Consider the following 132,652-nt stretch of genomic DNA (forward strand, 5'->3'; position numbering starts at 1 on the left):
TCTTTTCTATTTATTGTGAATTTCTTGTTATTTATAAGAGTACTTTTTTATATGGCTAGGGTTGTTGGAGGGGGACCAGCAAATCTTAAATTGCTAATGGCTTGTTGTTAATGCAACAATTTACTCTTTGTTTTTAAACTTTAGTCGGGTGCTCGTGGGTTTTCGGAGAATGGGACATCTTAAGAGCATGTTGGTCTTTTGAGATTTCGTTGGAAAGTGAAGAAAGAGCCCAGTACCATTATTTTAGGGCATTGATATGGGCACCTCATTGCTTTACACAGCACCCCCCACCACCATATTATAGGGTAGCCCTCCAACTAATATGGGTATGCCCCACTCTTCATTCCCAAGCATTTTTATGAAGAAATGATAGTTGCATTATTGAGCATGTAAGTGTTACGTAATTATTTTTAAAAAAATAAAAAATATAGAATTTATATAAAACGAAATTTAATTTTTTAATAATAAATTTAACTATTTTTCAAAAGGACTGTATAATACTTATACATTCTATAACTATATATATCATTACTCATTTTTATTTCTCATATCTTAATCTTTTTAGCAATTTGTGTAAGTTGCAACCCTTGTTCAATAATCTCTTTAGATCCTATTAAAATGATGATGTTCTGTTTAGATGGTTGAACTTGGAGAGATCTACATCATATAATTATTATATTAGAGTTGCTTCTAAACTCGATTTTCAAATTACATTAAAAGAAAGAAGTTTGAAATTCACATTGATTTTATTAAAAATCTTATGTGCAGTCACTTTTGTGTATTCTTTACATATTCTATTAATGTGATTGGTTGCATCACTTTTTTTAAATATAAAATAACTGATTTAACCAATTACATCAGTAGAGTACGTAATAAGTACGCAAAAGTAACTATAAAATTCTTTTTAGTTTATTCAATATTGGACCTATCATGAACGAGTTCGGATTGAAATAAAATTATCTCCCATTTTACTCGAAATAGATAGTATTTATTTAGCGTAAAACATTGCATATTTTAATCATTTCACTTATAAATAGATACAATCCATTTCAGCCGATTTCACTTGAAATGGATGGTATCCTTGTCGCATTGGATTATATATGGTTCAATTTAATTGGACATTGACTTAGATTTTGTACAAAGTCTCTATCTCAATCTTAATACCAAGTTAAAAAAAAAGGGAATCCTAGAACAGTTGAAAATTTATTTCATGTGATAGGTAGGGATCAATCTTTTATAAATATCCTAAGATGACTGGTTAAGATAATACATAACAATGACATGTCATTACCAAATAATTGATGCCAACTATTGTCAATATTAAGTTTTCAAGAATAAGTCTTTCCATCCCAATGTTTTCCAAATGGCACACAGTATATATATATATGGCAGTTGATTCTAAAGGAAGTTTTCTTTTCTCACTGTTTTCTTTTTTTTTTTTAAAGACTTTTTGTTTGTTTGTTTGTTTATTTTTCTTGGCTTGTTTGTTAGTTGCAATTGAATTATACACCCATCAAACACAACCATTGCAATTGAGTTGATTGGCAAAGGACAACAATACAACTCAGCACTTGAGCAGGATTTCTCTATTCTTGTTCTAAAAATATGAACTAGCTACTGATCATTCCTATCATGCAAGGTTTGGGACTGGAGGCCGACACTTATCTCATAACATCATATAAGAGACACGTATCCCACATCTAACAGGTCCAGTTTTAACAAAAATTAGACCCAAGCAAGATTCCTCCTAATTAACTTGCTAACAAATAGGGGAGTAATCAGTTCGGTTCGGTTCGGTTTTAGGTCATGGATTGAAAAATTCGGTTAGTACTTTTTCAGGTTGGACTAGACGGTCTGGTCAGCCCAATCGGTCTAATTTGATCCATATGATCTAAGAATATTTTTTTCCTCTTTCCATTTTTTGGTAGAGGAATTAATACAAAAAATTAATTAAATTAGTAAAATCAAAATTAATTGAGATCTTTAATGTGGATTATGTAACTAACTCATTGAAAAATAATTACTTAAAATTATATTTATGATGTTAATAGTTATTAAGTTAATACTTTAGTAGAGCATGTACTACATATGATAACATATATTATCATATGATATATTAGAGAAAATTATATAATTAACTTATACAACTACTATATAAAAAATATATTTATATATATAATATTAAAAAAATTTATATATAAATGATTCGGTTGGTTTCGGTCCAATTTGGTAAAAAAAAAAAAAAAAAACCATACATTGGGATCGGATCGAAAACCGAAATTTGGAGATATCATGCATTGAGACTGAGTAAGGGTGAATTTGGTTTGCTTTAGTTAGGACCAAAAAATTTTCACCCCTACTAACAAATAAATTAGAAAAATCATGTCCGGTGTGTGGTGTATGAATGATGAGTATAATTTTTTTCGTTTGGATTGAGAAACGACCACAATTCATTTTAACTCATCTCATATTATTTTATTTTATCATTACAACTTTTTTAAATTCTCATATAAAATATAATAAACAATTCAATTTTTTTAAATTTTAAAACAATAATAATATTATAAAATAATATTTTATTTAACTTTTAACTTTTATATCAATTTATCTTATCTCACCTCCTTATCGCGTTTGGCTAAATTTTCTGTTCTAAATTGGGATTACTATCTAGTACTCTAGGATCTGGTTTGTGGTAGGTCAGGTACTGAAGGTTATACATCACACAAAGAAACAAAGGGTTTTAGGCTTTTAGCTCAAAAGGGTTAAAGTGAAAAATGAAAAATCATGAGTGTACACAAAAAAAATGGCTTCCCTCATGTGGGTCCAATGGTGGTATGGGATTAAAAGAATTGGACGGCTAAGATTTGGCTGGCAACATCACTTTCATCCATCTATCCATAATGTTATTACCACCCTAGCTGTATATGAAGAAGTCTTTGCAGGAGAATGTTTCATTTTCTCCTTAAATACATTGGTACTCTTAGATGTATACAACTGGGTGGTCCTGACCCTCCAAACAATTGAAAATGATATAAAGGAATAATTGTTTACATTGAAATTCAAATGAGATTAATTAGAAGAATAGAAAGAAAAGAAAGAAAGGATAAGGAATCATTCGGAGAAAGAAAAAAGAAAAAAGAATGAATATATATATGATTATTTTATTATCAAGTTTGTGTATAGAGCATACTATTCACATAAGTTAAATAGTAAGATTTAATTTGTAAGATTTAAATTTTATAATCTATATTTCAAATAAAATTATATTCTATAAACAATATTTAATTATCAGATACGTTCTATACACTGATTTGAGAATAATATATATATATATATATGCAATGAGTTAGGATTGTGATCATATGATCATATGCCTAAACTTAGACAAGTTGCTTATGCTATTAATTCAGAAATAAATTTGGGGGGGGTGGTGTTGCAGGACCACTGACACTTCTTTTCATTCTTCGTGTTGATGTTTGATGATAAAGATAAAAAGGGATTCGGTCTTAATTCGAAAATGCACGATAAATGGGGGGCATTGCCCCATGCACTATCTCAACCCAATCTCATTCTTAGGTTCTAACTGATCATGGTGTGGGGATCATACAGAATTGGATCAGCACTCCACCTTAATTTGCATTAATTTTACGTACAAACTTCAAATGGCCAGTGAATTGGTTCAAATTGGAATCAAAACTCTTTTATTCAAACCATCAAACCTTAACCTGATATGACACTCTTCATCAATCGAATATATATAAAGAATGCGAAAAATTTGCATACCTTATAATATTGTATCTAGCTTTACTCATACATAAATCAATTAAATAACAGTGATCATCACGATCTTTTCCAAATAATTTAATCATGCCCCGCGCAATGCGTTGCTAACTGTCGAGTAATCTAGACTCAATCATTTTCAATCGCCAAGATAACTATAAATAATAATAAATAAGACATAGTTACATAATATTGTTTTTTGGATAATGATATTTGTAGTTGTGAAGTGTGCAAACGTTACACAGTCTCTTTGAAACAAGTGAGTAAATATAAGATTCATATGAATTTTTAATACTAGACTCTATTCTTTTTCAAGGTAATTGCATAACATTTGCGCACTCTATGACTTTACATAGCATTACACTTTTTTTTACCTTTAAAATTTTAAATTGTATAATAATTATTGAAGTAACCTTTCAAACTATTTTAAAACTTAAATTATCAAATGGAGCAAAGTTTCAGCTTCAAAAATTATTATGTATGTTATAGATTAGTTGGAATATTGGTCTTTATTGATTTTTTTCATGTTTATTATTTAAGAATGGAAATTAGAATCATGTCATAAGTACGTAGACTAGACCTAGAAGTTACAGGAATCATTCAAACTGGGAAAAATAAATAGTTGAACGCGGACATGATTCATGTCTTTATCAGAGGAATTAAGATGCTCCACTTCTCACAGACACGGGCAATTGTCAAATTCCTGTTTGGAGAAAAGGAAAAGGAGAGAAAAGAAGATTAAAGTTTGGTAAAAGTGTTAACGTAACTATGCATTCTAAGACAAGTGTCGAGCAATAAACTAAACAACTGTAGATAATCATAATCTAAAACTTCTAAAGCAGGTTTTATTTTTCTAATTCGTCTGGCCCACCTAATTAATAAGTCTTAGATTCTATACACATTTAATTAGAGCGGTGCCTAACACTACTTAATGTCACTGCCAGGTATTTTTAAGCTTTTTTTAAAATATATATTTAAATATTTTTAAAAAAAATAAAAAAATATATCAATATATTTAAAATTACTTATTTAATCATTAAGTAAAAAAATAAAATTTATCGAGCAGTCAACTAGAGCGGTAAGGTTTAGATGGCAAAGTAGCTTTTCTGTTTTAATTATCTATATTCTAAGTAAAAATAAAAAATAAAAATTGAGAATGGGTTAATTATATATAATTTGTAAAAATAAATTAATCACTTAAAAAAAAATCATCATCATTATATTCATTTAAATGATTTGCTCAGTTGGTATAAAGTTTGTGGAGGGTCATACTAATGCTTATTTTGCTTGATTACTATACACCAAAGTTTCTTGTAGATGGTTGAAGATCTTTCTTTATGATTAAAGGAATCCTTCTTTTTTTAAAGAAAAAAAAAGAAATTAAGTTTATTTTGGGGGAAGCCAATGGAATCCCTCATCATATATTATTGACCATATAGGCCGCTTTTTTATTAATTTAATGGATTATATAAGAGAAATGATATTTGCAGTCATGAATATATAAGTGCAGCGTAATCAATTTAAAAAAAAAAATACAAAATCTACATAAAAAAATTTTAATTTTTAATAATAAACTCAATTTTTTTTTCAAAATAACTATACAGCACTTTTGCATTCTACGACTTACTCTATATATAGTTACCTACATTAATATTCAATAGGCTGCAGAATTATTTGGCTACCATATTCGTTATAAATTACTAATATTCTCAAATCATTTGAACGATGAATGAGCTTGAAAACATTGTCAGAAGAATATCTTAAAATAAGCAATTATATATATATATATATATATAAATATATATATATATATATATATATATATGTCAAGTGCATCACAAACATCCATCAACATCTTTTCATTTCTTATTCACTCATGAATTTACAGAGCATAACTGTTTTTTATTTAATTAAATTTTAAGAGATGTGTTTAATTCCATTGGCTAAGTTACAACTCATGTGATCCATTAAATTATGAGGAAAAAATATTGTAATTTAAATATTACAAACAATAAATAAGAAAACCATGCAAAAATAAAAACATCTTGTTCTCTATTTAATTTAAGCGGTGGTAATTAAGCATAATCAACTCATCTGAAATGCATTATTTTTATTTTACCTTCTTATCAAAGAAAAATATTTGATATAGAATGATCAAATCTTACAAAGAGAAAATAAAAAATTAACATGACGTAATACAATACATTAGATTATAAAATTATTTTTATAATGAAATTAATTTAATATATATAATATTAAATCGCGTCAATTTATAAATAAAAAAATTTATAAATATATATAATTATCAGTCAGATGAAAGACACATTCATCATATTGCTCGTGATATTTTTTAAGTTGTAGAAATAATTTAAAAATTAAATTATCTTAAAAATTAAATCTTAATATCATAAAAAATTAAAAAAAAAATACATTTTTCACATCTTCTTACAAATATGCGGATGGTAAGTTTGAAAGTCAATCCATATGCAAATCACAAAGTACACAGAGAGTGAAGGGAGGGTCAACAAATGAGCCTATGTTTGTAAAGATTCCATAGGGTCTATGACCAATAATCCCCCCATTAACCTTTGTTTGACTAAAGAATTGATGGAGAAAGGCAAAGGAATTGGATTGATTGCTTTGGCTTTTAAGTTCAAGTAGGTAGGTAGCTAGCTAGGCAATACCCACTTCTGGATTCCTTTCTTCCTTCCTTCCCACTGTCCATAGATGTATATAAAAAAGAAAAAGAAGCCACCTTTTTTCTCATCCCCTAGCTAGAAAGAGTGGGGGCACCCGTCTTCCAATTCAACATAAAAGTTTTGCAAAACCATCTACTTAAACACTTATGGTAATGAAAGATGAGGGCTGGCTGGCTAGCTTGGCTACTCATCATCTTTGTAGCTTAGGCTTTTTGATGCTGAAATGATGGATGTCTAAAGGGAACCTTACAAATCCCTTTTTCATGATTATGATTTTGATCTTTATTTACTCTATCTTGTGTTCCACTGTCCACCTCCCATTTATACGCTTTTTAATTGCGTCCTGCCTTCCTTCCTTCCTTCTTTTTCAGCTTCCTTAATTTTCTACGCTCCTCTAATCCCATACATTCTTCATATTCTTTATCCTTCAATGTTTTCTATGATTAGAATAAGAGATAAATGAAATGCAAACTCTTAGGACGGGAATTGTTTGGATGGTGAGAGTCTCTGAACTAATCTTTCTTTTTTCCTTTTCCAGTTTACTTTTTTTTTTTCTTTTTTTATTAATAGCTTTGATCAACACATCTCAATTAAGCCACCACATGATGTCAGCACATGCTGTACATGATCTACGTACCACCAACTCATCACCCACCTAAATTAGTCACCCCTTTCCAATCATGTGAGTTACACAAAGTAGTCTACATTGGAATGTTGAAATCAGTAGTAAATAGTAATATTTTATTAAAATAAGTTTAACTTTTATAAGTTGAGATATGTTTAACTTTTTAGATTAAAATGTATGAAATAGATTGAGATGGATTTTAACTTTTTTATAAAAAATTAAAAAAATGATGAGTATTATCAATAATTAGTTTGAAATAAGTTGAGTATGGTTCAAGAACTAAATACAACTATAATCACAATCATGTGTACCTGGATGTCATGAGTCACAACATAATTTTATTCTAAAGTAATGCTATATATATTTTTAAAACGTTCAAATTTTGCATATTTTTTATATTATATTTTTAAAAAAGTAAAATTTATTATTAAAAAATTTAATTTTTTTATATAATCTCAAATTTATCAATTTTTCTTTTTTTAAAATAACCCACACAACCTACTAATATACAAATTAATGACTCCATTGGCTCCTTTCCTACTCTTACTTCTGGCCTCTCTGTTTTTACCAAATTCCAACCAACGTACCAACTCTGCTCTTTTTTCCTATTCCGTAAACATTTTTCAAGTTTTTTTTTTTATTTATGGAAATAAAAATTACTAAAATTGTATGTTTCAGTAGTAATTTTTTTTTTTAATTTTGTAATTGAGTATTTCCAGCGACTCAAAATCGCTGCAAACAAGTCAAAACTCGTCGCAATTAATTCGTTTCAATGATTTTAGTCATTGAAAAAAATGTTAAATGCAACAAAGGAAGCAAACGCTGCTTATGATCAAGGTTATTTGCAGTGTTTTTAGACTTTTTGCAACGATTTTAGTCCTTGGAATAAATGTTAAATGCAACAAAGGAAGCAAGCACTACTTCTGATATGAGATATTTGCAGTGCTTTTTGATTTTTTGCAGCAATTTTAGTCCTTAAAAAAATTTTAAATGCAACGAAGCAAGCAAGCACTGCTTCTGATATCGGGTATTTGCAACGCTTTTACTCCTTGAAAAAAACGTTAAATGCAACAAAGGAAGCAAGCGCTGCTTCTGATATGGGGTATTTGCAACGCTATTGAGGGCTTTTGCAAGGATTAAACTAGGTCGAATTGCTCAAAAGCAGCGATCCTAATGGGAATTTCATAACCCATTCCCAGCGTGCTATTTTATAATTTGCAACGAAAATATATCGCTGCAATTGACTCTATTTGCAACCTTTTTTTATATCGCTGCAATTGATAAAAAATGAAAGGATTATGATGTCGAACGTGTAAGGAACTAAAAAATGCTGAAATTGAGATATTACAGCGTTTTACACTAGTATTTGCAACGATTTTGAGCACTACAAAAGGCCAAATTCCTTGTAGTGGCAATTGAAAACTTAATAATTAAGGAATATACTCATGATGTCTATAAATTAATTGACCAGCCCATGCATTTGATTTCATATAAACATGACCTACCCAACTGGGAAAAAAAAAAAAAAAAAGGTAAAAAAAAGAAGGTATATGGTAAAAATGGTTTTGTTTTCCACCACAACCAGAATTGTATTCCATTATAGCTATAGCTATGTACACTGTTAAGGAAATATACATGAATTAAACGTAAGAATATGCAAAATATAAATTACAGATTTACTGCATATTTACACCATTATATCCGAAAGATCAATTGCAGACAACTATCCTTCTAGAGTCTTGATATATGCTACCATTCTTCTCTTCTTGGTCATGTTGAGATTGAGCTAACTTGCCATTTGTGATGCCCTGAGATTAGACAGAATCATATATGTTAACATTATCCTTAATTAATAATTGTTCAGAAACCATGATCATGTGACATACTAGTATAATGCTGTCATGTTTGTTATTGGTTATACAAGTGTCGCTCATTTCTTTTGATAAGAGTGGGGTCCACAGTTACAAATTATTATTATTTTTTATGTAAGTCTTATATTTATTCTTTTTTTTTCAAAAGTAATACAATTGCACTCTCTATAACAGTAAATGTTATTTATAGATTAAACGTTGGATCCCGTACCAAGTCAAAAGAATAAAATGATGAATAATTAAAATTATGATGCAGAAATAGATATATACGAAGATAAAAATAGTACTACAAATACTAAATAACTAAAAAAGAAGATTCTGCATCTTCAAGATTATATATATCTATATATAGGCAGGTTATTAGTGAAAGATTTAGAAATTAAAGCGGTAAGTTTGTTAATGGTTAATGAACAGGAAGAGAAAGCTTGGTCAACCTTCCAAATTTGCTCTCCCGCACCCTCCCTATTAATACCCTCCCCATCTTGCACTCCAAAACAGTCTTACCTACAGTTTTTCTAATTCTCAGAACATGGAGCAGTCTCAAGGATTCAGAGCATCCGATGTAACACGCTCCATCTCTTCTTCTTCCTCCTCCTTTTTTTTTTATTTTTTTTATTTTTTATTTTTTATTTTTTTTCATGAATAAATATTGTTGTATTTTCTATATTATGTGTATCTCTGTATGTATATCATGTATATGTTCTTCATCTATAGTATCAACTTTTTTTAGGGCTAGATTGATCCAATTTGGTTGAATCTCAATGGACATACAGACTATTTTTCCGCTTATGTGATATATATATATATATATATATATAAATGGTTCTCTTGGTTTTAATGCAATATTTTCTTCGTTTCGTTTATAAGCTTATTCTAATTTCCTTTTCCATTTGAGATGGAATATTATTGAAAAAAAAAAAAAAGGTAATGCTAAGAATTATGCCTATATTCCACCAGTGCGATCTCACTTTGTTGAGAGTAGTATTGAAAATTGGACATACAGGCTCAGGACACCAGCAAGTTATAATTTGTATAGAAGATAACTGTTTTTGTGTATAAATTATTAAACAACCATTGTCTCACCTACGTGACGGTTATTTTCATATAAAACAACCGTTTTTGGTTATTTTAATATAATATATATATGTTTTTAAAATCTCTTGCGTACATACTTCAATGATTGACTTATACAAAAGAATTTAAATAATTAGTCGACTGGAAAAGTGACTTTCTTCATTAATTTTTCCTCTGTTTACAGCTTATTCAGACAATCTTAGCTGTTCTTGTGCTAGGAACGGTAAGTTTAAGGGTCGTAGAGTGCAAAGTAAATTCTAGTGTTCCGGACGCCTTACACTACAGGGCGATAAATTGTCGAAAGCACAGTGCACTTTTGACGGATTTTGGAGCAGTTGGTGATGGAAAAACATTGAACACTAAGGCTTTTAAGGCTGCAATTGATAGCCTCAGCAAGTATGCATCACAAGGTGGGGCACAGCTTATTGTTCCTCCTGGAAAATGGTTAACTGGGAGCTTTAATCTCACCAGCAGCCATTTCACCCTATTTCTTCACAAGGATGCGGTTATTCTTGCATCTCAGGTATACTTTTAACACGCATCATGATGAACAAAACCATGAAATTAATTATAACTGTCTTGGCTAACACCTGAACCAATTTAAGCAATTAAATTTATTATAAATAAATAAATTTGATACCTTGGTATAGCTCCCTCTTTTTCTATTTAATTATACTCTTCCCACACTATCAGTACTACTTAATTGCCAAAACCTTGCATGTTATACATTGTAAAATGGACAGGATGAGGCAGAATGGCCACTTGTTCCCGCTTTGCCTTCTTATGGGAGAGGAAGGGATGGAAATGGAGATGGACGGTTCAGCAGCCTCATATTTGGTACAAACCTCACCGACATCATAATCACTGGTAATTATCGACTAATTACACCCCCCCAATTCCCAATTCCCCAATTAATTATGATTATTACAGGTCAAATTAGTATCGTTTTGGCCTGACCATGTCTGAGGGACTCATTCTTATTGTTATCAGGTAACAATGGCACGATTGATGGCCAGGGTCAATATTGGTGGGACAAGTTTCACCAGGGCCAATTCAATGTCACCCGACCATACATGATTGAAATTCAGTACTCTAACAAAATTCAGATATCTAATCTTACTCTAATCAACTCTCCCTCATGGTTTGTCCATCCGACTTATAGCAGGTTTGATCACGATCAGCATGCTCCTGATCCTCTACCTCCTTAACTTTATATGTGTATATATATATTTCTTAATGCACATGCATGATCTTTGCATTTCTTACTTGTCTTCATCTTTTGTTTCTGATTTGCAGCAATGTGCTAATCCATGGGCTGACAATCCTTGCCCCTATTGACTCTCCTAACACTGACGGGATAGACCCAGGTTTGTTTGCCACTTTCGAGTCACTTGCATTGCTTGCCATTCCTTTGCATGAGAGGTAATTATATTATAGGTACTTAATAATGATGACCATATAATCTGAGTCGATGTTGTTTCTTCCTTTCCAGATTCATGCACAAATACTCGTATTGAGGACTGCTTCGTAGTCTCAGGGGATGACTGCATTGCCGTAAAAAGTGGTTGGGATCAATATGGCATTAAATTTGGAATGCCCACAAAGCACCTAATTATCAGAAGGTTAACCTGCATATCCCCCGACAGTGCCACCATTGCTCTAGGCAGTGAAATGTCTGGTGGAATTCAAGATGTTAGGGCCGAAGACATTACAGCCATTAACACTCAATCGGGTATTAGAATTAAGACTGCTATCGGTAGAGGAGCTTACGTGAAGGATATCTATGTAAGAAGAATGACCCTCACAACTATGAAGTGGGTTTTTTGGATGTCAGGCTCTTATAATCAACACCCTGACACTAATTTTGACCCGAAAGCTTTTCCGGAGATTAAAGGAATCAATTACAGAGATATCGTGGCGACGAATGTTACTGGTGCAGCAAGACTTGAGGGGATTGCCCAAGATCATTTTACAGGAATATGCATTTCTAATGTGACTATCTCATTGAGTAAGACGCCAAAGGAATTGCAGTGGAATTGCACTAATATTGCTGGAGTGACAAGCAATGTGACTCCTGAACCCTGCCATTTGTTGCCCAAAAAGGAAAAAGTTGATTGTGCCTTTCCTGAGGATAGGCTGCCCATTGAGGATGTACACTTGAAGACTTGTTCTACTACGGAAACTGCCTAGGTGTGAGAGATCAGATTGTAATTTATAGAGAAATCAACATATCTCCAACATGTTGGTTCTCTAAAATAACTGAACCTAGCATGATGAAAATATTTTCAAGTTTTTTATTTTTCATTCAGCTAGGCTTCATCATCATTTTAATTTTTTGTCGTCATAATTATATTTTTTAAGCATGCAAGTGAAAAGGAAATGAAATAAAGTTGGAAATTAATGTTTTCATCATGCGCAAACAAGATGAAACAAGAATTCATGGCAATCTTTATTTACCTTGTACCTGTAATATCCATGCAATGGTGAGGCATCTAACTGGAGCTCTTGGCTTGAAAGGTGGTACATTTAATCCAAGATTACATCTTTTTATTATCTATTTTCAATTTCAAATTTACTAAAGACTTGCGTGTATAAATCTTGTTTTCTAAAAAGAAAAAGAAAAAACGCACTAGATCGATCCTCACATGAACCAAGAGTCATTTTACTTGCAAGTCCATGAGTGGACACTAATAACATGGCAAAAGTAAGTTTGTGAGAGGCGTTTAAAAATTGAAAGCTCAAAATTTTCAATCGGACAAGAAGTGGGTGTTTTCATAAAATAATGAACAAAAAAAAAAAAAAACATTCTTGACCACAAAAATGGTTCAAAAAATTTTGAACCGATTTGGTTTGGGAGTTTTTTGTTGTCAAAGATTTATCCCATGTAATAAAAAGTACATATTTTCTCTATACATAAGCACCCTACCCTCAGCCCCAACACACCATAAATGGCCTTGCGGCTCCAAAACTACCTTCATCCTGGCAGTTTCCACTACAAACTTGAAAAGTCGAAGAGCTCTGTCCAACTGCCTCACCCCATTCTGGACGATCTTTTCCTCTTCTATAGTCAAAATACTTCCCATGCACAAGCAAAACCTGTCCTCATCAATGCTATAAATTCCACCACATATATCCACCATAAATGGCCTTGTGGTTGTGGTGCTATAAGATGTGGGTATTAGATGTGATTAATTAAGAGTGATATTTTGTGGTTGTGGTGCTATAAAATATGGGTATTAGATTTGATAAATAATTCAGTGTTAAGTCACTTGCAGATTTTATCATATTTGCATTAGGGGCATCCTTAAGTTGAGTAGAATTTCATGTGCATTGGCAAATAGGGAACTATATAAGGGCCCGGGTAATACAATTGATCCATTAATCCACCAAATCCAAGTTTTAAGTCATCTCACATTTGCGGTCAATGAAAAACACAAGAAAGATGCTAACTATTACAAGAGTTAGCTAGATGGAATGAGGGGAGAAATGCAAGTACTTTTGGAGAGACAAAATGTAACCGACAAGATGTTGAGGAGTTTCTACGCCAATTTCCTGTCTCAAACAGAGACTTAGTTTGAGCTGCTTACCTTTAGAAATGCTGATAACAGCTCTTTTGGGGACTCTTTGGGTCATTTTTGGTAGTAGGAGATACTTAGAAAAAAAAAATGGTAGTAGGGGATGGTGGGTGGCCAATAAATATATATAAACATTTGCATATATATATATATATATATTCACTGGGAGGTTAAATAGTTATGTTTGGTGGGAGATTCTAGGCAGGTGTTTTGTTTTTGGGCTTTTAACATATCCTTATATAGGCATATGATATTTTAAGGTTCTTATTTTGGGTTATCAAGAAACATGTCTCTTTTACTACTAATGGGGGGCAAATATGGTTGTGACGGAATTAAGCAGTACTAGTAAAAAGGAAGCATGCAAGTGTTTCTCAGCCACCACTTTTCTTCTATGATTATAAGGTCTATTGGCATGTACCCTGACTTTACAACTTGTTATACAGGATCGGCAAATGGTATGTTTGTTCTTGGTTGCCGTACGACTTAGTTATAAAAATCTGGATTGCATGACAATTGCTAGGCAACAAGCCTAATCTTTTGCCAAGTTTGAGCAAAGCAACCTCGGGTCAAGGATTCACCGTGGGCTGGCTAAACAGGTACAACTTTGAGGAGATTGATGAAGCTGTGGTATTTTTAATTCCAAAATTTATTCACCTCTCCTCGTGGTTGCATGCCTAGCTTGGGTTGAATTTCTCATTGATCAATCTTTCCTTTTTAGGTTGGTTCTACTAAAATTGGATTTGTGTAGTTGATAAGCTAAAAATAAGTGAATAATTAAGAGATGGCATGTGAGATTTTAATCGAGTGAGGGTATGTTATTATTAGGATAGGGTCTACAAGAATGAATGAAAAAATATAGAAGAGTAAAATACTTCTTGGTGGCTACAGCAATCTCCTGGTTTTGACTAATAGTCTACACCTCGTGTTTGTTAGTACTAAGAAAGACTACTTAACAAAAATGCAAATAAAAAATAATTTGAAATTGATGAAGTCGTCCACGTAGATATTTACTTGGAACTTAGACTATCATGATGATAGCTATTATTGTTTGTAAACAATTTCTATCTATTAAATACCTACATAATCCATTCTAGTTGAGTTATTTTAGTTCTTACATTACATTATAACTTATGGATACAAATGGTGCCTGTTTTGAAATGATGTAGATAATACCCTTCCTAGGGAGGCTCTCCCTTCCCCCCTCCCCCACATAAAGTAAGGTAAACATGAGTAGCTTGTATATCTGAAAATATATATGGCTGCTTCTCTTTGAATCTCCAAGTGGGTTTTTTAAGCTTAATTCCAAATCATGTAAAAAAATTCAAGCATGCAGCTTTTATCTCATAAGAATCATGGAGTTGAATTGGGATTGGGTTTAAGGTATTAATAGTAGTTACCTTTGCTTTATGGTTTTTTTTTTTGCTTGCTTGTGCATGTAGAAATCTGTTCTCAAAGTGAACATCCATTGTGATGGATGTAAGCAGAAAGTGAAGAAAATCTCTATTTCAATTGATGGTACAAAATTCTGAATATACCAGTACCAAAATTGAAAAATACTATAGAACTTATTGCCTTTTTCTCATTTTTGGAAATTTATTAAATGGCCCCAAGATTAGTTGGTTCAAATCCACACACAATAAAGCCCATGAGTAACAAGATTTGCATGGCAAGATTTTCGTCTTTTTTAAGGCTAGCTCATGAGTAATTCCAAAGGTTGGCTCTTTATTAGCGCTTCTTAAGTGGTTTGGGATGACATCATCACTTTTTCTATGCAGCACACCTATAGAGAAGGTAGTTATTGTTGACCAGGAAGCAAAAATTGGAGCGCGTTAAAGGTTTGTCTAAAGCTATCTTTCAAGCTACCTCTCTTTTGCCTAGATTAATATGGACAAAATTCAAATTAGATCATTTAACATGGATTGCCAAAGTCTAGTCATACTTTGTAGTTTTTAATCATGTTTGACATTGTAAAGTTTTATTAATATAGTTTAGTTTTTGGTGTTGTATAGATGGTTAGCTGGTATAGTTTTTTTTTTTTTTTTCCCATTTGTTTTAGTACTTGGTTGTAACCCCAAGTTCTTATCTTTGTACATAGTACTCTCTCACCAAATGTGAGGACTATTAATAAATCTGGAGGTACCATCTATCTTCTTAAAAAAAATTAAAGAACATGGCTATCCATTTAGTATTAGAAATGTTTACAGCGAATGTAATGTGTTAGTTGATAGTCTAGCCAATTATGGTGCCATGGGACATAAGGCAAGATTTTTCGTCTCTTCTTCAATTCCCTAAGCATCATATGATTCATGCATGTTCTGTTCTCTTAGATCATACAAGTCTTTCTTCTATTCGATACTAACTCTTCTTTGTGTTTATTCCTTATGCTCATCGTAATGATTTGTTTCCATAAGATCGTTCATTTTTTAAGGAATTTTGGTTTGAGTAATTTTACAAATTTATCATTGTAATACCCAAATTTATCTCCTTATATAAGCCAGGACTCGAAGTTAATTAAGAAAGTTGGGGTACCGTCATTAACAAAGTTGGTAAGAGAAGAATGTAAGTATCTACATTTAATTTTTTTAAGGACGTATTACAAGTCCTATTGGCATGCACACTAACTTTACGAGTTGTTCAATAGGTAATGCAAATGGAGATGAAAGGAAGATCATGACGGCTTTCACTACAAGAAAAGCGGGCTTTTGTGACTAAAATTTAATGACCAAAATGATTATTTCCCTCGATTTTCGTAGGAAATAGTCCTTTTGATCACTAAAGTTTGGTCACAAAAGCACACTTCTCTTGTAGTGAATTTATAGAGATTTTTTATATTTGATTTGGCCTGCATACTTGTTGACGGGTAACCCTTATATAAATCTTGAGTCCAAGTTTCACTAAATTTGGAATAAAGAATTCCCAAAAGTTGCTTAATAAACCATATTAGCTTTGTTGTTATCGACAAATTACCCTTTGGAATTCATTCTAAAAAATCAAATTACTCATAATGTTTCTCTCTATTATATAATGGGACATATATATAAACTGTTGCACATTTGAAAGGTCCAGAAAGAATTCAAGTTGCTTGCACAAAAGCCACACTGATATTAGAAGATGATATTTCCTATTATTCTCATTTTCTCATACTGTGCTATTGCAATCTATTTTCATATTTATAGACATTTTTAATATGTAAATCAAATCTACTCTCTACTCATTACATGACATCTGTTTAATATTCTGTCATTCTCTCACAAGCCAATATTCTAGAATGTGACCAGCCTTATTGGTCTTGAAAATGCTCGACTGGAATGAATGTATTTTCTAACTTGTGTTGAGTCGTTGCAGCAAAATGTGTTGCCTAAATAGTTTGGGATTTATATTGTGAGGTTTTGTGCATTATGTTCTGTATTTCCTTAGATTTTTCTTTCATGCCAAGTTGATGATTGTGCCTTTATTGTTGGGTTAGTTTCACTTAATTTCTGCTTCTATCATTGATTTAGTTCCTGTGTTTTATTAATTTCTTTTATCTCCCATAGGATATAAATCTAAAACCATTTATGTAATTTATTGGCTTGGAAACTCAATCAATACTTCAATACAAAGCCTTTACAGTATACACTACTAATGCTTTTGCATGGGCTTGAATTTCTTGGAGATAATTGGTTATAAGGTCTAACTTGCGAGATTACAATGTAATTATTGTTTGCTAATTCACTGGAAGAGAAATGCACATATGTAGTGTTAAGTTCATGTGGAGCAACTTAATTGTTAAAAAAAAAAAAAAATTCTCTGCTTCTAATTAGTTGTGCTGATTATGAAGAAGGTTTGTATATGTAAAGTTTAATGATGAAGATCATCCAAGAATTATATCAACTGTGAGCATGCATGAATCCCCCCCTTTTTAATTCTTTTTTGGGTCAATCCATGTTAAAAAGAAGATAAGGTTGTCAAGGTGGGTTATAAAAAACAAAGATAAGGCTGTCTCTTTGCAATTTATTTAAATATCCTTTCATGTAACTCCAAGAAAAAGAACTTACAAATTGTATTTGTGCAGATCATATGCATCAACTGGTTGATGTTTTCTTCTTAATAATTGAAATGAAACATAGCTGAACAAAAACTGCAACAACATAAAGTTTGACTCTTACCTCTAACTGTTCATTGGCTTTTTCTCTTGCAACCACTCCTAACTTTAAGCCTTTCTCATCGTAGCCTCATCTAAACACCCTTGTTGAACCCTAATCGAAGTACCAATAGAAGGCACAAACCAGAAGCACAAGAGAAAGATCTACACAACTCAGTCAAATTCTTATTGTGAATTCTCTAACTGTTTTCTTAAGTTCTCTTAAGAATTTTTTCATTTCTTCTTACACAAGACTCCACCATTTAATCCCCTAATATGCTCATGATTAAACCTGTCAAGTAGCTAGCTAATTGATCCCAAATAGAAGCAAAGTAGAAAATAATTTCATTCTGCAGCAGTGGAAATAATTCAGCAATAAATCAATAGATTTAATACTCGGTTCTCTTAACATTTTAGCCTCTTGTTTTTCAGAGCCTAGACACTACAACTGTAGTAGCCAACCACTATGCTTTTCTGTCAACTGCACTTATAGAAATATCCCCTCTAAAATGCCAGCAATTGAGTTACAGCTCCATTATAAACTTTTAGGGGAGCTGTTTGATAACATGTGCCGTTCATCAGCCCAATTAAGCATTCCTCATAGGTCTCACCAATTTTCTAGGCAAACTTTTTTGTGTTTGTATGTCTATATAAACTCTAAATAGCCTTCAGTTTTTCAAGAATTTTTTTGCCTGGATTATACTAAAAATTGTTATATTATAGTGCTCTTGTATACACCATGTGTACTTGGTTATGCCTATTAATATAATGGTTATAGAGCAAAAATTTTAAGCAACTGTTGCTTCTTTTAATATCTTCTTATTAAGATGACTGTGTCATTATTATTTTGGCTACAAAAGTGAAAGATGGATGAAGAGCATGGTTATATTGTTGTGGCTTCTTTAAATAGGCAGAATAAAAAAGGTAGCTGTGGAAACAATAAATTTTTAATTACAACAATTTCAATGTTAAAAGTTAGATTGTTAGATTATAAGGACTACCCTATGCTGAGTAGGTGTGTTGTGGATTGATGCCATTTATAGTTTTTGTCCTTTATATGTTTGATCCTCTTATTTTGTTTTCAAAGTTATCTTAGGCTGCTTGTATATCTTGATTTTTCTTAGATTCTAGAAAATATTTCCTGCTTATTCTCCTTGATCTGGTATCAGAAAAAGGAGAAGAAAAATTACAAGAAAAGTGTTGCTACTGATAGGCAAAACACAATCAAGAATTTTATTATGCTGTAAATAAAACTGTTTTTTTAAGGGAAATCAAACATTATCCTAAAATCTTACTTTTTGTACATGGACTGAATGAGAATTAAGTTGCAACTATGCAATTTATCTTTCCCTCAAAGTTCCTCAGATCTGTTGGGATTGCAATTTGAGTGAAATTGTCTAAGTCCTAGTTCACTTATCTATATTAATTTAAGTTTACTATAAAAGGCCCATATGCGACTTTCTAATTTATAACTCCTCTTATCAAAATGGTGAATACGGTGGCTGATCTAGTACCAACATTTCCTCGCTTGTTTCCTTATTGAGAATGGAATTTTGGAAAGAAACCGTTTTCTACTTGTCTTTGATTGCTTCTGTTATGTCTATTCATTGCCTTATCTTGAGTAAATAATAATGTTTTGACTATATTTAACCCTTTATTTATATGTGTTAAACTAGTGGAGATGAGAATATATTTTTTTAACACTTTTCTTCAAGATTAATAGCCTAAGTAAGCAACCAAGGATTTTATTCAAACTAGTAGGTTCGATTAGAATTTTCTGGTTTGCTGAGAGCCACTCTTACTATTTATGCTATGCTTTCACAAAAAAAAAATGATATTTCTTCTCTAGTTTTCTTCAACTATAGTATGCTTGATTTATGTAGTTGAGATTCCAAGCAGTATCATCAGCTGCATATGTTGAGTTTGGGCACGTGCTTTTGGTTTGTATTTGATTTGGGTTAGGTACTTAAATCTATTACTCTATTTTGACAGTATCCATGTGCACCAGTACGCCCTCCATACCAATGAAGCTCAACATTTTTCGTGGTGGGTTACTCCAAATTTAATTACTTCATCTTCTTGTCTCTCTTTAATCTTTGGAGTCCTGTTGTTCACATTCAACTATTCATTCCTCTTTCCCTAGACTATTTATGTTTTTGTTATTTCTATCCCTAGGAATTGAATACAATTCTTAATTGAAATGAAAGAGAATAATAGTTCATGGAAGGTGGTTTTTCTTGTCAACATGCTTGATAATTTTTAATAAAATTGAAGAGGTAAGATTCCATTTTCTATATACGAGTGTCATTTTGTTTCTCTCTTTTTCATATAAAATGCAAGTATGAATTCGCTCCAGATTTCATGCATTGAGATTATGCATGACTGAATCTATATCTAACAATATATTATTAGCAAACACAAAGGATGTGACACACACAGGTCATATTTTCAGCTTTAGCTTTAAGGTATCATATGTCTAAGTATGGTTTACTTAGACACTATTACTATCTTGGCATGCATTAGCATCATGCACATACCATAGATATTAATCTATCAAATAATGGCTAACATCTATTGAAGATAGTCATGACTGGAAAAAGTTTTGTTAACTCAACGGTTTTGTTCTTTTGTATTTGTAAGCAAGAAATTATAGTAAGGGGTTTTTTTTGAATTTTTTTTGGTTGCATTTAAAGGATATGCTACAGTATTCAAATTTTCATGTAAAGAGCTCGCATTTGTTTGATGGGTAGCTCTTATATAACTTGAGTCCAAGTTTCACTAAATTTTGGGTAAAGAATTCCCAAAGGCTGCTTTATAGATTTATTAGCTTTGTTATTATTGACAAATTACCCTTTGAAATTCGTTCTAAAAAATCAAATCAAATTTACTTGTAATTTTTCTCTCTATTATATAATGAGACATATATAGAAACTGTTGCAGACTTGAAAGGTCCACAAAGGATGTTTCAATAACTTTCCTAAACTTATGATTTCATCCTTGAAAGTCTAATACTGCTGTTAATGTTTTTTTTATTAGAAACTCGTACCTAGGCAATTAGAAAGACAATGCTTCAAATAATGTCCTAAAAAGTTGGACTTGAGATATGATTCCATCAAGTTTGAAAGAAGTTTAAAGATACTGTACTTAAGTTGCTAGTGGTAACTTGGGTAAGATCAATTTGTGTTGAAGAGTGAAGAAAGATAGGGACTCAAGCTGTTTGTATAAAAGCCACACTAATATTAGAAGATGATATTTGCTATTATTCTCATTTTCTCATTCTGCGCTGTTACAATCTGTTCTCATATTTATAGACATCTTCTAATATCTGACTCAAATCTACTCGATCTCCACTGACTGCATGACATCTGTGTAAAATGTTTCAGTAAGTATCTCTGGATTTCATTTGTCTAGCTCTAAAGGTTGCTGTGCTGCAAAATTGATGTTGAAAATTGATGGTCATGCGGTCATTGATGAAGAACATATCTTACTTTCAAATGATCTTTGTCAAGTTGGAAAAATAAAACAAATGTTTAAATAAAGAACTCATCTTGCTTTTTTACCTTGCACATAGATCATCATGATCATCAAGATTAGACAAGAATATAACATCTAAAACTTTTTAGGCCAAGAACTTCTTGAGCATGCTTGCAAGTAATAAGAATCATGATCTTGTATTAACCCTAGTTGCTTGAGAATTAGGGCGAGTTATAAGGATTGTGCTAGCTAGGATCTTTTTATAATAATAGGGTAAGATCTTCAATAAATAGTAGACAAAAGAAAATAAAGGGGGGAGCAGGGACGAATGAGCCATTATAGTATCTTTTTAAAACATAATATTGATGCCTTGCAAGTTATATATATATATATATATATACACACAAAATACCTTTAATAACTTCAAGATCACCGGGAATTTGTTTATTCATGCCCATTGAAATGATTAACCAGATGATGCAAACATTTCTTTCAGGAGTGTAGTGTTGAAATCTCAGAAATATCTGTCATTAATCCAGGTTTTCCTATTTCCTCTTAATACATGCCACATTTTCGAAGATTAATGTAATTAATTACATCTATTTCAGTTGTTGTGTGTGTAAGTGATGGTGGGTGACTTTATGTTCTGACTTGAGGTAAAATGTGAATGAATTTCAAAAGTTTGAGAAGTCAGAAGTAAAATGTGAATGAATTTCAAAAGTTTGAGATGGAGAGCAATGTATTTTTGAGATGTTGTGTTGGGTTAGCATGTTTAGTTTAAGTGGGGTCATTGTGTTGGCAAGTGGACTATAAATAAGACTAAACCAACTTCTATAATATATTTGCTCAAATATGTTCATGCACTTATTTAGTTCCTAATGTGTGTTCTAGTTTTATTTTTTATTTTTTTGGGTGTACTTGTAATGCCCGACTAAAGAATATCTTACCTTTTTGTTTCATATGTAGTGGGTGGTAACGAACCTTAGACCAACAAACTCTCTTGGTCCATTATCATGAACTTTCTTGTGGGTGTTTGACCTCAAGGGAATAGTTGAATGTTTCAGTCCTATAAAGAAACAAATTTATGTTATCAATTCCTTGTTGTTATTTTCTATGTACCCTTTGTATTATTAAGTAAAGGGAATTAAATCCTAGCTGATCTACTAACTCTGCTTCTAATATATGCGAAATAAAATTACTGAAACTGTATGTTTCAGTAGTAATTTTTTTTTAAATTTTGTAATTGAGTATTTCCAGCGACTCAAAATCGCTGCTTCATTGCATTTATTCATAAACGAAGTTACAACTGTGACTTTTCAATACAGGAGAACCAGATATAAGTCAACTAACGCAACTGCTCAGGAGCTTCCCCGCACATAAAGTAATGGGACATTGTCTTAACTTTTAAAACTCTCAAAAGAGAGAGTAAACGCTTTGTATGACTAGAAACGGGATGGCCCCTCCAACCTTCAGGGAGGTGGAATACAGGAGATACTATGAACAAATAGTCCAATAACATATACCTACACTATGACTAAAAAAAAGACAAACCCACAACACATAAAACCAACAAAAACAACACATCCACGAGCACGGCATGAACTCTGACGGCACACCCTCCACAGGCAATCGGCATCACGAGCCCCAACAGCACGAGCACCCAGCTTGCGTACGGACCACAGCAACCTCCACAGCGGAGGCCAGCCGTACGACCATCGGCCATAACATTGCCTGCTTCTCTCAGCTCTTTACCTCAGATAGCAACCGCTCAACAGTTTAACACCTCACCATGGACTTCACATGAAAACAAAACAGAATAACAAAACAAAAAGAACCACAGAGGCAGAGGCCATGCAACACACAGGCATTTGTGACCAAAAAACCACCTACGGCTGCGTCACAGAACATAAAAATCCACCGTGCAAGACACAAAAACAACTCCAAAATTAGAGATACAGAACACACACTGGCGACACTAACCCATAACGACAGAAACCGTGCAAGAACAAAAACTCTGGGCTTCGAAAAAACTGAAAAAACTGAACACAAACAGCCGGCAATATGTATTTACTTCGGTTTTGAATCTTTTGATTATCCCAGTGGCCATATATGCTCCACCCGGCCCCTCCTAGATCTTCGTGGGACATGACATATATCCCTAGCTAGTATCGGAATCCCCCTCCTCTTCCCCCGTTTTCAAACCCACACATTGCTACTCCCATGGACCTTTGCAAGGTAGCTCCAATATTCCAAAGTACCCTTGCAGCACGAAACCCTAAATTTCCGTACTTTCGACAAAAATTTTATGATGACAAGTCTACAGCCTCCATGTGTACGTACATGATACGACCGCTCGACGATGGATAAGCCTAACTTCACACCACATGCTCCACCACGTACGTACGGATGGTTAATTGTGCCTAGTTGATCGATCATCCGCCCACGCGACAAACAATATTAGTCCAAAATATAAAAATATAGTTGCATTAAAAAATTAATAATAATAAATTCATAACTCAAGTAGAAAAAAAAATTAAATTTTTAATAATAAATGTTACTATTTTTTAACGATTGCATGATATTTACTTATTTTATGATTATATATAGTATTATTTTAACCAAAATCTTGTAAAACCGAGTTTCATAAGATTGCCTTCATGATCCCACTTTCTTTGCTTCCAACAATATTCTCAGAATTGAGGCCTTTTAGAGCATTGGCAATGGCCTAGCCATTGCCAAGTTCATAATTTAGCTAGAATGTCAAGTTTAAAGTCTAAAATAGATTTTTAGATATATTGTTCTACATTGAACTAGCTATTTTAAAGTTCAATTAATAATAAAATATTATATATTTTAATAATAATAATTTTTTTTTTTACAAATACACTTCATATATTAGTTAATAACTTTATTAACTAATATATGCACTTAACTATTTAACTTCAAATTATTATAAATATACTATTTTTATAATTTACTTAATTATAAAAATAATTATATTTTGCCAACCATTCACCCAACAATAACATATATAAACATACAAATATTTATTCTACCCAACTTTTATATTAGAAAATTGTAAAAACATAAAAAAGACATCTCAAAAATTACTAAAATAGTAATTAGAGCTACTAGGATTTACGAAATAATACTAACATCCATGATTGCAATTGCTACATATTTCCAATATAGTCAATAAATGTACAAACTAACAGTCCACAAAAATAATTACAACCAATCCCATAATTTATCTAAAACAGTCCATTAATTTAGTTGCTACCCAGCCACATGTTTATCCAGCCCACATGTGGCTGGGCAGCCACTAAATATTCAAAATTACATCATTACTACCAACATTAGAGTTAGAGAAGTTCATAAGGTGTCGAAGGAGATGTAGATGTCCCCCCGCTATCCTTCCTCCATTCCTCAAAAATTTTCCGTTGAATATAGCCAAAGTATTCTTGTTGCATGGCATTTAGGCCACTGAGATCTAGCAACATCATATTTGCCTCGAATTTCCTTTTTTTTAATTCAAATTTTGCTGATCTTTCTAAGGATGCCTTCAGGTTTGCAGATCTACGCTCTTCCATGGTCGTTGCTCGATCCTCGGTCATTTTAGCCAATGCGGTCTTGATCTCACCATCATTGCCTTCCATGGACTTCCGCTTCCTCTCCCTTTCTTTCTCAGTTTTTTTGCCTGGAGGTCTCTCAGCAAAAACCTCTATGTCCTCCTCAGCTTGGTCAATATCAATAACATTGGACACTTTTTCAGGTGATCTTCTCTTCTTACCAAGGGTGGAGATGTGTTGCTGCCATTTTGGTTGGTGTCTTAAAAGACACCAACAGTGCTCCATTGTGAAATTGGTCCCTACCAACTCTTTGTACAACACCTTCGCCTTCTCAATCTACCAAGGTGAAAGAAATATTACTTAGTTCATAAATAAGTTCATTACATATTAATAATTCAAAAAAGTTTTAGGGTACATACCTTGTCTTGCTCCGTTGCACCACTTGGGTGCAATGACTCTACCTGTGCTATATATGCACAAAATTTATTTGTCAATTTTTGAATCATGGACCACCGATTCATCAATGACCCTTCCGAACGATTGGCAATGTTCGGTTTTTTATATTCATGATAAAATGTGGTAATTCTTTCCCACATTTGCGTGGACTTTTGATCAGTACCCCTTATCGCATCGATGCTAATATTGAGCCAAGCTGAGACGAGGAGGTTATCCTCTTCAACAGTGAAGGATGCACCACGTTGAACTTTTTTTGATGTGTGCCTCTTTTCACTGTCATTTGGAGTTGCTTGGACTACAACATTATCATGTTGCGTTGGGGTGCTATTACAACCTCCTCCTCCACTTTGCAATAGAGTGGTGAAGAAGGGGTCATCATAAAAATGTTCCTCCATCCTTGAAAAATATTAATATTTCAAGGAGTCAGAGAAGTTGCCCAATACTCAAGTCTTATATTAAATCCTCAGCATCAAGATGCAGAGAATCATAAAACATCTCAACATCATAATGTCAATCTCAGTCCATATATCATTTTATGTCAATATCATTTTGCGTATGATCCAAAGGAGAACAACCCACATGGAGATCAAAGGAGAATTTCATAATTGATACAACCAAGACATTATCATGTTGGCCAGAAACAGAGAGTATTGAAGAACATATAGAAAAAATAATTTTTGAAATTTACTCAGCCCTTACACACACAACAGTGGTGAGGATCAATTGAATGAGTCAATTACAAACATGAATCAGGGACTCAGAAACATATAGAAAAAATGTGCAATCTGTTAAACAAATAAAGCATGTTAGCAAAGTAACAGATAAAGCATGGTATGAAACTGCTAATGATTGGGTAAACTGCACAAGTTTTGTTTGAATGGAATTGGTAGTCAGATTGTTTTGTTTTTTTTAGTGGATTTGGTTTCTTTTTGACAGCAATGATGTTCAAGTTTGGAATTTAGAATCGGTTGAACCACAAATTACACCACAAGTTCAAGCTAAAACAGAGATAAAAATGGCAGATTATTATATGTTTGTGGAGACCATACCATTACAGAGAAACTAATTGCTATTACCATCCAAACATGCATAAATTAAACAGCATGGTTCAGTCCATCAAGTGATTCATGTTGTAAGTAGGGTGGATGGTCGATTTCTTGGCATTCCTAGCTTCATACTCACTCCATATCCTCCCTCAAACCAATTCTCATCCAATGATGAATGAGAACTAATTCTTCCATTGGAGCCATATTTTGGAGTATTAATTAACATTGCTTGAAAGCAAAGTTACACACCAAAGAAAAAGTCCCTTCACTAATTAGAAATTTAAGATATTCTTTTTGTGGGAAATATAGTAATCAGAAGCCATGCATGCATCCATAAATGGCATGTTTCTATTAAAACCAGTAGACTGCTACATCAGCAATGATTATCAAAGGAGAAGTTCGATACACTCGTTCTTTATGTGGTGTTGTTGTGGTGATATAGGATTTCAATCACAGTTATAGCAATCCCCAACTACAGATGTGACATTGCTAAACACATTGAAGAAAAATTAAACAGACAAACAACACTCCAAACCCAACAATGTCAAGCAATAACCCCAAACAGGATGATCAAGCAACGTCAAACAAACCTTCACAAACCAAGCACTTCCAGATTTTAAAGGAGAACAAATTTCTCATCCAAATGCAGGAAAAATAAAAACAATAATGCCAACCAACCGTTTACCATTTCATCTACAAAAAAATGGTAAACGGTTTACAAGACAAACACAACCGTTTACAACAATATCTATATCTATATGTGTGTGTTTATGGGATAAATTGGATAAACAAGACAAACAACATTCCATTTACAACAATAATCCACAACCATTTACCATTTACAACAATAAACAAGACAAACAACACTCCAAGCACTTCCAGATTTTAGATATAACCAAATTTCTCGCCCAAATGCAGGAAAAAATAAAAACAATAACCACAACCATTTACCATTTCATCTACAAAAAAAAAAAAAAAAAAAAAAAAAAAAAAAAAAAAAAACCAAAAACATTTACCCAAACATATGGTACCTGTATTGGCAGATGAGTGGAGGAAAAACCTTCGGCGTGAATCGGGTATCTTCAAGCCGATGAGGCTGATTCGACCTGGCTGGGCAAAACAGGGCACGAAATAGATGAAAAACATGAACACTTCATTGGCAATCGGAGAAGAGGGAGAGAAGAGGGCTGAGTTTGGTTCGGAATACTTCAACAGAGAAGAGGGAGAGAAGAGCGAGGAAGAGAGAGGAAGAGAGACTTACTTTGGACCGCTCGGAGACGACGGCGTCTGCTGGAGGAGGCGACCGCTGGACTTGATTCAACGCGGCGGCTGAAGAAGAAGCGCGAATCCGAGCATTCGGGAGAAAGAAAGATGAGTGATTTTGTTGAGGGGAAACGAGAAACCGAGGGAAAGGGGAGAAAGCGGGTGAAAAAAAAATTATAAACTAATGCATGGACTGGGTACAGTAGCTCGCTAAGGTTGGAGAGCAGCTTACCCGTACTGTAACCTTCATGTCAAACTTTTAAAGTTTGACTAGGCCATTACAGATGAAAAATAGTTGAAATCCTGGCTATTTTAAACTTGGACAATGCTTTAGCTAGACTGATGCGGATGCTCTTAGGCTTGCATGTACAATCTCTGCAAATTAATTAATTCTTGGTCTCAGGTTGTGTACCCCAAGCTTTCTGTTCTTATTCACAATAACGCTTTTGACACGAGGCTATTGTCCCAATTTTTCAAAACCTTTAACTGGGAAATATTTGATTTTGGAGTAGTTTTCCTTTGAAAGCCTGCCTCTTTTTTCTTTTTTTTTTTTTTTAACTGCTTGCCAAGAGGAAAAGGCCAGTAAAGAAAAGAAGAGAAAAGTTGGGGCAGTATAACCTCAGCACCATATATATATATGCATGCATGTTGATGATGTTCGACGTTAGTGGCCCAGGAACATTGCATGTTACAAAAATAATATGGTTGGTGTCTGATCAAATGCAGGTGGAGAATCTGGAGATGATCGATCATGCATGCGTGCGTGCGTAGATTGGAAATATATGAATTTGACAAATGACACGTACGTTCTTTGATCCTGATTCCTGACCATATATGCATCAGCCTGCAGCCTTGCCCCAAGCAAGTCGATCCTGTACGTACTTGCTCTAATTACTGCGCCTAGATCCCCTCATTTTCCAACTCAAAACGTACCGATCCTCTACTCTCTCAATGTATATATCAACATACATGCATGCATCTGTTTTTACGAAATTATATACCATCTCAATCTTTTTTAAAAAGTAATGATTGCACAAAATTTTAAAAAAATAATAATATTTATTATAGAAAAATTAATTAATTTTTTCACGTAAGTTTTATATTTATTTATTTTTTAAAAAAAAATTTATGATACTTACACATTTTATGATTGTAAATATCATTTTTAAAAAAAAAAAAAAACTAGTTAAATGTCTAAGCTAATAGCCTATATTTATAATATATTATCATGTCACTACAACATATATAATTCTTTATATAATGTTTTAATTAATTGGATATTTTTTTGTAAAATAATAAAATTTAATATCATTCATTTAAAATATAATTATGTAAACAATCATAAAAATATTTGCGGGTTTATTTTTTTATGCACATAAAAAAAAAAGGAATATTAATAATATATAGTAACATTGAGAAGACAACAAATTAAGAGAGGGGTCAGGGATGCTTTAGTGTGGCAAAGCTGCTGCATATCTAATAATGCAGCGTTTAACAATGTGTTGGCTATTTATGTTTTCATGCAGTCGAAAGTACAATGGTCCATCAATTTCCTCTGGGTTTTTAGCTATAGATGCCATTTAAGACTTGCCGAAGTTTGTTCTGAAGTTGCAGCTTTGCCCAGAAAGTATGTGCAAAAGCAGCAGTCTTTCATGTTTCTACTTTCAAAAGCAGCTCAAAAATAAAAGAAAGGCGCAGTTTTCGTTCAGATCAGACACCTCCCGGCCTCTCCTTCTCCGTGCAGTTAATGTTGTTAGTTAGGCTTATAAGGCCAGGGATCGCTCTCTGAGAAAGAAAGAGAGAGAGAATTGATATTTATTAATTCTTGGTTTCCACGATTTAATTTATTTAAATAATTAATATAATTTTTTTTAAAAATACATTATAAATACTAATATAAATTTAAGATAAAAAAAAATAACATCATTCAAATAATAAAAAGGATCGTTAAGGCTGAGATTGAAGTACAAAGGTTTTGTGAGTAATAACTAATAAGTAAAAGTAATGATAGGCTTACGATTCCTTTTTACAACTTTTATACATTAAATTGAGGATATTTATATGAAATAATATTATTTTTATAAGTTGTTTTATAAAAATATTTTTCATTTAACACATAATTATATAAAAATTATAAAAAAGAGTTTGCAATTCTATCAATTCTCCATGAGTAAATAATTTTGGGAAGGACTGGAGAAAAGAGTTGGGACCACGTGAAAATGCTTTTGTTAGAACTTTTGAATACTTTGTACTTAAACGTGTACTCATTTAAACCAAGTGCGAGCTATGGTTGGCCCTGCGCTGTGAAGGGCGGCCACTGTACGTAGTGCTGTAGGCCAAGCTCTGCGGCAATCAATCGTGTCTGCGCGCAACTCTAACCCCAAAACCATAAAAAATAAATAAACAAACAAAAGAATCAAACGAAAAGAAAAAGAGAGAATGGTCCTCTGTTCTCTTCCAGTACGCTGTCAAGTTCTATACTCTTAATATCGTTGATGGATCGGAATTTATTACAAGAAAATTATTATGTTTAATTTTTAGACTAATGTAATATGATATAGTATATTAAATTATAAATTTAATTTTTTTTTTATAAAATATATCTTATATATCATATGAAGTCATAATAAATTATACATTTATTTTAATGAAATCTTTTTGTGACTATGACTCTACTCTTACGACAATATCAAAGTGAATGTAAACACAGTAGAATCAACATTAAATAAGTAAGATTTACATACCATGTGGATTTTTCCCTGAATTATAGAAATATTTGAGAAAAAAGATTGGAGAGTCTAGATAGCTCTGCAGTTGACTGATTGGAATTATAAGCTTTATGTTTAATTTTTAAAACAATAAAGAACAAAAAAAATATAAAAATAAAGTATGGCTAGATAATCAAAATAAGTTGAGGAATAATGAATGCTTTTAGCTCAATTGCTATCTATAAGTATCTTGGTCTTAAGGGCTAGTGCTTTGATTTGAATGATAGTCATTAACAAAAAAATAAAAAAGTTAATTTTCTAAAGTTCCGTGGACCCGACTTTTAAGAAATTTTAATATATTTTTTTCCTGTAAAAGTTCATGAATGTTTGTAAAATTATTAAATAAGCATTTTTTTTCAAACTTTTGGAAAGTACTTTTTTAAAAAAAAATTTTAAATAATCTAAAAAGAAAAAAAATATAAATTAAGACTAAAAACAGTATGAATCTTGATACTTTTTTCCAGTGTCTCTCCTGAAATGGGGGAAGAAAGCCAGAAAACATTAGGTTGACGTGGACCAGTAAGGCAGTATTACATGGGACTCGAGCCCAACTCAGATGCCTGTCCACTAGTACTGCAGGCTTATGGTCGGCCTGAGTTCTGAAAAAACACAAGAAAGTGGGCTTTTGTTTTTTAACAAACTAAATACAGGTACCTAAACTAAACTAAAAGTGACGAATTGCTAAGCAGCTGACCATATCATATTTTAAGAGTACCCTAGTGATCAATACAATAATGGTTTGGGGACACTTTTTCAAAATTTTAAGACATTTTGATAATCGTTTAGTGCGTATGGAACAAAAAGAATTACATATGTCCAATAATAGTTGCTTGAGTAGAGATTGAATGATGTAACTATCACTATTACTATTCTCATTTTTTCTTTTAACTTTGTATATAGTGAAAGTGGCATAACAAAGGACGCTCTTTTTTTTTTTGGCTGATCAGTTGAGATCATGGATACACAAGCATGCTCTCAAGTCTCACTTCTTTTTCATTGTATTAACCGTGTATAGGTCTGCCATATCCTAAAAATTGTGTCAAAACTCACAAGTTTTCATGCGTATAATGTCACAGATTGCACACAAATGTTGGTGAAAGGGAAAACCATGAAGTTGCCATTACTATGGATTGCTTAAGAGTCTGCATGTAACAAGTACCAGATATAGTAGGGTATGTACATAGAAGTTTGTTTAGTCCTACCAATTAACCAAAACAACAAGACAACAACAGCAACAACAAAGCTCATTAGTTTTTATGAGCATAGCAAACTGCACAAATCATTCAACCTTGATTGAGAAATGTTAGTGAAAGGGAAAACCCTGAAGTTTCCATTACTCATGCAGGTCAATGTCAACTGTGCATCGTTCACCATGGTCTGCATTTAACAATAACTAGTTTAGCATGGAGTGTCAAATTATGGTCTATAAATTATGATATAACATGCTGAGCATCAAACTGTAGTCTAAAAGCTATATCAAAACATACTATAGTCCATTTTTGGTGTATTTTGAAAGAAAAATATATTTCATACATAAGAAAAGCTTTCAAGTTAGATATTCTTAAATCTATATTTTATACAAAGATACAGATGAATATGATCTTAATTGCTGCAAGAAAGTGTCAAAAGAAACCTTCTATCTCAAAGGGAAAGAATTAGCAACCATGAAAAAAGAAATTGCAGTATATGGTAGAAATGTTATAAAAATAGAAAATGGTAGTAATACTCGTGGATATACATTCAGTATGAAGTATTGGTTTCACTCCTTTTGTTAAGACCAAAGAAAGGCATATACCACACTAATCACCACCACAAACCTCCCTTGGTGTTATTCTGTTCATTTCTTTCCTATCTTTTTCTTTCCTATTTGGAAGAGGTGGTCATTTCAACCGCAACAGAGGAAATGCTTTCAGGCTTCTCAAATCGTATTTTTTTATTTTCCTGACTCTTATTATTTTCATTTACATGGTTACTTTCAACATTACAATCAAACAAATTGCTAAAATCAGGGATGAGGAATGAAGTATCGGGTTCAATCTCAAGGTTTGTGGATTGTGGAGATATATAGAAGAAAAAACATGCTAAAAGGAAATATATACCTCACAATAAGTTCCCTTGTCTTTGCAGCTCCACCAATTGACAGGAACACAGTCAACATATTGACACCATCTGCAATACTGGTTCATGTTAACACCTCGAAGAACTGCTAGAAGACATCCAGCAAGTCTGCATTTGGAAGAAGATCCTCTTGTAAGATCTCGCATGAGATCCACAAATGAAAAACATGTAGCAATGGAAGACAGCCATACAAAGAAAAGAAGAAACTCACATAAGACCAAAAAGAAGAAGAGAAACGCTCCTCAGGATGGGGCTTTCTAGCTTCTGTTTCAACTTCAATTTGACGGAGCCTTTATCACCATATTCAAAGAGCCCTCCTTTATTTTGAGCCACTTTTGTAACCTGAGGGCTGAAAAAAAGCACAAATCCAAGAAGGAACCCCGATATAAAACCTCCAACATTTGAGAAATTGTCTACATAAGGTAGCAAACCAAGGATGAAATTTATCGTGGAAATAACAAAAAGGAATGCTAGAGCTGCAAACTGCAATCAGAGAAAAAAGCAATTATTAGACCACTTCATCAGACCAATTGTATAGAGTTAGTAACGAGGAATTGAGAAGAGAAGGTGAAGGACCTTATTGGTGTAAACTTTCCAATTCCGAATAAGCATAGAGAGCATAGCCCCGAGCAATCCACATAGAGCTCCAGATGAACTGACAGTTGGCCTGTTTTGGACAAAAACTGCAGCCACCAAGGTACCAACAAAAGCCGAGAGAATATATACCAGTCCAATCCTTACTGCCCAATATAATTGAAAAAAAATCAAGAAGGTAAAACATACTGTAAAAACTTCTCAAGATCTAGCTGTATTCTTATTTGATCATGCAAAATAAAAGCAAAATAGAAGAAAATAGGTACATGATCCAAACTCTTGTTCTAAGTGAACTCCTATGAAGATAACACAGGACAGGTTGATGACAAGGTGGATGGCTCCAGCATGCAAACATGGAGATGTGAAAAGACGCCAAGTTTGGTGATATTGTGTCAAAAGTTTCCGACGGAGAGCTCCCATTTCATCTAGCCTGTGACAGTGCATCCACTAATTTAGCATTCATGGAAAGCACCAAAGAGAGAAGAGCACCCAATTTATAGCATTGCAAGACTTCGGTTTAGTCTCTACAAGTAATAAGTATAGGGTATCAAATTGGCTAAAGAACTGAAACGCCATATACATGATACTTTTAAAAAATTAACCAATTCTCCACGTCTGAAATCAAAACCTCCATTCCCATGTCCTGATCAAATTATCAACACAATCGGATGGATCAGTCAACTGTGTACGTCTAAATGAATGAGGGGAAAATTGTTTGGTAGAGGTTCCATTTCTGAAACTCACTTGGCAACTAAATGGGAAAGACAGTTAAAAACACACCTTATAGAGCCATAGAATAGAGAGAAAGTGCAATCGTGAGTAGTATAAAGTATTCGGGAAACCTATTTCAAGAAAATTAGCGAAAAGAATTAACAGTTGCTGTTAAAAGCATTAGTAATCTTTCTTTCAATTATTCTTAGTCCCCCAAACAGAGAAATACTTAAAAAATTTTTGGAGAACCACGGAGGAATGAGTGATTACATTACCAACAAAAAGGTTCCAAAGACCCTAATCAACCTATAACTCAGCACTAAATTTCTTATTTCCCCAAGCGTTTTTAGCATCCAACAACAAAAGAAGAATTTTCAATACAATATTTTCAGGAATTGGCCAGAGCAATTGAATACTATGTCTTGCGCGTGTGTTTTCTCCCAATATTCTCAGCAATCAAACTACCAAACCAATTAGAGAAGCACACATCAAAGAGACTCAATGCAACCGAAGAGAAAAAAGAGAAGAAGCTGTATTTACGGACGTGGAAGCGGAAGGCCCAACCAGGGGATTCTCAGAGAGAGGCTGAAAGGACAACCTCCCGAACACCTTGAGGGCGCAGTCGTGGTGGGAGTTGGTCCAACAGTCGTTGAAGAACATGGTGGCGAAGAAGGCCACGATGTGGAGGATGACGAAGACGGAGATAACCCAGGTATCTTCTCCGATGCGGTGCCTAGAGCGGGACCTGAAGAAGGGGATCCTCTGATCTTGGAGAGTAGAAGTAGCAGGAGTTGTAGTCTCGACGAGCTCGGAGGAGAATGGCCATGCTGCAGGTGGAGCTAGGGTTGGTGGTGGTGGTGTAGTGTCCTTGATTTCGATGTGGGTGTGGAACTTGGAGGTGTCCGCCATATCTTCTGTTGCAAGAAGGTGTGGCTTGGTTTCTGGGAAGAGTTATCTTCCGTTTCCAGAAACGGTTGGGCTTGGCGGGAAGCTTCTTTTTGAACTGTTTGGCAATGGGACTTTGATGGGTGGGGATGCCCCCGAGAGAGAGTGAGATAAATTTCTCATTTGATTATACAAATAAGATAAGATGAGATGAGATATTTTATTAAAAATTAAATAAAGTATTATTATAATATAATTTTTTAATATTAATTTTATTTGAAGATTTGAAAAGATTAAATTATTTATTATATTTTATATAAAAATCTAATAAAATTATAATAATTAGATTTGATGAGACGAAACGAGATTAAATAATTTATTTTATGTAACTAATCCAGCAATTTCTTAATAAAAAGGAAATCTACTTGCAAGTTTATTTTCTTAACAAATCCAATCAATGATAGCATAAACACTTCTACTTCAAGTTGGCATGGATACTACACTTTCCATCCCACCCATGTGACAATATTTTACTTACATGATAGTTTATAAAAAGATAAATGATATTTGTAGTTTTAGGTTGTATAAGTCTCGCACATTTTTTTTTTTGAGTTTTGCTACATACAAGCACAGTCGCGCACTAATCTATGTACCAATACTGATTTATTCATACTTAAAATTTAAATTAATACTGTTTTCAATAAAATCTACTTTTTGATCAATTATATCACATTGCTGCACAGATTAATGCACAATTATACTTACAACTATATTTTTCTTTTTTTTAAAAAAAGTAGATAAATATCTACATAAAAAAATTATTTTTTAATAATGAATTTTACTTCTTTATAAAAAGAATACATGTAACTTGCACATCCTATAACTGTATCTTATAATACAGGATTCATATGAAAAAATTATTTTCTTAATAATAGACTCATTTTTTTTTTTCAAAAAGAGTAAGTAAAACTTGTACACATTAAAACTATATTTAAAATTACTCTATCCTATTAATCAAGACATATTGAAAAATTCCTATAAAGAAATAAAGAAGGGGGATAATTGAGAAAATAAGTCCAATTTATCATCATTACCATCCTCTCATTATCTCCATCAAATAATTGGGGGATAAGTAATCCATAATAAATAATTTTAATATAATATTAAAAATAACGAGAGAATAATTAAAAAAAAATTGATAATTTACACAATAGATAATATTAACTCACTTTGCATCATGGTCTTGAATTCTCTAGAATTTCTATCTGAATTCTAAAATCTAAAGTATAAGAGAAATATATACATAAGAGAGAGTGTCCCCAAATATATATAAAGGGGTCTTATCTTTATGGTTATTCGACTGATTCTCATTCTCCTCTTTCTTTATCTATCTATTTTGTTTATAAAGTTAGTTTCACTTTTTTTATTTCTGTCCTCGCATGAGAATCACATGTATTATTTTGAAAAAAATTGAAGTCTTAGGACGACGTATAATGCGATGGAGTTTAAATTTTTTTATCTAACTTTTCATTATAAGAATTGTTCTATTTGGTCACATGATCGCGAAGATAAGAGAACTTCCAGACAAAATACAATCACTATAATCACATTGACTTTTGGTAATGGAATTACAATCCTACTCTCTCGAGTTGTATAAAAACTGTCATTTTGCCACATTTCACCATTTGCAGGAAAGGATAGTTATCCAGTTTGGTTATACAGGTTAGATGAGATAAAATATTTTAAATAGTAATGAATAAAATATTATTATAATATAATTTTTTGATATTAATTTTGTATTGATATTTAAAAAAAATTATTTATTATATTTTGTATAGAAATTTAAAAATATTATAATAATAAGATGAGGTGAAATATTTTGAAGTTTGATAACCAATCGGATTTGTTTCCAATGGCTCCTCTTTTTAGAAAGAAAAAGATCCCTCTATTCCTTTCATTCTAACTCAATTTGAATAAAAATTTGAAATTTCAAAAGATCTAAATCAAGTTGGTTCTGCTCCCATTCTCACGCACAGGAGTTGTGAGGACAAGTAAATTCCCGCCGCCAAATGGAATTTCTACCGTTTTGTTGGGTGAGCTCCTCGCATTTATTCTCTGCTATCACTACCTTTCGTATAAGGGGTTTACTATCTATCACTACCGTTGGTATAAGCGGGAATAAACTGCTATTAACGTCTCACGCTTTACAATTACGCATTATCTAGTCCATGAAATTCACATAAAAAGTGCGGGAATAAACCGCTATTAACGTCTTACGCTTTACAATTACGCATTATCTAGTCCATGAAATTCACATAAAAAGTCATGGATTTTGTAAATATAAACATGTTCAAAACTTCGTATTCCGCACCACCAACTGAGGGCTGTGATCCCTCTCTGTGATTTGATTTGGCACATTATTTTGTTTGTTTGAAGGTAAGTGCCGTGAATTCCTCTGATCATATGGTGGTTTGGAAAGACTAGGGTTTTGTTTTTCTCCTTTCTGAAAGTTGACTCATGATATTTGCGGGGGTTAACGCTTGTTCGATATCTAGTGGGTCTTATTCAAAATTTTCGCTTTACTTTGGGTTGATAATTTTTGCGCCTAAGTGAAATTGATTTCCAGTTGCTTTCATTGTTTAGTGATGGTTAAGTGTCTTTGAGCTTTGAGTAGCTTTTCATGATGCTGGAAATTTCATATTCATGTACTTTGTTTATGATTCTATGATTTTGTGCATGTGAAAGTGAGGAGGTTCTATTTTCTTAGTTTTTTCTTTTTAACCTGAATGGCTGTAGGAATTTTGCAATGGATGCAACAAGTGGAATAGGAGTTCCACAAGAAACACTGGATGCAGAAATCAAGTCTTTCTTTGAATCCGCCCCTCCTCTTAAAAATGGAGACCACATTTGTGAAAAGTTGAAGGAATTTATCGACAGGAATTTATTACCATCAGGCAAACTCACTTTCTAGTTTATCACACATATGCCATTTTAATTTTTGATTAATTGGATCTGCATTGCTTTGAAACTTTAATTTCAGGGAATGGAAATGCTAGGAGGGTTGTGTGTGTGACATCAGGAGGTACCACAGTTCCTTTGGAGCGAAGGTGTGTTCGCCACATTGATAACTTCAGCTCAGGCCATAGAGGAGCTGCATCCACAGAGTATGTCACACTGCACCTTATCAAACAGGAAGACTTTCGTTTACAAACTTCTACGAAAGTTAATGCTGATGGGTTGATTATCTTGCAGGCATTTTATTAAGGCCGGATATGCAGTTATCTTTTTACATCGCAGGTGAATTCGTCTTATCAGGACATATGCTATCTTTTCACTGAAACATCTTTAAATTTGGTGAAAGAGAACAATTTTAAAAGTTCTTACTTTATGGTGGATACTGTACCCATTTTGTGCAGGAGAAGCTACCAGCCATTCTGTAGATCTCTTCCTGAGGATCCATTACTTGAATGTTTTGAGGTCATGGATGAGTCAAATATTCAAGGTTTGTAGTTTGTATTGGCCATGAAAGGAATTTATGTTTTTTGAAATCACTTGTCAACAGAAACAGAAAGCAGTTTTGAAAGAAGGCTTATCATACATGCCTATGTTATTTTGATTTGATTGGCACCCAGTGTCTGGGACAAAGTCCTGACAAATCTTGGGGGTGCACAGGCTTTTAGCAAGGAGTTTCCTGCAAATGCACCTTTGGTAATTCAAGAAGAAATTTCCATTAGTCTGATGGCCCCAAGAGTGACTGTAGAGTTTTAAACCCAGAACTTCCGGTTTATATGGCTCTCCCTAGGACCACTATTCCACCCCTTGGGTTCATGCCCATGTTATGGCTTGACTCACATACTTGAAATGCATGGCCCAAATGACAGACATTGAGAAATCAAGTTTTCTTCAGCCTCACCTAAGCCGCATTATTCTTACTGTTGTTATAACAGGGTTGACATGAGTGTTTTTTTTTTTTCATATTTATATAGACTAATTTGTAGGATTAGATTGACATGATTGGAGGGGGATTTTTAGGGTTGGGGGAGTCTTCTCATAACCGTCCCTGCAGTTCTTTAAGAAGTTTTACCTTTTAATATTTGCATTGTTAATATTTTATCAAGTACTGATGGTTCCTGCTAAGATGAGTGAATTCCATTTTATACTTCAGTGCGCCAGTCAGATTCTGAAGCTGTGACGAGGGCCATCACTGAGCATCATGCTGTATGGACTATTAATATATTGTGCATGTTTTTCCCCTCTTTACTCCTGTATTTTGATTTTGGCTCTCTTGGGTATAATGCAATGGCAGAAGATTAGCTCAAGACTGTGGGCAACTTTGTGGTTTTATTGTTGCAGGCAGTGGCAAAAAATCTCCTGTTAAAACTTCCCTTTAACACCATATTTGAGTATCTTCAGGTTAGCTTCAGTTGATCATATTTGTTTCTTCTTAACACCAAATTATGTGCGTACTTTCAGTAGTTTACTTATCTATATATGCATGTATATTTTTCATTCCTTCTTTTGTTTAAGAAATATGGATTATATTCGTGTTCCTCATGGGTATCAGCTTCTCTCTCTCTCTCTCTCTCTCTCTCTCTCTCTCTCTCTCTCTCTCTCTCTCTCTCTCTCTCTCTCTCTCTCTCTCTCTCTCTCTCTCGTACACTGTCTATGTACTTGATTGTGCAGGTCAAATACAAAACCCGAATCCCTAGGGGTTGTTGGCTAAGGTAGTAAGGGCCTTGGTCTTAGAACTATGTCCCTTACGTCTAAGGTTCAAATCCTTCGGTGCAAACAATTTCTAGGAGCCTCGTCTCATTGGCGAAAATCCGATGATTTAACTGATTTGTGTGGATGTGAGCATGTGACACGGATCTAGGGTTTAACTAGGTAAAAGAATGTTGCATTTGCACAATCTCTGGGATTCCTCGTCATCGAAAAGTACAAAACCTGTTCATCCAAGACTCAATAGAGTAAATGCTACCATAAATTGCTCAAGTGGAAAAAAGTTTGCATATAAATCTTTAGGAATTTTAAGGATGCTTGTGTTGTTTTCTATTGGGAGTGTTCCAATTATAACTATTAGTTCATGTATAAGTAATTTTTAAGCTCCATGAACAACCAAGGGATTTTTTTTCTTTATATATTTCATTTCTTTTGGCATAGGATTGCATGTGTTTATCATATCGAGTGTTGTGTTTTCCATACAAGAAACTTGTTGATGCTTTATTTGATGTTACAAATGTGTCTGGTGGTTTTGGAGATAACAGTTGTTCTCCTATGAATTGACCACTATCATTTATTTATACTTTTATATATTTATTTGTGAGCAGATGCTGCAAATGATAGCAATTTCAATGACAAGTCTTGGGGCACATGCAATGTTTTATCTTGCAGCTGCAGTTTCTGACTTTTATGTTCCTTGGACAAGCATGGTATGGTTTAATATATTGAGTAGTCATTTGCTTTACTCCATCCTCCTTGCTATATTTGGTATTCAGAAAAAATAGATTCTGTGAACCCTTCAAAAGTATTTTTAGTTCTATTTTAGAGCACAGGTGTCATCTTGTCTGTTATTGAAAACTTCATTACACGTGGTTGTTCTCCTTTTTTATGTCTCCGAGAGTTTTTAATTAAAAAATAAAACTGAAAAGATTAGTTGTTGTACTTCTTGTTCATATTATCTCACCCATCACTTCATTAACTATCATATATTACAAGGATGCACGAGTTATTTGCTGATAATATTTTCCATTGAAGACCTAAGGGCATTTTTAGAATTATCTTATTACTATAATGTAACGCCCCAATGGAAGGCATAAATCACATGGTCTATATTCCAAAAGAACTAGTCAATGACACAAATGAAGCCCTATTGGAACATTATAAAGAGCAATAACTTCTCCTTCCTAAGTAATGTGGGATCCCATATACCACCTACCTTTATCACTTATCATAATGGAGTATCACTATCTCCCTCCCCCTTTATATTCCTGACTTCCTCATCGGGCTAGTCCGTTGTAGGTGGCACAACCCAAGTCCCACATTTCTTGTTGGAATATGCTCTAATACTATTTATAACGCCTCAATGGAATGCACAAACGGCATGGCTTATACTTCAAAATGCATACATCACCTACCATTATCACTTATCTTAATAGGGTATCACATATAATGAATAAACATATTGAAAAACAATTCTTTGTTATAAAGCATAAGCCCATTTTATATTGGTCGATCTGTCTCAAGTAAGTTGATACTCTTTTGTTGGTAAGCTTCATGATGGAAAATGGCCGGTATATATAATTCAGATTCCTCTTAAATTAGCATCATATTTATGGCAATAGGAACATAAAAATAAGAGCATTAGATATTTCTTTTTGAAGCCTCAATTGTAGCCAAGCAACTTAACTCAGATTTATTTAACCTAGCCCTGTTGGATCCGGTGTCATGTGCTTTGGCGGATGTTTCCTCTACCACGATATTATAACCTCTTCAATTTTAGACGACTACTCTATGGAAACATAAAGATGTGCCTATATTATATCATGCCTATGCCTACTTTTCTTTATAAAAGGCATTGTTTGATTCTGTAGGCAGAACACAAGATACAGTCAGCATCTGGCCCTTTGGACATTCGACTAGTTCAAGTGCCAAAGATGCTCTCAGTGCTGAGGAAAGTCTGGGCTCCCATGGCCTACTGCATTTCTTTCAAGGTTAGATATCTTGCTACTTCCAGTTGATTTTACTCGTGAGACATAATAGGTTTGGCCCTACTCATTAAGCATTTCTTGATGTGTAGCAGCCAAGAGTAAGAGTGAGAAGAAAATGTAGTTGTTTTTACTTATAGCAACCATCTTATGCATCAGTATATTCTTGTCTCTCTCTCCAGTATATCAAGGATTTTATCAGTAAAATATCGTATAAACCGTAAAGGTTGGGGCTGGGTCATCTATGGTGGACTTAAATTGGCCTGTTGAGGCTTTACATGGACAGAAATCTTGTCTCCATTTTCCCATCTGCATATCTTTTATCGGTTGTTTAAATCTGAGAATGGGAAATGGTAACAAAGACAGACTGGATAGCATGGTACTTCCATTTTAATTACCCCACAAAGAATGCTTTTTTTTTTTTGGTTGTTTTGGGGGGGGGGGGGGGGGGGGGGGGTGGTGTTGGCAGTTCTCTTCCCCCCTCGGATGATTGAATACAATGCCAGAAAGTGTCTTTTTATAACATTCTTTGACCTTTTGTTATACGTAACTGAGAAGTACCTGTTAATAAATCTGGTGTTTGTTAGTGGGACTGAGATGTTTTCCTTTCTGACCAGTTAGAGACAGATACAAAAATTCTTTTGGAGAAGGCTGAGATGTCTCTTAAAAAGTACAAGATGCATATGGTTGTGGCAAATGAGCTTTCAACCCGCAAAGAGGAGGTTGTAGTTGTTACAAGTGATGAAAAGATATCAGTTTGCCTGGACAAGACTAGGGTTGGCACCGAAGTGGAGAATCCCCTGATAAGACTTATCGTGGAGAGACATTCAGCTTATCTCGAGAATCCTGACCTATGTGATATCTAAGCCTAACAGTAACAGTATCATCTAATATATACAAGACACGTGAACCAAAAAATGGTTGGCTGTTGCAGGTCTCTCAAGGCAAACCTTACATTGTATCATACAGGATCCTCACTATGTCAGCTGAGCTTTCCTTTCTTTGCCATAGTATCGTTAGTTTAAAGTAAATAAAGTTTTCATGTACTTATAAAATAAAAATAAAAATAAAGTTGTCATGTTCATGGATGATAATGTTAATCCTCTATATTAATTTTTCTCAATTGACATGTGAACTTACGGAACAAAAATGGTTTTAGGTGATGCCGTTTCATAGGAGCACCATAAACATATCATAAAATTGTTTATTTTCCGGTGATCCTTTTTTTAAAAAAAAAAAAAGTAGAATCTTTATTAAAAAAAACCCTCATTGAGATAGAGGAATAATCATATACAAGCAATCAAGACACTAGGACTTATCTACGTAAATAAGTTAATTATAAATAGTCTGTCCACAAAAGACTCCGCAAATGTCTAATGTCAATGTCATTCCCGTCAAACTCCATAATCTTATTTTAAAACATTCCTTTACTAAAAAATCCTTCTCTATATATGTGATAAATGCGATCGTTAGAAAGCCATAATAGAGATTGAATTTCTTCCCAAAAGTCTTACATATATCAGAGATTGCAAACACCAAATTTGAGTCATCCTACAACTACTTTTGAATCCGACTCAACTAACAGGTTTCTAATATCAAGTTGTTGCGCCATTCTTAGGTCATCTAATAAAGCATGCCCCTTTGCAGCTGAATTAGTCAAGACACCATACGAGTGCGCAAATCCCGCCAAAGCACAACCACAAGCATCACGGATAATGCCGCCACCACTAGAAGGCCCTGGGTTACCATTCGAACCACCGTTAACATTAAGCTTGAACCATCCACTCCTTGGCCGTGACCAAGCTATTGCTTTGAATGACATTACTCGACCTAGTTTCGAGGTTTGCTACTTATTATCTCAACACGCCATATTTTTTTTTTCTTTTTTTTTTGTTTTTTCTAAACTAATTAAGTTCTTCTACTTATCATCCATACACTATATATTTGGGAAGAGAAAATATTTAAAAATTATGTGTGGTGTGAGAATGATAAGTAGAATTTTTCTACATAAATGTCATTTAGTTTGACATCCTTCTGTTTTTCTTTTTTAAATGGAACCAACTCAATTTTGTTCTTAGCATTTGACAACACATAACATCCCTAAAAGATGGGCATTGGTTTTGGATCGAAACAGAGAGTAATCAGAAAATGTTGAAGCTTCGTCTCGAAGATTCTAAACACAGAGTATCAGAATAAAGATGCAGAAGATAGAATATTGGCAATGAATCGCAAGCCCGCTCCAATGACAAAACAGGAGGCTTATCTTAACAATTGAGGCATGTCCACATATGTAAATGGCAATCCCATTCAGTTCTTTTTAACTATGAAAGGAACAATATGTACAACTTTTTATTATTATTATTTTGTACAATAAAATATTGTGTATCGCCAGCAACGTATATTCAAGAATGTAATCAGTAATAAGATGTGGAATATCTGAAAGTGAGTTAAGCAATTTGTCTACAGGGCCGCATCATCTTCGGTGTCAAGCTCAAGACCCTCTGCAGCTAAAAGCCGACTGATGGTCTTTTTCTTCTCTTCCTCGGCTTTCTTTCGCATCAAGTCCCTTTTCTTCAAGACAAGTGTATGGCGCCTAAGGGTGTTGGATAAGTACTCCTCGGATGCCTTTTTTTCTTTAGCCAGGATTCTCCTCTGTTCTTCAGGATCAACCTGGAATTCCAGTATAGATTTTAAAAGATATTTGTAGTAATTTGGCCAATAAATAAAAGGATTCGATTACTGAAATTATAAAATAAAAAAATAAATAAAATAAAAAAATTGTACAAAGATCGCCGTAAAGGCTATTATTCAGAGGTAGATCGCTAAAAATAGTTATTTTGGGATGTTGGGATGCTGACACGAAAGTATGGCGCGGTTTTTGAAGGAGAAATGATACTTTTTAGTGCTATTATCCAGTTGTGCGAGTTCATTTTCAACTTACCATGTTTTAAATAAAAACTATATATAACAGTGATAGGGTGTAGGCTTAGCATAGATTTATCGGAAAGGAAAACAAAAACAGAAACAAAACAAGGACAAAGACCTAAGTGAATGAGCTATGAGAAAATAAATATAGAGCCTGAGAGAATTTTCATTAACACTTGCTGGGGATATTGTTCAATTTGATACCTTTGAACGAGAAAGACGGCGAGCACGAAGATTCAGCTCACGCTGCTGCTGCTCAGCCCAAGCTTGGATAGCCATATCACCCCGCTGATCAAAAGCTTTTCTCTTTTTCATAAGCCACTCCATCCATGCTTGAGATGCCTGATATAATAGTGAGGATTAAATTAGTAAAATTTAAAAAAAAAACATAATTGAATTGATATTACTCTCTAAACAAGGAAAACTTTATTTTCCTAAATGAGTTAAAGAACAAAAGACTGGACAGTCAATTGTTTATGCATTTAAATAAAAGACAGGTCCATTTGAAGACCAGTTTCAAGCTATTACTGTTGCACTGAGTTGAAACATAGGATAGGACAAGAACAGTTAAAAAAATTGAAACTCATCATTCTTTAGTACCAAAAAGAAAAACTCTACAACGTGTATAAATGGTTTTTACGACAGATGTAGAACCAAAGCAAAGGCTTAAAAATTTAGACTAGATAAATATGCTTGATAGCTTTGCTGGCACTGCACATAAAAGCAGAATGTAGTTTAGAAGGGAATCAAATTGTTGATGGATTAGCATATCAAGAGAGAATTTAGAGGGGTCTTTCTATAGCTTATAACGTTTTTTCATTTGTTTTGAATCTTTGAGCAGACCCGTAATCTCCCTACCCCATATGTTCCACATTGGCTTAGCAAATTAATTATCTAGTTGATGAATTTTGATACCTATGCCTCATGTGCAACAAAACTGCCAAATCATTCTAACTTGGAACTCCAGAGTTTCCCACTACGGTGATCATTCTTATAGAAATAAACTTAACAGCGGCATGTGGATATTTGCTTTCAACATGAAAGTAAAATGCATCATTCAGATTATTTAACAATACCAAAATATGCTAGTCATGAAACATCGACTCCATTGGATCTATATGCATGCTCCATCTGGCATTACCATGAAACTAGAGAACCTTATCATTCCAAAAAATTGTTTTTTTTTCCTCCCATTCTCATGGTTGAGTACCAGTGGAGATGCATCAGTACTGTTGCTTTCTTGAAGATACTGTGAAGAAATCTTCCAGAACTATTTCTTTCTTAGCAGTAAATGATTCAATTGTCGTGTGTACACATTTGCTATATTCCAAACCATCTGAGAAGTAGCAACATAATATTCATAGGGAAATCATAAAGTATAATAAACAATTAGACTCAATAGAACAGTTAAACAGTTATCTATATTTCCTATACTACACAAATATATATTACAATCTTACTTTCATTGGGTTGACTCGGTTGTCCATATCATATTTCCTCCGCTTCTCATCGTCTATGAGCAACTCATAAGCGGCTTGAATCTTAATAAATCTTGCCTCAGCCGTTTCCCCCTCCTCGAGAGTCCCTCTACCGTCATAGACTTGAAACAGGAAAGATGACAGGGTCAATACATTGCTTTAATCAAATTCCCAGTAGACATGAACTAAGTTGCTAAGAACATCCATGCTACCTTTACAATGAAATAACAGGAAAATGAAGACATGCAAAAGCCAAAGGGAACATTAGAATAAGTGGTCATAATAAAGGACAAACCATCTGGATGATAAAATTTGGCCAAGCGTCTGTAAGCAAGCTTTATCTGCTCTTCATCGGCATCTCTTTCTAACTCTGTTTTATAAAAATAAAATTAAAATAAAATTAAGGTATAATTTGTCAACCACAAATAAACATCTAAAGAATAAACATGCTAGAAAGTATATATGTTACCTAACAGCATGTAAACTCGAGTAAGAAGCACGTATAAAGTTTTCATCATGTGTAAAACAAATATGTCTTAAATAGATGGAGCTTTAGTTCTTTTAACTTTTTCTATAATGAAATCTAACTTTGCACTCGATTATTCATTATCTAAAGATCTTATAATGGTGCCAATTGAACTAAAACCTGTCTTGCCTTCAATCCATCTTTGTCCATCCAGCTCATAACAAAATGTTAGACCAATCTTTAGGACTAACAGTTTAAGTATAGTTAACTACATCTATCTTGAGTTCTTGATTGCAGTATTTGATTCTGTATGCGATTCCTTTTCTTTTTATCAGAACCTTTTTAAAATTTATTACAAACCAATCACGCTCCAGTAAAAATCTCAATATCTTATAATACGACTTTCAGCAACTGGTATGAGTGTATATATTATACATATAATTATGTCATCGCCCATATGATCGCTTTCAAGCATCAAGAACTTCCAAGGAGGATCTCAGACTTCCAAATAGTTTTGATGGATGAGGTTCCTAATTGTATTCAACATATTGTTTCTCTTGACCGTATGGATGATGATAGTGTTCAATAAATTATAAAAGTCATGATGAAGTTTTCTATAATGAAAAACAGGACTCATAGCAGTCTATACCTTCAAAACCCATTTCTCTAAAATGCACGGAAGCAAGCACAATCAGCGCAGTATTATTTAATTTCTCATTTTCCCTTTAGGATAAAACCTTAACACATCTTTGAAAGGAACCCGCCGGTTTAGATATTGTGGGTCTTTGTTTATAGAGATATTCATAAACATGCATACATGAGTAAAATATATATATATATATATATATTATATGGGTATTAATTATTATGATTATCCGATATCCGACGAAGCTCGCTACGTATATAAGCAGCTAAAGATTCAAATAAATAAAACAAATAAAAAAAATCTTTGTCCCTATAATTTCTTCAATACAATCTGTAAAGAATTTTTTTTTTAGAAACTGAAGGAAAAACACCGAGAGAATTACCGAGAGTGTCATAGGGAGATTTCTGATCAGTCCAATTTGATGCCCTAACCAGGGTCCTCCTCTGGCTAACACGAAACCAGGGCTCAGTCCCATTTGAACCCAAGGACTCGAACCAGGGAGAAAATGACGACGGCGCAGAGAAACGAGGCTTGTAATTGGGATTTCGAAATGAAACCGTAGCTCGAGATCGCTGCCTGCAACTCATGAAGGAGGAGATAAAGACCGTGTGGGGCCGATAGATTGCTCTCAGATTGCTCATGTTGCTCAGAATTTCGAGCTCAAAATTGCTCAGTCAAGAATAAAAGGAGGACAAAGAGAAAAAAAATTAGGGTTTCGTTTTTGTTTACTGCTAATTTGTCATTATCCAGCTTCCAAGGTTGAAGACGTGAAGGAACTGAATAGAGGTTCTGATACCATTCATGCGAGAATCTGGCTGAATCTGAATATATATAAATTCTATTTTTATTTATTTATTGTGGACGGTTAAGATTCTTGCAATGACAGTTAGGATGCGCGGCAATATTACCGGTTGGCCCATTTCCTCTATTTCATCTCAATATAATAAATGAGTAATTTTATATACTTTTACGTATTTTTTATATATTCTATTAATATAATTAGTTGAATTAAATTTTTTTATAAACAACTAATCATATTACTGGAATACACAAAAAAATACACAAAAATAATTACTCATAGAATTTTTGATAATCAAAGAGCTGGTTTGTATGCTTTATAATTCTGTGGAGAAAAATTTGACTCATCATCTTTATATTATATATAATGTTTATATTATATATTAAATATTATATATAATATTTTGATTTTTTTCTTATCAAATATATAGTATATGGATAATGAGTAAAAAAATTAATTAATTATTTTAAGAAGCATAAAACTAAAAATAAAAAATAAATATGGTGTGTGGTATGTGAAAATGATGAGTAATAAATCTTGTCTGTGAATGGTAACTGAAATAATTTGAGTTAAAATATTTTTATTAAGTTTTGAAAAATTAGAGAAAAAATTAAATAAAAATATTATAAATAAAAAATTGTTTGAATATAATTTTTGTTTTGAAGCTTGAAAATTTGTATTGATTTTTTTGTTTTATTTTGAAATTTGTAAAAGTTATATTGATTTTTGTGTTTTGTTTTTAAGTTTTAGAAGTTATAATAATTAGATAAAAAAGTTTAAAAATTTGAAATTAAAAAATATTGTCTGTCTTTAAGTGATATTTGAGAAGGAAAACGTACCCAAGTGTTGAAAAAAAAAAAAAAAACAAATTACGCAGTGTAGAATTCCAGCAACTGGCTGTAAACAAATTAGCAAAAGCGATGTAAAGTGCACAGGAAGTAACTATTAATTAATTCTGGGTGGCAGACGCGTGATCATATTCTCATCTTATGTAATTTCTAAGCACCACCTTCATCTTGGATTTCTCTTGGCTTCCAACAAGAGAGAACAACGGCTCGAAGCAAGAAATGGACGAACAAGGCTCTCTCTAACAGTGGGAGGAATGCTTATATTCCTACTTGTGGAAGGCTGGAAGAGTGGAATAGAGTAGCAATGATGCAGCCTGTTTTTGGCATATGGATGGATAGGGACCATGTGTGGATCCTCTTGGGTTACGAATTATTTGATCAAAGACAGAAGTCTTTGGCTTCTAAAAACTCATCATGATTGCTCTTAGACCTGAAGAAGCTTCTCAACGGTCATCAGGAATGGTTGCACTCTCCAGTGCGAAAATTGGCATCCCATTGGCACTCTCTATTATAAGAGTTGAGAGAGTTATTGCAGCCCTGATGACTTCAAGCCTTGTGTTACCCGGGAAGATAAATAAGGGTTGTATGAATGGCTGCAAATGATGGCAAGGTTTTTCTGTCAAAAGTGCTTGGTAGTGTCATTGGAAAGAAGTTAAACCAAGAACAGAATAGTTCAGTGCGGTTTGCATTGTTTTCTAAAGCCAATGCCTCCGGCTTGTTATTCATTGCTGATTAGGCACTCGTGACAAGACAGTAGATCTGGAATCATCACTAGCAATTGCTGCAATCTGTGGAATGAGATGCTTGACCCTCGTAGCCATCTCTTCTTCAGTTGTCAATCCACAGAGAGAATATGATGTGAAAGCTCTATGGTCAGCGTAATATTCTTTGGATAGAGATTGATTACTACCCTTATTACTGTCAATTTCCTACTTATAAAAGATTTGAGAAATTTTTTATTTTTTTATTATATTATCTTTTTTTAAGTATTTTTTTAACATCTTTAATTATTAAAAAAATTAAAAAATATATATAATTTTATTAATAATCACTTTTTTAATCATTCAGTAAAATAAAAAATTAAAAAAAAAACTAAATACAAAAGAAATAGTACATAGATAATAGGAAGATTGTATCCCTATCATTTTCCATATTCTTTACCAGGAGGAAGAAGTTTGACAATCTACTAGGCTAATGCGAGCTACCTCTGTTTGGGGGTTTCACTGTTTCAGAAAGGAGCAAATAAATTTGCCAACTTGGTTGCTCTTTAAGAGCATCCCCATTCGGTACCGCAAAGGGTACCTATCTCCATAATTTGATAGAAATTTTAAGATTTTGTTTAAAATGATGTCTACATCCGGATTTTCATTTTGGAGAAAATATTTGTGAAATGTACAATGATTCCTCATATTTGAAAAATTACTGTACATCCCACATTACTTTTTATTAATATTTTATTCTAATTATTTACACTTTCTATTATATTTATCTACTTCCAATCATCTACATTTTCTATTATACTCATATTTATTATAGTTTTAATTAATAGTTTTAAAAATAATTTAAATAATTACGAAAATATAAAAAAATTAATTATAAAAATATTATCATACCCACAAAAAATAATTTAAATTTTTGTTTAAAATATTCGCTAGAGTAATAATTCAAAAAATAAGAAAAAATATTGAGTAGTTAAATTTGTAAATAGAAGTGAAAGAAAAAAGTAATAAAAAATAATAGAAAAATATTATTTAATATAATAGAAATAGGGATGGAGAATGAGATGTAGGAGATTTTTGAAAGATGAATAAAATTTAAAAAAAAAATTGATGAAAGTGATTTTGAGTTAAATTATAGGAATGAGGATGAGAAATCGGATGGAGATGCTCTTAAGAAGTCCTTAGCTTTGTTGTTGAGCTTTGCTAGACGCAATCGGCATGCAGTCGGCTGTACGGAATAAATAAAAAAAATTATAAAAATATTTTTTTTTTTATGGTTGTACAGAATGAATAAAAAAAAGTTATAAAAATAATTTTGTTTTCATATAGGTCCCATATTAATTCATTTTTTTCAAAGCGACTGCACACCGACTGCATTTGCCAACTGCACAAATCATTTCTCTTGTTGGAAACCAATATATATATATTTTTTTAATGTAATGGTGGGGATGCCCCCAACTCGTCTCCTTTTTGCCAACATTAGTCTCTCCAAACAGGGAAAAAACAGCAGTACAAAATCCACCAGACAGTTAAAAAAGGTAGAGCACTTTCTTTCTCATGAAGATAAAATAGGAAGTTTTCATATAACCGGTAATTGTCTCAACATGTTTGACAAGTACTAATTTCAAAATTACCTTTTCATCACAATATACACAATATAGCCTACAAAATGCATTGTAGGGTAACTTAATTTCCTAAATCCTAATTGATACACAACATTGAAATACATATTTACACCTAATCAAACCAGAGAAACTGCTTTGAAACAAAAATTACTGTATTCATTCCCATTGCAGCTGAGGCGTGAACAAGGGGTAACAACTACAACCTATATATGGTGTACCTATATATGGTGATTCTAGTGGTGCTTTCTACGCTATTCAGGTTCACGCGGACGAGCAGCCCACAGCGAACTCAGAGCACGGAGACGATGAAAGTACTCCCCCAAGGCAAGCAAGCCTCGAGCTGCTTGGTGGGTTGTTAGGATGCGAGACATTTGCTGCAGAGTTTGTTGACGAAGATGATCTGCCTGTATTTTAGAAGGGCAAAGAGAGTCTGGTGAAAATCTAATCAATTCAAATGGTATTGCACATAAAGACATGGTAAACATAACCAAGACTCATACAGAAATCTTAGTCCTTTACACTGGATATTTGTTTCACCATGTTTAGATTCTTAGCACAGCTTTGATTTTTCTCATTTGATTTAACACAGTTACATTTTAACATTAATGGGTGGATGAATATGTAGAATAGCTTTAGTCTCTAGAGCCCAAAGCTCTTGCTGCTCTTTATTCATTTATGCCTCATTTGGTTTCACAAATGAGTTGAGATGAAAGTTAAAAATTGAATAAAGTATTGTTAGAATAAAATATTCTTTTAAAATTTTTTTTGTTTTGGAATTTTTTTAAGTTTTGTTTTGGAATATGAAAAAGTTGAATTTTTTATTTTATTTTGTATGGAAATTTGGGAAAATGGTAATGATTAGATGAGACGAGATGATTAGAGACATGTAGTCTTACTTCTTCAAGAAGCCAATTTTGAATTTGCAGAAGTTTTCTTGATATTGTGCGTTAACTGCCCTAAATGCACTTCAGATTTCTGAGGTTAACTAGAATTATTCATGGCAGCCATCTGTAACATGTTACCTGGTTCACAAATCCCTCTATTGCTTCCAGCTTCTCCATTGCGGCTGCTATCTGAGACCCATAATTACCGGCAAGTACTGATTCAGCTCCTATGCTAAGGGCCAGACTCTGCTGGAGTTTTTCCATTCCTAGTGAGAGGGCATCTTCTGCTTGCTGGGATGACTGTCGGAGGTTGCATAGACTCAGAACTTGTTGATCAGACAACGGCTCAAGCTGTGGCCTGAGGACCTGTCAAAACAAAATAGGCGTTAGATATTAATTATATCAGACGCAAAGCACAAGAGCTATGGTCATATGAACCAAAACATTACAACAGGAGACAACTCGATGTAGTGAAACAATTTAGCAAGATATCAACTGTCCTATTGACCATATATATATTCTTGAAGATCAAATGGTTATGACAAAACCACCAGACAGTATATGTATGCATACATTTTTTTTTATAGGTTATATTATATATATATATATATATCGTGTGTGTGTACAACTCAAACTTATTTAAGCAGCATTTCCAGCTATTTGAAGGCATCACCAGCATTCATAATGTCCTGAGTGCTATGCTTTTCAGTACCATCTTACTAATTACCATGCAACAGCTTCAAAGAGGTGAAATTGTGTAACTGCTAGACGTTGAAGAATATGGGGACCTGTGCTTGCAACCAGTTTTTCAAAAACAAGGTCAGCATGCTGCATGACTACTCTTTTTTTAGCACAGGGTTGAACATTGACAACATAGTGATGAATAACAGATAGTGATGATCTAAACAAAGTCAATCCGGGGAAAAGAAAAGAAGTAGATGAAGAGACAATTTGCTAGTAATGCATACGCAGTCTTCAAGCATTGAGATTAAATGAACCACTAATTACATTTAGAAGCTCTGACGGGCGGAATCCTCCAATCCAAAGGAAAAAACGTTCCGTTGTTGTTCTCCACACACCGGACATCAAATAAAAGACATCAGCTTTTGCCACATCTGCTTTCATGCGAAACAAATTGTGATAATGGTTCAAGCCACCCTCTACAAGCATACGAAGTTCTATTTCAGTTACATGAGCTTGCAATGCATTTCTAAGTTCAAAAATCTGTCTATTTTGCTCTTCAACCCAGTGTGCATATTCCATCTCAAATGCAGCAATGCCTGCAAGATCCACATTTGAGACCAATTTCAAGAATATAACAAGCTGTAATGACAAAACAACACTCGACAAATTGACTAAAAGTGATAAAAGAGAATAGGTAATCTCTAACGAGCATGGCAAAGCTCAAATGTAATGTTTATGTTTGTGCATATACTATATACATAAATATATAGAATTACATATATTTATCTATCTTAGATCGTGCATATGGGGTTCCACCCTCTTTAGAAAAGAAAAAAAGAAATATACATCAGAATCACAAAGAGAGTTCTAGATTCATAAAAGGATATAAATTCCAGGCACATTTCTATGATTATCACAAAAACTCGATTTTGAAATATCACTGCTTGAAACTCTTGAGCTAAATAACCCCTACTTGTACAATGTGTACTATGTCATACTCAAAACGGATGGTTTGTCCACAGAACTTAGGTTTTTGAAAATGCATAAGGTATAAATACAAGAAATTAAATCTAACAGTAATGAGTAGCAGGACATATGAAATAGGGAAAATTTACCAGCCGTTGGAATCACAAACCTGAGTTTACATTTCCAGAAAATCCCAGATGACTAGTGTCCAGAGCGCTGCCTACGTACACACCCTACAATTTGACATCCAGTGGCTATTAGATGGATGCTGAATTTCAATGCATGATCAATGGGCTGAGATATTTGATGAGAATGAAAACCTATAACGGTGAGCTTCACCTAACCTGCTTTCTAGCTTTCTCAAGTTCCAGTTCCAGTTGTGCCAACTTCAAACGACTTGTTTCTAACTGTTGAACATAGGCCTATGAAAAAAAAAAATTAATAATTCAGACAAAAATTAGCTCGATTAAGTCCCAACAATGAATGTATTACAGGAATTCATTTATTATTACCTTTTTCCGCAAACGACTTTTACGAGCAGCTTCACGATTTTGTGCCAGGCGTCTCCGTACCTGTACACAGATGTGCATTTGTGTTACCAACATTAATTTGAAAAACTAATGCCCTACTTCAATCAGATATTTGCTTGTTCAGCATCACAATGCAATACTGGGGTGCTCACATGGGCCCTTTTAACTGAATTAGAATCAAGCACAGTAACAAATTCTTGATGAGCAATCTGTACAAGTAGCAAATAAATGATAGGCTTGAAAAGATACATGTTTTCTTTCATGTCAATTCCAAGCAGAATCAAATGCTCTCTAACTTGATAATGATATCATGCACTTTGTATGATAAATATAGAATAGTGTAAGCAGATATATTGCCTACGACTATAGAATTTAGGTTTTGGATAGGGGGAGAATATAGACCACGTGGTGTAAATATGCAATTTCTTCACCTTATCAGCAGTATTGTTTCCTTCTTCATCATTTCTGGAAGGTCCCGTCAATTCATGAGAATTAAATTCAGACTAGCAGATCATTTCAGAAAATCGTTAAATTTGGGTAATCAGATAAAAGAAGTCTAGATTCAGAATCAAAGAGTACCAATTTGATGTATCGTCACCTTATTAGGCAGCCCAGCATCCACCTGTAAAATCGTGGAAGCACCTGTATTTGGGCTAATATCACCTTTGAAGGCATCTTCCCACATGCTGACCTGTTGGAATGGATCATATATGCCCATCTTTCTTGAAGTGATAAGTTGAGTTGATGCAGAGATCATAACCTTTCATTAATATGGAAACGAAAGAGGAAGAATTTTATTAACTCTCCTGCAACATCACATATTGAAAGAACAAAAATCACAACAGAAATGTCATCCTAAAGGCAAATTATAAATGTCTGGGAAATTTAAGAGAATAATAGTTCTAAAAGAAGTGAAGACAGAACAACTTTTATTAACAAAGAAATGAAACTCCAAAGTTCATAAATGATCAACTTTTATTATATCCATTGCTTCTACCGATGAAATGGGTGATAAGAATATTTTTTAAAAGTTTCTGCCAGTATTTATCTGATCACAAATGATTCTTGCACCTTCAAAGTTTGCCCATAATCAGATAATTAAGCAGCATTCCGGTGCAAAATTATCTCATTGAAATACAAAACATACAAAGTGTAAGGGCATATGCCCCAGGCATGACGAAGAGGCCACATATTGAGTGGATGTCTACTGGCATTTTAATTTCATTGCCAATTGAGACACCAGGAGACTTCAACCTGAACTTACAAGTTCTGTTATTTGTGCAAGACAATGGTAAGAAATAGACGTGGACTTCAAATTCTTTTATGACCACATAGGAGACTTCTAAAGAAGTGGATGACCTAAAGCATCTACTGAAATAGATATTTAGTGCTTTTGGATTAGATTTCCTTATCTTAGGAAGCCAATCAGATAATTGAGCATTATTCCCAAAGTCTACACTTATCATAATCATTAGGAGAAAATTTCAATTGCAACAGCTAGATGTAAAGAAGATGTCGTGCTTGAGCATTGTGCTTTCCTCAAGCAATTGTAAGATCTCTATAAAGAGTAGAAGCCAATTTAAGACAATTGTATTTAACAAACTCCTAACATCCATCAAATTCACTGATTCCCTCATCATTAACATAGGTATAAAGTTCTTTGGTATACCAGGTTAAAGTATGCGTAAATTGATGATGGAAAAGCATTAACAATCTTAATAGACCAAAGCAGGTAGAGGGAAGCAAAGCAGTTATCATGTGTGCATAACACAAGTCATACTTATTCTGCACGAGGAATAGACAAGAGAGACCACTGATGATTTACCAATGGCGACAGTTCTTCATTTTTAGCAGTTACCATGAGCTACTCCCTCTTATTAGGTGCTTTCATACATGTTTAAAAGTTGACATGAATGAATGCTGGAGTTTTTGCGATGAGAACTGGAGATCTAAGTCCTTTCTTTGATTAGGTCTCTTTTTTTAGAAACCACATCATGCATTGATACATCCTACAGTTGGAAACAGCCAAGGCTAGTTACTTCTCCAATGCTAACCTAGGAAGATCCCATAAAAGCGCCCTAAGCCTCGACTGTCTTGCCTTAACATGAATCTCAAACATGGGAAATATAAAGCGATATTATTGACAAACCCGATTCAAAATAAGCCATCTACTAAAGACAATTAGCTATGCTTTTTAGATTGCTAAAATTTTGACAATCTTCCCTAACAACCTTCCAAGAAATCTAAAACAAAATTTTCCTCATTTAGGATATCGAATAAACTCGATAACCTTCTGATATTTAATAAATCGGACAATACAAAGAGAAATTAAAAAAGAAAACCATAAAACAATAGTAAGGATGAAAATACCTACTAACATCCAATAGTTTCTCTTCATCGAGATTTTGAGACGGGAGAATAATTACCATACTATAAATGTTCTCCAACACCTTACTGAAACACGTCAGAAATGTTCTATTTTTGGTTCAAAGCCAATTCAATCAATGCTACAAAAATGAAATCGACACTATTCTCGTAAAATCAGAATCTAAACACAGAGCAACATATTTGAGAAAGATTGGATGCTTTAGATTCCATGAAATCGTAAAGCTGTAAAATTGCATGGCAAAACTCAACCTTTACAGGCAAAGAAGTGTACTCAATTGGCACCTCCTTCACTATATATATAATCAAAGCAAAAGGGAAAAAACAAAAAAACTGAAACATTTGTACTAATCAAAGTGTGCTTACCCTTCACAACATGATTCAATTGACCCCTTTTTTCCCGCAAAATGGCGCCAAAACTCACATGCCCTTCACAACAAAAACTGGCCAAAACAAAGAAGTTCCCAAATTAGCCACAGTTCCACCAAGCAAAAACAGATTTTTCTTTCACAGGACCCAGTTTCAGTATACAGAAGAAACAGCGCAAGAGTTGGATTTAGTCGGTAAAAAACGAAGAAACTGACCTAATTTTGGTTAAACTACATCCCTAACTTCATATTTCAAACTGTCTTTAAGCTCAGCTTCAGCGAATTTAATACCACTTTTTCCCCGGAAACAAACAAGAACCAAAAGCTACGCATAACGACTAAAGATGAAAGAAACCGGACCGACTTAACTATATGAATGAGGACAAAATATCAAACATCAAAACAATACAAAGATAATAAAAACTTTGGTTCATTATTTGATTAACGTCGCTTTGCTCGCACTAAAAAAGCAGTAGAACTACAGTGAAAGCCCCCACAAAGGGACCTGGGAGAGAGAATGATTGAAAATACCAACCTGCGCGCACACCCCACTTAACGTGCGCCCACGACACTGTCACGCTTGATGACAACCTTGGATGATGTCATTACCAGTGTTGATTCGCCGGTGGGACTCGTTCTTGCTTCGTGGGAGGTCTTGATTGGTGGGTGGGCTGCGGGGTTGGCGAAGTTATGATAACCCCTCACATTGATTAAAATCTGACTGTTTAGTTCTGATTTTATCAAAGATGATGTACACGTAAGCATGTGGATCACAGCCTTGGCAAAAAGTCGAACAGTCGCGTGATCCGTCTCCCCGACTTTGGAGTGGATGATATGGAAGATACTCCTTGTTTGCTTCTTTTCTTATTTTTATAATTATCTTTTGTTTTGTAGCTTTTACTTTTCTTTTAATCTCACAATTAAATAAGCAAAGATAAATAGAGATCTTTCTATTTCTTTCTAAATTATAAAATAAAAAAAATAAAAAAAAATCTATTTCAAGAAGAAATAAATATAACAAAAATTTATTTATGCAGTCACTTTTAAATATTCTTTATATACTTCATTAATATAATTAATTGTATTAATTTTTTAATATAATATGTGGCATAATCATTTTTTTATTAAGATTGTGGATAAAATAGATGGAGATAATGTTATTTATATTTCTTTTCAAATCAAATAATATAATTTTAATAGAGAATTAGGGAGTATCTCAGATTCTCAATCAACAAAAATAAATATTATTATCAAAACAAAAATATTTATTGAAATCTTACAAAATGAATACTATAAATTAACGAAGTTTGCCGGATGCTTCAAGTCTACTTAACAATTAAATGAAGGAAAATGTTTTCTATAATTTTAAGATGTATAAATTCAGACATTATTTTTTTTAAAGAGAATATATGAGACTTATATTACGCTTAATTATGTCAATTTATAAAACTCTTTTAACAAAATTACTACGTAATGCTTTGCTTATCAGAAAAGAAAGGAACGCATGCAAAGGGAAGGGCCCCAAAAGGTATGATACTATGCTAAGTGTAAGTTTATCTTTAGATCCCACTTTGGTAGAATTATTAATTGATTATTTGGCTAAAGATGAAGTGTAATATATGTATTTTTTATTTTTTTAATAAAAATATGAGGGTTTTATTTTTCATTTAGAAAACCGAATCATATCTATCACGACATTTGTCCCTTATCTTCTATTGTATTATAATAACTACAATTTTTTTCTGGCATATAATAAATAACTACAATTGATTTATAATAGGTATGATCCTTTAGAGCACTTCTAATAGATTTTTCATCCTATCATTTAAAATTTATTATCAAATCTCATTTTTTTTATTTTACATACTAATTTTTACAATACATCATACATCAGTTTATCTATTTTTTCTTCATATCATTTTAATATTATACCTTTTAATATTTTATATGAGAAAAAGTATAATAAAAGAAATTAATTTTAGAAAAAAAGTACAAGAAAAAATAGAAAACAATTAAAATATGTTTACATTTGTGTACAGTTGCCTCTACATTTAGAGGCAACACTGTACACAAATGTAAAATAGAAAAAAAATAAAGCATCCGTTGGATGCATGTTTTAGACCATTTTTCTTTAAATTTTACATAATAATGGATTTTACAAAACTCATTGTAAGTGCTCTTACACAGATACCCAAGATTCTGGTTACACGAGAATATAAGAGGAAAAGTAGGGAAAAAAAATACAAGTGATTTTTATTTATTTATTTTTTGGGGTACCTATTTAGTATGCGTCTGCCATTTTTAAAATCGGGTCTTATGTTTATGATCTATTGCTTATGTTATCTTCACATAAAAGTAAAGTTAATTTTTATTAAAGATCATGTTATCTCTAAAGAGTACTTTAAGGATTGTTTTTTATAATGGAATAAATGTTTGCAACTCTCACTTATCTTAGGACGTACATCTAACATCATAAATAGGTCGTCTAAACATGTATCAAATCTGGTAATAAACAGGTAGTTTCGAACTACAGACACAAAATGAGATTAATATCGTTTTGCAAACTACCAACATGGTGGCCCTTGATCTCCTCAGTCTTTTCGTCGTGAAATAATATTGGGATATGGAAAAATTTAGTTATAAGCAAAATTATATACTAATATATACATCAATCTAATGTGATTGGTCAAAAAATAACTTTTATTAAAAACAGTACTAATTTAAATTTTGAATATGAAGAAATCAGTATTGGTATGCAGATTAATACGTGACTTTACTTGTACGTAGCAAAACTCGAGAGATATATATTCGGATCATTATGAAAATATTTCTATTTAATTTTATTTTCTTACTCTCAAGATTGTATTATTAAGATAGACTACTTTAATTTGTTAAGCTATGCCTAGCTCTCAACCCATCTCATGAATTATGATATCTTATGAATACTAGCTATCATTTTCGTGTTTGAAAAGAGGACTGTACGTCGTGTGCATTATTTGTCTCTGAATGAGTGGAATTTATGTGTAGGAGTAAGGATACCGATCACCAGCTATATTAGGTCAGGGAAGCAAATTCGCTTTTGCTTTTGATGGTTGTGGCTGGAAAATATTTTCTTCTTTATCCTTTCGGCTCTTAATTTAGATCAGCCTGATGGCATCTTTTAGCTCCCATTTCCCACCACTCTGGAATCTCTAGTGCTGTGTAATTCATCAGCAAACGTATAGATAGCTATATACCACATTTTCATTTTATTTTCATCTTATTATATAAAATCTAATATATTTATTACCATTAGATAATAAATAATCATCTAATAAAAGATATTTTAATAATAATAAATATATCACATCTTACATAATATAATAATAATAAAATGACAGTTTGGTGTATAGAAGTTTTCTATATATAAGGATAACTCAAAATGAACAAAGTTACAAATCATGAAACTCTTTAAATGAAAAATGCTCAAAAGGCACACTTAAGTTTGGACAAAACTTTTCTCTACCTTTTCTTTTGCTTTCTGATTTTAAGTTTGAGAGGAAGTATGTCTTTATGTCAATTGAAAGGGAAAAAATGATGTAAGGATTAGTAAATTCCTATTAGATTATAGTCCCATGTTAAGGAAACTTATAAGAGTGATTCTAAGTTTTCTTAATGTAAGTAGGTTATTAAGAAGATATTTACTATTAAGATCGTGACGTGTCATATGTCAAAATCTCGGGATCCTTTTTTTTCCCCCCTTTTTCAACTAGATTATAAACCCTACCACTCCAACTTTTAACAAGTTTACTATAAAATAACCTGCAAATTGAAGTGGTTTGATGTTTTACCGAAAGAAAAAAACTAATTTTATACTCATAATTGCTTGCACAAAGAAACTTGCTTCTTGACTAAGGGTTCCTATTTGTCAAAAATCCAGAATTTTCTTACCTAAGTTTGGATGCTCATTCCATTATTCTTAAATCCCATGATTTTATATATTTTTAAAAATTGTCACCCCTCATATAAGAAAGAGAGAGCTCATGCCACCCAATCCATAGCCGAGTGTCACATAAAGTACAATCACTTAAATAAGGAGAAAAAAAGGCAAAGTTTTATATTGTTTTTGGTGTGTATTTTTTAGCATACAATATTATCCAAGTGGTAAGACAACTACATAAAGATGTAAAGACCCATTTTTATAATTAGCATACAGAAATTAAGTACCCAAGTGATAGTATACTGCATGCCCATGATTTTACTCTATATATTCTATGCTAGTTTTGGTGGTCCGAGAGTACAAAGTTTTATAAGCCATCCATCTCATGTGGTGTGGAACTAAAGCCTAAAAGTGCATTTAAAAGTGGTAAAAACTATTCCAATTCCAAGTGGGGGGGTCAAACACGTAGGGAATTTTCATGCCAAAGACGGAAGGATTCTCAAAGTGTACTTTAGGGGAAAAAAAAAAAGTTACGATAAAATAAAAGATTCTCACAGGTAAAATAACTGACTTGATCAATCACATCAATAAAGTACTCAAAAAATATACAAAAGTGACTATACTAGAATTTTTGAAAAAAGAATTACAAAAGGAAGAAGGATTTTTTTTGGTGTTTTTTTTTTACATAATGATGTATATGTTCGTTATTTATATCTCGGAAAAGGGAAAAAAAATAGGATAAAAAATTAAATATTGTGAGTTATTTTTATGTCTTTTTCACCAAAAAGGAAAAAAAAAAGGTAGAGGTAATGGGTATTATTTTTATATTTGCTTTTATTTAATTTTATAATGTTTATTTTAAAGTGTTTGTTGTGTTTACTAGTCCTTCCTTTTATAATTAATACTTTTGTTAATTTTTTATGTCGTTGATCATTTTTATAAAGAAAATGTCATACTCATGAACGCACTAGGCTTCTTCCCATAGATGGGGAGTGCACAGGGGGAGATAAATTAATTAATCAGTCCACCTTTGTTCCTTTTTTCCGGCTGATTATTTTCCACTTTAAGTCTTTAATAAGTAATTGGGGCCCTCCAAAAGCTTGATTGCCACTTGCATTAGGACGTGGGAAGATTGATGACCATCTCCCATCTTGTTTACTATACTTTTTGCATTATGAAAATACTAACCCAAATCATATGAAGTTCACATACATGGTATGGCATATGAGTTACATCATGTGTCCTTATGTATCAATGATTGTCCTAATTATATATTGATTGAGTTACAATCTTGAAATTGAGAGTATTTTTTGTGATAATCTTAAACTTATGGTACAAGGACAAAGTTGGCCCGGACTACGAGGATGATCGGGTGAAAACCTTTAAAATAATATTAATTGGAAGAGATATTTAAAATATGGATACTCGAACCTCAATCATCTCTTATAAGAGAATAAGCAAATAAAATCATCACGCCACAAGGTTAGTATTAGAAGGTTGTCAAAAATATTAAGGTCACGTTTGGTTATACGGTTCAGATAAGATGTTTTGAATGGTAATAAATAAAATATTATTATAATATAATTTTTTTAATATTCGTTTTGTATTGAAATTTAAAAAAATTAAATTGTTTATTATATTTTATATAAAATTTTAAAAAAATTATAATAATTAAATAGGATGAGATTATTTAGTTCTCTTTATCCTAAGTTTGTCATTATTAATTACATCCAATTGTGTCGTACATTTTAAGTGGGTCTTTATGTAAGCCAACACTTATTTGAAACGTGACACATCAATCGATATGATTAAGAATGATCAAATCAATAACGAAGAATGACATTTCTCACTTTTTTATTTTTAAAGGAGATATAAACAAAATCAGAACTCAATCTTGGGACATCCGTTATGGGAAGGGAAGTAGATAATATCCTTTGGCATTGAAGGAGATGAATTGTGCTACTAGTTTGATAGATGGGCTGGGCTGGGCCTTGTCATATAAGATTTGGGTCTCAAGGAAGCCCAACCCAAAGGAAGGTGCTAGTGACCTCACTGGGCTGGAGATGATCTACACCCGCCCTGGACTTACCAGAAATAACTGTCTCAACGGTCGCCTCTTCCGTTTCCCACGTGGAAGTCACTGTAAGAGCAAGAAAGGCAATACCAAACCAGATCGAGGAACTGATATATATTTATATATATAGATATATATAGCGCGCTACATATATATATATATACATAAAGAGAGAGAGAGAGTCGTTTCGTAATGGTTGGGTCAGGAAAATTAGCTCCATATCCCACTAAAATAGCAAGAAAATCAGGTGTGGTTGTTGAGATGAACAACTCTCTATCTCTCTCTCTTTCTATAAAATAGGATCGTTTTCAACGAATCAGCGCCCGCCAGAATATAATTTCTCACTGGTTCGTCGATCTCTCTGGCGGCTCCGATTTCATTTATGAGAACCTTGTATTTCTTTGAGCTAGATCTTCAGATTTAAGCAGTGTGTATGTAAATTCGACTGCCCTGATAGCGTGCGTTTTCCACATGTGCTTGCGAATTTATTTGCTTTGAAGTCTCCAGAAATTTATGCAAATTTAGTGTTCGGGTGAATGGCTGATAGAACAATGGTGTCTCCCAATAATGCTCAGGAGCCACACTTTCCGCCTCTTCTAGCCAGACAATGCTCTCTGTATAATCTCACCTTCAATGAGGTTCAGAGACAGCTCGGAAACATAGGAAAACCTTTGAGTCGTATGAATTTGGATGAGTTATTAAGGAATGTGATATTGGTTGAAGAGGGCAGGCTCGTGCAACAAAATTCTTCTAATTCTTCCTCGTCATCTGCTTCATTCTTTCTTGGGAATCTTAATTTGAATGGAACTTTGAGTAGGAAGACTGTCGACGAGGTATGGAAGGAAATTGTTCACCGGCAGCATGTGAATGAGGTGGCCAACCAGTCGGTACAGCAACAACTAACACTTGGAGAAACAACACTCGAGGAGTTTCTAGTTCGTGCTGGGGTCATTAATCCTCAGCCAATAATGGCAATTGATCCGATGGTAATGCTGTCTCCACAGACGGATTGGTTGCCATTTCAAATGGCGTCTGTCCAACAGCAGGAGCTGCAGATGACAGTGCTGGATTCAAATTTCAATGTTTCTGAATCGGTTTATGAGAACCCGATTGTGGATGTGGGTTTCTCGGAGAACCAACTGGCCATGCCAGCACCAATGCCAGCAATATCATCGACATGTTCAGATTCTCATCTAGCTACCCAAAGGAAGCTCAGATGTTCAGATTTAATGGAGAAGACTATTGAGAGGAGACAGAAGAGGATGATCAAGAACCGGGAGTCGGCTGCTAGGTCAAGGGCAAGGAAGCAGGTAAATATTGGACAGTATTTGCAGTGTGGAGTTTATCTTAGTGGATGATTTATGATCTGTTTTGAGCTTATTGTCAATAAGTAGTTATGGTTATGCGTATCTTTTTGCTTTGATGATCTAAGGCTTACACCCAACAGTTGCTGCAAGATGTGTCTGACCTAACGGAAACAAACAGCTTGCTCAAAAGGCAAAAGGTATACTATTCATACATTCAAATTAATTATTTATCATTCCTACCAAAACTCGTAATACGCATATCAATCATTGCATCAAGAGTTCTATTACTTATAGGTCGGTGCATGAACATGCCACTTCTTTGGAGACCTATTACAAAAAACAAAATCAAAATACCAAATACGTTTTTAATATGTAAGCTTGCAAAATAGATTTTTTTCTTGCACCAATTGCAGTAATGTCAACAAGTTTTTTTAGTCTATACTTTTAAATGAATTTAAATGCATTTTTACCTTGTTTGTCAGACCTTTTTTCTCAGTATATCTTTCTCATTTACGAGTTAAGGTTGGATGATACATTCTGAAAGACTATAATTCGACTCAAACATGATGCATTGACTGTGAAATTGTTTCCTTTAATGTAAGGATCGAGGGCAACTTTTTTAAAGCAATCTTAATCTCTTATTTCCTGTTTCTAGATTCAACGGCAGCCTTTGATATGATGTGTGTGGGAACGTGTGTGCGCTTGTGTTTGTGTCTATACAGATGTGCATACATGTGTTAATGATCTAGGGAGTAGAGGGACAAATGCACTCATTCGTTGATCAACCGATCTCTATTATGCTTGAAGATGGGATAGAGATGCATTCCTTGACGTTTAGCGCAGAGAAATCTGTTATAACAACAGTAAAAGTCTTATGCTGTTCTGTTTGCTTCAGTTCATTGTGATGTAAACCTATGGGTTTGGATGCCTTATGTGAGGACCCAATGAAAGCACGAGCTACATCTGGCCTTATACTCTAAAAGGATTAGTCAATATTACAATTAGAGCATATTGAAATCATTATAAAGGACAAGAATTTCTCCCTTCTAGACATGTGAGATCTCATCAACCACACCACATTTTATACTCAGCTTGAAGAACTATGCCTTATCTTAATAACATTGTCACCTCTTTGATTAATAGATTGGCAGCTAACCTTTAAAGATTAAGGATACAAGTTTCTTTCTGAAAGGTTGGTTTTATAGTGTTTGTGCGATTTGATAAAGTATATTACTTTCCAGACACTAGATAGCCCCAAAATGTCCATGACCTAGGGGCAAATAGGCAACTTACTTGCTAAATTGGAAGTACCCTACCTAGCAGGAAACTCGAGAGCCAGCCAAAACCAAAGACCTAAGGTATCATATCAATATGATTGCAAGAAGCTGTACATATATATTTCAATAGAGAGGATCTTCTAAAACCAGAACTAAATATCTTTAGGCAACCCATAATTTTTTGCATTGTAAGCAATGCAATTAATCTTGATGGAATAGCTTGGTTGTGCTTGCCTAAGTATCCTAGACCATCCTGATGGTGATATATTTCAATTTTGTTGTGGATCTGGATTCTATATTTTTGGAAGAACTCAAAGTGTGACCTTTGATAAAAAGCAATCATTTCAGGATGGTATGGCACCATCATTCCCTTTGAGACTCCACCATCTGTTGTGACAATATGTCAACAATATGTTGTTTATATGACCTATTCACTAAAGTACCTAAGTCACCTAAGCCAAGATAGAAAAAATCAATTTCGAGATTTGTCATCAATACAGGACATATTAACATACAAAATCACCTGGGTAGAGAAGACATATGAGATATATATGCTGGACTCTAGTTGCCATGTCCCCCAACATTCGGTTGGTGTAAATTATAACTAAATCATTAAAGAATCCTATTCAACTGGAAGCTGAAAAATGTTAGCCTAGTGTTGAAGAATATATATGTTTGTTAAATCTCTTTGAACTTTGCTTGAAACTAACTTATATAAAACCCACTAAGTTAGGAGTTTTCTGCCGCACTATTATGTAATTATAACTTTCCACGACAAGCATAGTGCACTAGAACTTTGTTTTACTTCAGCTGGATTTTTTTGTTGAGGTGCAATCCCTCTCAATGTTAATTAGAATTTTAATATATTTTGGGTAATTAGAACCTTAATTCAAATTAATATTCCTGGAGATGACATGTGCCCCCTAAACTTGGACCTAGCCGTCTCTAGTCTGCCGTATGAGTAATTCATGAAATCCAGTAAAAAGATTAATGAATTCTAAACTTCATTTTGTAAATTTATATGCAACTACTCAACAGCATACTTATATCGTCCTCATTGAACTTTATAAGAAACTATATATCAAAACGCAAATAATTAGGATATTAATTAGGTAATTTAATAGATTGGGAAATACATATTATTATCATTTGAAAGACTTTAATTTGTTCAATTTAAAACCTCAGGCCCACAAATGTTCTACTCATGTATATATATTTTACATGAGCATCCGGTCATCTTAGGAGCATTGGCAATGGTCTAGGCAATACCATTGCCAAGTCTAAAATTTGGATCAAAGTTGAGGTTTTAGCTAAAGCCAAAGTCATTGAAGATATTAATCCACATTAGACTATTCATCTTAAAGTCAAAATAATAATATAATATTATTTATTTTAATAATATTTTTTTATATTTTTCAAATATAATCCGTATATTAATTAATAAATTAACTTTTACTTAAAATTATTATTTTTCAACTATTTTTTATATCAACCTAATTATCCAACATAATATAACCTTATTTATAAAAAATACTTCTTGAAAAATTTGGACATAATATAGCATTGTTTACTAATGAAAGTTTTAAAAATAATTTAATAAAACCTTGTTGACTATTTGTGAATAAAATATAGGTTTTTTGGGTGAATAGTGACTCCAGCTTTAAAAATTCTTTTAGAGTTAATGTAGCTCAAAATCTAAGTTAAAGGTTTTTAGCTAATCCAATGCAGGTTATTTATACAAAACTTAGTTATATTTTGAATTTTACTGACATTTAACTAGTCCAATGCTAGTGCTCTAAAATACATAAAAATCTTAATAGGTGAGAGAAGAAAATATGAGAATTTTGATGTCTAGAAATAGCAATATGAGAATTTGATTTGAGTTGGAGTATTTGTATAAATGTATTATGTGAAGAATATTTATTGGTATGGTAAAGGGTGGTTATGTTTTCAACGAGGAAAATACTTTAGCTATAAAGGGATTACATAAAAGTATGCTCATAAATTGATATAGTTTAATGTAGTATGTTAAATTATAAAGTTATTTTTATTATAAAATAGATCTAATAAATTATATGAAGTTACATTAGTTGGTAAGTTTATTTTGTATAATTTCTTTACATCTTTAGCAGTTCTCTTTCAACAAACATAATTGGTTTATAAATGCTTGTCTTAAATTTGTTGTTGTTGATGCTCATGTTGCAGGAAGTGGAGATAATTTTATCTTCAAATCCAACTTCCATGCCCAGATACCAACTGCGACGGAACAGCTCTGCTTCCTTCTAACATCCAAACTTGCACACATTCTATTCTTGCATTCTTTAATGTTGCTTTATGCATTCTTTTGTCAATCAGCCTACCTATCAAATTCCTTTGCAGTGTTGAGGTTTTGATGATGTTTTCATGTATTAGGAATTTTGCAGCAACATCTTTATTAGTTGGCTTCCAAGCTTTTTAGATCTGAAGAAAGTATAGAATGATGTTAAAATCCCATTTTCTCTGAAATTTTCAAATAATTAAGAGTTGCAGAGTATGCAATGATGCATCACCATATTGGGTAGTTAAGCCATACATCACCGTGTCAAGAACAGCATAAAAATAAAAAGAAAATAAATTCAAGGAACATGAGTTCTTTTACTCAGCAGTCTTATACTATACACTATTGAGGTAAATTTTTTTTTTTTTTTTTTTTTCCTTAAATGGATGTGTGGTGTAGAGCTTATAAGAGTATAAGTCACTTTAGATTAAAAATATATATATAAATTAACATAATTTGATATAAAATCGTACTACATTAAATAGTTCTCTTAATGTCAGAACATATTAATCAAAATCCAGACCATCGAATTAATCAAACAACTTAGAATTTCTAGAATCCAATAACGATGTATCATTGTCTAATAGACTAATATCAAAGTTTAATTATTAAAAAAACTAAATTGCGTCGAATTAAAATTGAATTAAAAAATAATATTGAAGGTAATAAATATGGATTTTATAATATTTAGTATTTTATATATAAAAAAAAAAGTTGATTTTAATATCATTTTTATACTTGTTTTTCTAAACTTGCCATAAAAACTCGATAACAAGAATTTGGAGGATAGAAGAGAGAAGGATAGCGCGGAGGTTAGAATGGCAAAAGACTGATTAACAAAGAGAAAAATCTAATGATAAATGATTTTACGTATTAATACGCATATTTATTTAATGTAATTAATCATTAAATAAATTTTTATTAAAAATAAGATTAATTTAAATTTTAAATATTACTTGTACCTAACAAAACCTGGATAAAGACGGGATCGAATTCCATAGAAGACTACACTTTCTACTGTTGCTCTACTCTGCTTTTGAGCTCTCTCTTTCTTTTCTCTCCCATTATGGCGGGCAGCCGAAGTACTGTACTCTCACTGCCCTAGCTCTCCATTTAGCCTCCTAAAAACTGACCAATTACATTCGGGTACTCTCTCTCTCTCTCTTCTCTTCACGGCCTTCTCAATACCAGGCACGCGTCACCTCCGTACTGTTGCGTTTTCTACATAGAATTTGATTCCTTCGGTCACTTCCTTTCATGTAGTTCACCTCTCCGGCTGTTTAGCTTTTCCTCTCACTTCCTTTTCTGTACCTTTCGCCGCGGGTCTCTGCTTTCTCTGTTCGTTTCCTTCCAAGTCTTCCGGAAAATCTCCATTCAACCACAGCTTTTCCAGGTAGTTTCTCTTCCTGCTTCGCTTCAACTCTTCCATTTCTTCTTCTTTTCATGCTTTCTGAGACTTGGACTCTCACCTTTTGCTCTGCGTTGCCTTTTCTTTTTAATTTATTTTTAAGTTTTTTATTTACTGATTAAAGAAGTACTTTTTAATAATTTTATGATTTTTATTTATTTATTTTAAATGGCTGAAGGGTCTAAAAAAATATTTGAAAAAAATAAAATAAAAGAAATTTTTTTTGCCTTCTCGGTAAGCATACTCACCGCGGATGTCGGTAGCTGTAGCATGGCTGTTTTTTAAATCGTTCTTCTAGTAGGAGATCCGAACGGTGTGGCCGAGCTGGGGTGACAGATCTGTTCGTGCCTGACTTTGTTTTGTGCACAGGACAAGGGGTGGCCGTAAAAATGGAAGTCAAAAGGTGCTTTGTTGACGTTATGGTTACCGTTAACGAGGGTTGGTTGCTAACGTGCGCTTGGGAAACTGTAGCTTCTCTACTTACCTCGGCTTTGCTTGCGGCTCAGCTCCTTTCTTCAGCTCAAGTGAGTTTAGATCTTTTTCTCTTTCTTTTTTCTTAAAAGAAAGTGAGTTTAAATCTTAATTACCTCTCTTAATCACTTTTCCTCTTCTTTTGGGAATCTTAATCACCGTTTAATTGCGTCAAAAATCACTCTTATTTTGAGCATTGTAGATTCTCCAAATGGGCACTGTAATACAGATTTAAGTAATTTTATTTTTAAAATTATAAAAATATTTTTCTTAAAATAATAATTTTTCTCAACAAAATATGGGCATGCTAAGAATTTTAGCACCGTTTTAGATGTTGAGAACAGATGTCACGACTCAACATCTAAATATTATTTAAATATAAATATTATTTAATTAAAAAATTTTAAAATTATTAAATAAAATATAAAAAATAATTTAATTTTTTCTTATCTTAAAATAAAAATAATATTATGATTTTGTAATATTTTTGTTCAATTTTTTATCTCTATTTTTCAAAATTTTATAAAATATTTTAATAAATTTCATTTTTATTTACAAATAATTTTATTACTATTTACAAATTTAATCGTAACATGCAAGCAAAGCCTTAAACAGTATGGTGACAAAAGAGATGATGATATTTGAACCAAAAGATTCCTTTCAAATAGCACGCAATGAAATAAAAGATAAAAATACAAAGCGGGATTATATAATAATTATTGAGTATTTATTGTTATCCAAAGAATCTGCATGTTACTTTATGTCTCTAATTTTCTTAGATAAGATTAAAAAAAAAAAAAGATTGAGTGAATTTTTCATCATAATCACTAAGATTCGATGTGGTTGTTACTCATGATTTAATTATATTGATTTGGCTGGCTTGTTCTAACTAAAATTGGACCCATTCGGATTGAGATCTGTGTCCCGAAGTTGATTCGCCATTCATATTTTAATGTGGAACCACCACCATATCTGTCGTCCATGGCGACTTTTTATTGCCACCTTTTTGAATTATTATTGGCATGGTTATGAACAGATTCCCTATTCAAGAAAATAAAGATTGTTTTCATTATATATATAACTTAAATTCACTTTATACCCACAGCTTTGGATCGGTTGCCTGGTTTTTGTACCCTATCACTTGTTATGGTTTTCATGAAAAGTACGGTCTAACTCTTTCTTTGTGCCTTCAAATGATTTCAGGACCCTCCTGATCATGTGCTGTTACCAACTTCTACACCAAAAAGTAGTAACTGTTGTTCAGAAGCAGTCGATGGTGGAGAAGATGGAGGCAATGCTGATGATAATGATGACCATGGGAATGGTGGCATTGGAGAAGGTGGAGAGGAGCTGTCTTCCGAAGAGGGAGCAGGTTATGGAAACAATCCGAATGGCAACAGCGACGAGTCTAAGAAGGGGCTTGAAGGACAGGCTGGTGGAACTAAAGACGAGAATGGAGAAGATAAGAAAAATGACGATGACGATGATGATAATAATAGTAATAATGATGGTGATGGTGATGATAATGATAATGAAGAAGATGAAGATGAAGATGATGAGAGTGGAGACGAGGAGGAGGACGAAGTTGTGGTAGAACCAGAAGAGGATGAAGAAGAAGAAGAGACCCTCCAGCCCCTAAAGAAGAGGAAGAAGTAAGAGGAAAGTGAGGGAGCGAATTTAGAGTTGGGAAACTCGATGGTAGGTAGCTCATCTGCTAGATTTTTAGTTCTGAAAACTTGCCGCCTTGTTTGTTTGAACATCTTATTTCAAATGAATCCTAATGCTTGATGTTTCCGTTTGATCATATTGTAATTCTTATATCAATATTCTAAGTCTGAAAATTCAAGATAAAACTTCTCATTTAACTTTTGAGATCTAAAAACGAAATATAAAAACTAAATAAATGTTTAGAACATTGGTTGGTGCCACATTGCCACCACTCAAAACGACAACCCAAAAACACCAATTCATTAGCTATTGTTGCTCCACGGTTTTTTAACTGAGTTTTTTTTTTTTTTAAATTATTATTCCTTAGTGATTTTAAGATTGATTAAATTGCTTCGTCTGTTAAAAACTAGTTAATAAACCATTAACTATGCTAACATGGCCTGCCATTTGTTAGAAAAGTAAAATATATTAAAGATTAAAAAAAAATATTTGAAAACTTGACCAATTTTTATTTTTTTTTATATACCATTAAAAAAAAATATGGTATAACTGAAAAGACTGAAAAATAGCATTTGTATTTTTTTTCCCTGTAAATTAATTCAAGTTCTTAATATTTTTACTGAACTAAAACTTTAATGCACAGTATAACTGGGCAACAAAGAGAATCATGGATGAGTTTCAATGGTGTTCATATATACATGCTATTGAATATTCTCCCTATTTACAAGTAATGGCTAAAGGCCGAACATGTTACTGAAGTTTTGCAGGTTGGTCCTCCTCCATGCCGCCATCTTCAACTCTTGCTGGGCCTTCTTCTTTCCTGTACCTATCAATTTAAAAATAAAAAATAAAAAATAAAAAATAAAAAATAAAAAGAAGAAGAAGAAGAAGAAGAAGAGAAAAAAAGAAGAAAAAAGAAAGAATCAAAATTTTTTGACGGCTAAGAACAAAAAGGGCTAAATAAAGCTTGTAGTTGGCTGCCAAAACAAAATGAAGTTTGAACTATGTGAAGCCAAGAACAAAGCCTTGATAAGGCAACCGAATTATCGCAATTTATCATGATCAGATGAAGAAATTCACAAGACACCGCACAACTAATCATTCAAACCAGGAGAAATCAAAATTTGCTTCTAAAACAGCAGGTCTTTCAGGGCATCATGGCAGGGGAGGGCATGCATTCTACAGACATTGCGAAGTGTGTAGATGGGTGTGTGTAAGCCAACCGTAGCAACTCAAACTTAAAGAACTGAGTAAGTTTAAACACATTTGGTAAGAGAGTTCACTAGTATGCGATTTGAGGGAGACTGAGGTTGACTTTTTGGTTCGATAAACTGTGACATTCACAACTGCTGATCACCAATAGCCAACTTACAAAAAGTGGAGGACTGTTATAAAAGCAGATCATTTCTTCGTAGCATCAATGAACATGGCTCGAGTCCAATGCTCAATATCCTCAGTTTGTGATGGAGGAGGAGGAAAAGTGGGATGCTCCACAATATCCCATCCTTCAATGAGGCATTCGTTCCTTCCAACATCAGACAACTCGGTGGCATATAGAAAACTGGCAGCAGAATTTGGAAGGTTATCAGAAATGTTTCTCTGCGAGGCAACAGAAGAGGGATGAAGATAAAGTCAATATGCCTACATGCAAAATACAGATGATAATCTTCCCAGTAGCCGTCATCTTTTTTTGATAGGTAAAAAAAGTTCGATATATTAATGTCACAGTAGCCATAACCTCTTGTCCTTTCGATGATTTAAAAAAGAGAATAATGCACCAACGTGGGTCAAACTTTCTTCTATTTTAATGGTTCCCTAGGTGATCACCATATCAGATAATTCTTATTCAATCCTTTCTCATCACTAGCAGCAGCTGAGAAATGACATTTTACAACCACACCTATCTTAATTTCCCCAACCAACGCCTCTCAGGTGTGTGGACAGGTCAAGCAGGAAGAGACTGCTGGGTGTTAGGAGTGGCAAACAAAAGAACGGGGAAAGAAGACAAAAAGAATTGAGGCTGGTTATACCATAGTAGGCAGTGTATGTGCACTTTCCAATAGAGTGGTCGAGGAAATGGCAGAATTCACATTCCATACAGATTTTTTCAACTGCTCAACTTGTTTAGATGACCTGAAAATTAAAACAGCAAATGTCACGCACAGTAGAAAAGACTCTCACATATAATAATGATATTTTTTTATCGGTAAATTTTACATATAACGATATTATAAGTATGATATGAATAAGTGAATTTATATCATTGAGGGCATGTTCGTAAATAAAGTTCAACCAAGAAAGGACTGGATATTAAATTATCTTTTTCCAGTCAAAGGGAAAAATGATATTAGCACTCCAATAATCAACTTAAATTGTAAACTTACAATGACCACAAAGAAAAAGCTTTCAGCATAATCAAACTTCATTACCTTTTTTTTTCATTTCATTTTTTTTTTTTTTTTGTAAGAATCATTCTTTGGATTGTATACCTATTCCATTGACAAATTTCGATTAATGAGAAAAAGAATTTTATATATGGTAAAAAGAACAAACAATGGACAAAGAATTTCTGCTAAAATATTAAATCATGGGAAACCCATTAAATAAAGATCAAACTCAACTATAATTGTGTAAAAAATCCACACACCACAGTGCACTGATCCACCATATTAGAAGGCCAAACCAAAAGTTCTGTGATCTAAGCAAAAATCAACTCTATTGACTCTTCCAACTTCCAAAAATTCTCAACATACTAATATATTTGACATGCAAATAAATGGTAAGGCTTAATACGGCTTTTTTGAAATATTTTGTTTAGTTTATACCTATTTCTACCCTTGTACTTCCCATTTTCTCATTGTAGCTCATGCATAATCTCAACAGTGCAGCATCTATGTCACAGTCAAGCTACAGACAGGATTTATTAAGTAGATTGCCATAATTATTTCTTTATAAAAATGCACTCCTTGCTTTTTATACAAGTAAAATAAAGTTTTATTGAATCAAGTAAAATAGGAGTAGCCCAAGTACACAGAAAGTATACGAAGGAGAACACCTAGTTACAAGTTAGAAAGTCATGAAAACTAGCCCTCAAAAACTTCTTAAGACAATTGTTCTCAAATTTTCACTTGTAGAAATGAAATAAAGACAACAAAAGCTTAAATCACACATATGGATGGTGTACCTCGAACAAGCCATTTTTACAGAGAAAACAGATCGAACTTCCTTGGACGAAGACAGCTTGGCCAATAACTTTGCAAATGCTTCAAAAGTAGATGCGTCAGATGGGACATCCAAACATAGTGAATTAAAAGAGTATGCCGTAATGCATGCCACGCTTTTCTTGAGAAGTGAAATCCCTTTCTGCAAGTCCTTGTGTGTTTCAATAGAATGCACAGAAGCAGAAGAAATATTAAAGCTACCGCCAGAAGAATCCAGGCGTGGCTTCCTCTCAGATTCCATTGAAGCAACACCAAAATTATTGGAGCTTCTATCGGACAATGAATTTTCCCCACTAGTGGAACAATAAATTTGGCGTGGTATAAAAAGGGGGTATTCATTGCTGCATAGCAGAAAGCATATTCAGTTCAATAAGCTTATACAATCAAATACGACAACGAAATAAGCTTGCCAGACAACAGTACCTTCTAGATGATGGGCGCGCATCCCAATAAGAATCTCGCTGCCATATTCGAGAGCAAGAACCCTGAAGTAAATTTGTAAATACAGATATAACACCGAGGAAATATCAGTGAGAGAATCCACGTGTACAACATGAACATGATAAACTTTCTGAAGCTTAAGATCTCCCAAAGAAAAAACCACACTATGGAGGGAACATTGGCAACCAATATAAAAATATCAAGAATTTGAAAGTTCAAAACACAAATTGTTATTATATCGGTTCTAAGAAAAATAAAAAAGATGTAGAAAGTTTTAAATATCCTCATTAGCAAAAATTTCATAAAAGGCCAGAAGCAGCAGCATGCGAGCTAGTTGACAGGCCACCACGAGGAGGTGCTAATTGATAAGACAATAGAATCTAATTGAACGCATAAATATAAACACTAAGCATTACTTTTTTTCTAAAACTAATAAATATACACAAACTTACAAAACTAATAATTATAGAATTTCAGTCCTAAATATTAAAGCCATTTGGGATAAACTCATAAATGTTTTCAGGAACACTTAAACTTCAATAGTGTGGCCTTTTCATATCTATTTACAAATATAGTCCCAGTTACCCCCAAACAGTTAAACAAACCAAGCTCATTGTTAGCCAAGGAAGTAAATCTTAAATCAGTTTATACGAAAATAAGTCCTTACTGCAAAACCAGAGTTATGAAGAACTGGAGCAGCCAAGTTTTGAGCAACAAGATTCAGAAGTTGCACCATGTATCTGTTTATCAATCATGGTTATCACCAATTAGAGTAAAGACAACATAAATATGCATAAGCCGACTGCACAGAATTATTTAACGGTACAAATAACTGCAGTTTCAGGATAAGTAACATATTAACACAAAAACAAATATATAAGTGTCTTTTTTTCTGATAAGTGAATACATAAAAGAATCTTAGCAGCACGGTATAGTGATCACAAAGTGTTCAGTATGCCTCAAAAGCTGCTTATAATCCTACATGCATATGAGGCCTCATGAGAGAAAATTACCCCAGAGATGCAGCTAGCTCTTCTGACACAACAGAGTGAGGATCAAGTCCTCTTGGTAATCGTACATTGCAAATTTGATCATATTGACCAGTCGATCCATCTTTTCTTTCACCATCTATGACCACCTAAAAAGAAAGGATATGCCAAGATTTGAGTAAGCACCAATGGTTGTGGAACCCATCTTTAACCACACGTTTGATGAAGGCTAAAAAATAAATTCATCTCATGCTTCACAACACTAATCAAAGCATAACTAATTGGGGGAAATTACAGCATTTTGGACAAATATTGACCTTGAAAACAAACAAGTATTGCTTGTATTTTTTAATTGCTTAAAAAATTAAGACTTCTAACTAATGCATGTAAATGACAATATTAAAGGCTGAAGACTTTGTAAGGGACAAGAACAGGTACTGACAAAAAAAAGCTTATTATATTTTTAGCCTTTTTTTTTTTTTTTTTATGTAAGTAACAATAAAGTTTTATTGATTGAAAAGAGGTATAGCCCAAGTACACAGGAAATACATACGGAATACACCTAGCAGCAACTAGGAACTAGAAATGGGTACAAGCAAATTATGGAAACTAGCCCCATTACAATCCAAGGTAAGGCAGTTACAAAATGAATCATTTCATTCAAAAATTGAAGCCATGGTTACATACATTCATGAAGAAATTAACCATTATGCATTGATCTTATAAAAATTAGGAGTAAGTTTACTTAGAAACCTAGAACTCAAACCTTAGGTGACTAGATTTGATTGCATACTTCTTTTTTTATAATTAATAAGAGAAATTTTATTCCAAGTAAATAGGCATAAAATTTACTTGGAATGTTGGTAAGAGAACGTTGAACAATTTAGGTTTTGTGACAAACTATCTTATTCTTTACAAAACTATACACTAGCATTCAAACCACAACAGTAGACTCCATATAAAAAAACACAAAGTCTCGTTTGAAAAGGCATTTGATTCTTCATTTGACTGCAGATGTAAAAACTCAAGCGGAGACTGACACTGAAAATACTTTTGGTAACTTGTTTGAACTAAAGGTTAACTCGACTAGACAGATTGTTACAATCACAATGTGTTCTAAGTGTCACATAAAAAACAAAGTCTCATTTGAAATGCATTTGATACTTTGACTTTAGATGAAAACACTCAAGTGGAGACTTAACACTGAAAGACGTTTGGTAACTTGTTTGAACTCAAGGTTAACTTGACTAGACAGATTGTTACAACCACAATGTGTTCTTAAGTGTTTGAACCAATAGATCTATAAACCTCATTTTAGAATTAAGTGCATTCAAACATGTTTTTCACTTGTATGCACACAGATTTCAGATCTATTTCTGAAGTGAGATCAGGGTTTTGTATGCCTATAAACTCATCTCGTTTCTCACGGCTTTGAGAAAGGACAAGAAGAAGATAGAACGGCAAGAACAAAAAAAGCTTCAGAGAAGGAATTTTTTATAGTTTTCTAAACTTCCATCATAAAACATCAAAGAAAACACTTTTTTGATATGTAATATAACTTCATTAAAACGCACAAAAGGCACAACCCAAGTACCCAGGAAGTATACAGGAGAAACAGCTATTTAAAAGGAGAAAAAGATACAAAAAATACACCATCTAAGACACAAAGGAACCGTCTTCCACGCAATGGCAATTTACGGGCTCCCACTTAACCCTCTACATGAATAAAAAAGATCCACCATTCTACTGAGCATGACTGAAGCCATACCAACTCAATTAAAGAAACAAAGCAGTAGCAATCTTGCACCGGAGTAACAGATGATCAATGAACCTCCCACTCATCTTACATACACAACACTAAAAAATCACAATGATGTGTTTTTTTCCTTAAGATTATTCATAGTGAGTGGACACTTGAAATTGATTCTTTTTAGAATGTGTGTGTGTGTGTGTGTGTGTGCCCATATATAATTAAATATAAGATTGGAAGCTTGAAAATTGCAATTAAGATTTTAGCTACTGCCCCATATATTATTGCCAAGGTTATAAATATTAAATGTTAACTGTAATGAACAGTTCTTAATTTCCAAGGAAAATTAAACAGTTCTTGACCAAAAAACATTACTTCAGTTTCTGAACAAAAAATAAATGACTTCTATTTTTCAAAAAAAATAAAAAGAAAAAAAAAGGCCAAAATTGAACATACATTTAAAATGCAGTTAAAAGTCATCCACAAAGGATATACTCGTCATGAGTTATCAACAAAATATGGTTGACAATTGAATCTATAAATACTGAATTGCAGAAATCAAGATACATTAGTTTCTGAAGTGCTTACCCGACGTAGGGGGAACAATTTGCACATTTGCTTTACAACCACAGACTGTTTATGAAGGCGTTCAGCGGTGATTGCCATCTGCAGCATTCAACATAGCTTTTAGATGAAAAGGAGATATTTATGTAGAATAGAAGAAAAAATACAAGGGAGAGATATTCACCCTCAAATATGAAATAATATTAAAACAAAACAACTCCGATTATAAATATATTGGTTTATCACGTGTACTTACAAGACAAATGTACAGTTTTTTGCAAGGTAAGTAGCCATTAATGAATAATTACAAAACCCGTATCAACACTAAGAACTAAGGAATACAGCACTCACATGCCCCAAGGTCTGAGTGGAAATTAGGTTAGGATAGAACTTTTCCAGTTGTTCCACGCGATACTTTCCCAACTGTGAAGATAAAACCAATGAATAAAACACATTAATTTATGCTGACAGAAAACACAAGAAAACTAGTAAGAGCGACTTGTCTGCATCATTACAATCAATAATAAGATTGAATAAACAGGATGTATTTACCATAGAAAGGGCTGATTCAAGCACCCCATATTTAGCTTTTATATCATGGGACATCTTCTCAATCTTAGCCTTGCCTGTAAGAGTAAGTATGAGTTTAATAGGTTTAGAAAGTGAAATGATGACTATACTTCCTTTTGATCTTCTGGCATGCTGGAGAGGTATTACTGGGACACCACAGATTGCAGCTGTTTGGAAAATGGCCCCTATTTGTATTCTTTGGTGTATTTGGAGTGAACGTAATGAGAGACTCTTTGAGGACCATGAGCGTTCCTTGGAAGAGTTTAGGAGTTTCTTTTGGAAGACTCTATTTATGTGGGCTATTGGGTTGGATTTAAATGGGCTTAGTTTTCATGATTTTCTTGTAACTGTTACTAGTTCTTAAAAAGGTGTATGCTTTTGTATACCTCTAGTGTACTTGGGCTATGCCTATCCTTTTATCAATGAAATATCATATTACTTATCAAAAAAAAAGAAAGTGAAATGCGAGCAACTTTAAGTGGGCAAACAACCTTGCACAAGTTGCTTTTTATTAGAACGGAGCTTCTCCCTCAACTTCACAAGCTTATCATTGTGAACTACTCTCCAATTAGTTTGATCATCTGCCTTACCCTGGTAAAAGTTAAATATAATTAATCAAGAGAAATAAACAATTTTTTAGATGCATCAAACAAGAAGTTTGCGTCACTCTAGTACTTAAATTAGTATATAGCAACATAGTATATAGCAACAGCAGGCAGAATGGAAGTAAGCAACTACGGAAAAACATAAAAGAGAGAGTATTACTTATAAAAAGAAAACATAAAAGAAAGAGTATTGATAGTTGATGGGTGTGAAAGAACAAAAGAGTTGGCATCCACACGCGTAAATTACAAGTGAAATCAGATACCCATTGAGTTTCTTTATACTGCAATTGAAAATGATTACAAAACATAGAAACCACTCTATTCGCTATAATAATCTGTATTCAGTGATAGGCTTTTATGTGCGTTGAACAAGCAACTTTTTTTCATTTATCAGGATCTTTTGGGACATAAATAGGGTCATTTCATTTACGTGGGTACTGTTGGCCATCTTTTCATTCACAAGTCCTTGGCCTCTCCTGAGTTTGAAGCTTAATATGATAAAACAACAGAGAAAATGGTTTTGCTGATCCCGTTATGTATAACTTCAAATTTTAGGTTTTACTATCCAGGTGATCATGTGACATTTGATGTAAGAAAATATTTCATAATCATGAGGAGTCTATAATTGACTGTTTCAAATATGACTCCCTGATTTAGTTTATTAATCATAATTATCAGGCTCCACAGAAAGCATTAATCTTAATATATATCGGGGTAGCTACCTTAGTAATAAAGCTTGGCCTGGAGTTTAGCAGTAGTTTCTAACCTCTTTGTCAAGAATGTGTTTCCATGAACAATACAGAAATTTTTCTTGCTTCCTAATCACCAATGACTTTGTTGTTTTCTTGTCCTAATTGTTTAGTTATCATGACCTCAACCCCCCCTCCTCCACCTTTTTGCAATGGAAGGAGGTGCAATCTGAGCTAGAGCTCATTACAATACCTTACAAATGTAAACCATTGGCATTCAAGCAAAAAACAAAAGAAGAAGAAGAAGAAGAAGAAGAAGATAATAGGAAAATCATTCACAAGGCATAAATCAAACCTTTGCCACCAGCACTTCACTCAATCTTGCATACAAGAAATCCCGGCGACTCTTTGACAATTTTAACCCATTGTGGTACTCATTCAATCTGCGAAAAAAAAAAACATACATATGAGATAGTCAGTTAGTGTACAAATATACTGTCAGGAGCCTAGTAAGCAAGTATAACCGGAACCTAGTAAGTAAGCATAACCGATGGAAGCACAAAATAAATTAACCCAAAACTACAGACTCAGGCACTCCTGTAAATGATTCATATTAAAAGCTTCATAATGGAAAGCATCCATTTACAACTATGCCTAACTTGTATGGTAAAGAAAGCCACAAGAAAGTTTCACAGACACAAAATTCCTTGATTAAGTACCAGAAGTACACATGTTACAGATGTGTAACAAGGAAAATCATTCAGTTCAGAATCAATACCTGTAATTGACACAAACCGCGCAAATAGAACCATGATTTGAACAATCACATATACCGCAGCTGCTACTGGTTTTTCTGCTCATCATCTGGAACCAACAAAGAATTCTCCACACCCAAAATGACACCATGTAATGTTAATTCACTCTAAAGGCGAGAAAAAACATTCAACAGAGAAATATGCTATTTAGCTCATATGGAAGGAGTTGATAATCAATTTCAAAAACAAATAGATCAAATTTTTCCTCACTATTTTCTTTCCCATCGCTTTCTCGACGAACAAAAGAGTACTAAACCCTTAAAATTTTTCATCAAAAATCGACCTTTGTTCTTTTACAGGTAAAAATAGACCAGATTAAAAGCACACTTATCATTCTCCAATCAATTTGAGAAACTGAGATTGTGGATGAGATAATACTCACCGGAAATTGACGACTGTGGTAGAGTTGCCGGAGAGTCTGCCCCCTCGGCAACGCGTAATCTAGGTTATAGGCTATAATATGTGCACGCAAAATTTTAAAGTCCCCAATAAAACTAGGCTCTGAATTCGGAGATGATTTTTATTTTTACACGATTGTAAATAGGTTTTGGGATTGGGCGTGAACACGTGATTCAGGGCTCCCGCGGCAGGAGGTAATCAGCAGCTGAAGATCTCCCCGAAAATCAGGGAAATATTTCGTCGCACCAGCCTGCGCTTCGCAAAATTACATTAGGGATTTATTAGGAACAGTCACTATTCATGCTGCATATCATCCATTTATAGATTTTTATAAAATATTAAAATACTTTTCATAAAATATATAAATTAATTTATACATCAGTCATTATTTATGCTGCATATCACATATTTATAAATTTTTATAAGATGTAAGAATATTTTTCATAAAAAATATATATATTTTTTATAAGATATATTTTTCATAAAATATATAGATATATTTTATAAAATATGTAGTGTGTAGTGATAAAATGTAACTATTCTCAATATTTTCTCTATTTTTTATATGATATGTAATATGTAGTGATAAATAGTAATTACTCCCAATATTTTCTCATTACATTAACATCCATAATCCTCTTTCAATCCATCGACGTCTAATATAAATATTCTTAATAAGAAACTAAAACATATAGAAACAAATTAAAAAAACATTAAAATATATTAAAAGAAAAAAGTTGTGATCTTTTTAAAGAAATTCAAAAGATAAAAAAAATTTTTTTTGATTTTTTAATAATGTTATATGACATTTTATCTTTTTTTAGAAATTTTTAGCATTATTTTTATCTTTTTAAGAGAAAATGGGAAAATTGCAATTTATGGAAAGTTTGATAGTTGTTTCAAAATATGGAAGTGCAATGTTAAGGTGACTATTAAATGTGTCTATTAAATATATATATTAGTATAAATAATTTTTTAAAATTATATTTTAAACATCCTTAATTATTAAAAAAATAATATATATATATATAAAAATTCACTAATTGTTACTTTCTTAACAATTAAAAAAAATAAAAAATATATATATGAGTAGATACATTTAATAAATATATTTAATAATCATATTATCATTTTCCTTCTTCCCAAAAATAAGAAAGTTCTGCTCTTCTATCATCTTACCTCTTGCATATGTCCAGTAGGTAGATTTAACACTAAAAATAATTATATTTGAAGATTTTCATAGCCCATATAGTCACTTAGTATTATTTAATTTAAAAAATAAATTTTAAATTTTAAATATTATGAATCAAATTATATATATATAGTGGAAAGATCTTTAAATAATATTATTCAATAATTTATAAAAATAATATCATTTTATAAAATACTCTCCATCTAAAATATGATTATATAAAAAATTATAAAAATAATGGTACATTCATCATTACTTTGTAGTTTTAACATTTTCCTTTGTTAGTTTTAAGTTTATCTTCTCTTTTCCTACTGGCCTTTCCCTAAAAATTATTTTTTAAGCGGGAAAGTAGGTGAATCCAACGAAAGCCCCACCATGGTAGATGCAATACAGAAAAATTAAAATAAAAAGACGAGCAAATAATCCACTAAATTGAATCCAACACATGGTTCTTGGCTTAGCCATGAAAGCGGTTGATGCAAAGGTAAGACTTTTGTTGAGAAATGATATTTATAATAATTAACTGCCGTCATTTAAAAAAAAAAAAGTAAATATAAGATTCATATTATATTTTATTATTTTTTAAAATGATTATATGATATTTGTACACTCTATGACTATACATAACATTATTCAATTTGAGACTCTTAAGACTCCTGCATTGATAGGAATGGGGTTGAATGAGATAGATTAGAGGTTGTAATATATTACAAGAAATTAATGAGTTTGAGTTTGGTATGAATGTATTTATATCAAAAAGGATTAATCCATTAAGACGTGATTAATAAACGGGTTAATCTGGTTAACCTAAAATCAACCCACAAAAACGTATTTATATTTTATTTAAAAATTATAATTTTATTATTATTGAGTTGTAATATTAGTATTATCAATATTCTTGAATTTTTATTATTGAAATTATAATTCTAGACTTATACTCATATTTTTTATTGTAGAGTTTGTTATATTGGTTTTATATTATATGTTAAAACTTGAAAAATATTGATTTTTTTGTTAGCAAGTCGTCTTATTGTTTTTTCAAATATATTGGGACTACTAATAAATATATATTTTAATTTTTTTATATTAAATTATGTTAATCAAGTTAAATGGGTTATGCATATTAGTTCAACACATTTATATGAAATAGGTTAAAATGAATTATGTTTTGTTATCATATTTCTAATTAATTATTAAATGGATAAAAATGGATGACATGACAAGACCTATTATTTAAATGGATTGAATTCAGATTGATCTATAGAATGTCTATTACTTAACAAGATACAAACTTGACTTTGAAGCATGAATTGACATCCCATTGCCGCATGTATGATGACCACCTAGGGGTTCCCAGGACTTTATAGAGGTACTTTTCGGTAAATCTTTAAGGTTCTATTTGATTCATTAACTGCATTGAGCTGAGCTCAGTGTAGTTTAAATTGGAACCTATTCTAAGAACCAAACATCGAGCTGAGCTTCTGGATTTTACACTATACCTAAATATAACCCATCTTTGATAAATGTCAGAGATTCCATTTCAGTTATTTTGAAAAAAAAAAAAATTGCATTTTTGTTAACTCCTACCTATCCTTGCCACTCTCTCTCTTTTGTGTCTTTTTCTGCTTCCCCAAGTCATCTGTGATCAAATGCAATTGTCGTAAAAATCATCATGTGATCTCGAGGAACTCCGCTATAGAGAGATGCAATGGATTGAATTTGGAATTGTCAGCACCCAATTGAAATCTAGAAACTCCAAGTCAAGAAGGGATTACTTCAATTGTCCCCTACAAGGGATTACTTCGATCGTCCCCTACAATCTCTAGGTTCAATGGGATAAGCCGTGTAACAGCTAGGCCCTTGTGTCAACGGAATTGTGAATACTATGGTTGCGTGGTGAAAAAAAAAATAATAATACTCAAATGCATTTTGATGATGGTTGCTCCTAATATGAAAAAAAGAAGAAGAAGTCGATGGCCGCTCGTAATTGCATTTGGACCACTGTTTCTATTGGCGTGAGGGCTGCAGTGCACGCAAATGATTAGTTTTGCTCCAAATGCTGCATTTGGTGGGTCCAATACAGACTATGTCGGTTACCTCTTGTCAATTCAACGACATAAAATAATGGTTGGACCTATTTCTTTTATAATTTTTTATAAATATATATAACTCATTTTAATATTTAAATATATATAATTCATTTTAAGTAAATTCTATCAAATTTAATAAACTATCTCAACTCATTATTATTTATAAAAAAAACTCAACTCAGCGTTTAAAAATACTAAAATTGGAAGCTGGCCAGCACCAACAACGCATGAAACTTTAGATGGCCCATGGACCTCATACATTGTCCTCTCGATGGTACTCCCGGGTGAATCTTTAATATGGGTAGGTAGTGCTAGGACCACCGCTGAGGCTCCCGCTGGGAGCTCCCGCTAGGCCAAATTATTATTATTATTATTATTATTTTTTTTTTCATATCATTTTTTTAATGTTTTTAAATATTTAAAAAATATAAAAAATTCATAATAATATTAAATAATTTTTACTTAATCACTAAGAAAAAAGAAAAAAGTAAAAAAAAAAAAAAAACTGGGAGCGGTAGCTCCCAGCGGGGGATCTAGCATTTTCCCTTTAATATTGGAGGTTAGCAAGCACAACAGTGGATTGTCAAACGATTCTAAAATGCGAAAAATGAAATATAGAGAAAGGTAACTGGTAAGAGGGTTTTACAGGGGGAAGGGAGAGAGAGGGAGAGAGAGAACGTTTTAAGAGAAGCTATGCCAACAAAGCATCTTCCTTTTTCTTTTTTGATGAAAGGTCAAAGGAGCAGTCCACTTTTGATTGACTCAAAAATCGCCATTAGTATCCAAGAAACACGAAACCAACCCCACTAGTTAGAGCCAATTGGTACCTTTGCTCTCTGAATAAGGGAGTCCAATGGGGTACCCCTCCCCCACGGTATTGGTCTGCCTTCAATGAAATTAAACAATCAGCGCATAAAATAGCAAATGCACAGAAGAAATTTCCTCCATCGAGAAAGACTGAAAGAGTAATATTTATATTCTAAAGCTCTTCAATGGCGTGTTCTGCTATACATCAGAAAGTACTCCAAAAAAAAAAAAAAAAACTACAGTACAATCAACCAAAGAAATGATGAATGATCACGAATATCTATCCAATATCTGAAACTTCATAGTAGAGATGATCCTGCCAGTTTTCCTCCATTTTCTATGCAGATAAGCAGGTGCGAAACACTTATGGACCTATGGTTCACATACACCCCATTCATCTCCAAGCCCAAACGCATAATGTCTTGCACATGCTAGCAAAGCTAAGCCACCCAAAATTGCGCTCCAAATGCTTGAAATTATCCAGACCAAGGGCCATAAGAAAAACCTTTTGAGAAATATAATTTGAGCTCTTCTTCACATGAATTTATCTTCAACTATCTTCTTAATTCCCTCCAATTTTTCAATTATCTTTGGATTCATCAGGTCCCTAGCTTCTCTTATGAGAGTGCCTTCCCTGCTGAAATGATAAGCATCCACCACAGCCTTTATCCAGCCATGCAGCTGCTCTGGCTTCCTAAGAAATTTTATAAGCAAATAGAACAAAAAACAAGCCTGAAACAACTGTGGACAGTCTGAACTTCAAAAATCTAGCAAAAGCACCATTAACTGACAACAAAAAATAATCAATGCAATCAAGTTTCAAATGCATACGTGTACAGGCTGTCTACATCTTTTCCTTCAAGTTCTTCGCCTGGGGTAAATGCATCTCTTAGGGCACATAGCTGCTCCTCCGGATCCTCAATAGTAAGAAGATACTTAACTATCCGAATCTCTTTTGGCATTAGCCTCTGAAGATTACCTCTGGCGGTCATGTACAAATGATACAGTACGTCTTTTACCTGCAATCAAAGAGAACAATGATTAACACTAATGTAGCATGTTTGACACTACACAAACAGAATTATCAGATATTGTTTAAGGTAGCAATCAAAACGTTGAATTAAATACATTTTTTGGTTGAATGTAATTATTCTAAATTTTCAGAGGCTGAATTGTCTAAAATGGATATATCTTTTTCTGTGCATGCATTCGTGTGTGTGTGAAGCGTTTGAATAGAGACTTGCTCCCAATAAGAAGAAAGTTGCGTTCTCTTCCTTCTTCAAGGTAATCTCTCATCCTCTTTACAGCTATAAATCTCTCTCATATATCAGAAATTTTCTTTTTTTTGCAAATTGTAGGAAAAAAAAGTGATAAGTAGACAATTGACTTAATTGGAATCTTCTAATGTTCCTAGAATAAAAAAAAGGCCCCCACACACATACACACAGAGAGAATATAGACAATAGGCATTTTCAGAGACCAGCATCACTTCACCTCATCTTTCGTCATATTTGACTCCTTGGCAGAAGACCAAGCTTTTGTGATCATCAACACCAATGCTGAATCAAGCTGATTTTTCTCAGCCAAATTGTCTATCTTCCTGCAAGCAGCATCTAGAGAAGGAGAGTTGATAATGTCTTTGAATTTCAACTCTGCAGCATTTAGCGCTTCAATGCTTTCAGTTGCAGTGTCATAGGCTTGTACGGCAGCCAAACATGTGTTCCCAAGCTTTGCCAAAGCTAGAGTACAGAAACAAATAAATATTATCAGTGTTAATACACAGAATAAAATCTTATCTAGATTGAAAGTTCTGGTCTGGCCAGATAAACTGGCTCATTTCTAGGACCAATTTCAGGCCAGGTTAGTTTTCCTATTAAGCTCAACCTTGGCTAAGAAACCCAGGCCAGTAAAGCTAGATTCAAGTTGCATTAAATCAGCATAAACAGTTTTGCTATTTGTAAGCCTGGTATGTCACCACAAAATACATTACAGGGCAAGTAATGAATTTTGTTATTTGTAATTTGTATAGCAATGGTAGCAAAAGATCAGGTATGTCACAATTTTATTCTTGGAAACATACGAGATGTATGATAGGGAAAAGACGGTGGGTACACAAGGAACACTTCTGGGCGAGTAATCAGACCAGTAACACTACTGGACCTTTTTTTTTTTTTTTTTTTGAGATAGGTAACACTACCGAACCTATTAAGCATTCAAATATGTGTTCGGTAACATAACCTATTTGGAAAATTATGCCAATAAAAAATACGTATGTGGATGCTATTGATTCAACATAACAAATGATTTTAGAACCAAAGAAGACAGCCAAATTCTGTTAATCGTCACTTAAATCTCATGATCTGCAATGAAGCAATGGCATAGGTTGTTACACGGGAATTATATGAAAAGAAAGAAAGTGCCTAACTTGTTTTTTCATACAAAGGAGATTAATTTATTCTCACCATCTTGCTCTGTTGGATTGTCATAATAGGATTCGGCTACCGTGTGAAGATGCACGAAAAATTCTTTTGTGAAATCTTTACGACGCCTGGCAACAACCTCACTAATCGCGGATGATGATTGTCTGATCACTTGAAGAAGTTCATTGTGTCTTTGAACATCTTTATCAACCTGTGAGAAAATAACACCACAAACTCAACCCAATAATCATGGTACCATCCCTTGAGGGGGAGAAAATTGTTAGCATAAAGAGGCTGTAAATACTCTCCACTCCTTTTGTATAATCAAACATAAGGGTATCAAGATGTGTCTCTATGTGTGCGCGTGCACGTATGCAGAATAAGTAAGAAAAAAAAAAGCCTTCACTCTCAAAAAGTTCTATCTATAAATTGCAGTCTACCTCTTTCAGCTTCCTTGCAAGCCGAAGTAGCTTGTGCTTCATTCCAGGATCATCCTCACTATCTGCTCGCTCCTGACACCGCTTATAGAAATGAGGCCTTATATTGTCCCACTCCTTGCTGAAAGCTAGTAACCTTCTCCAGTCAGTCGGAGCGGGCTTATCAACCATGAAAACCTCAATTAATTTGTCACATACTCGGGTCATTTTATGGTCATCCAAGCCCTCAATACCATCCTCCTCATCCCTCTTTTCATTAAATCTCTCAAGCTCATTGGAAACCGATGACTCCTCTCCACTACAATCACTTGGTGCTGCAGTTTTATCACCAACAACAGCAGCAATAGCAGTAGACAACTGAAACCTTTGCGGATTAATCACCAAACGGCCACCTAAACATACAAACAATCATCAATAAAACCGGCTGCGCCTATGGTAACCGCTAAAATACTAGAAATACGATATGGGAAACTTGTAGGTTTTTTCTTTTGGTTCCCAAAGAAAAGCCCCATTACTTCAACAAAAGCAAACAGGTTCCAAAGCATATATTCTTACCTTCAAGTCGAGAAGAGGAACAAAGGGGAATTCGAGCTGAGTTTCTGGTGAAAGAGAGAGAAGGGGCTCTAGCAGCGAGAGTAGGGGCTCTTACCGTGAAAGAGCTAGAGGCCTGGAGAGTCACAGAAGAGAAATCCATATGAAGTTTGAACAAGATTAAGGGGGAAAAAGTTGGGAAACTCTGGGGTTTTAGGTTTTCAAAAGGGAATGGTCAAACGCAGGGAGTTTGGATTAGGCATGAACAGCACGGAACACGGCACCGATATTTCGATAACAACGTCGTCGTTTTCCCTTCCAAATTCCGGTCCTAATAGAAACTTCTGCCGACGAACAGAAACAGCCGTTGTTTCAAAGTTCTGAACTCTATAATAAATTTTAATTCTTAATTTTTTTTTTCAAATGGTCCATATTAAGGAATAAATAAAAGGCAATTCACAAAATTATATGTATTTGTAATTTTATTTTTAAAATTTATTTTTTTAATTTTATTTTAAATTTTAAATTTTATAATTTTTAGCATATCAATAATTTACATGTGGTTAAGTAAGCTTTTATAATTTTTTTTTAAGAATAATAGTAGTATAACTTTTCATTTTACTCATTTATTTTGAAGGTTCATATATTTAATTTTTTTTTAATTTCTTATATTAAGGAAGTGACTCCTAGTGTATTGGTACTTTTTTTATTTTTTAAAATGTTTAAAAAATATTTGAAATAAAAACTAAAAAAAAAAAAAGAGATGATTTTGTGTAAGTGTTGTGTAATTATTTTGAAATAAATAAATAAATATGAAATTTATATAAGAAATTAATTTTTTAACAATAGATCCTACTCTTTTTCAAAACAACTATATGATACTTGGTGTACTCTACAATTATTTGTAGCATTACTCTTTTTTTACTTTTAAAAACAACTTAGATTCACTAAAGAAAATAATTTTTTTATGGTAAATATTATATTTTTTTAAAGGGCATGTACACACATTCTATACTTAAATAATATTATTTATTTATAAAAAATATTAGTCTATACAGGAATTATATATATAAGTTTACAAATATTTAATGTTATTTATCAAATTATAAATTTAATTTATTATAAAATAAAAATTTAATATATTATATTAAACTACAATAATATCTGAATTTCTTCTGTGTAGAATTAATATTTCTTTTTATTTCTTTATTTACAAAAGGTGTCCACGACTGTAGTTGAATTTGAACGGAAAAACACAACGGTGTTATCGATATTATCAGTGCAGTGTTTCGTTCCGTTCGCGCCTAATCCAACCTCTGTCCTAAAACCATCCCTCTGCATTAGACCATTTCCATTTGAAATCCTAATACCCACCCAGAATTTTTTAACCTTTTCCCCTTGGTTTCTTTCAAACATCATATGGAATTCTCTTCTGTGACTCTCCAGGCCTCGTGCTCTTTCCCGGTTAGAACCCCTACTCTCGCTGCTACAGCCATTAGAAACTCAGCTCGAATTCCCTTTTGCTGTTCCTCTTCTCGACTTGAAGGCAAGAAGATATAACCTGTTTGCTTTAGTTAAAATATTTGAGGGATTTTGGAACTAAAAGAAAAAAACTTACAAGTTTGCCGAATAGTATCTCTAGTACGTGGTAGTTGTTATTATGATGCTAATCTCATTTTGTTCATGTGTTTAAAGTTTCATCACTCAATCTTTACTTATAAAAATAATAATAATAATATGCTGAAATAATGCAACTGGGAATGTATCTTTACTGGCCTGGATTTCTTAGCCAAGGTTGAGATTAATAGGGAAACCGACCTGGCCTCAAAATTGGGCAAGAAACGAGCCAGTCTAGCAGGCCAGACCAGAACTCTCAATCTTAGATAAATTTTTATTCTTTGTGTATTAGCACTGATAATATTTATATGTTTCTCTACGCTAGCTTTGGCAAAGCTTGGGAACACGTACTCGACGCAAAGGAAGAATTCGAGCTCAAGGAATAGTAAGCATTACAGGACCACCACGGATTCAACGTCTCACCATCGGAACCCAAGCGATATCTCCAGCTGCCAAGAAGTCCCAGATGCCGATTTTTGTGATGGCAAGTCTGTGAGCCAGTGGCTCGTTCCTGACCGGCTCGCGCTTTCGCTTCGGTCGAGTCGTAGTTTGAATGAGGTCAGAAGTATACATGCGGTGGTTGTGAAATGTTTTCGGGAGTCTGTTACCTACATGGGTAATAATTTGATAAGTACTTATCTGGGGTTTGGGAAGATTGTTGAGGCTCGTAAGGTGTTTGATAAATTGCCGAACAGGAATGTGGTTACTTGGACTGCTCTCATTAAGGGGTATTTAGACGCTGGTTTGAATGATGAGGCTTTGAGGTTGTTTAATGATTCTATTGAAAATGGGATCCGAGCAAATGAAAAGATGTTTGTGTGTGTTTTGAATTTGTGCAGTAGGAGGTCGGATTTTGAGCTTGGGAGTCAATTTCATGCCTGTATCGTGAAAGGTGGTTCGAGGAACTTGATTTTGGATAGTTCCATTGTTCATTTCTATGCACAATGTAGGAAACTGCAAAGTGCATTTCGTGCATTTGATCAGATGCAAGAGCAGGATGTGGTTTGTTGGACAACTATGATTACGGCTTGTGCACAACAAGGACATGGACAGGAGGCCTTTTCACTTTTCTCACGAATGTTAAGTAATGGATCTTCCCCTAATGAGTTTACAGTATGTGGTGTTCTGAAGGCTTGTGGAGAGGAAAAGGCATTAAAATTTGGGAGACAGTTACACGGTACCACAGTGAAGAAAATGTTTAGGAATGATGTTTTTGTAGGGACTTCCCTCGTTGATATGTATGCAAAATGTGGGGAGATGCTAGATTCTAAAAAGGTCTTTAATCGAATGAGGTATAGAAACATGGTTACTTGGACATCATTTATAGCTGGATATGCCCGAAAGGGACTTGGTGAGGAGGCCATAAGACTCTTTAGAGTGATGAAGAGACGAAATATAAATGCTAACAACTGGACAATTGTTAGCGTCCTCAGGGCTTGTGGCTCAATTGAGGCTACACTATTGGGAAGGGAACTTCATGCACAAATAATCAAGAAATCCATCAGTACCAATATATACATAGCAAGCACTCTAGTATGGTTTTACTGTAAATGTGCAGAGTATAATCATGCCTTCAAGGTCCTCCAGCAGATGCCCCGTAGAGATGTTGTATCATGGACTGCCATTATTTCAGGTGGTGCACGACTTGGGCATGAGTCTGAGGCTCTTGAGTTCTTGGGAGAAATGATGGAGGAAGGTGTTGAGCCTAACTCTTTTACTTATTCATCAGCTTTAAAAGCGTGTGCTACTTTGGAAACCGTCCGTCTAGGGAAATTGATTCATTCTTGTGCAAACAAGACCCCTTCCTTATCTAACGTGTTTGTGGGTAGTGCATTAATCAATATGTATGCAAAATGCGGATATTTGTCGGAGGCATCCCAAGTTTTTGACAGCATGCCTGATCGAAATTTGGTTTCTTGGAAGGCTATGATTATGGGTTATGCAAAGAATGGGCTCTGCCAAGAGGCTTTGAAGCTCATGTATCGGATGAAAGCGGAGGGTATTGTGGTGGATGATTACGTCATTGTAACAGTCCTCACTGCGTGTGGAGATCTCAAGTGGGATATGGAGGCTTCATCCGAATATTGCTTGCTGTCTACTTAATCTTTTGCCCGTATGGATTCCAATGTTTGATCTATGTACTGCAGGCATCAGGCATATATATCAACTAAGATACTGCGGGCGGATTTATACTGAGCAGCAGATACATCATAAATTGGTCTGCGGGCGGATTTATAGTGAGCAGCAGATACATCATAAATTGGTCTGCGGGATGAGTGGTAAAAGATAAACAGTGAATCAATTTTATCACAAGAAGTACTGGGGATGAGGGACCATCCCCGACTCCCTATCTGCACCCTGTCATCGCTCATGTACATGTTGATATAAACTAGGAAAGGTCAAAAGAAAAAGGGTGCAGAGAGTTCCAATTCACTTCATAAATCCAACTCTCCCTGCGGCATTTCTCGAGAACGATGTAATGTTACTCCTCCATGATTGTTGAGCATCATAGCTCGCATCAGTAAGAGGGCATTACGGTAGACATGTTCAGGTACTAATTATGAATATGCAAATGCACGCTCATTTTTACAAGTGAACTGTAAAAAAGGTGCTTTATGTATGTAGATCTTCCGAACTTCGTACCTCATTAATTATTATTAATTTTTATGTGTTTTTAGAGAAAGTGGTGAATATTTGTTCCACTTCTTTCTAGGTACATCGTGCACTCAGAGGATGTTACAAGACAAATGGGAAATTATAATTGCAAGCAGGTGTGTAGGACACACTTTTCACACTATTGAGATGATATGATTTGATCTGTCAGATGATTTAATTTTAAATTTTTCTTATAAATAAATTCTTACCATATTGTAAGTGTGCGGAATCCGGATGTGTTCTCCAATAAGTAGAACAATTTGGAACAAAAGACCACTTGTAATGTATTCTCTCTCGTGTTGGGGTTGTTGAAGTTCATTGTTACAATATCTCACTATTCTATATCTTTATGTGGAGTTCTATTTTCAAGTCGATGTGGAGGACACATCTTCTACACTATTGACTTGACATGATTTGTTTGCAAGAGAAATTTAAAATTTTGACTTTTCCCAATTAAATCTTGCCAATTCAACAATGTTGTGTTTACAAAATCAAGCAATTTATGTTTGACCAATGGATTAACTTAATACTCTTTTTAACACCGGCATAAGATAAATATGATCTCAACTTGGAAATACACAGTCAACTTGTAGAACTTACCATTTATTTATTGATTGTAGCTTCAATATGAGTCTTTATTTTTAGGCAGAGTGTTGTCTTTTAGACGGTTTATCTGTAGAGAACTATAATAGTAGTTAAGATTATACCGGTCACAAAGAAATTTGTGTATTGGTGGAGCTCCGAACGCAATAGTTAGCTTGTGATCTAATAATTTTTCTATATATATATATGGTCATGAATGTAATTTTTCTCTAATAAATGAATGAAGTGAATTTTCTATTAAAAAAAATATGAGTGAATAAATCAAGTTGTTTGCAATAAATGCGCAATCAAGTTGTTTGCAACAAATTCATTTTTTTTCTAATTTTAATAAAAATTTAATATTATTTATTATATTATCTCTTAAAACTTCTCTTAAAAATTTTCACATCTAAACATAATTTTATAATCCATCCCACCACTTTTTTAAATTCTAGAAAATCATCATCTCATAAGATTTTTAACTATTCATTATTAATGATTTTATTTTGTATGAACAAAAAATCCTTTTTTATAGCTGATTTTTCATTAAAAATTCAAAAAGTGAAAAGAAAATTTGAAAAAAAAAGGTCACAATTTAGTGCAAAATTAGGTCCTAATAACATTTTCCAATTCTCAATTAATTAATTAGACACTTTCATTAATTTACCATTAGAAAATTACTTTAAAAAAGGAAATTAAAAAAAAAAAAAAAAAAAGTTGAGATTAACGTACGGACGAGAAGAGGTCCCCACCTAATATAAGGCGGGGTCCAAAGTCCAAACTCCTTACATTCAACATCTTTCTTATTTTCAGCCCACGGACTTCCCGCTCCTGGCGCTTGTCTCTCTTCACTCTGAAATCGCCTCCTGTCCTGTTCTTTCAATTCATTATTTGTATTGACCCTAAAAATACGAAAACAAAACTTGTTTTGTTACTCCTAAGATATATTTATTGCCATTTTTGTAATTCCTTCGGATAATTTCTTCGCCATTCCCAGTCTTCTCAGATCTGTAAGATTTCTTTCTCATTTTCTGTTCGCACATTGAAAATTCTCACCTGAATTTTCGACTTTCATGTTGTCACTATTTTGGTTTGTTTGCAAAATCTTCTCGTATCTGTAAGATTAATGTTGACGGTTTCATGCTTTTGATTATTATTACTTACGTGGTTCGTGAAATTGGGTTTTCTTTTATTTTTATTTTATCTGCGGGTAATAGGATTCAAAGATTGATATTCTATATCTATCTGGCTACTGATAATTCATTTGAATTAGAAACGAAATTGTTTCAAAAGATTTTTTAATTTTTCACTTTCTCTGTATTCGGGTAGCTTTAATTGATTTGTTGTTGCTTTATGCATTTGTCCTGGTTTTCTATGTATGTTTTCTAGGCAGTTGGTTCTTTGACCAAACTTTGAATCTCTATCCTTTTTCTTACCTTGTTCGAATCTTTGGGATTAAATATTCTAAGACTTGCATTAGCTATTGACCGGTTCATTTGATGGAAATTATTTAAGTGGGCTCCATAGGCAACAGTATGATTGGATTTACTCTTTTGATTGGAAATTACTCTTTTGAGAAATATTTTTTTTTTTTATAAGTCCAAGCACAGATCTTTCTTACCACAACCATGGACGAACTAATGTATGTTGAATGTTTTATTTACTAAACCATCTTGTGGTTTGGCTAGATGGGTTGTTGTTTTCTGTTCTTATCTTGACTGATCTGATATATTCGACATCTGATATTTTTGTCTGGATGAACAAGGCATGACTCTTACGTGTCTGTTATGGCAGCAGAAACATTTTTCCAACAGGGTACCTCTAGAATCTACAATTAATCTCTTTAATATGCCTGCATTTTCATTTGTAATGGCTCCGTTAACTACTGTCTTGGGTCGTCAAGGATTTTTAAGGCCATCCTATCATGTTAGGCACAGCTATAAGAATTGATTAGATGGGGAATTACAATGGTATTGCATGTGGGCAGACACAAACCATCCAATCACTCCTGGCAATCTAGAACCCAAGTCATTTACCTTTTGGTTTTCATTTTTATCCTGTAACTGCTTTATGAGTGTCTGAAGTTTGTATTATTACCTGCAAGTAGAAATTTATGAATTAAGAGTTTGCAGTCATGTTTATAGTGCCTCAGTTGTTATATTTTAACATGCAGTTATGTGCGCAAAATAATGACTTTTTAAGCTCTTGTTTAACTTCTTGTAGCAGCTGCATTAACTGTTTAAACTCTCACAATCTGCAAGTGTGCACAATCATCCAAAAACTCCGTGCAATGTTTTGATCAGTTGGCTTTCAAACTTATATCTTGCTGGCATTATGGAAAAAGAAGACTCAACTGTGAAAAGTGTAGTGAATTCTCCAACCGTCGAAAAGGTGGAGGAAGAACTTCTTGTTCAGGAGGAAGATCGAGAGGAACCATTAAAGGAGAGGCGGGATAATCCTAAATTTGGCCATGATAATCTGCAAGATGAATCAGGTGATAAGATGGATGAGGGTATGAATTTTCAGGTTAAAGCTCAAGAACAAAAGTTGGATGATGATATTGGCCAAGTTGACTCTGTTCTCAAGATGAATGACAGCAGGGATTTAGGTGACAAGATGAATAAGAATAGGGATTTGGAGTCTAAAGCTCAAGAGGATGATATGGACCAAAATATGGAGGGGGTGTTTGGTGAGGAGAATGAAGAGGAGCCTGTCTTTGATGGAACGGAGGGTGTAGTAGAGAAAGCAGTGGCACTCACAAACTTTGTTAAGGAGAAGGGTGCAGTTGCAGTTTCTAGCGTTCTACGTCGCCTTTCTGGGAAAAAAGATGAAGATGGACAGGATTTTCCTGGTGATGAAAGTAAGGACGTACCTGATTCCTCTGAAAATAGTGATGTGAAAGAAGGCCCTCAGAAAACAACAGAGAGGTCTGTGTGGAATCCTTTAAGCTATATTATGATGTCACACAATGCCGATGCAGATAACAATGCTGAGCAGAGGGAGGAAGTCAGCAAAGGATCAACACAACCTATAGCCATGAAAGGAAGAGTTATTCTGTACACAAGGTTAGGATGCCTGGATTGCAAAGAGGCTAGGTTATTTTTGTTCTGGAAAAGGCTCAGATACGTTGAAATAAACATAGATATCTACCCCAGTAGAAAGCTGGAACTGGAGAAGATTTCTGGGTCTTCTGCTGTTCCCAAGGTGTTCTTCAATGAAATCCTTATTGGAGGGGTGAGTGAGCTAAAGGCCTTGAATGAATCTGGAAAGCTTGATGAAAAGATTGATTATCTGATAAATGAAGCACCATCATTTGAAGCTCCTTTGCCGCCTCTTTCTGGTGAAGATGACCTCTCAAGTAGTGGGGCTTTTGATGAACTGGCTCTACTTGTCCGAAAAATGAAAGAAGTTATTATTGTTAAGGACCGATTTTATAAAATGCGAAGGTTCACTAACTGTTTTATAGGTTCAGAAGCTGTGGATTTCTTATCAGAGGATCAGTATTTGGAAAGGGAAGAGGTCAGTTATATTTTATTTTGAGGTTTGGAGAAAGTCAATTTACTTTCTGGGGATCATGGCTCAGTCTGACTGTCTTGAGTGTTCAACACGTGAAGGGTATCTGGGCCTTATATTATGTCGGGACTAGAAGATTTCCTTCAGTCATATAAGTTAAACTTTTTCACCAATCACTGACCCTTAGTATTGTGTAAGATTCACAACAAAACACTCGCACACAAATTTGCATGCACAGATTGTTGACGTTTTAGTTATTTAATTGAACACTTTGACGATGTAAAAGTAAAATAAATCACAAAACCATTGCAAGTACTTCATGCACTCATAGTTTTAAACCTTAATTAAAGTTTAAGTTGATCTAACACTAGAAGTTTTTTTTTTTTTTTGGATAAGTACTCTAGAAGTTGATTTTGTTTTTGTAATTTATGCATTTCTAGATGATGCTTGTATGTCTTATGTGGTGTATATGGAACGAGAGGAATGGACAATGCTTTGAAAATAAAGAACGTTCTTGTACTTTGGGCCAAGGCCATTGTTTTAGAGGGGGCTAGTAGGCTGTAATTAGGTATATGTCTCTGGTATACTACCTATGTACTTGGGTTTTGCCTAATTATGAGGATTAATAAATTTTCTTACTTATAAAAAAAAAAATATGCATTTCTAGGACCATCACTTGATTTGAGAGCTTAGGTTAGGATCTTGCTTTTTGGGTGGGTGACAGTTGGATGGTAGATCCATTGGCCATGATGAAGGATATGCATATTAATGATCTACCTATTGGCTATAATGTTTATTCAACTCCTAGAGTTTAGCTATTCTTACTTATAAAAAAAAAAAAAAAATACATATTCTTACTCCTTATCAGATTACAAGTGCAGTGGGATGCCCTTTGCATTGGATTTTTCTTTCTAGATATATCTGTATCAATTCTGTGACCTTTATGGTTTTTGTTATTTTCAGCACAAGTGACGCTTGAGCAGTTTAAAGGTTTTTGTTATTTTCAGCACAAGCGACGCTTGAGCAGTTTACTTATTATGGGTGCTTCTAGGTTAGGTAAAGGAGCAATCTAGATGGCCTTGAATGGGGATCTTTGGTATTATAGATCCCCGAGCCTTTCTGTCTCTATTGTGTCTCATATCTAGAAAAGATTTCATATATTGTAATCAGTATCCTTTCTTTTCTTCCTGTATTTACTTCTGAATAGGAGGCTGAGAGGGGTATCTCTGCCCATTTAATCTATTACATATTGAATGGCCCTCTTGAATTGATAGTCAAACAACAAGTTATTAATATAAATTCAAAATAAAAATTCTTTCTCAGTTCATCTGTGTTTTATCTTGATTATTTCATTGCTTAACATCTTCATTTCATTTTGTCTTGTTCTTGTGTTTTGGGACAGGCTATTGAATTTGGACGAAAGCTTGCTAGCACATTCTTTTTTCAACACGTTCTTGAGTAAGTCTCTTGAAGGGCGGGCTTCTTGATCTTTATACTTGTGACTCTTGTTTTTTTTTTTTTTTTATTCCATGATTGACCATTCTTCTCTCTCTGTCTCTGTTTCCATTTCTCTAGAGAGAATCTGTTTGAAGATGGTAACCACTTGTATCGCTTCTTGGATGATGATCCTATTGTGTCATCTCAATGTCATAACATCCCTCGGGGTATAACTGATGTGAAACCAAAGCCTATCCTGGACATTGCATCTAGGCTGAGATTTTTGTTCTATGGAATTCTTGAAGCCTACACGTCAGAAGATGGAAAGCACGTGGATTACAGAAGTATTCATGGAAGTGAAGAATTTGCAAGGTTTGTGAGCAAAAGTCCCTATCGAGTATTGATCAACAAATTCGAGTTCTTATATTCAAGTCATTTGTTTGATCAATACAATTTGTTTATTTATCAAAAAATATTCAAGTCATTTGTACATCTCTCTAGGTACTTGAGAATAGTTCAGGAGCTTCAAAGAGTGGAAGTCCAAGATATGCCAAGGGAAGAGAAGCTTGCCTTCTTTATAAATCTCTATAATATGATGGCCATCCATGCGATTTTGGTTTTGGGTCATCCAGCTGGGCCACTGGAACGGAGAAAGTTGTTTGGAGACTTTAAGTATGTTATTGGTGGGTCCACCTTCTCACTATCAGCTATTCAAAATGGTATTTTAAGGGGCAACCAGCGACCACCATTCAATCTCATGAAGCCATTTGGTGCAAAAGATAAACGTTCCAAGGTACGAAAGCTGCAATGTAATTTTCTCGAGTATCAATATCAGTGTACATTTTTATGGACTAAATTCCTCTTTTAACTGCCACTTGACCATCTCTGTCCAATGAGGTGGCGTAATTTTGCTCAGGACCAATATATGAGGTTTTTGTATCATAACATTCATTGTGGAAGGGTAACCAAGGAGCGTATTAATTTTTTATGCATGGGGCCCTAGCCACTGAGCAATTCCTGCCTTGATATATACAAGATGAATGCATTAGGCTTTTGCTATGCACCTCTACTTGAACAGTTTCCCATATTAGAGTAGAAGCAGTTTTTCCTTCTGTCACATCTATGATAGATCGGAATGTAAAAGGGACAAGACACTGGGGGTTTTCCATATTAGATTATGTTGAAAACTTCTCAGTGATTTCTGTTTGCTTTCTCTTTATTTGCCAAGGGTTGGATTCTTGATTGGCGATCTTTATTCTTTTGTAACCTATCAAAAAAAAATCTTTATTCTTTTGTACCAGGTAGCTCTTCCTTATCCGGAGCCTCTTGTACACTTTGCACTGGTTTGTGGCACCCAGTCTGGGCCTGCACTACAATGCTATTCTCCAGGGAATATTGATAAAGAGTTAATGGACGCAGCCCGTAATTTTTTAAGAAATGGAGGAATCATTGTTGATATGAATGCCAAGGTTGCATCAGCCAGTAAGATCCTTAAATGGTAAGGTTTAAGAATGGAGGGAATATTGTAATTCTTTTTTTTCCCGGGAGGGGGGTGTACCTTTGTCCATGGAGCACTTCTCTATAGTAATGAATGTCAAACATCAGAAACTCTCTCTCTCTCTCTCTCTCTCTCTCTCTCTCTCTCTCTCATGCGTACAGATACATAAGGTACTATATGCATACACACCTGCCCACACCATCTCTTTGTGTAGCCTAGTCATAGAACAGAAATACTGTTAATTCAGTATTTTATGCAATCATGATTTTGTGATAAGTTGATTTAGATTGCAACTTATGGTATCTTATGCTATTACCTGAATCGGTGCCCAGGTTTAATGTAGATTTTGGCAAGAGTGAGGTAGAGGTACTAAAGCATGCATCAAACTACTTAGAGCCTGCTGACTCAGAAGCATTACTGGATTTGCTTGCCAACTCTCAGTTAAAGGTGATATATCAGCAATATGACTGGAGCTTGAACTGCTAGTGTTAGTTTTACTCCTAGTTTTCTTACACAATACCTAGTAATTCAAATACCTTCCATAATTTTGGAAACGTTAGCATGTAATGCTTGCAATTTGTTTCATGTTATCATTCCATTTATCTATCATACCTCCCACCTGAAGGCATTGTAGTCTTTGTTGGAACAATATGGTGGCACTTGCTTGATGGTGGATCGTTTTGTAAGCACGAGAAAACTTGTTCATGGGACTTTATGATCTTTTATACCATGTAGTGCTTAAACATCCTGATTGCCTTCCATATTTGTTCTGAAAATTTTCGTCTTTTTTAATAGAATTAAGGCATTGAGGATGATTTACTTTAGAATTAATTGTATTAATGGCCATACTAGTGACATGGTGACCGCGTGATCATTTCTCTCCTTGCAATCTTGACAGATGTTTAAATGTCGAATTGTGGGTGCATGAATTCTTAGATAACAGATTTCAATGGAATCCTTCCGACACTGTGAGCTGAAATGTCATTGTAGGCGACCATTCATCACGGTAGTGGGATTTTTTCGCACAAACTGAAATGCCATATCATTTATCTTACATGTTTCAAAAAATTCTACTCATCATCTTTACACCATATATAATTTTTTTAAATTTTTTATTATATTTTTTTCTCTTACCAAATATGTGGTGTATGGATGATATGTTGAAGAATTCCTTTAGTTTAATAATAAAATAAAAAATAAAAAAATCAAGTGGAGTGTAGGGATGATGAGTAGAAGGGGTCATTTCAAAGCTATTTCAATTGGGTTCCAAAAAATGCCTTCTTAAAATGCAATTGAAAGTTGACAATGAACTAAAAACTAATCTCATAGTTTTGAGCTTGTTCAGGGTTTCCTCACTCGCTGCATTCTTCTCATTTAAAAAATGGTAAATGCAACTTGATATGCATGACTCGAATGAACTGAAATTTGATCCAAGTTTGATTAGCACAAAGGCATAATAGCCTCTTAATTTTTTCCCCTAAAAATGAATAATTTTACTTAAAGGTATGAAAGGCATAGTTGCACCTTTAAAAATGAATAATTTTACTTAAAAGGTCTTTACACCACACACCATCCAGATGGCATAATTTAATTTGGAAGAGAAACTTTAAAATTTGAATATTTTTTAACCTTACCAATCAAATTATGCCATGTGGATGGTATATGGTATAAATGCTTTCAAATAAAACTACTCTTTAAAAATATAATTTAAAAGACCAATACATGGTAATGGTATACATCGAATCACCCAAGATCTCCACGTGATGGTATGGTACATCCCTTTGAACTTTGAAGGTCAATACTTGATACTCACCAGTATGCTGCTCGACCACAAACACGCATGCACACAAACTTTTGAGTATCTCCCCACCTCCCAAATGGGGCCAAGCCTTCGCCACAGATGTTAGAAACAGTACACTGACCATCATAACCACTAATTTTTCAGTGATATGTGCACATGGGTCAACTTTTGACGCATGGAAGTTTGCCAGATAAAGCATCTTATACAAAACCCATTTGGCTCGCCAAGGCAGCAAGTTCAATATGTCATCATATCTTTTCAAGAATGATACACCAGTTTGATTTGTCATAAAACCGATCGACAATTACTACATTGCCCATACCGTATACCAACCTGCAGAAAGGCATGATAAGCAAGGAGGGAGAAAACATCATGCATCATACATACACAAGCATGTCAAGGCTTGGATGAACATGGGAAAAAAGATATTACAGAATCAATAAAAAGCAAAATATTTCATATATCTATCTAGAAATCTTGTGCTAGCACTTAAAAAGCCAGGAAAACAACTAAAAAGCCAGGAAAACAACGGAGGGTTATGTCTAGTTACACTTGAAAATGGTTAAGATCATCAAAGTTTAATAATTGAGCTTCGATTTTCTTTTTTAAGTTTCTTAAACATTAACATCAATAGGCCTCTCTCATTATAGGTCTTTCAGTTAACACAATTGGCTTCTCTGTGCAGTACATATAGTCATCTGGCACAAACTTGCGGAGGTATAAGCATTCATGTTATGCAATTATTGCAAGGAAACACCGGTCGAAGTTACTTTGACAAATGGCACTAATACTAATGGGGGCTTCCTCTCATTTTTGGACTGTCAATTAGCACAATCGGCCTTTTCACTTGCAGTAAACGGTCTTCAGCACAAACTCACACAGATATGAGCATTCCTGTTAAGGAGTTGTTACAGGAAAATCCTGACTAGCAGCCACATATTTCTATATGCTAATCCTACAAAAAAGAATCTCAATCTCCCGTACCCAAAGATAAGTCAACGGAATTGGCTGGCGTGAGTACTTGCCAAGAATTTTGTACTGAATTCATCACAAAATTAACACTGCCTGGGAAATGCTACAAAGGCAAGTGAGTCGACTTCATTGCATAAAACAACACATGCATACATATGTGTGTGTGTGTATCTGCAATATGATTGGAAGGAATCACCCCAGAATCCATAGGTATTGGGATCAAAGGCACCCCAAACAAGAGGCAAGGTCAACAATCATACACAGAGACATAGAGAAGCACAGGCAGAAGGGGGTGGGGGCATAGCTTTCTATTTAGAGACAATTCGAGCAAGGGGGACAATGAATCAATTGTTGTGCCTCTAACCTGTCCGAAAATCACACAAAATAATTTTAAAGTGGTTCAGCAAATTGCTTACGTCCACTGGAGCCTCTTTTATAGAATTTGTACAAGATTTATAAAAATCTACAAATTCTCAATTCTCTCACGTCCCTCTTTCTCTTTCTTTTCTCTCCTCTCCACTGCCTTCTCTGCAGATCAGAACTCTCCTATTTATAGGAGGAGTTCTCCTCAACAAGTTGCTAAATACGGTGCAGCATTCTGCTGCTGAAAACATGAGATGGGTGCCTAATAAAAACAAAGCACCGAACGGTGTTTACCAAAACAATGCACCTTACGGTGCATGTGCAACTCATGGCCACTTGGGTGGCTTTCAACAATCACCCCCTCCACCCAAGTGTGCCATACCAGGCTGTTTGCAAATTGATTCATTTTTCAAATGAACGCACCTCCTTTTTTTGACATGAGAGACTTCTGCTATCGAATATGCTCCATTTCACCCGAGGGTGCTCAGCAGTGTACAATACTGATCAAGTCCAAACAGTGTTGGAACTTGATTCCTGTGACGACCTTCGTCAACATATCTGCTGGATTATCTTCAGTGCCAATCTTCTGAAGTTTGATGTCATCTTCTTCTAATATTTCACGTACAAAGTGAAATCGGACATCTATATGTTTTGTTCGAGAATGATAAACCTGATTCTTTGCCAAATGGATTGCACTTTGACTGTCACAGTAAACGGTAATCTCTTGCTGCTCAAAGCCCAAATTTGTTACCAACCCCTACAACCAAATAGCTTCTTTCACGGCTTCTGTTACAGCCATGTATTCAGCCTCAGTTGATGATAGTGCAATTGTTGACTGCAAAGTTGATCGCCAACTAACTGGTCCTCCAGCCATAGTGAACACATAACCTGTTGTCGATCGACGTTTGTCAAGATCACCTGCATAGTCTGAGTCAACATATCCAATTACTAGACTATCTTCACTCTTCTCGAATCTCAAACCAACATCTACGGTCCCAGCAATATACCGTAGAATCCACTTAGCCGCATGCCAATGAACCTTTCTAGGATTATGCATATAGCGACTAACTAATCTAACGGCCTGGGAGATATCAGATCGTGTACACACCATGGCATACATTAAGCTTCCAACAACACTTGCATATGGGACATTCCTCATGTAGTCCCGCTCTTCATCAGTTTTAGGAGACTGCAATGCACTGAGCTTGAAATATGAGGCCATAGGAGTACTCACCGGCTTCGTCTTCGAGTAGATGTTGAAGCGTTGTAGTATTCTCTTCAGATACTGCTTCTGAGTAAGGTGAACTGTACTTTTCACCCTGTCTCTGCTGATCTCTATCCCCAGTATTCTTCGTGCTTCTCCCAGATCTTTCATTTCAAACTCATTACTTAACTGAGTTTTTAAACGATCTATCTCCCCCTTACTTTTACATGCAATTAACATATCATCCACATATAAAAGCAAATAAATGAAAGATCCATCTGCAAGTTTTCTGAAATATACACAATGATCGTATTGGCAACGAGTGTATTTCAGATCCATCATAAAACGGTCAAACCACTTATACCACTGCCGAGATGACTGCTTCAAGCCATAGAGAGACTTCTTCAGACTGCATACCCAATTTTCTTTACCAGCTTCTTTGAATCATTCTGGTTGAGACAGATAAATCTCCTCTTCCAGATCACCATGTAAGAAAGCTGTCTTCACATCAAGCTGTGCTAACTCAAGATCATATTGTGCAACCAAAGCTAGCAATATCCGAATGGATGAATGCTTCATAACAGGAGAGAATACTTCACTGTAGTCAATTCCCTCTGTTTGAGCGTAGCCCTTGGCTACCAACCTAGCTTTGTATCGCACTCCATTTTTAGCAGCTTGATCATCTTTCTGATTGAAGATCCACTTACAGCCAATTACCTTCTTTCCTTTTGGAAGCGGCACAAGCTCCCAAGTCTGGTTCTGGTGAAGAGAATGCATCTCTTCATTCATCGCTTTTGTCCATTCAACTTGTTCACTGGACTGTACGGCTTCTCTGTAAGTGGTTGGGATCTCACCCCCTTCAGCTGGTAATGCATATGTCACATAGTCTGCATAACGTGTTGGTACACGTTTCTCTCGTCTCGGTCTGTTGGTTGCTATTGATTCGGGTTGACATGGAGGTATTGTGACTGGATTATCAGTCTCATCTTGTCCATGCTTTTCCAACCTCTTTGAAGTAATAAACTCTACATTCTGCGAATCATTTGATGTTTCGCCATCACTGCTGCCTTCACTAGAATCTTTATGCTTATGTGACTTAAGCATTTCAGATTCGTTGAATGTAACATCTCTACTGATTATTACCTTTTTGGACTCTATGCACCAGAGTCTATACCCTTTTACACCGGTACTAAAGTCCAAGAATTTTGCTTTCTTGGCTCTAGGATCAAGCTTACTTTCTTTAGCATGATAGTAAGCAGGACATCCGAAAATGTGTAAAAAGTCATAATCAGTAGCATGTTTACCTCTCCACATTTCAATGGGTGTCTTCCCATCATTGGCAGTTGCGGGTAGTCGGTTGATGAGGTGGCAGGCATATGTCACAGCTTCAGCCCAAAATTTCTTACTGAGTCCAGCATTCAGCAACATACATCGCACTTTCTCTAATAAAGTACGATTCATTCGTTTTGCCACACCGTTCTGCTGCGGTGTACCTCGTACCGTGAAGTGTCTGACAATTCCCTCTCTCCGGCATACTTCCATGAAGGGGTCTGAAGTGTACTCACCTCCATTATCAGATCTGAGCCGCTTGATCTTCCTGCCGGTCTGAGTCTCAACCATTTTCTTCCAATCAAGGAAGATTTTCAGCACTTCATCTTTATTCTTCATCGTATACACCCACACACGATGAGAATAATCATCAACCAAAGTTACAAACCAATGTTTACCTCCCAAAGATGCATTTTGGGTAGGTCCCCAAACATCGGAGTGCACATAGTCAAGAATTCCCTGTGTATTGTGTACTGCGGTTCCAAACTTGATCCGCCTCTGCTTCCCTAATACACAGTGCTCACAGAAAGATAGTTTACCAGTCTTGGCACCTTTGAGTAAACCTTGCTTCACCAGTGTTTGCAAAGCTTTTTCTCCGGCGTGTCCCATACGCATATGCCAAAGACTGGTGGTGTCGGCATCAGTCTCATCTAGCTTCTCACAGCCTGTGGAAGCTCTTCCATCAACAGTACTTCCCTGCAAGAAGTATAAGTTTCCTCGCCTTAACCCCTTCATTGCCACCTGAACTCCCATTAATACTTTAAGAGTTCCGTCTTCAATGGCAATTCTGAATCCCTTTGAATCCAGATATCCCAGTGAGATGAGATTCTTCCGCAAGTCCGGAACATACCGAACTTCTGTTAGAGTTTGATGCTGCCATCGTGCAGCTTTAACCGAATGCTACCTATTCCCTGTGTCTTACAAGCACTGTCATTGCCCATAAGTACTGCTCCACCCTCGATCTTTGTGAAGTCAGTAAACCAGTCCCGATTGGGACATATATGATATGTACATCCGGAATCCATAATCCATTCATCGGAATGACAAATGGATGATGAACTTATCAAGAAAAAATCCGAATCATTATCTCTGTCCACGACATTGGCTGTAGAGGGTTGATTCTGCTGTTGTCCCTTCCGGTTTGGACAATCCTTCCTCCAGTGTCCTTTGTTGTGACAAAAGGAACACTCGTCTCTGGCGAGTTTTCTGCCGACTAATGAACCACGTGATGTGGCCCGGGTTTTCAAATGAAAACCGTTCTTCTTTCTGGGATACCTTGACTGTGGTCTCCCTCTTGGTGTTAAAGCTTCACTTGATGTATCTTGATGTACCTGCTTATCCTTTTTTCGGTATTCATTGCTAATTAAAGAACTAGATACATCGTCAAAACTAATACTTTCCTTCCCATACAGTAGAGTAGTAATTAAATGCTCATATGTATCGGGTAAGGAATTTAACAAAAGTAAAGCTTTATCTTCATCTTCAATTTCAACATCTAAGTTTAACAAATCAGCAAGAATTTGGTTGTAACTATTCAGATGTTCAGACATTGAAATACCTTCACGAAATTGGAATCTGAAGAGCTTCTTCTTCAAGTGCAAACGGCTCTCAATACTCTTCTTCATGAACTTATCCTCCAATTTCTGCCAAAGTACCTTAGCATTTGTCTCTCTCATGACAAAATACTTTTGTTCTTTGGTAAGGCATAATCGGATTGTACTACAAGCTTGAGTATTAAGCTTCTTCCAACCCTGATCAGTCATATCATCTGGCTTTCCTCCCAACGCAATATCCAACTCTTGTTGGATCAACACGTCCATGACTTCACACTGCCACATGCCGAAGTTGCTTGTTCCATCGAACTTTTCAACTTCAAACTTGGTATTTGACACAATGGACCGACGTCCTGAGCTACTGGCATGTTCAGAGCTCCTGTCTCTTCCAGATCCTTCCATTTGAATTTAGAAAATTTAGACTCAAAATTTCAAAATTCTAACCGTACGGATGAGTCCGAAACGATCTAAATAGTAGAAAAGCACTATTTGATTGCTGAAATCGGACTCTGAATGGCTTAGATCAAGCCGAAAATGGATCTGAAAAATGGACGGTTCTGATCTGTCTGGCGCGTGGGATGCACGCGCTGCACAGTGCGAGTGGGCAGCGAGTAGGCGCGTGTAATACACGCGCTACAGTACCTTGTGCGCGTGGGGGAGAGTGAGGCGCGTGGAGTACACGCGCCGAACCTCTGTAGGGCGCGTGAGGCGCGTGTCCTTCACGCGTCTTCAACCTTCGGAGCGCATGGGGGCGCGTGGGCACGTGTGGCTCAGTCGTCTTCTTCCTCCGATGCGCGTGGGGGCGCGTGGATGACAGTAGATGCACGCGCTGACCTTCTAGGGGCGCGTGTGGGCTCGTCCGACCTCTGTTTTCGATTCCGTTTGCGGCAACGGATTCGTCTCGACGCGAGGAACACTCTGAAGTTGTCAAAAATTGATTTTGAGCAACTTGAATTTTCAAACAGTTTGAACCAGAGCTCTGATACCAATTGTTGTGCCTCTAACCTGTCCGAAAATCACACAAAACAATTTTAAAATGGTTCAGCAAATTGCTTACGTCCACTGGAGCCTCTTTTATAGAATTTGTACAAGATTTATAAAAATCTACAAATTCTCAATTCTCTCACGTCCCTCTTTCTCTTTCTTTTCTCTCCTCTCCACTGCCTTCTCTGCAGATCAGAACTCTCCTATTTATGGGAGGAGTTCTCCTCAACAAGTTGCTAAATACGGTACAGCATTCTGCTGCTGAAAACATGGGATGAGTGCCTAATAAAAACAAAGCACTGAACGGTGCCTACCAAAACAATGCACCTTACGGTGCATGTGCAACTCATGGCCACTTGGGTGGTTTTCAACATCAATGACATACAAAAACAATTTAAACAAGTTAAATCAACACGAAAACTTATAAAAGAAAGAAGCCTCAAGTTCGCCTTCACTGAAAACATGGTAATATCTGTGTACACCACTTACCCTTCCTCTTGGTATTCTCTTCATGTTTAAAGGCCACTGATCCATTTATAATTTCATACATATTCTCCATTGAAGTCCCCTTGGAATGTTTTACATGCTCTCCTGAACCATTCCCTCACTTTCTGGGGTGCTTTGTAATGGTAAGGATGAAAGGCTACGAGCATGAGGACTTCCTGGTCCTATCCACTCTTCAACATACTTTTCTGTTAGTGGTGTGAGGTGTCTATTTTGCACCAAATGATCCATCCTTCTGTTCTACAGCCCCTACTGTAATCAAAACTAGGCCACCCTTTTTACAACTCTTAACTAATTCTTCAACAGCTTTTCTTCTCCTAGTCTCTGTAGTTAGATGATGTAATAAAGCAATAGAGATTGCTGCATCACCAAAACTATTTCTGTATGGAAGATTTACAGCATCTGCAACCAGAACCTCATGCCCTCTATCCACACAGATTTTGATTAAGGAGCACTTATATCACACCCTATGAAAAAGCAATCAGGATTCAGACCCAAGTAATTACCATTGCCACATCCTGCATCCAGAACAAGAGAACCTGAAGCCAAAGATGATAAAAAGTGGCAACTTTTGGCCACTTGGCAAACTGGGTGGCACTGAAATGTGGAGCAATAGCATCATATACACTATGCACATACTTCTTTTCAATTTCAGGGGTGGATTTCCTTCATTTAAGGATGGCCTCCCCACACTCTCGGTTACTGATACAGATTGGGGGATTTCGGATTCTTCATAAGATACAACGGTACAGAAACTAGAAGCACGATTTATATGGACTTCTCTCATAGTGCTAGAAATTCCAGAATGGGGCCCAATTCTTTAGAACAGTGATGGAGGAGGAGGAGCTCGATTGGTGGCAAGCGAGTGAAGAATATTGGAGAGGAACTGCGGGTATATTGATCAGGGCCGGCTCAATACCGTAAGGATAAGATGAAATTTTGAGTGAGGTTTTTTTATTTTAAAAAGTAAAATTTAATAATTTTATTTTTATTTTTACTCTAATTTTTATATTTTAATTTTTACATTATATTTTTATTTAAAAATCATTCAGATCTTTTTGTTAAGTAGAATTACTTAATTAAGATTTTATATCACATTCTTAATTAATAACCGATCTAATCTTTATTAAAAAATTATCGGTTTATAAAGAATTTTATCAAAATTAGTTATATAACATGTGCTTTAGATTCTCAAAATCAATTATATCCATTATTGTAAATAAAGTTCTATAAATTTATGCATTTGGAAAAAAATGGGCCCTTGTCTCTTCAAATGATTATACTAAAATCTTTTATAAGCATTGAAAAGTAGATTTTTTTATTATAGTTTCCATATTGTATATTAAACTAATAATGATAAAATGCAAGTCTACCATAGAATAAGATTAAGTGAAATAGTTATTATGTAGAGATCAGGTGAGAATATCACTTTATATCTCAGTACCAATACTAGAAATGAAAAGGAGAAGGATAAGAAAAAAAGTTTCGTCATCATCAAGTGAACTCAAACATAATAAAATTCTAAAAAAAGAAATCTCAATATTAACATATATATTTAGAAATATAATCATAAAGATTCAAGAACACTCGAGCAAAAAATAAAAAATAAAATCATGCCATGAGTACATTTTTGGTAATTAAGAGCATTATTAATATCTTTATAAGTTAATGACTTAATATGAAAATAAAAGCTTTGATAGTTAGCCAAAAGATTAAAACAAAAAAACTATAAACCAAGAAAAATTCAATAAAAGGTTGAATTTTAAGAAGAAAAGAAAAATATAATCATCCATAAAGGTAACCAATTACATAAAACGTATTTGATATTTTTAATATTTTTTAGTAATTTATTCGATTTTTTCTAATTATTACTTTTTTTTCTTTTAGAAAACTTTACTTGAATATTTTTGGAAGACCTTCTTCCACTAGGGGCCTTAGGCAACTGCCTAGGTCGCCTAATGGAAGAGCTGACCTGATATTGATCTGTAAAAGTAAAATGCAAAAGAGGAAAAGGGTTTAGGAAATTTACGGCGTCGTTTCTATGCAATCCATTTATCCCTCTTGTAAATTTATCATTTTACTTGTATTTAGTTATAATTTATCTTTTCTAATAGATCACTTCACTTTAGAGAGAGAGATTTATCAAATGTCATGCAAAGTTTATATTATATTACATCGTTTATATTGTATTAAATGTTGCAAAGTTGATCTAGTTATCTTTTTTCGAAATTAAATTGACCCAATTTAAGTAGAGAGAATTTTAAAAAACATATATACCCACAATTTTAACAACGATACCGATTTTTGTTTTTGGTATTGAAAAAGGAAATTTTCAATGAACATATCAATTTCATTAGTATTGTTGGGACCTTGTGAATTTAATCAAACATCCCAATTCCCATGTGATACTCTAAAATAATTGGTTAAGGCATAAATGATGCTTATAATATATTACAAAGAATTTGTACATGAGCATTCTAAAATCCTCATATGAGAGTTCTTTACATGAGTATTTTAAAATCATTTCTACATTTTCTTTCTTAAATATGTATTTTATTGAATTAATTATAATAAATATTTTAAAAAAATATCCTTAGTTAGAAACAAAAAGGGTGATAAAAGCCTGTTACAGAATACCTTAACAAAAATTGAAGAAATATACCCATAAAAAATGCCTTATGAAAAAAGCCCATGTTTATATATATATATATATATAAAGAAAGGCTAAGGTTAAGCCCAGCTTGTGGATAGGCCTGCATCCGAGTAACCGGATGCTAGATACTCAAGTCTTCATTCGGGTGAACTATCTTACTTGAAGCTATTAATTAAGTTTTAGTACGAATATTTCATAATGTTGGGTACAAAACCGGGAAGGCAAAAGGCCCAAGAAAGCAAGCCCAACTGACCAAAAGCCTTAAACGCGAGGAATCAGGAGGAAAATAGGTAAGCTGTCAGCAATGAGGAACGCAAGCCTCAAGTCGAATGAGGTACCGCAAGAAATGGCTAGCAAGGAATGGGGCGAGAAAAATTATGTCAAGTATCAAGAAGAGGTAGGAGGCGAGCAACCACGGAACAGTTTATTAGGATATGCGCTCAAGGAATGATCGGACATTCCCTCGCGAATTAGCATTAAATACAACCAGCCAAGTGAAAAGCATTAATGCTGATGGCAATCATGGGCCTAACAAAAAAACGAAAAACTTCTTGCCAAAATCTCACCCAACTCTTTCTAGAAAATACCATCGGTGAGATTTAAACTTATTTGAATAGTGGGTTGAGATTGATCTGTAAATTAGGAGTATATAGGAACCAATAGAAACGGCTGGCACCATTAGGAACCTATTGAAACCGGTGGAGAATTGATCGACAAGTGGTGGGAACTTGATGAAACTAACGTAGGCCAGTTCGGTCTCGGCTTAAACCTGATTCAAACCGCCGAACTGGCCGATATATATTATATATATTTTAAGTAAAACGATGTCGTTTCATTTAAGTGAAACAACGTTATTTTACACATACCGTTTAGGAAAAAAAAAAAAAAAAATCTAAAATGAAACAATGCTATTTGATTTGTTTAACCAAATAAATCAAAAGATGTCGTTTGGAATTAATTACTCCCCTCCCTCTTCTTCTTCCGATCTTATTTCTCCTATTCACTTTCTATATTTCTCATTCCTCTCTCTCTCTCTCTCTCTCATCGCGGTGTCATTGCACTTCCCATAGCTCTCTCATTACAACGTGGGCACAATAGTGGTGTAGTGCAGCACCATTTTCTCTCTCATCATGACGTTCTCACTTCTTAGTATGTTGACGTTCTCTTCATTCTCTCTCTCATTGTGTCACTGATGACATTGGAGAATCGACCAGATTTACACTGAGACCGACGTCGCCAGTTTTCTCCCCCTTCATTGGCCGATTTCAACTGGTTTTAGACATATTTACATGTTATCAGTTTTCACTCCTACTGTGAATAATAGTAAAATAATTTTAGTTGAGATGTTTTATGAGATTATGGGAAAGAAGAGAGAAAAAGTTGAATACAAATATTATAAAGTTAAAATATTATTTTTATTTTGAAATTTAAAAAAATTGAATTATTTTTCGGTGAGAAGTTTGAAAAAATTGTAATAATTAGATAAAAAAAAAAAGTTGAAAAGTTGAAATTTGAAATTTGTTTTTGTTTTTGTTTATGTTATATAAATATTAAGATAAGATAGAAGCATTTTTCTATCTACCTGAACGTCAGGCATATGTCCATTAAGATAATCAGATGGATCATCTTCTTTTCTCTTGCAGGTTTGGGATTTGAAGGACCTTGTGGAAATACTGTCCTTCTCACCCTTATGTCCATATTCAATGTAGTTTCCTCATATAACATATAATGGTCAAGAATAAAAGAACTTTAAAAAGAATTTGGAATAGTTGCCCAACACTTTTGACTAATTTGAAGATGAGAAAAAGGAAATCTTCCAAAAAGTGGTTGGAAAATGCACCAAGTCTATCATATTATATACTGACAATTATTTCAAGTGAATTTTATCTAATTAATTAGATATTACTATGATCGAGTATTATGATCAATATTCCTTTATTTTATTTTGACCTTAATTAATTGGTCAATATTACTCTTTTAATTGCATCTATTTTACGGTTTATAAAAAAATTCCTTTCAACTGCTACCAAACTTCATAGAAATTCTTCAATCTACACCAATAAAATACTTTGATAATTTTGACACCATTTAAATCCAAATTAAGTTAGACTGGTTCTTTGTTAATTTTACAGTTTAATTAATGTTCATGTATCGTATTTTATATTTTATATATGAATGTTAAGGGATCGCCTTAATCCAAGATTTTATAAATTTAAGACTACACTTAATTATAAAAATTATGTATCACTACAACACGAAAAGCTTTTTGCAACGAAAGTCCAAATCTCTTTGCAAATGGATACAATTGAGGCGAAAAAATCTTGTTACAAAATAATCGTTTCAATTAACCTCGGATTTTGAATGCGAATTCAATTAGCAATGATTCTGAGACAATAACAACGACATTTTTATGTTGCAAAAAGCTTCTACCCATTACCAATGGTTTAATTTTGTTGCAAATACAATTGGCTTAGTAATGATATGATTTCGTTATCAAAACATTATCTTGATTAGCAACGATATAATTTCATTGCAAAAACATATATCCTCACTATCAACAAATTTTTACCCATTGCAAAACCATGTAACCTCACAAGCAATTAGTATATCATTACTAACGAAATTGAAACGTTGCAATCCCTCATTAGCAACGGTATTATTTCTTTGCAAAAACATGTTAGCAACGATTTCAATTTCCTTACAAATAGAAGGTTAGAATTATAAAAACCTCATTAGTAAGGATATTATTTCCTTGCTAAAACACAATAGCAACAGTATTATTTCCTTGCAAAAACATGCTAGCAACGATTTCAATTTCCTTACAAATAGAATATCATAATTATAAAAACCCCATTAACAATGATATAATTTCCTTACTACAACACATTAACATTGGTATTATTTACTTGCAAAAACATGTTAGAAACGATTTCAATTTCCTTGCAAATAGAAAATCATAATTATAAAAACCTCATTAATAACGATATAATTTCTTGTTAAAACATATTAGCAACGGTATTATTTCATTGCAAAAACATGTTAGCAACAATTATGATTCCCTTGAAATTATAAATCAGAATTATATAACTATCATTACTAATGAAAGTTAATCGTTGCAAAAATCTCGATTCCCTTTTTACCAACGATATAATTTTGTTGCTACTTAAAATTTAATTTAAAACATGTATATTAGGAATTGTATAATTCCGTTGCTAATATATCTTTAGCAATGATTTGGAATTCCTTGCAAATCAAAATTCAATTTATATACAAATTTTAAAAGGTAGAGTCGTTCAGATGAGGGATTGTAAAGACATAGTACTGTTCGAAAAACTCTTCTTGATGGTTGTTCGAACGTTTGCAATTAGGAATCATTCCGTTCAAAGCACAAATGAAATTGAGAGTGGCACCGTTTGGATGAAATACTGTTAGAAGGTTCATTTGAGCGTCTCTATTGTTGAGGCATGAGACACCAACAACGATTTAAGATTTCATTCATTTGCAACGATTTAATACAATCCATCAAATTGATTGTCGAGATAGCTTAATATGATTAATCAAATTAGGGCTGTAAAAGAATCGCTGGAACAGCCGGCAACAGATCAAACCAGCCACTGGAGCACGGAACTGGTCGGCGGGCAAGAGAATAATTAAGAAAATCGATGAACAACCATCCATGGCTGGCTTCTAGAAACCACCACTTGATGAACAAATCCACAAAGTTTGAAACCGTCGCAAGCACCAAGGCCAAGCAAGAGGAGAAGTTCACAGATCTAGGGGACAAGTCGTTGTTGATGGCGAGCGACGAGCTCAATTGGTTCGGCGATATAGAGATGACGTCGTCGACAATGCTCGAGAGCCCCATTTTTGCAGAGAGGAGTGCATGCGACGCTGATGTGGCAATATTTTCCCAATGAGGGAGGAGAACGAGTCGCTTGTTAATGGAGCCAAACAGCCATGAACCTGAGATTCGGAGCCAAAAGAGAGTCGACACTAGAGCTTTGGTGGAGCATAGCAATGTCAAACGCTGACTCAGATGGAGGACGAAGTGGTGGAGCGGTGCGAGGCAAGGTGGAGATGGTGGCAGTCAAACCCTAACCCACGTGAAAGAGAACTCTTGATAGAAGGTGGAAGTCGAGAAGTGCTGAAGTGGGTGATCTGTGTGCAGGTTTGTTTCACCACCACGTGCCATATTTGGGTAATCGATTAACAGGTAATCGATATGAAACATATTCGGGTCGAGTCAAAAATTGATGTTTCTAGGTCGGGTTGGTGAAAGCCCTTACATGCATCTACTAGCAAAAGTAGTTAAATCTCACATCAAATATTAATAGTAGTCACAACTTATAAATATCATTGCAAAAAACCTAATAGCATGATGGCATATGATTCGATTTTAAACCTAATAGCATGATGACATATAATTTGATTCTTAAAATGAAAGTTTTGAATTTAAACCCCTCCACTCCTGTATTTCAAAAAAAAAAAAAAATTACTAATAAAAAATTAAATTAAATTATTTATATTATATTATATTATAATATTCTTTATTTAGTACATTTTAACTACTTCTATAGAAGTGTATTCTTCTCGTTTCAGTGCGAGTCCCCAAGACTTTTATTTTACAATTATTTGGCCATGAGAGAAAGAAAGAACACGTGCACTTCTTCCTGTGGATCACTCGAGCCAATCAGAGTACTTTTCATTTTGCTTTTCTTAAGCTGTATCTCTCTTGATCAGTCGTTTTCTATGTTTTTCTTCGCGTCCTTTCTTTCCAGTTCGGCCGCCCTCAAGGAAAGAAAACGACACATTTTTATAAGAGTAATCCTATGTATAATTATTAAATATATAAATATTATATAATTATTTTAAAAAAGATTAAAATTTATTATTAAAAATTAATTTTTTATATAAATTTCATATTTATTTATTTATTTTTTAAAATTATGCATTCAATAATTACAAATATCGTTTTTCTTTTTTCAACCACATAAAATCTCTATCGAGAGTCTCCATCAAGAAAGTTATCTGTCTTCTATTTTTTATATATTTTTTAATATTTTTAAACATATTATTTTTAAAAAAAATTCACAATATTATTAGAAAATAAATAAATAATTATTAAATAAAAAAAGAATAATCGGTAGCTAGTGACTTTTTTCTCTTTGGGATAAGTATTAATATCCAAAGAAAAATTATAGAGATATAATTCTTTTATAATTTCTTACTCAATTTTTTTTAAATGGAAAATATTTTTATCAAATAATTTTTATAAATTAATATATTTTTATAGAAATATATTTAATTTAAAATATAATTATAAAATATTGTAAAAAGCTTGTAAGTGTATCAAACTCAAAAAGTAAAACCATCTTTTCAAAGGAAAAATATAGTTGCAAGTATAATTGTGTACTAATCTGTACACCAATGTAATGTGATTGGTCAAAAAGTAGATTTTATTGAAAACAGTATTAATTTAAATTTTAAGTATAAATAAATCAGTATTGGTACACAGATTAGTGCACGATTGTGCTTGTATGTAGCAAAACTCCTTTTCAAAACACTGCTAGATTCATGCATCACTAACATAATTACGAAGTTTGACACTTTACCTGTCTAGATGTATTTTTGTGGCATAATATTATATATCCTATAGTTAAAATATTGTACAATTTCGAATGAAGTTAATATAATAGCGGATGGATTTTTTTTCTCGCAGAGCTTTGAGTTAAATTAAATTTATTTATTTATTTTTTATCTTCTTTTTTATTATATATAGTTTTTAGATATTATTGGTACTTTACATGAGAAAATGTTATCAAATAAAAATTTTATGACAAGTCAATTGCTTAAAAAGTTATATATATTTTATATTATATATTATATATATGTTAGTTCTATATAGAAATCATGGCTTTCTAGTTGACCATATGGATAAGAAGATCATGAACAACTTGTAGGGTTGCACCATGAAGTTACTGCATTCAAATTATACAATATATACTTCAATTTGAATTATCCACTCTAATAAATATATTGAAATTTTTTTATATGGCTTTTCATCTATCAACTATATGGGAGAGAAGTGTTACAGTTATAAAAAGATCCCATCAAATTAATATGACTTTATATGATACGATAAATGTACTTTATAATAAAATTAGTTTTACATCAAACTATGACGTTAGTGGATTTATTTTTGTGAAATCTCTTTTTAACTAAAATATTTCTCTGTACAGGATAGGATGATGCTAATGGAGTTTCTATTTGTCAAAAGAAAGAGACTCTTTTCCATGGTGGAGTGGAATTCCGAGCTGACATTGTTTTGGAAGCTATAACTTTAATTATTTCACTTTCACATAAAAGAAACGGACAATTCATAGGTTTGGAAATTTAGGACATTATGTGGGTTGCTAGCTTGTTTCCTCATCATACATGCAGTACTGTCCCTATCCTTTTGTTAGGATTTATTCATGATATAGTGTTTTGTGTGATCGTAACGTTGTCTCTAACCTTTTCCTAGTAATTGTGGTAGTGTAAGAAAGAAAGAAAGAAGGAAAAAAAGACATACATACATATATATATGTATATATATTATGAGTACTACGTAATACCAAGCTGTTGTTTTCTGGGTTCAACGTCGACGTCTCTTCTTGAAGTTTCGTGCAATGCATGAAATGTTTAGGTAACAAAGGTTTATAACCGAGAAGCTGCTTTAAAAATTTTTATTTACAAGTCGATATTATCTGAGTTTTAATTAATTATCTCATGACATCATGTGCCGAGTCACTCCAATCCAAATGCTCCACGATTCTTCAAGGAGGAAAATTCGTATATCGATCTGAGTTTGTTTTAATACTCATCGATCACGTGGGCATGATGTACAAGTTTTGATTTTTCTCACATTTTTGCAATTTAAGTTTGGAAAGTCGGTCTTTCTCGAAAGAGTAATTAATGCTATATACGTACCTTTTATATATTCTTCACGTATTTTATTGATACGATTGATTATATTAATTTTTTAATATATAAATAATCACATTAATAAAATATATAAAAAAATATATAAAAATAACTGTATATAAAATTTTTATTCTCTTAAAATAGGCATTCAAACAATTATAATGGCTCTTTTGGAGAGTAATTAAGATAAGATGAGAATTTTGTAAATAATAATAAGATAGTTTATGAATAGCAGTGAGATAGTTTAAGTTGAGTATTTTTTATATTTTGAAAAAAGAAAAAGAAAAAGTTGAATAAAAAATATTATAAAATTAAAATATTGTTAAAATATCATTTTATAATATTATTTTTATTTAAGAATTTGAAAAAGTTGAATTGATTTTTATTTTTTATTTGAAAGTTTGGAAAAGTTATAATAATTAGTTTGAAAAAGTTGTGATGATTAATTGAAAATTTTGTATTTAAATTATGTTATGAAAGGAGATGAGATGAAATTGAAAATTTTGGGATGAAAATGGTTTTAAACAAACAATACTTAGGCTTTATTTAGTTACACAGTTCAGATGAGATGAAATGTTTTGTTAAAAGTTAAATAAAATATTATTATAATATAATTATTTAATATTAATTTAATTTTGATATTTAAAAAAATTGAATTATTTATTATATTTTATGTAAATTTAAAAAAAATTATAATAAATGATAAGATTAAATGAGATAGTTTAGTTTAGTTTAACCAAACAAGCCCTCCTCCTCCTCCTCCTCCTCCTCCTCCTCCTCCTCCTCCTCCTCCTCCTCCTCCTCCTCCTCCTCCTCCTCCTCAGTCCCATCATTTTGTAACAATAATTCATAACTTTTCTTTAAAAGTTGAAGGACAGAGTTGATTGGCAGAGTTGATCGGCAAAAGGTGGGAATAGGTTCAGAGAAAAAGTCCAGTGAATTTTTCCACAAAGTACTTATGTATACATTAGGTGGTTACGTGGAAATTAAGTATCAAACGGGGGCCGGGGCTGCTGGCTCATTGTATATATAGATGTCATAGTCCAGGAAAATGTATCGAAAAGATGAAACACACCATACACTGTACAATGGATCAAACCATGCGTTCGACTTTTTTCCACATTTTTTCCCCGTCTTGCATGTTTCGCTGCACAGACGTCGCTGGGTCGCTGGCTTCTTTGAACCACCTCAGAAAATTCCATTTCATGTCACCTACTGAAATTGTCACACAGATGCACGTACGTACATTGCTTTTAGGATGTGCCAAACACCCTCGAGTCCCTCTCTCTCTCTCTTTCTCTCTATATATAGCGGCCTCTTTGATGCACTCTCAAACTGGAATACTCGGTATACCCTCATATATATATACTGAGATAAATATTGGAGGATCGGAGCTAGCTTGATACTTCAAACAAAACTTCGAAACAAATTAGTCATGCAGTACTCTCAACTTTCAACACGCATTTGCGTACCTTATGCAGTTTCATTACAGCCTAAAACAACTTGGAACAGGTATTCATGTTAAAAACCTTGAAAAAAGTCCACAAATGCAGGGTGTTGTTTGTTTGAAGTTTTTTTACGCATGGTACTGATCATTTATCTCTTTTCATGTTTTCTGGTTGGTTTTCACAGTCCAAAGTTCAACAATGAGAAGAGCGTTGGTAAGTTACTGCCATGCATCTGCTTAAAGCTTTGGGAATGAGTCCTATACTTCAGAAATACATGATCGATCTATATATCATTACGTAAAGATAACAGAACTTTGCAAACTATTATAAACAGGTCATTGCACAAGAGTCCCACGCAATGTTAATATGGAGAAACTGCAGAGTGGATATTTGTTTCCAGAGGTATGCCAGTCGCTTGATCTGAAGTCTTCCATGGCAGTAATGTTTTCTTTTTGGTATTTTGTTACTTTTATCGTTGTGCAATAATCTTTGTCATGCTGATGTCTGAAGAAATGTAGTTTTGTTACCATTTTTTTCATTTGTGAATCCTTCTTTCAAGTTTGCTTCGGGAGTCAGATAGCCAATATTAATATTACTCTGATCTATATATTAATTGTGATTCGTTTGCCTTTGATCTTTTTATAACACAAGCAGATATGCATGCGTGAGTTTGAACACTCTCAGAAATATCCACAAGCAGGCTTAATAAGACTTGGCGTTGGAGATACTACAGAGCCTATACCAGATATCATAACTTCTGCTATGGCTGAGGTACGGTAGATTTACATGATATGCTCTTCATTGTTTTCTTTTCTTTTCTCTTTCCATTGTTTTCTCGTATCTTGCCCAAGCAAGATTTAAGATTTAGATCAATACTTTCATCATCACACCCGGCCCCATGCTTTTGTCCAGTACCGAGCCAAGGCCAATCTGTAACAACTTCGAGGACAGAAATCGTGACTTTATATATGGCCTCTAGTCAGAGAGAATAGTAAACAGTGACCTTGATTTCACGAGCAATTATTTAAACTAGTCTACACACGACACGACCGACAAATATTATCAACCTATTATAAGATATTTTGCCATGAAAAATTAATATTTACACAAACAATTTTAACGTCTTAAAACTCAAAAGTTGGCTCAAGCTGTAAAAATTTTAGACTTGGAGGTATGCTTTTTTAGGTCTAAGGTTTAAATTTCTTTTTATGTAAATAATTTCTAAGGGCTATCGGAATATTGAGGATTTTTTTTTTTAAATTACTTGAGATGCACTTACATAAACTCCTTACTGATCGAGGGCCTGTGCACCCTCATGATTAGTTAGGACGTTGTTCCTGGACATCCAACGTCAATAAAAAAAGAAAAAATTGACGTCTTAACATATTATGATAACGCTGATAAGATGAAAGTATGATAATTCGACCATTCATCCAAGCTGGTGTGTGTAATTAACGGTGCTTCAATTAACTTGCCACAATGATTCTTACCTCTACATTCTTTTCCCAGTTTTTTATTTTCATTTTATGTATTTTAGCTGCCATGTCTATTTGTTTTAAACCTAACAGATATGCATGCAGGATTTAATGATTGATCATTCCCTAATTTATCTCGGTGGTTGATGAAGATGATCAAAATGCTATATTTGCAGTACTTTGTGTCTGAAAGTTTCTGGAAAGGCCTTTGGAATATTCCTTAGGAAAAGGAAAACTATTGTGCCGTTTTCTTCTGTTTTGCAGCATGCACATGCTCTATCAACGGTTCAAGGTTATAGAGGGTATGGAGCTGAGCAAGGCAACATGGTATGTATCATGACTTTGCAAATTTCCAAATTATGAGAAGTATCAACACATTAAACCCTTTAATGACCAAATATTGAAAACCAACAAACCTACAAATTTTGAGGTCTCGTTTGTTTTCGTAGATAAGATGAGTTGAGATAAAAATTAAAAGTTGAATAAAATAATATTATAATATATATTTTAATGTTATTTTTATTTTTAAATTTGAAAAAGTTGAATTGTTTATTTTATTTTGTATTAAAAATTGAAAAATTGTAATGATGAGATGATATGAAAATGGTTGTGAAAACAAACAAGGCCGTTAAAATTTATGAAAAATGGGTTTTTTTTTTTTAAATATACAGTTTGGTAATATTATGTGTCCTTTTTTATTATTTAAGGTATAAATTACAAAAAACCTTGATAATTTATATCCTAAATTATTGAAGGTTAAAAAAAATCAAGGATGATTGAAGCCACTCCCTGTTGTTAAAGTATTGTTATTTACAAAGCAACGATCTTTTACACCACAATATATATATATATATATATATATAGCAATAGCAGGTTCCTAGAATAACAATCCTGGACTGAATTCCTATAATAATTCATATGCCTGTGTTGGGCTCCCAAAACATAAACATGTTTTGTCTCCTGTCTCCTATCCTCCAACTTGTCCGCTTGCTGTTGTATTTAAACGCATGCAACTCTGACTTGTTTGAGGACAATTTACCTACTAAAATTGGAAGAACCTGTTATGTTGTTTGTCTTGTTTCATCGTCTAATTAATTTTGTTTTTGTAATCCAATATTGAGTAATTGTTAAGAACGAGAATCCATTTGAAAAACACGCTGATGCCTAGCCCCAAGAAAGTCTAAAGTTATAAAGCTCAGATTTGAAGTATATTGTTGTACATCGGATTAAAGACTAAATATTTTCAGGCCTTTGCTTTAAAATTCTTGTCAATTAAGTACTTGCTGTGTGGTTCACTTCTGATTTTTCCTACTCATATCCGCCTGCTGAAAGTAATTTTCTTGCTGCAGGCACTAAGAAAGGCTATTGCAGAAACATTTTACAGAGATGTGGGTGTAAAAGCCGATGAAGTTTTTGTATCAGATGGTGCACAATGTGACATTTCCCGCCTCCAGGTAAGAAAAAAATGAGTTTACATGGGTAGAAGATATCATTCTGATCAATTAAAGGACCAATTTCTATTGCTTGATAATGATAACTATGTTTCCTTGGTTCTTTTCTCGACAGATGCTTATGGGGCCGAATGTGTCAGTGGCTGTACAGGATCCATCTTTTCCGGTAATTCTTCCCCTTTTTGATATCAAACATCAAATTAGAGTTTGAATGATCCTCAAAGATTATGCTGCAAAAAATACTTCCAGCGGCGACTTAAGTCGCCTTTACCCAAGAACTTTCACCTTAAGAGTTAAAAGTCAACTCTTAACGAAACAGCAGAACACATAATTGAGAAAATATGAAGCTTTGAGTTATAAGGGAACAGCTTTCTCTTTGATAGAAGCATTCTTCTTTAAACAATGACGGGAAGTCCCCGGTTCGGATGAACCAAATAGCCAAGAGAGCCATGAACTAGAATAGATTCATGATCTGCATTTTGATAGCAACTGAAATTTGACAACCATCATGACAGATGGTATTTTGGGCCACCATATTAATGGGTGCTCTGCTTGGAACAGGGGTATATAGATTCCAGTGTTATTGTTGGTCAGTCTGGCATGTTCCAAGACGAAAACGGGAAGTATGAGAATATTGTGTACATGAAGTGCGGGCGCGAGAATAATTTTTTCCCAGACTTGTCAAATACTTCAAGGACTGATATCATTTTCTTCTGCTCTCCAAACAACCCGACTGGTTATGCTGCATCACGGCAGCAATTAAAGCAGCTTGTGGAGTTTGCTAAGGCAAATGGATCCATAATTGTTTATGACTCTGCCTATGCTACTTATATATCAGATGAAAGCCCCAGATCAATCTTTGAAATTCCAGGAGCCAAAGAGGTTTGTCACTTGCATCATTCATCTTATGTTTTGATAAGAACTATTCTTGTTGCCGAAGTTAGAATAGACATTTTCTCCAATTTTCTGGTCAAATTGGATGGTCAGAATAGACACACTATGTGGGTCTTATAACAATTGATTGTCTATCTTTTTCCACGTTAGACTATCCAATTTGATTAAGACATTAGAGAATATTACAATTTCCGAATTTAAAATGAACTTCTAGTGTTTAACATCAATGAATGATGACAATCTGGGACTTTCGTTCCCCAATATAGGTTGCCATTGAAGTTTCGTCCTTCTCCAAGTTTGCCGGTTTCACAGGCGTTCGCCTTGGTTGGACAGTCGTCCCTGAGGAGCTTTTGTACTTGAATGGATTTCCTGTCATTAAGGATTATAATCGCATTGTGTGCACCTGTTTCAATGGCGCATCAAGTGTTGTTCAAGCTGGGGGACTAGCCTGCCTTTCCAAAGATGGTTACAGGGTTGGTTGTTTTCCACAATTTCCGTTGAAATCTTTTGTTAGAATTATGAATACATTTGGCATTTTTTATCAACTAGGGTAATTTATTTATCATGAAATCAATCCTAATTCTGTCTGTCTCCAATTTAAAGTTTAAATTCCATGTTGAATCTCACTGATTAAACAGAGTCGAATCTATAACAAGGGAAGTTTTAAAATAATGATTAACTTTGGAGAAATGTTGAATCTAGACAATCCATTTTTGTTTTGGGTTTAAACTTTGGAGAAATGTTGTTCTCCATCCTATATTTTGTCATCTACAGTCACACATGTCGATGTAACACATTTTATGTAGTTGTCTACATCAACAAGCGTGACAACGTTTCTCTAAACATTTTGGGATAACTGGTAAGTTATTTTCGCTAGTTCTTAACTTATATGATTTCAGATCATGATAAGAGTACTAGAAGTCGGGTTCAGTTTGACATATGGGATTTGTTTTAGCATTTTTACCAACTCTGGTAATTAAAGCTGCTTCACTTGACTAAAATGAAAGTCTTTAGGAAGTCGGTTGTCCAACCAGGAACATTACTACAAAGAAGTTGATTTTTGGAATAAAAACTTACATAGTTTCCTTTTTTTAATTTTTGTTTTAATTTTTGTTTCAGGCCTTAATTGCTGTGGTTGATTACTACATGGGCAATGCAGGCATAATTGCTGATGCATTTACATCACTAGGGCGAAAGGTGTATGGAGGCAAAAATGCACCTTATTTGTGGGTACATTTTCCGGGAATGAGTTCTTGGGACATTTTCAGCGAGATTCTTGAGAAAACACACATAGTGACAGTGCCAGGCAGAGGATTTGGTCCCGGTGGTGAAGAATACATTAGAGTCAGTGCATTTGGCCAGAGAGAACGTATATTGGAAGCTTCAAGGAGGCTCAAAAATCTTTACAAATAAAGGCATTTCACCATGCCTTTTTTATCACTAGAATCAAAATAGTGAAGTGTTATCCAGTTCAAATTATATTGCTATCTTTTTCTTCATAAAAACGCCTATAGCCAGAGTGCTTTGAACAGAAGTATCTTCCAGCTGGACTCTACTGCATGGTGCAGTGTATGGTTGGGAAATGATCTCTGCTGTCAATTATTGGGTGTTTTAAATGCCATATACTAGCTTGAGAACTGGCCCTAATGTTGTAGAATACAGATATAAATATAAGCTTCAGTAGCACTTACCTGGAACCTGGAAGGATTTTCTGCTCATGTTGATATGGTATCCTTTACCTCACCTGAGATTTTATTGGTACTGAATTTGGTTTCTTTTTCATGGCTCTGTTCTTTTTTTCCCCTGCTTATTTTGGGGAACTCTTTAGTTTTGTCAGCCCATTCATAACTGGGGTTGGATTGATATCCTCATGAACCCAACTGGTTATAGCCCAGTTTTCAATCCAAAAACTTAGAATAATGATTGAAAAAGGTTACTTTTCTTTATGATCCAAGAATTTAATAATGTCAAGACAAGACAGCAAGATAAAAAACGGTAGAAAGAGTGGCATATAGTTATTTTTAAAAAATACTGGTTATTATTAATTATAAGATAAACTATGATAAGACAGCACCTAACAAAATTAATAGGGCATCGCCTATTGATCCGTTTAGAGAGCTTTTGAATTTTTCTTTAAAAAAAAAAACAAATAATTCAATCAAGTGGGCACCCAACAAAACGCCCACTTGAATGAATCTGTTAATGTTTCTAATTTTGGGTTAATAATAGAGTTACTTTGTTTTCAAATCGGTGTGTAGAACACATCATTCACATCATTTAAATAATAAGATTTAATTTGTAAGATTTAAAATTTAAAATTTCTTTTTCAAATCAAATTATGTCATCTAAGCACTTTACTAAATGCCGTCTACGGACCAAATTAAGAATATAATTTTTCTTAATAATATTGCTTTTGGACATTTCTTCTATTTTCAGCCACCGAATGCAAGCTACTGATCATAACATTCTGCTTTAGTAGCTACACCTAATTAAGTTTGAAAGGCAGAATTAGATTGGCCATCTAGTATATATCTAGGTGAGAAAAGTCAAGTTGCTGCAGCAGCCTGCAGTGGCATAGAAAACTACAAGGCAGCCAGTATCTCAAAATCTTTGATACATGTGTTTTTTGTGGAGTAGCTCAGGTATTTAACTCTATAGTTTTCAGAAATAAAATATTCGTTAAGTTCTTATCTAAATTTGAGAATATGGATACATAAAGTAAGTCCTATTACATTTATTTTTGCTTGTGTGAATATTTTTACAGTATCAAATATTCAATGAAAGTTATTCACATGTTTATCTCTTTTCTACTTGAGTGCCTGAGTCTCTAAAATTTGAATAAGAATTCAAAGAGATTTTGATCCCTATCTACAGGTCGACATACAAACATGAAATTTACTTTCTGGTGAATTCTATTATAAAAAATCAAAATATAAATAATTTTTTAATGCTAAATTAATAAACAATCTTGTAAATAGATTCTTTTATTTAATTTCGACAGCCTGTTCCTAAAGAATATATGCATGTCGATCAATTAAAGACACAAAAATATTGAAAGCTCCGGTCTACAACTTTCTCTCTTCAATTCTCATTACACTCTAATATGGTTAAAAAAATTTCCCAATAGTCACTGTTACAATAGAAAAGGCTCAAGGCATTTGATTGGCTTTTTGTAATTTAGTCAAACAGCCATCAGACTCGAATTCAATATGAAATTAATATGCAAGTGGGTGCAAAAGGGACCCACAAAAATAGAATCAGACCTCACTGCTGACAACCTCACAAAATTGCCTCCATATCTAAACCTTTCAAATGTGGCACCCTCATTCTTGGCCATGGATATGTTTGTGGGACCCCTTTGTATTACTTTCTCGCCAAGCCCAAAGCACCACCCCAAGAGGCAATCCCTCCACTTTTGTCCTTGCCTGCAGCCGTCCATGCCTGCTTGAACACAGTCAACCAAGAACAGAATGACTTTAACGCACAAGCCCTTTCGCCGCATGTGCCATCCATCAAGGAATATTGCTTGCTTGCTCCCCACGCCTATTCAAACGTCTATAAATCACCTCCCGAGGCCAAAAAATGTATTGTACTCGTCCAGAGAGCTAGACATCTGAATATTATTTGGCAATGGCATCGGGATATGGTCTGGCTGAAATCTATGTGTTGAGAAAGCTGCACAAGGAGAAAATGAAGACAATGGATCAAGAGGAAGGAAAAGACAATAATATGGATGCGATCGAGTTCAAAGAGAAAACATCCAGCGGATGTTTCTTCTGGGTGTTCAAGAAAGTTCATCCAAGCAGTACTCGGATTGTGGGTTGTCCTGGAAAAGAAGTGGAGACGTGGGGCGGCGGCCATGAAGGCTGATTGCCTGCTGTCTTCGATCGTAGCTTAGCAAATGTGTGTTTTGTTGCTGAAGTTAACATGGTCCGGTCACGCAGCCAGCTGCAAAATGGAAGAAAAGCATGACCAACTACCCAGATCTTTGGACTGGGTCCTCCCTATGTTTGGCTTTCATGCATGTCTTCTTTGCCAGTCGGCTGTGTATTCTGCCTGCCCTCCTAGTGCCGTACGTGCTTTTTTGGGTTCTTGCAAAGAAAAATAGAAGCAAAAGCATGATGATGTATGTGCAACGTCACGTATAATATTTTTTATTTTTTTATGAAATTTTTAGTAAATTTATTCCTTATCAGGCAAGAATATCACGCTATATATATCTTTAACCTTTTCTAGAGAGAGAGAGATTCAAATTAAGTTGATCACTCACGATAAGCGATGATTTGGTAACAAAAGCGACGATACTTTAAAATATCATATGATGGATAGAGAAATTCCTTAATTTGTGTCATACATAAATATATATATATACTAGTAGTTGGGCAACGTCCAAGGGACGTTCGTCCAGTGTATAGAAATATTATTTTTATTAAAGAAAAAATTTTGAATAATAATGTAATATTTTTAGAAAAAAATATATAAATTCTAACATCAAATAGTAAAATAGACTTAAATCAGTTTTAAAGCATTTAGAATTTATAAAAAAAAAAGAATCTTGAAACAAACATGTGTAGCACAGGAGATAAACTGTTAACAGTAAAGGAACGTGCATAGCACGTTTTCTTAATTTAATAAAGCGATTATTTTTAAAAAGTAACATAATTTTTATAAAGAAATAAAATACTAAGGTTTTTATAAGATATTATTATTTGATTTTAATGTTTCATAATGAATTTAAATTGATAAATAAATAATATTTTATTAGGATAATTGTATTCATAAATGTAGTTGGTAAATATATTTAAACTTAATTATTTTACATTTCTCTTTGTTTATATAAGGAATGAATAAAAATTTTAAATCACATAAATAAATTGATATATAAATTATAATTTATATAAAAGATCATATATATATAATAGAATATAGAATATATATTTATATAATTTATATAGATATATATAATAGAATATATATATATATATAGATATCTAATATACCTCATAAATAAATGATCATCAATGCATAGGTTACAGGATTATGCATGCTGCATGAATTTTAATAATTATGAATTTATTCATAAGTGATTGGGGAGAGAGAGATTAAAAAATTAAGAACTTTTAAGAAGAGAGAGCCACTTTAATTTATTCATGTAACTAACGGCGTTAATTTTAACGGTAAAACAACAAAAACCGTTAAACCAATAAAATTCCGTTAGATAGCCACTTTATATATATAAAGATATATATATATTAATATATTAGGAGAAGGGATCGAATCCAAGACTTTCATTTTGGAGACTTCAATGTTACGCAATCAAGCCACATTCTTTGACAATTTGTGTCATAAATTTAAATATGCATTTTTCTGCTCATGTTCTAAGGCTAATATGCACCCATCCTTTCTTGTTCATGTTCTATCAAAAAAAATATGCACCCATAATTCTTGCACATCATCCTTTCTTGTTCTGAAAAAGATGAAAGAAGGAAGATGTCTTGTAGTTTTTGTTTTAAAATTATGTCAAGAGCAGCCTGGCCTGTATTGACGTTTGTTGAGCTCTTGCATAAATGTTAAAAGTAAAAACTAGGGAAATATTCACGTTTAGTGGCACCATGTAAACCAATAGCATTGAACATTGCAGTTGAATCGTTGATATCTGCGTCGGAAATGAGGCGATGTAACACCCAGGTCAACACCAAGCCCAAGCTGATAGCAGGTTCTATAAAAAAATTTTGGGTTAATATGTATGAAAAAATTATTTGAGATTTAACGAGTAATTTTGAAATAGGTTATGGGTCTACAAATTTATTTTGACAAAGTATGGATCTTATTATTGAACTTAATAATTAGGTTAAAATCTTTTAATGAACTAAGCAAAAATTGACTCGAAAAATTTATGGGATAAATTGTATTATTTTTAGAGGTTGAGTTGAGCCTCATAACTCATGGAAAGGCCCAAATCACGTACCTTCAAAATCCAAGCCCATGAGAACCAAGTTCAGACACTACGCCATGCACGTTTCCACTCCATGGATGTCTCCTTCCCACTACATTCATGGCAACAATCCATATAGGACTGTTCATCCGAGCTGAATTTTATCCGGTCCGGTCTGGAATTCGGTTCTAGGTTCCGGCCCGGAATAAATCCGGATCGAAACCTGGAAGATGAAAACCCGGATTATCCGGTTCGGACCTGGGTCTAAAACTCGGATTCCATATTCAAAACTCGGTTAACCGAATTTGTGTATATAAAGGACTGAAAAAGCCCTAGCCGTCTCCACTCTCCCGTCTCTCTCTCTCTCTCTCTCTCTCTCTCTCTCTCTCTCTCTCTCTCTCTCTCTCTCTCTCTCCTCTCTCTCTCTCTCTCTCTCTCTCTCTCTCTCTCTCTCTCTCTCTCTCTCTCTCTCTCTCTCTCTCTCTCTCTCTCTCAACAGATGAAACCCTAGCCGTCTCTCGATCGTCTCTCTCACTCTCTCAACAGATAGCCATCTCGATCGTCTCCGTCTCCTCTCTCTCTCTCTCTCTCTCTCTCTCTCTCTCTCTCTCTCTCTCTCTCTCTCTCTCTCTCTCTCTCTCTCTCTCTCTCAACAGATAGCCGACTATGAGACCCACGATCTCATCTGCACACAGTTCTTTGCTCAAACCTACGATCTCATTGCACATGGTTCTTTGCTCAAACCCATATTGCCGACTATGAGACCCACGATCTTATCTGCACATGGGTCTTTGCTCAAACCCACGATCTCGTTGCTCAAACCCATGATCTCGTCGTGGTCTCATCGGAGTAGAAGGTTGTGATTTTTTCTAGATAGATCAGCAGATTTGGTGAAAAAATTTGGGTTGGTTTTGGATTTGTTGTTCTTTTTCGGTTGTGTTTCAATGTGGGTGGGAGGGCCGGGTGGGGCGAGTGGCCATGGGGTCAATCTGTCCATCGGCTTCTGATCGAGGGCACCAACGCACGGCAGGGCCAATCGTCTGGGCGCCCAGATTTTTGTTCTTTTGTTTTTTATAAAAAAATAAAATGTTGGATATACATTTAAAAAAAAAAACCCCGAGTTTAATCCGAAACCCGGAATCTGGTTTTTTCAAAATCCGGATTCATCCGGGTTCAGGCCCGTTTCTCACCCGGGATAACCCGGTCTGGGTTCCGGCCCGGATTTGAAATCTGGGCTTCGGTTTGGGTCTATCCGGATTTCTAGGTTGGAACCCGGATGATCAGGCCTACATATAAATATATATATTCTTACGTATAAGCTGAATGTTCATTTTTCTTCCTCCGCTAGGTTGCCGCACATCTTAAATTTTCTTTGGTTTCTTTCTCTCTATATCTCAGCCACTTACATTGGTTCCTTATGGAAATTACATCTTAAGAGCATCCACATCCGGTTCCCCAAAGCACCATATTCCTCATAATTTGATGTTTATTTTAGGGTTTTGATCAAAATATCCCACACATCTGGATCCCTATTTTAGGGAAAAGGTTTAGGGAATAAACAGTAAGTCCCCATATTTGGGGACTCACTATTCATTTCCTAAATCATTTTTATCAATATTTTATTCTAATATATAAAATAAATAATTTTCTAATCATCTACACTTTCTCTCATACTCATATTTATTATAGTTTTAAATAATAATTTTAAAAATAATTTAATTAATTACGAAAATATAAAAAAATTAATTTTAAAAATATTATCATATTCACAAAAAAATAATTTAAATTTTTGTTTAAAATATTCACTAGAGTAATAGTTCAAAAAATAAGAAAAAATATTGAGTAGTTAAATTTGTAAATAGAAGTGAAAGAAAAAAGTAATAAAAAAAGAATAGAAAAATATTATTTAATAGAATAGAGATAGGGATGGGAATGAGATGTAGGAGGTTTTTAAAAGATGAATAAAATTTAGGAAAAAATTTGAGGAAATGTGATTTTGAGTTAAATTATAGGAATGAGGATGAGGATGGGATGGGGATGCTCTAAGTGTAGAATGTGTCTTGTTAAAATACAGTGAAAGTCCCAATGACAATTTTACAGGAAAAAATGATTATCAAAGTATTTGTAAAATTTTATTGTAAAAAAATATGTACTGACTATGAGAGATAAAAATGAAATAAAATGCAATGTGAGGAATCTTTTTATACTTTTTATGGTTGTATAAAAATAGAATATGCAAAGCCAAAAGGAGAAAAGGAACTCTAAAATTTACTTACAAAAATACTAATTCTATGCAAAACTAAGCTTAAACTGAAACCAAAATTGTGAAGTTCACTTTTAGTAACTTAACACATGAAGATTCTTGAAGATAAATTAAGAAAAAATATGAAATAATTTCAGCAAAATTAAGTCAGAGATGAAATTAAAGTTTTTGTCCACAAGGCAAATTAACAAACACTTGGGTTGGGTATGTGATTATCTTTGTTTTGGTTCCTAGATAATTTTCTCAATTAATATCCAATCAAGACATTGATAAACGGAAGATTAAAAAAAAAAAGTTTTGCTCAGGTTTTGCAATAATTTCCTAAAGGATTCATTATCTTACTAGTCAAACACACATTAACAATCAACTGAAAGAAGCCTTAATAATTTTTAAACTTTTGTTGTGCCTTACGTTAACAACAAATCAAGAAGAGCTGCAATCTATTTTAAATTTGAATCCGACTAGTGATAGAGTGAAATCAACATTTATCAACAAAATATTGCATTAAATTAGAACCCAAAACAAATCAAGTCTCATTATGCAACTCAAGCTTCAGAAATTAGCTACACATAATGTTTCCAGCAGTAAAAATTAATCTAAGTAAAGCCATGATTAAATCTGAGATAATACCCAAATGGGATAAAGCCTACAGTGCGAAAATAGCCTTTGAAATACCTCAAGAAATCTAAAAGGAAAATGCTCCAAATTAACTTTTTTAAAATTGAAGAAGAAGGATCCAAAAACAAAAGAAATGAAAAAAAGGAGAAGAAACCTTATGTTATGCCTGCTGCTCTTTTATATCCTTCCTCCTGATTTGCTACCCCCATTTCTTCTTTCCCCAAATTTTATGTCCGTACATGCTCCTGGTCTGCACTTTTGTGCCTTAAGCCACATGCGTGCTTGTAATTCACTGTTAGTTTGCGCAAGCGCTTGAGGCCA

The 132,652-nt window shown here is 33.8% G+C and overlaps 13 protein-coding genes and 1 pseudogene across 24 annotated transcripts; 7 read left to right on the top strand and 7 right to left on the bottom strand.

Moving 5' to 3' along the window:
- The first annotated feature begins 9,378 nt into the window (after positions 1–9,378).
- LOC122309610 (probable polygalacturonase) lies at positions 9,379–12,456 on the top strand. The gene is made up of 6 exons (XM_043123141.1): positions 9,379–9,537; positions 10,234–10,572; positions 10,793–10,916; positions 11,040–11,214; positions 11,346–11,416; positions 11,542–12,456. Exons 1-6 carry the CDS (start codon positions 9,505–9,507, stop codon positions 12,237–12,239), a joined length of 1,440 nt encoding a protein of 479 aa, XP_042979075.1. The 5' UTR covers positions 9,379–9,504; the 3' UTR covers positions 12,240–12,456.
- A 12,127-nt stretch (positions 12,457–24,583) lies between these two features.
- On the bottom strand, positions 24,584–25,641 carry LOC122310373 (glutathione S-transferase T3-like). The gene is made up of 2 exons (XM_043124269.1): positions 25,210–25,641; positions 24,584–25,126 (listed from the first exon to the last, which is right to left on the bottom strand). Exons 1-2 carry the CDS (start codon positions 25,639–25,641, stop codon positions 24,584–24,586), a joined length of 975 nt encoding a protein of 324 aa, XP_042980203.1.
- A 5,772-nt stretch (positions 25,642–31,413) lies between these two features.
- Positions 31,414–34,778, bottom strand: LOC122311227 (RHOMBOID-like protein 8). The gene is made up of 6 exons (XM_043125679.1): positions 34,291–34,778; positions 33,302–33,465; positions 33,018–33,181; positions 32,653–32,924; positions 32,423–32,549; positions 31,414–31,700 (listed from the first exon to the last, which is right to left on the bottom strand). Exons 1-6 carry the CDS (start codon positions 34,653–34,655, stop codon positions 31,578–31,580), a joined length of 1,215 nt encoding a protein of 404 aa, XP_042981613.1. The 5' UTR covers positions 34,656–34,778; the 3' UTR covers positions 31,414–31,577.
- Positions 34,779–36,570: 1,792 nt separating this feature from the next.
- On the top strand, positions 36,571–42,429 carry LOC122309112 (phosphopantothenate--cysteine ligase 2-like). 2 transcript variants are annotated; one of them, XM_043122479.1, is made up of 10 exons: positions 36,571–36,724; positions 37,428–37,585; positions 37,672–37,795; positions 37,884–37,928; positions 38,048–38,133; positions 38,797–38,849; positions 38,985–39,044; positions 39,959–40,060; positions 41,222–41,341; positions 41,953–42,429. In XM_043122479.1, exons 2-10 carry the CDS (start codon positions 37,438–37,440, stop codon positions 42,199–42,201), a joined length of 987 nt encoding a protein of 328 aa, XP_042978413.1. In that variant the 5' UTR covers positions 36,571–36,724; positions 37,428–37,437; the 3' UTR covers positions 42,202–42,429. The 2 variants fall into 2 exon arrangements, with proteins under 2 accessions (XP_042978413.1, XP_042978412.1); XM_043122478.1 differs by lacking the exon at positions 36,571–36,724 and adding an exon at positions 36,805–37,067.
- Positions 42,430–43,578: 1,149 nt separating this feature from the next.
- LOC122308923 (pre-mRNA-splicing factor cwf23) lies at positions 43,579–47,660 on the bottom strand. Its single transcript, XM_043122202.1, has 5 exons — positions 47,233–47,660; positions 46,034–46,108; positions 45,721–45,860; positions 44,465–44,602; positions 43,579–44,005 (listed from the first exon to the last, which is right to left on the bottom strand). Exons 1-5 carry the CDS (start codon positions 47,489–47,491, stop codon positions 43,796–43,798), a joined length of 822 nt encoding a protein of 273 aa, XP_042978136.1. The 5' UTR covers positions 47,492–47,660; the 3' UTR covers positions 43,579–43,795.
- A 3,114-nt stretch (positions 47,661–50,774) lies between these two features.
- Positions 50,775–57,329, bottom strand: LOC122311443 (transcription factor TGA3-like). Of its 4 annotated transcripts, none has more exons than XM_043125998.1 (10): positions 57,194–57,329; positions 56,657–56,733; positions 54,504–54,665; positions 54,337–54,408; positions 53,888–53,947; positions 53,720–53,797; positions 53,545–53,608; positions 52,734–53,005; positions 51,864–52,091; positions 50,775–51,245 (listed from the first exon to the last, which is right to left on the bottom strand). In XM_043125998.1, exons 3-10 carry the CDS (start codon positions 54,660–54,662, stop codon positions 51,093–51,095), a joined length of 1,086 nt encoding a protein of 361 aa, XP_042981932.1. In that variant the 5' UTR covers positions 54,663–54,665; positions 56,657–56,733; positions 57,194–57,329; the 3' UTR covers positions 50,775–51,092. The 4 variants fall into 4 exon arrangements, with proteins under 4 accessions (XP_042981932.1, XP_042981930.1, XP_042981928.1 ...); XM_043125996.1 differs by having other exon boundaries at positions 54,504–54,711; XM_043125994.1 differs by lacking the exon at positions 57,194–57,329 and adding an exon at positions 56,875–57,140 and having other exon boundaries at positions 54,504–54,711.
- A 5,398-nt stretch (positions 57,330–62,727) lies between these two features.
- On the top strand, positions 62,728–67,726 carry LOC122309575 (ABSCISIC ACID-INSENSITIVE 5-like protein 3). Of its 6 annotated transcripts, none has more exons than XM_043123091.1 (3): positions 62,728–63,961; positions 64,099–64,155; positions 64,614–64,978. In XM_043123091.1, exons 1-3 carry the CDS (start codon positions 63,188–63,190, stop codon positions 64,635–64,637), a joined length of 855 nt encoding a protein of 284 aa, XP_042979025.1. In that variant the 5' UTR covers positions 62,728–63,187; the 3' UTR covers positions 64,638–64,978. The 6 variants fall into 6 exon arrangements, with proteins under 6 accessions (XP_042979025.1, XP_042979021.1, XP_042979024.1 ...); XM_043123087.1 differs by lacking the exon at positions 64,614–64,978 and adding an exon at positions 67,441–67,726 and having other exon boundaries at positions 62,729–63,961; XM_043123090.1 differs by having other exon boundaries at positions 62,729–63,961; positions 64,681–64,978.
- An 851-nt stretch (positions 67,727–68,577) lies between these two features.
- On the top strand, positions 68,578–71,235 carry LOC122310577 (secreted acidic protein 1A-like). The gene is made up of 3 exons (XM_043124567.1): positions 68,578–68,945; positions 69,330–69,484; positions 70,635–71,235. Exons 2-3 carry the CDS (start codon positions 69,350–69,352, stop codon positions 71,085–71,087), a joined length of 588 nt encoding a protein of 195 aa, XP_042980501.1. The 5' UTR covers positions 68,578–68,945; positions 69,330–69,349; the 3' UTR covers positions 71,088–71,235.
- Positions 71,236–71,748: 513 nt separating this feature from the next.
- Positions 71,749–81,440, bottom strand: LOC122310576. 3 transcript variants are annotated; one of them, XM_043124564.1, is made up of 14 exons: positions 81,126–81,440; positions 80,707–80,811; positions 80,284–80,371; positions 79,126–79,225; positions 78,617–78,690; positions 78,416–78,487; positions 78,089–78,166; positions 75,775–75,899; positions 75,429–75,501; positions 74,744–74,805; positions 74,284–74,661; positions 73,130–73,232; positions 72,472–72,698; positions 71,749–71,925 (listed from the first exon to the last, which is right to left on the bottom strand). In XM_043124564.1, exons 2-13 carry the CDS (start codon positions 80,790–80,792, stop codon positions 72,501–72,503), a joined length of 1,437 nt encoding a protein of 478 aa, XP_042980498.1. In that variant the 5' UTR covers positions 80,793–80,811; positions 81,126–81,440; the 3' UTR covers positions 71,749–71,925; positions 72,472–72,500. The 3 variants fall into 3 exon arrangements, with proteins under 3 accessions (XP_042980498.1, XP_042980499.1, XP_042980500.1); XM_043124565.1 differs by lacking the exon at positions 72,472–72,698; XM_043124566.1 differs by lacking the exon at positions 71,749–71,925 and having other exon boundaries at positions 72,496–72,660.
- A 3,936-nt stretch (positions 81,441–85,376) lies between these two features.
- Positions 85,377–88,999, bottom strand: LOC122309461 (uncharacterized protein At4g37920). Its single transcript, XM_043122957.1, has 6 exons — positions 88,644–88,999; positions 88,092–88,480; positions 87,694–87,862; positions 86,726–86,970; positions 86,063–86,250; positions 85,377–85,925 (listed from the first exon to the last, which is right to left on the bottom strand). Exons 1-6 carry the CDS (start codon positions 88,780–88,782, stop codon positions 85,766–85,768), a joined length of 1,290 nt encoding a protein of 429 aa, XP_042978891.1. The 5' UTR covers positions 88,783–88,999; the 3' UTR covers positions 85,377–85,765.
- An 850-nt stretch (positions 89,000–89,849) lies between these two features.
- Positions 89,850–92,919, top strand: LOC122309459 (pentatricopeptide repeat-containing protein At4g18520, chloroplastic). The gene is made up of 2 exons (XM_043122955.1): positions 89,850–90,165; positions 90,562–92,919. The coding sequence occupies exons 1-2, from the start codon at positions 90,039–90,041 to the stop codon at positions 92,337–92,339; spliced, it is 1,905 nt and encodes a 634-aa protein (XP_042978889.1). The 5' UTR covers positions 89,850–90,038; the 3' UTR covers positions 92,340–92,919.
- Positions 92,920–95,783: 2,864 nt separating this feature from the next.
- LOC122309458 lies at positions 95,784–100,666 on the top strand. Its single transcript, XM_043122954.1, has 6 exons — positions 95,784–96,992; positions 98,389–98,444; positions 98,562–98,795; positions 98,925–99,216; positions 99,725–99,921; positions 100,254–100,666. Exons 1-6 carry the CDS (start codon positions 95,808–95,810, stop codon positions 100,405–100,407), a joined length of 2,118 nt encoding a protein of 705 aa, XP_042978888.1. The 5' UTR covers positions 95,784–95,807; the 3' UTR covers positions 100,408–100,666.
- Positions 100,667–101,335: 669 nt separating this feature from the next.
- Positions 101,336–115,149, bottom strand: LOC122310374 (annotated as a pseudogene).
- A 4,171-nt stretch (positions 115,150–119,320) lies between these two features.
- Positions 119,321–125,276, top strand: LOC122309310 (probable LL-diaminopimelate aminotransferase, chloroplastic). Its single transcript, XM_043122762.1, has 10 exons — positions 119,321–119,759; positions 119,880–119,908; positions 120,030–120,097; positions 120,350–120,466; positions 121,435–121,497; positions 122,520–122,624; positions 122,737–122,787; positions 123,183–123,503; positions 123,782–123,988; positions 124,635–125,276. Exons 1-10 carry the CDS (start codon positions 119,683–119,685, stop codon positions 124,926–124,928), a joined length of 1,332 nt encoding a protein of 443 aa, XP_042978696.1. The 5' UTR covers positions 119,321–119,682; the 3' UTR covers positions 124,929–125,276.
- The last annotated feature ends 7,376 nt before the right edge of the window (positions 125,277–132,652 follow it).

Source organism: Carya illinoinensis, chromosome 5, assembly GCF_018687715.1.
Source record: "Carya illinoinensis cultivar Pawnee chromosome 5, C.illinoinensisPawnee_v1, whole genome shotgun sequence".
Lineage (NCBI taxonomy): Eukaryota > Viridiplantae > Streptophyta > Magnoliopsida > Fagales > Juglandaceae > Carya > Carya illinoinensis.

Excerpts from the sequence above, each read along its gene's own strand:
- LOC122309575 (XM_043123086.1), top strand. The coding sequence starts at position 63,188 with ATGGCTGATAGAACAATGGTGTCTCCCAATAATGCTCAGGAGCCACAC. Across the intron at positions 63,962-64,083 it reads GGTCAAGGGCAAGGAAGCAG|GCTTACACCCAACAGTTGCT; the intron begins GTAAATATTGGA and ends TGATGATCTAAG. Across the intron at positions 64,156-67,440 it reads GCTTGCTCAAAAGGCAAAAG|GAAGTGGAGATAATTTTATC; the intron begins GTATACTATTCA and ends CTCATGTTGCAG.
- LOC122310577 (XM_043124567.1), top strand. The coding sequence starts at position 69,350 with ATGGAAGTCAAAAGGTGCTTTGTTGACGTTATGGTTACCGTTAACGAG. Across the intron at positions 69,485-70,634 it reads AGCTCCTTTCTTCAGCTCAA|GACCCTCCTGATCATGTGCT; the intron begins GTGAGTTTAGAT and ends AAATGATTTCAG.
- LOC122309112 (XM_043122479.1), top strand. The coding sequence starts at position 37,438 with ATGGATGCAACAAGTGGAATAGGAGTTCCACAAGAAACACTGGATGCA. Across the intron at positions 38,134-38,796 it reads GGATGAGTCAAATATTCAAG|TGCGCCAGTCAGATTCTGAA; the intron begins GTTTGTAGTTTG and ends TTTATACTTCAG. Across the intron at positions 39,045-39,958 it reads CCATATTTGAGTATCTTCAG|ATGCTGCAAATGATAGCAAT; the intron begins GTTAGCTTCAGT and ends ATTTGTGAGCAG.
- LOC122309310 (XM_043122762.1), top strand. The coding sequence starts at position 119,683 with ATGCAGTACTCTCAACTTTCAACACGCATTTGCGTACCTTATGCAGTT. Across the intron at positions 119,760-119,879 it reads CCTAAAACAACTTGGAACAG|TCCAAAGTTCAACAATGAGA; the intron begins GTATTCATGTTA and ends TGGTTTTCACAG. Across the intron at positions 119,909-120,029 it reads CAACAATGAGAAGAGCGTTG|GTCATTGCACAAGAGTCCCA; the intron begins GTAAGTTACTGC and ends TATTATAAACAG.
- LOC122309610 (XM_043123141.1), top strand. The coding sequence starts at position 9,505 with ATGGAGCAGTCTCAAGGATTCAGAGCATCCGAT. Across the intron at positions 10,573-10,792 it reads CGGTTATTCTTGCATCTCAG|GATGAGGCAGAATGGCCACT; the intron begins GTATACTTTTAA and ends TAAAATGGACAG. Across the intron at positions 10,917-11,039 it reads CACCGACATCATAATCACTG|GTAACAATGGCACGATTGAT; the intron begins GTAATTATCGAC and ends TATTGTTATCAG.
- LOC122309459 (XM_043122955.1), top strand. The coding sequence starts at position 90,039 with ATGGAATTCTCTTCTGTGACTCTCCAGGCCTCGTGCTCTTTCCCGGTT. Across the intron at positions 90,166-90,561 it reads TTCCTCTTCTCGACTTGAAG|CTTTGGCAAAGCTTGGGAAC; the intron begins GCAAGAAGATAT and ends TCTCTACGCTAG.
- LOC122310373 (XM_043124269.1), bottom strand. The coding sequence starts at position 25,641 with ATGGAGGAACATTTTTATGATGACCCCTTCTTCACCACTCTATTGCAA. Across the intron at positions 25,127-25,209 it reads GTGCAACGGAGCAAGACAAG|ATTGAGAAGGCGAAGGTGTT; the intron begins GTATGTACCCTA and ends TCACCTTGGTAG.
- LOC122311443 (XM_043125998.1), bottom strand. The coding sequence starts at position 54,662 with ATGATCTCTGCATCAACTCAACTTATCACTTCAAGAAAGATGGGCATA. Across the intron at positions 54,409-54,503 it reads ATGCTGGGCTGCCTAATAAG|TCTGAATTTAATTCTCATGA; the intron begins GTGACGATACAT and ends ATGATCTGCTAG. Across the intron at positions 53,609-53,719 it reads TTGAGAAAGCTAGAAAGCAG|GGTGTGTACGTAGGCAGCGC; the intron begins GTTAGGTGAAGC and ends GTCAAATTGTAG.
- LOC122309458 (XM_043122954.1), top strand. The coding sequence starts at position 95,808 with ATGGAAAAAGAAGACTCAACTGTGAAAAGTGTAGTGAATTCTCCAACC. Across the intron at positions 98,445-98,561 it reads TTTTTTCAACACGTTCTTGA|AGAGAATCTGTTTGAAGATG; the intron begins GTAAGTCTCTTG and ends CCATTTCTCTAG. Across the intron at positions 98,796-98,924 it reads GGAAGTGAAGAATTTGCAAG|GTACTTGAGAATAGTTCAGG; the intron begins GTTTGTGAGCAA and ends ACATCTCTCTAG.
- LOC122309461 (XM_043122957.1), bottom strand. The coding sequence starts at position 88,782 with ATGGATTTCTCTTCTGTGACTCTCCAGGCCTCTAGCTCTTTCACGGTA. Across the intron at positions 88,481-88,643 it reads TTCCTCTTCTCGACTTGAAG|GTGGCCGTTTGGTGATTAAT; the intron begins GTAAGAATATAT and ends TTGTATGTTTAG. Across the intron at positions 86,971-87,693 it reads CAATCCAACAGAGCAAGATG|CTTTGGCAAAGCTTGGGAAC; the intron begins GTGAGAATAAAT and ends TCTGTACTCTAG.
- LOC122308923 (XM_043122202.1), bottom strand. The coding sequence starts at position 47,491 with ATGAGCAATCTGAGAGCAATCTATCGGCCCCACACGGTCTTTATCTCC. Across the intron at positions 45,861-46,033 it reads CAAATTTTATCATCCAGATG|TCTATGACGGTAGAGGGACT; the intron begins GTTTGTCCTTTA and ends TCCTGTTTCAAG. Across the intron at positions 44,006-44,464 it reads GCCGTCTTTCTCGTTCAAAG|GTTGATCCTGAAGAACAGAG; the intron begins GTATCAAATTGA and ends CTGGAATTCCAG.
- LOC122310576 (XM_043124564.1), bottom strand. The coding sequence starts at position 80,792 with ATGATGAGCAGAAAAACCAGTAGCAGCTGCGGTATATGTGATTGTTCA. Across the intron at positions 73,233-74,283 it reads GTAAAAATGGCTTGTTCGAG|GTCATCTAAACAAGTTGAGC; the intron begins GTACACCATCCA and ends TTTAATTTTCAG. Across the intron at positions 72,699-73,129 it reads CACATACACTGCCTACTATG|AGAAACATTTCTGATAACCT; the intron begins GTATAACCAGCC and ends GTTGCCTCGCAG.
- LOC122311227 (XM_043125679.1), bottom strand. The coding sequence starts at position 34,655 with ATGGCGGACACCTCCAAGTTCCACACCCACATCGAAATCAAGGACACT. Across the intron at positions 33,182-33,301 it reads AGAACAAGAGTTTGGATCAT|TAAGGATTGGACTGGTATAT; the intron begins GTACCTATTTTC and ends TATATTGGGCAG. Across the intron at positions 31,701-32,422 it reads ACAAGGGAACTTATTGTGAG|ACCATGGTGAACGATGCACA; the intron begins GTATATATTTCC and ends TGTTAAATGCAG.